Source organism: Saccopteryx bilineata, chromosome 12 (genome assembly GCF_036850765.1).
Source record: "Saccopteryx bilineata isolate mSacBil1 chromosome 12, mSacBil1_pri_phased_curated, whole genome shotgun sequence".
Lineage (NCBI taxonomy): Eukaryota > Metazoa > Chordata > Mammalia > Chiroptera > Emballonuridae > Saccopteryx > Saccopteryx bilineata.
The window spans coordinates 13645105-13789283 of NC_089501.1; the positions used below are offsets into that span (position 1 = coordinate 13645105).

At 36.4% G+C, this 144179-nt stretch overlaps 1 protein-coding gene across 1 annotated transcript; it reads left to right on the forward strand.

Annotated features, from left to right (window-relative positions):
- Nucleotides 1–1797: 1797 nt before the first annotated feature.
- On the forward strand, nucleotides 1798–64432 carry RFX6 (regulatory factor X6). Its single transcript, XM_066248384.1, has 19 exons — nucleotides 1798–2023; nucleotides 2321–2477; nucleotides 5204–5327; nucleotides 7409–7470; nucleotides 18671–18748; nucleotides 19873–19900; nucleotides 43054–43161; nucleotides 46956–47033; nucleotides 47146–47259; nucleotides 49758–49807; nucleotides 51952–52111; nucleotides 53445–53589; nucleotides 54918–55027; nucleotides 56605–56722; nucleotides 58235–58357; nucleotides 59023–59229; nucleotides 60317–60829; nucleotides 61660–61860; nucleotides 64257–64432. Exons 1-19 carry the CDS (start codon nucleotides 1804–1806, stop codon nucleotides 64430–64432), a joined length of 2772 nt encoding a protein of 923 aa, XP_066104481.1. The 5' UTR covers nucleotides 1798–1803.
- The last annotated feature ends 79747 nt before the right edge of the window (nucleotides 64433–144179 follow it).

Sequence of the window (144179 nt, forward strand, 5' to 3'; positions counted from 1 at the left end):
AAATACTCTTGGTTTGTGTTTCCATTGGTCAATTCATCTGGATAATTGTCAGATATTCACTTGTCAGATATTCTGTTGGTATGACTTAGACACACACACACACACACACACACACACACACACAGCCTGGATACCAAGTGGTCCAGTTATTTTTAAAAATTCAAAAATAGATCCCAGTATTTTTCTAATGTTTCTCTTTTGATTATGTGATATTAGTGGGCAGATTTATTATGTACACACAGTTAATCACTGGGATTCCCGTTATAGAATGAGTTTGACAATGTCCCTATAAAGTGGGAATAATTTAAACTTCAGTATTATAGATCTAAGCCCCATGGACTGAGAAAGCTCTGAGACTTTTGAGGGCCTGCATAGAGACCCATATGCAAAGCTGTTCCCGTGGGGATGAGAGTCTAGGGGCTTTGGGTGCATGGATGGGTGGCTGGCTTCAGCCTGAATCACGGAAGGAGGAAGCCTTTGGCAATGAGGTAATGACTTCCTCAACAAGTGGTGCTAAAAAATAGGAAAAATTGAAACACACTAATAATCTTGGCTGTTTAGGCCAGGTAATGCTCTTAGGCTGTGTTACTTCCCATGATTCACCCTTCAGCCATTTACAACCTTGGGTCCCATTTTTGTTTTTTTCCATGTTAAATTTTGATGTAATTTAGTAATATTAAATTCAAGTTCAGGAGTGATTTCTCTTTCTAATACTCCAAGACAGCATGACAGGCTGTGGGGTGTGGTGAGGCAATGTGAACTCAAACAGGATCCTTGCTCTTTTTGGATAACGCTGTGCATATATTGTAGTAAGCACAGGGCATATTTGTGAAAAGAAGAGCTGATGGAAAGAAAGATTATGTGGGAGTCAGGCAACACCCACTCCAAGTTTCTACTGATTTCTCCAAGTTAAAGAGAGCACACGGTATCAGTTTCAACACGTGAGTCTCTCACCATTTTGGATTGGAAATGGAATACTGTAATTTCGTTTTTCACTTTAACAAAAGTCCATCGCACTACCAAGAGGCAGAGGAGATGAGGAATCCAAAGGGAAGCGTTTAAATCACAAAGTTCAGCAAATGGGAGCAAACGCATCTTTCCCTCTAAGCTCAGGGTCAGAACCTCCAGAAAAGCGAGGCCTGGGATTCCGAGCCCCGGTGCGCCCACGAGCAGGGTAGTCTAGACACGTGTGATGTGACGGTGTCTGTCTCAAAGTCCGGGAGAAGAGCCCTCACCAACCCCTAGGATTGTCCCGGGAATGAATAAACCCGCCCTAGGTGGTGCACAGCTGGTCGGTGCGCTGGAGTCCTCCTCTCTCTGGCCCCGGCTCCCAAGGCCAAGGCTGCCAGGCGGGCGCATCCCTTTTGTCTCCTGGGAATAAGGATGGGACAGCTGCTCTGCCCCGCGAAGGCAGTGGAGCGTTCTGTGGCCTTTCTGGGAGCGTCCTCGGGCCGGGAGCAAGTTGAGGGAAAGGGAGGAGAGGGGGAAAGGGTCCCAGGGACTGAACTCCATTGCCCCGGCGAGGCGGGTGCAGGTGAGGAAGCCAGTGCCGAGCTGAGCAGCTGTCAGGACCGCAGACAAGTGGAGCAGGGCAGCCCGCCGGGCCACCGGTTCCCACGGCGATCGGAGCTGTACCTGGGCCAGGCCCCGTTCCTGGGCGACGCCGGGGGGGACCCCGAGGGGCGTCCCCGCCCCCGCAGCGCCGGTCCGGCCCCGGCCCCGCCCCGCTCCGCCCCGCCCCGGGCTCGGGGCTCGGCGGGGAGCCGGCGGAGCGGCGGTGCCAGGTCTCCCGCGGCCAGGAGGATGGCCCAGGTCCCGGCGCTGGAAGACACCTTCCCGCAGGCGCAGCCTTCGCCCCGACGCGCCTCTGCAGTCCCGGACGAGTGCTGCGTGCAGCTCCTGGGCAAGGGCTCGCTGGCGTACCCCGAGGACAGGCTGCACCTGGCGGCCGGGGCGCAGCCGGGCGGCGCGCTGCGCAGAGCGGAGCAGGACGACTCGGAGCGGCGGGCGGGCGTTAAATCCGGTGAGTGCTCTGCGTCCCCCGGGATGAGCTCGGGGCAGGGATGATGTAGTCTAAAAAAAGGCAGCCAGTAATAAAAGTAAACCCACCCCAAACATCCAGATAGGTAGAATGTTCTGTTTGGATCTTGTGTTTCCTCCAGGAAAATATCTGTTAACTACCAATTAAAGAACTTGGCATAGGTCTTCCTTCAGTCCCCCGGCCCCACAGCCACCCGGTTTGGTGCAAAGGTACATTAAGAGGCTCCTTCGTTCATTTTATATTCTGATTTTCTTTGTCACCTTTCCAACTTGCAATCAGAAATGCATTTAAGCAATGATAACTTTTCCTCTGAAGAAGAGGATTCGGACAGTCCCGACAGCAAAACCAAAGCAGCCGATGCACCCTTGTCCCAGAAGAAAACCATCACGCAGATCATGAAGGACAAGAAGAAGCAGACCCAGCTCACCCTGCAGTGGTAAGACCGCCAACGGGCTCTATTGAAGCACGCGTTGAGTTTTAAAAGTCGGTATCTTTAGAGTCTTTGCTTTTCCCATTTTGCCTCTCTCTTAAACTTTTTTGTGGAAAGTTTAAAAGACCAATTAGAAATTTATCCCACACTTTTTTCACTGAGTATTTGGCATAGGGACATATAAGCTAGTGAAAATGATTTGCAGTACAAATAAAAACCACATCACTTTGTTCATTATTGACTGAAACTATAATTTATTCAAGTGTAAGCAATAATGAATGTTTTTATGACTTATTTGCTTAATATGAAATCAGTTTGCTCCATACATATATATATGTTATTTGACAGTTTTGAGTTTATAAAACATAAATCTTAAAAACAATTTAAAATGATGAAGAATCTTAACATTGCCTCTATCCATAAGAGGGCAAATTAAAAATTGCATGTTGGTCATAAAATGAAATGCATTTGAACGATATAGAAGACAGAAAAATCAGTTAAGATATCACTATTAACTTAAATAAATGTTCAACTATTTTTATAGCACCTGTCAATGTGATTTATTATAGTGAAATATCACAAGTTGGATTTTGTGGAAAATCCTTTAAAACCAACAGTTTATCAGTTGGCTCTCTATATAAAAGCATTTTGTAATATTGATCTAAAAGGAAGAGGGATCTAAAGTAAAAATGTAATATTAAAGTTCTCCTCATAATGTGAAGAAACAGGAGTACAAATTTTCTCCAAAGTACCAAATAATAGGCAAATAATTAAAATTTTCTATTCATTGATTATTTACACAATCTCTCTATATAAAGTATTATCTAAATATTAGAAAAGTGCCAAAAAACCATAAAAACTTGTAAGTTTTTATTTTCATTTATTATAACATTGAATTACAGTTTTACATACTAAATTTATATGATATACTCAGATCTTTTCAAATATTTGAAATATAAACTAATGATCTTCTAAAGTTATGGTTTAACTATTGAAGTGATGCCACAATTACTGGTTAACAATACACCAGAGTGGTAAATAATTGAGCTAATAATCTGGAATAGTTAGGGTACAACTACTTTTATCAGAATAATTGGGGCAAAAATGTATTGATTTCAGATATATTATGGAGGCATTTTGAATGATCTCTTTCACTTTTTTCAGAGTGAATGAAAACAAACTTGGGTTTTTACTTTATAAATATAAATGCATTATGATTAAAGACAAAAGTTATACTTCAAATTAACATTGTACTTATGTCTAAGATTATTCAGTAATTTGAAGACAAAAACAATACCTCAAATACATCAAAACAACCAGGTGAAAAATGAGCATTATATGTGTGTCATTAGTTTTATAATATAAAAATTATATAAAAATATTTTTAAAGAGTTGAGTTTTTCTGTGATTTTCATATTTTTGAAACTATAAAATGCTATCATTTTATTTAAAATTTCCACATTCTCCCCCAACAAGTGTTATATATATATTTTTAAAAGAAACCTAAGTGAGCAATTTGTATTTTGAGAAATTTTCCTTAACTTTGTAGATTATATTGGGGATGGTAAAAATTAGAACTGAAAGTTAAAGAGAAAAACTTGGTTGAGTAACTCCAATTTTTAGTGTCAACTAGGTATTTGGTTTTATGTATGCATATCATACTTGGTCTTGGTTCTTCTTGTCCATCTTCATAGCAAAATAGACGTCTGATGTTTTACTTGCTTAGGGGACATATCCTTTACTTAAAAAAAAAATCTCATGCACCTTGGGAATATGTTAAATCAGAGAGCTAAAAGAGTTCTACCCAATTTTAATTTTAATGAATACCCTATATTGCATTGTTCTTATATAGTAATAATTATGATTTTACTATATATACAGTGGGTAAATTTTAGCTAAAATCACCTATAGAATTGTTAGGAAAGCTGCAAATTGAATCTATAAGTTCTAATATGTTGAGTACTATTCAGATATTTGTAAGCTTTAAATATATACCATTACATTTATGTAAATTGTGTTTAGTTGCAATTTATAGACTTCTAAATTAAATAGAATTATCTCTAAATTTCCAATGCTGGTATTGTTATATTTATAATATAAAGATGAATTTATGTCATTTGTGGAATCATCTATAGAGAACTGCATAATGTTTTGAGTGTATGGGATGTTTTAGGTAATTATAGTACTGCTCACAGCGTAAAGGTATAGAATAGAGCTAGATCAGTACCATTTCAAAGTTAAGTGAAGTGAGTTTACTCTTATGTATTTGCTCAATAAGTGCATCACCATGCTTCCTAACTAGCAGGGTTCAGAACTAGTTTGTGAATTAAAGTATATGATTGTAGACATTTGCCATCCTGAAAACTTTTAGCATTGAGAATGTTCTTTTAAAGAACCATTATTAATATTTGTATATTTCAGAGCAAACTCTGATAGACAGTGAGGACTTAAATAAAAGTAAAACCTATTTTTTCAGGTGTAGACCAGGCAGGAATGGTTTTATGTTAGTCATAGTATTGCAACTGCAACTAGCAGATATTAATTGAGATTCTTGCTCCTCTGACATTAATCTTATGATTTGGAATAATATCCAGAATAAAGAAAGTCTGCTTATGTCTACTCATGAACTCATTTGTATAAAATGTCTATTCAAAATGGGCAATAAATCAATATAAAGGGGGAATGAAAAAGAGAAATAAACAAAATGTTTGATCTTTTTGCTTTTTTCTTAGGCTTGAAGAAAATTACATTGTATGTGAAGGAGTTTGCTTACCACGGTGCATTCTTTATGCACACTATTTAGATTTCTGCAGAAAAGAGAAATTGGAGCCAGCTTGTGCAGCCACCTTTGGAAAAGTAAGCAACTCATATTGGCTATATCACGTTACAATTAAAGTCATATCAGGCAGACAGTATGGACAAAGAAATTCATCTGAACAAGTTTTCATACAGAGTATCAAGAAATTTGTTTCTCAAGCATAAATGATGTCTCTTAAGAGCAGTATCTGGAACGACTATATATTTTACTTTGATTTTACGTACTATATGTATTACCTTGGACTACTATATGTTTTGAATATTAGAATCTTGGCTATCAGAAGATTTAATGTGACCTGAAAGGAAACTCTATTTGAGCAATGACACTTCCTCAAAGAGGGCTATATTAAAAAATGTGATCAGGACTATATTGAGAAGCAAAATTAAGTGGAGATGACATGTATCTTGTTAATGTAGTTGTTAATTATGTTTATTAGTTAGCTAGTCCAAGTATATGAGTTTTTAATAGATTTTTATTCTATTACTACAATAGACCTCTTAATTCTCCTTTTCATGTGAGTATTTTTATACCTCAATATCTAAGGTATTATGGGATTGGTTATATTTTTTATATTTATATATATTTCCTTCTACCCAAACTGTATGATTAAGATGGGAATCTATAGAGCGGATATCACTATATTTATATATGTTGATCTCATTTTGAGAATCAGGAAACACTATCAATATCTTGGGAAAGTCTTGTTCTATTGTCTAGGATATCCCAGGAAAAACTGTAGGAAGCTTAATTAATTCCCAAGCATGCATTTAATATAAACTGAAATCCAAAGTCTATCCTCTAGAGGGACTCATTGTCCAGAAAATAATGAGTACTATGTTCTGACTTTTCAGTTTTTAAAAATAAAATCATTTGTTAGCTTATTTTAAAAACCTGTTTATGGGAGAGAGTGTGATATGGTGTATGGTAATCCAATGATTTAGGTTCTAGCCTAAACTGCGACTAATTTGTTCTGAGACCTTCTGAAAGCATTTGACCTTTTCACAACTCAGTTCACTTGTTCTATAAAATAAGGAGGTTGGTTAAGACAACTTTTAATGTCCATTTTAACATTGCTATTTTATGAGCCCACCTTATGGTAGTAATTCTTTTTTTTTTTTTTTTTTTTTTGTATTTTTCTGAAGCTGGAAACGGGGAGGCAGTCAGACAGACTCTCGCATGCGCCCGACCGGGATCCACCCGGCAGGCCCACCAGGGGGCGATGCTCTGCCCATCTGGGGTGTTGATCTGTTGTGACCAGAGCCATTCTAGCGCCTGGAGCAGAGGCCAAGGAGCCATCCCCAGCGCCCAGGGCCATCTTTTGCTCCAATGGAGCCTTGGCTGCGGGAGGGGAAGAGAGAGAGAGGAAGGAGAGGGGGAGAGGTGGAGAAGCAGATGGGCACCTCTCCTGTGTGCCCTGGCCAGGAATCAAACCCAGGACTTCCACACGCCAGGCCGATGCTCTACCACTGAGCCAATCGGCCAGGGCAGTAATTCTTACCTGTTTGGCGAGTCATGAAACACCTTGAGAATCTGATCAAAACTACAAAACCATTTCCTGAGAAATTAACACATACATAAAGTTTGCCATGAAGCCCTTAGAAGAGAGAGTATGTGTGGGTCTCCTATAATCCAGATTAAAACCCCTGTTTTATGTAGAGAGGATTTTTGTTTTTTAATACGATACTATTTTTTTTAGCAAATTTAGAGAAAGAAACACAGGAAGAAAAATTTTAAAACACTGCTGTGGAGATCTAGTAAAGCAGAAGGTTTCATGTGTCCTTTCAGGGTTGAAGATGGATATGTAATTGTGGGTAAAGAACTGACCAGAATTATTATGAAGAAACCCATTGCCTTGGTGGTAACATCAAGCAAAAGCAGATATTGGTATGATCTGCCTTGAAAATTGAGACAGTTTCCAAGTAGAACAATCTCATCAGTGAAGTGCCTCCCTGCCTCTGCTCATGCATTATTGCTTATCAATTTGTATACGATATTACTTTTCCCAGACTAAATATTTACTTGAAGTTCAATATTTATTTTTTAGAATTAATTAGTTATGGGCGACTTGCAATAGAACCACACACTTTCTGAAAACTAATGTAATTGACTTTCTTTTTAGACAATTCGCCAGAAATTTCCCCTCTTAACAACACGGCGGCTTGGAACAAGAGGCCATTCAAAGTAAGACACATCAATAAACACATTTAAGACCTGTGCATATGATATCTTGTGCATGAGGATTGACACAATGTAAAATAAGTATTGTCTTTATTGGCAAATAGAACATGTATTGTCTTTATTGGCAAATAGAACGAGCTATTTTCTTTTTGATGAAGCAGACTTTTACCAACTATAAGAACTAAAAAGAAAAACAAGTGGATTTTGGGATAATGTTTAAAAAGCGTAATCTACACAGAGAAATCATATGATTTTTTTCTGATGAAATAATTTAAATGAATCATTTTTATAATCTTAAAGCCACTCCTGAAGGAACTAGTGTCACGAAAGGGACATGTATATAACTAAATCAGTGCCCGGACGTAATTCACACTTCTGAAGAGCAAGGCCAAAGCCAGGAGTTGAAGCATGATTCTGGTTATTCCTCTGGTTTTCTTTTAGATAATAATTTCTTAGAACCCCCTTTTGTCCTCGAAGACAAATAATATGCCCAAATGATCCCTTTGGTCATCTCTTCATGTAAATATAAATATGAAATAAGGTGCCATATATTCCCTTTCTTGGTAACTGAAGCTATTTTATTTCTCTTGTGGCAGTCTTTGTAGAAACCACTGTTACAGGTTCTTGTCCATCCATTATTCACTCTTTTCAGTCTTTAGATTATTTTCCTTCTGCTTACAGACATATCCAGATCTCTTTTATGTTGATTAAAACAACACTATCTCAAACTTTCTGTACTACTCTTCCTAATTACTGTTATTTATTTTCTTTTTTCTATTTCTTGAAAGAGTAGCTATCCGCTAGTGTGAACCACATCCCTCTGTTCCAGTCCGTTTCTTTACTAGTCACTGGGCAACCCAATGGGTCATTTCCACTATTATTCATCTTTTTTGACACCTGTCTAATATTTGAACCTGTTGATAATATCCTCTTAAAATAAATACAAATATAAAACTTCCTTGATGGTTTGCCCATCACCACCCTGGCAAGTTCTCTTTTCTTTCCTATCTTGTTTTCTAGCTTGTCTGGTATCTCCTTCTGCCCTGATATGTAATTCAGCACCATCCAATGAACTATAATGCAGCCGCACAGTTTTAAAAAAATTCTAGTAGGCACATTTAAAAAGTTAAAAAAAAAAGCCATATAAAACTGATTTCAATGTTTCATTTAATCCAACATATACAGAACATTTGATTACCATGTATATAATCAAAATAATTAAATATTATTAATAAGATAGTTTATGTTCCTTTTTTTCTTACTAAGCTTTTGAGATCCAGTGAGTATTTTATACATATAGCAACATCAACTCAGACTTGTCACTTTTTAAGTAGTCAATGTCCACATGTGACTAGTGGCGACTCTATTGTCTAGCTTGTTGTAGTCACTTGCCAAAAAAAGATGTCTTTTTAAAAATTAATTTATTTTTATTTAGATAATTAAATTTAACAGGGTGATATTGGTCAACTAGAGTACATAGATTTAGAGGAAACATCTTCACATCATTTCGACAGTCGATTATGTTGTATACCCATCCCCCAAAGTCATATCATCCTCGTCACCTTATATTTGTTTCTCTTTATACACCTCTCCTTCCCCCACCTTCCTTTGTCTCCTCCCTTTCCCTCCTCCAGTAACCACTGCACTCTTATTTATGAGAAGACGTCTTTTTTTAGACGTCTTTCTCCTGAATGTCTGTCTTCATTCTGACTTTCATAACCTGGCCTTGACATGGTCTTTTCAGTCCACTTAATATATTTTTTCCAAATTGCCCATCTAAAGTTCAGATTTAGTAATGACTCTCTCATTCTCAGAAACTTTCACCAGCTCATAATTTCTACTATGAAAGGCAATACTTTCTCATCTTGATATTCAAAGTCTATTATGATTGAGTCCCAACCCATTTTCTTATTATCCACTTCTCATTTCTCAGCATGTAGCCTGTGCTATCCCCAAATTATAGTCCTTTTACCCATTGCTTCATCTGACTGTCACTCCACAGTTTATGCTGTCTTTTTCTATTGGAAATGACTTTTTCCCTATAGTATTTTGAAATATTATCCATTTAAAAAAATGTCCTATGAACTTTCTTTTCTTCAGAATCTTTCCTTAACCCCTTGATTTATTGTAGGTTCTTTCTTTGTACTCTCGTAGCAATCTGTTGGTATCTATCCTAGTGTAAAATTAATATTTCTTCCCCCCAACAGATAGTATTTTCAGATTAGAGACCTTGTCTCACCTGTACTCATGTTTAATGACTGTTGTCTGATACATAATATATGATCAATTAGTATTTGTCTAATTGATTCCAACTAATGTTAATAGCATTGTGGCCTGAGAGGAGAAATAAAATGCCACATTGAAAGATAATATTAGCTTTTTCCTTCTAACCAAACGTTAGGCTCAATTTTTCTGGCTGATTTCTACTGAATTTTATTTCTATTGCATTGTGTGTGAAGGAAAGATCAGTTAGTGTTTGAAGTAAATAGGTAATAAAAAAAGAGGCAAAACAATCCTGCAAAATTCTCCTCATAAGATCCACAAGAGGGGCAAGCAGTCAGGCTGCAGAGAAAGTCAATTAATCCTAGAAGGAGCCTTTAGGATTAAGGATGAATCATTAACTTTGTCCTTTGTGACATGGTGAGTCTCCAGTGTTAAAGTTTATGTAACAATAAATGGTGACTTCAGGCAATTTGTTTGATATCTAAGAGCAGACATACTCATGAGCAAAGGATTAGCAATTTGAATTTTCTTCTACTTTTCTGATATGCCATTTGATTTATATAACTTGCCTATTATATGTTTGGTATTTTGATATCATGGGGAAAAGAAATTTTCCATATGTACACAAAGGATGTTGAAAGATAGAGCAAAATGTAGAATTTGTGTACTTTGTAATTGGTAATGTTTGATATAATTATTCTTATTTATATAGTTTTCCTGTTTTTGTATATTTTCAAAGAATATCCTTCAATTTTTACCTTAAGAGATAGTATGTATCAAAAGGCAGCATTGCCTAGTGGTTAAGAGCATGGGGTTTGAAGTTGGACAAATCTAAGCTTTAATTCTATACTTCCACACAGAGCTGTATGATTCTAAATGAATTGTTCAACTTTTCATCAGTAAAGTAGGTATAAAACATCTATCTCATAACTTTATTGTGGAAATTAAATGAAATGAAGTATAGGAATAAATGGAATAAAACAAATATGCTTTCAACCTTACTATTCTTAATAATATGAAGTTAATTAATCAGTATATCCAAATACCAGCAATGTAAAGTTATTATTTATTGAACAACACACACACACACACACACACACACACACACACACAGTAATCCTAACAATGACAATATGAGATTGGAATACCTGTGTTTTACAAATGCAGATACTACAGTTCAAAAGTTACTGACTTGCCTAAGCTCACACAGATACAGAGAAAATAACAATATTAGCAATAAATCAAGAGTTATTTGGCTCTAAACTTTGAGCTTTGCCAACTAGTAAAGTCTACTGCTTTCTGATATAGTCATAGCAACAAAACAATTGTTTAATTCACCTTTTGGTTTTTTAAAGTATAAATTTTATTGTTTTTTCTGAATTGTTTTAAAAATTTATTAATATATTAGCTTCTTTTTCAAAGAGCTTAGGAAATATTCTCAAGCCTCAATCAGAAAGCATTTTAAATTATTTTATATTTATTGAGATATTTTATATTTTATATAAAAGAAAGTTGATTGTACAAACAAAATTTTGCTTTCTGCTTTTAATTTTTGTCCTAAACATTTCTATGTGTTAGTATATTATCTTCACAATCACAATTTCTAGTGACTGTTTAATATTTCAAACTTTTATATTTTATGAAAGGTATTTTTATGTATGTAGAAATATGAAGAAATGATGATCCAGAAATATAAATGAAGAAGAAAACATATTTTGGGAAAACAGGAATTTATAATTTCTCCCAATTTTACTACTAATTTTGTAAAACTTATTTTATTGTCATAGAATTTAGTGTAATGCCCTAAATATACTATCACTGAATATTTATTAAGTTATTTCAAAAATAAAAATAAACTGGGTATTAATTTATTTTAATTTTGTGGATTATATATATTAAAATACATTAATGATGGCCATTTAAAAATATAATTTCTTATTTTTTACCAAATTCTTATGGACTATGCTAGAGTGTGTCCAATCACTTCATTTGGGTCTTTCAGACAGAACTTATTTTAGACCATTATTAACTAAAAGATTTTTCTATATTGTGGGTGCAAGATGAGCCACTGTTTTTAAAACCGTCCTTAGATGTTATTAGGGTGCATAGAGCAATGTCACTTTCTAAATTTTACTGGTTTATGTAAATCCAAATGTCTGGGAAACACTGATCTATGGTGACAAAGAGATGGTTAGTAGAGTCTAAAAAAAAATAGAAGTAGATTCTGTGTTTATTTGCAAGTTCTGTTTCTCTAAGATAACTGGGGGTATTCAAGTAGTCAGTCCTCACTACTCACCATTGTGCAGGTGCTACCTCTTTCCCTCATCACAGAATGAAAGATGAAAACAGTTTAATTAAATAAAATGAGCCAAAAACTTATTCAAATGAAAAGAAGAGAGAAAATATTTAAAACAGATACTAAAAGCAACAACAAAAACAAATGGACTGAATAATTATGTAGGACTAGATATCATCCACTGTCAAAATTAGAAACAATTAAAAATTGAATAATTTGTTTCCAGTGGCAAGTGGGATGTCCTCACAAGAATCCATTGCTGTCAAAGGTTTTGGGAAAAGTCGCTAAAGATTAACACTAGGGGTCAGAAAGCTTCGCTCTAGCACACCTAACCTATGTGTATTTTGGGGATAAAGTCAGTCAAGTTGCAGGCAACATTAGCATCTCAGCTATACATTCCTTCTGTCACTCTTACCATCACCCTTCCTGCCAAGGAAATCAATATCCCCAATGGTGGATTCCCTCCATTTTTAAACCAAGATAAAAGCTGACTTTGATTTTGTGTGGCTATTTTAATCTTCTCTTTGATTTACAACCAATGCCAAAAATATATACCTAATTATTTTTCTGTGCATTATATTTAAATTTAGGTTTTGAATAAATAAAAATTCAACATTCTATAGGTACAGAAGAGCAATGACAAATAAGTATTTTATGTTATAAATGTATTATATCAAGAATGATCAATCCATTTATATTTATATTGATGTATAAAGGTTGGTGCTAAAGAGGTTTTGAGATGCAAAGAATAATAAGATAAAGTACATGGTGTCAAAAAACTTCTACTGTGAATGATTATTTATTCAATAAGCATTTTATTGAGTGTCCTGAGCTGGCCAAGCCCTTGGGATACAATGATGAACATTAAGAACCTATATCACACCCTTGCTCACTCAGTGGAGTGAGTAAGTGAGAACACAATGGAATAGATTTCATGCACAGGGTAGACTGTTTGATTTGAAGTTACATTTTAATTTCATGTAGACTTTGATCAGTTAAGTCTCAGTTTTCAGACATGAGGGACAAAAGCTATTATCTTATTTATTAGTGCTGATTTAGTGGGTTAATAAAACTGATATGGCAGCTGCTCTTATCATACTAAGTTATTGCAAGGCCCTGAACAGCTTAATCCCACCATTTCCTTATCAGTTATCACTTGTGTAGTGTAAACTAACATCAGGGCTACTAGCTCAGTGGGAACATATGTTTCAAGAATTCTATATAAGAACTGAAATGGGAAGAAGTAATAATATAGGTGTAGATATAAGTAGATCAGCAAGTGAAGAAAAGTATTAGACACAATATAAATATTTTAGTAGTAAAAAAAGAGCAGTAATAATTGCATTTGTCCTATTAAAAATCTCTTATATTTTATAACATGTTAACTTTAACATGTGGACACAAAAATTAATGAATAATTCTTCTTTATTCCTAAAATGTAAATGATATCTGTAAATTAATATAAAGTTAAGACAGTTGATGATAATGAATGAGCACAATTTTGTTATTTCACAAGAACTACAATACTTGCATTATGGAAACATTTTCTTAGACATATTAGCTAATCATACCTAGAATTTTAAAGCATTATCTAGCTACGCAAATAAAAAAGGATAAAAACAATTTAGGGAGAAGGAACTGTGGAATGTTTTGAAATCATTTTTTGTTTTTATGGAATTTTTTTCTTTAATGAAAGAAAATGGGAATCTTTATTCAAAGTAACCTATAGGGTAGCCATCAGTTAGTTGTATATAAATTAAAACAACTAGTTATCCCAGAGTGAAAACTTCATTTCTTAATTTAGCATGCACAGCCTATGTTGTTGTTATGTTAGAGTATTCTGGAAAATTTCTTAGCAAGTTTACTTTAGGGGAATATATTAACAACAAAATAGTGGTATAAGTTGTTGCAAATGAGATGAAAAATCCATGTACATATTGCATGAAATTACTCTGCCCAGTTTTATGAAGTTTGTGTGTTAGGAGGAAGAACAGCTGCTCGTATGTTACCTCTTCTCCGCTCTCAAAGACACTTGATTATTACTCGGATCATAACATGTACCTAGTTAGACTGAAAGGAAGGTTGAAGGAGAAGAATTATATTGTCAGCTCCAGAAAAGAACTGGATATGAAATGTGCTAACGCATTACAGTGGTCATGGCAAAGTAGAGATTTATATTCCTGACAACATTCTTTCTACCTAAATACCCTGATGCCATGCCCTTTATACACATTGTTAGTTATACAACATTTGTTCAACACCCTATTTTACTGGTAATCTGAAAATATGCAGTGTTATGAAAAAGTTATTGAAAACTATTGGCTTTAAGAGCATTTGTGTTTTATCAGTTTCTAAATTTTTAGCAGGATACACCGACTCATCCAACCAATGAGGCTTTTCCTTTACAGTAATGTCTCAAGGGAAACACAGTGAAGGAAAGAACAATTCTGTCCTCCAAATCTTATAGTTTAGTAGGGAAAACATGTATACATGTATCAAAGGTACGTGGTATGAAGCTACATGGGGTAAAGAAATGACCAAGCGAGGAGTTCAGAGGACAGAGAAATCAGTTTCATCTGAAAGACCAGCAGAAGCTTCGTGCAGTAATGCTACCCCTGGAGGCCTGGCTGAGGAATGAGGCAGGAAGGAAGAAGGCATTGTCCACGGAGGGGGAACCCAGCAAGTGAAGGCGCCCAAGTGCGAGAGCACGCTATTCATGGAGAACAAGTAATTCTGACCGTGATGTGTAAATTTATACAGTCTGAGTTGTAGGATTAAAGGAATTAGTAGATTTACTTACATCATTTTAGACAAGAGATTTTTCAGTGCATACCAAATTTAAAATTGTGTTGATATTTTTAAGTATATAAAACTGTAATGCGTGCTTTTTACCGACAAATTTCTATTTATAAAGTTTTAACTTTTTATGATGTTAATTAATCCATTAATGTTTATTGGTTCCCTATTATAGGGAGTCCTAGTTTATATATGGAATTTCAATTATGAAACATCCCGATCAGTGGTGTAGTTCTTAATGATTTATGTTAGTTATCACTGCTTAATATAAATCATGCTGAGCTAAAGGAATGAGTGTGTATGCAGAAAACAAGCCTCTTCAAACTGTATTTCACATAAAAAATTCTAATTATAAATAAAATTGATATACAAATACATCTCTAGCTATCTAGCTATTTACTTCTATTTTTAACTAAATTTTGCTCTAATGATGGGAAAAAGGAGATAAAGTGTTAATCATTTTATTAAAATAAAGAACAAGTGAATTATGTAATGAAAATATCCTTTTCTTCAAAACCGCAAGTAAAAAAAATATATATATAAATCTATTTTAGTTACTATTTACTGGGTCCTAAAGGATGTTGCAACTTTTACAAATAGTGGTCATCAGGTGATTTTTAAAAATGGAAGAAAAACGTGCCTCAGGCTTGGCCAGTGTGGTCATTGCCCCGTGACTGCAGACAGTCTGGAAGCCGTGGACTAAGGTGGATGTGGATGTCAGAAGCATTCTTGTTCCTGTCCTGATTTTTCATGTTGGCTTTTTCATCAGTGTATTGACAACTAGCACAGTGGTCAGGACACAGGATGCCCTCTAACATTTGTTAAACTCATGGTCCTCCCTTCACTTGCCTTATGATTTTTGTCTGCCACCTGTCGAGGCCCCATAGTTTTTTTTTTATCTCAGTCTGCAAGGCAAACCACTTTTTTATGGTATAACATTTTTTACATGTTGAAAAAGGCAGATGAGAAAGAAAAAGATAAAGTTATAATAAAAGACTATTAACTTTTAAAACAATACTTAACATATATTGCTTCAGCAAGTGGCTAAAATGTGGTTATTTAAATGATAGCATTTCTATAACAAACAGCAAGTGCTAAAGAACATAAAATGACCATATCTTGTATTTTTATTGTATATCTTGTATTTTATTGTAATGCTGTTCTCAATCATTTCATGCTTTATAAAGGAAATAGTGCTTATTTTATCAACTAATTTTAATATACTTGGCTGAATATCATCTAAATCTGCTCATTTGTTTATGGTTTTGAGGTATTTCCCTTATCTATTTCTATTAATATAGCTGCTTTTGGTAAGGTCTTAATGACTTAAACTTAAGTTTCCTTCTTTTAGTTTTTTTTTTTTTTTTTTTTTTTTTTGTATTTTTCTGAAGCTGGAAATGGGGAGAGACAGTCAGACAGACTCCCACATGCGCCCGACCGGGATCCACCCGGCACGCTCACCAGGGGCGATGCTCTGCCCTTCCGAGGCGTCGCTCTGCCTCCACCAGAGCCACTCTAGCGCCTGGGGCAGAGGCCAAGGAGCCATCCCCAGCGCCCAGGCCATCTTTGCTCCAATGGAGCCTTGGCTGCGGGAGGGGAAGAGAGATACAGAGAGGAAGGAGGGGGGGTGGAGAAACAAATGGGCGCTTCTCCTATGTGCCCTGGCCGGGAATTGAACCCGGGTCCCCCGCACACCAGGCCGATGCTCTACCGCTTAGCCAACCGGCCAGGGCCTTCTAAAGATTTTATTTATTCATTTTAGAGAAGGGGGAAGAGGGAGAGAGAAGGGGGGAGGAGCAGGAAGCATCAACTCCCATATGTGCCTTGACTGGGCAAGCCCAGGGTTTCAAACCGGCGACCTCAGCGTTCCAGGTCGACGCTTTATCCACTGCGCCACCACAGGTCAGGCATCTTTTAGTTTCTAATTAGAGACAAGTCAGTATAATGTTTTGGGGTTTCCATAAGTTTCATATTTTCTTCATTTCTCCCTTTGTTCCATTATCCCTTCAAGGTCCTTTGCCCTCATCAACCAGAGGATTATTTTCTGTGCTGTAAAAATTGAGCCACTCTGAGCCTCTTCTGCTCAGGGTAATAGGCTACTATTGTCCTTCTACCAAAACCGAGGACTTGAGAACTTGTTTCTATTCTGCCAGACTCAGGAAATACCTTCGTTTACTTTGATCACCTGCTGTTACTATTTCTCAAATACAGTAGCTCTTTCTGAAATTATTTATTATTATATATATTTTTTCATATTTGGAAACACTTTCCTCTTTGTCTCAAATGCCCCAGGGTCATTAGAGGTAGCTTCCCTACCACAACACTTCCTTTTGAACCTCATGGGAGAAAACCCATCTTGGCCTCACACTTCAGGGCTCTGTTCTGGCCCTCCTCCAGCTGTTCCCCTTCTCGAGAGATAAGCAGTCCATAACTTGAGAGAATATGTTCGCCCAAAGACCATACCTTCCTTCTAACCCACATTCCAGGTCCCTGGGGCCTGAGAATGACCTGCTCAGACAGCCTCCTGCCTGCCTCCTGGGCCTCTGTGGGGCTCTTCCTTATCCATCCTCAGGACGGTATTCTGCTCCACCACTGTGCAAAGAGCTGAGGAATGGCCAGGACAGCTGTTTAGAGTGTGTGCGTGTGGATGGATCTTGGACATGGAGTCAGCAGTGTTCACAAGAGGCCCCTCACAGTGAAAATAGAAACAGGAGCTGAGAAGAGAAGGAGGGTGGTGCTTCCACATCACGATGTTGCCACATGGAACTTCTGTGTTCAAATCCACTTATCATAATATTATGGAGTTCAATTGTCAAGATAGAAGGACAAGAACATTTTATTTAGCAATTTGTTAGCTTGACTTATGCATTTTAAATAATTAGATATACGGTATATAAGCCTCTATCGTGCTCTGTCCTGGGCTTTGAAAACATTTAGGGGTGGAATTGCTCGGCCAAGTATCTTCTATATTGCGGAGGTCAGAAAAGGGGCCTTGGAACCTTCATAGTGGTGCTTCATGGGAGACAGGGAGAGTGAAAGGGGAAGTCAGCAGGCTTTCGCTGCCCTCACTAAATACCCACTGTTTGGCTAGCTTCTGTATAACACTTACAGTGTTTGTTCTTGGGTGAGAAATATATTAGGAGTGTGCAATTTAGGAGAATATGCTACAACTTGAGACTAGATGAGATCCTACACTTACCTGTGGCTCAGGATTCATAAACACATTTATAACAAATTATTTGTAACACAGTCTATGATTGATATTTCCATTGATTCATGACATAGTCACCCCCCCCATAGTTGCACAGAAGTGTGAAGTGAAAATGACAGTGAGTTGGGCTTATTTTACATGAGGAAAAACTTTTAAAGGGTCACATGCTTCACACATCTTCCTATGCATGATGTCAACATCTTCCTCACATGTAATGTCACACTGTTTTCTCCAGCTAATAGATAAACTACAAAGGAACCCTACTATTTTCTTATTTAATTGACTAAATTCAAATTGAACAGAGCCATTTGCAAATACACATACTCTGTGTATTGAGCCAATGCCTGACATTTACAAATTTAAGTGCCTACAATTACAATTTTTTTTTGTTTGTTTTGCTTTAAGGGTTTGAAGGGGGTTAGCAGTAGGTGATTCTTCTATCTTTATCAAGTAAGTTCCGGAAGTAAATTTGCAATACATTTAAAACATAAGTAAGATTAGTTACAAACAAAGAGGGATTTTTGTTGTTCGTAAGCACATTATGAAAAAATCAGGAAAGGAGGTTGATCAATGGGCTGCCGTTCTGAGTTGTGGTTTACTTCCATTATACTTCAGTATCTTTCTTTCCTTCAAAAACTCCTGTATTAACACAGAGTCGGTTCTTGTCCTTGCTGTAGGTATCATTATTACGGAATTGGCATCAAAGAAAGCAGTGCGTACTACCACTCCGTTTACTCTGGAAAGGGCCTGACAAGGTAAAGTTCTGCTACTTTCAACACAAGTGCTCTGCAGTTCTTTAAATATGCATGATAACTACTGAACAGAATGACTAAGTTTGCTTATTAAAATGTTTTCTTTTAAGCATCAGACCTTAATTTCAACTTTGTATGGACACTTACAGTGATATGGTCTAGAATACTATACAATTCATATAATCTGTAACCAGTAATGACAAATTAATGGTGAAGCAGGTGTTCCAGAGAGATGAGAAGGAAAACTCAGGGAAGCAAACTGCTTTTAAATTAGTATTTACTTATAAGGCTGAATCTGTTTTAGGATGGATTCAGTAAAAACAAAGGCAAAAGTGGTAATGTGTTTTTCTTTTCCTAAGAGACCATGTATTTTGTAAATATCTGTGTGCTTGACCAGTACCTAACAAAGACAAGAATTTTATTATAATCATCTCTATTCATATATGTGCTGAATAGCAGCTTACCTCAGAAAGATAAAACTATTGACCTTTTTGAGCCACTGTGAAAGAAAGAAAAATGAATATAAAGAACACACTACTTTAATCTGCCATTAACTATCAGGAGGAGGTATTCATAAGTGAAGTGACATTTGGTGAAACCTGTGATATATACAATTACTGTTTTCAAATTCTAGAGCTCTGAATAATTAAATCAACATCTGAGATTGCCTGATGACTTATCAAGAATTGCTCTTAGCTGTCAAAGAATAAACTATTTTTAAAAGCGAAGTAACCTGTGGGGGAAAATAAATGTGATCACCTGAGTCATATAAGAGGAACTCAGATATTATAAAGACTATAATGGCAGCTTATTAGTCATTATCTATTTTGAAGTGCAAATACAGCCCAGGACACACACAAATATTTAATACCAAGATTTCTTTTTGCTTGTCTCAAATCTTACCAGACTTCTCTAAATATATTTAATTTTACTTTTTCTTACTAGACTTATTTTTTTTAGTAAGTTGAGAAAGATGCTTGAATCCCTTTGAACATCAAATAAATTTCTCCAGATTTATTTCAGTAACCATAGTGTGAAATTACTATTTTGTAAGTTTTCTGCATTTCCTTGATAGCTATAACTGTATATAATATTTTTAACTAATGAAAAATGTACTAATTTTTAAGGTTTTCTGGAAGCAAGCTGAAGAATGAGGTAAGAATTCTTTCATTTCTTATATTTTACATCTGCTATAATATGTATTACACACTGAACAGTAAGTGTTAACCACCCTAGTTGTCACACAGAAATAAATATTGTTTATTAGGAGCCCATGGAATCATTGAGGAATTCAGACAGAGCTAAGTTATGTTTGGGGCAGCTATTGGTTCTTTATATGGACCTACTGAACAGTTTTCAGTTAACCTAGCAGAGGTGATTTTTCAATTATCCATACCTAATAGCAGATATTCAAGCAACTGCAAAAAGAAATACCATTATTGATTCAATAAATTTACATTTAAATATAAACAGAAAGCCTAAAGCTTTGGATATGGGAAAAAAATTGCTGCTTGGAATATATCCATTTAGACAAAACCTGTAAATGTCATCAAGAAGCCCAAATGTTATGGCTTCTTTGAATATTATAGTTTGTTTTAAGTACTGTATGTGTGTGTATTAATCGGTTTGCCAATCTGTTCTGCAACGAGGCGGAGATGTGAATGGTGGAGGTGGGAGCCAGGGAGAAAGGGTACATTACACCTCCCACATGCACTTTCTCCCTAGACTCCCCACCCTCTCCCAGCCTCCAACCAAATCACAGATCAGCAAACTGATTTTATCTAAATGAGTTAGACTACCATTAGGGACTGCATGGCTAATTAGGCACATGATAAGGCCTTCATTATCCTCAAGTTAACTAATCATTAAAAAGAGGTGCCACAGAACTAAAGGCTCATGACAATGTGTTGTGTGCTAAATCTGGACTTGAGTAAATTGTAACTCCATTAGTTTGGTGAAGTAATGTAAGCATATTACCTTAAGAAATAATATAAAGCTCCAACCCTTTGAAATGACCAATTTCTTTCCACCCGTGTTTTTAATGCACTTAATGGCTAATTGCGTAATAAAATCCTCTAGATTGCTCTTTTTATCAATGAAATAATAGCCCTTTATTAGATAAACAATCATGAAAGTGCAAACATATTGACTTAGAAATATACTTCAGTTGACTGAAATTTGTCAACAGAGAATTTAAGTAACTTCTCTCAGGTATTTTTCCTACTACTTTGGTAGAACTAGGGGTACTAGCAAACCATCTACTGATATAGCGTGTATATGGCAAGCCTTGCTTTATAGAATAAATGAAAAATGTTTCTCAATTCTATTGTTTCATTCTCAGAAGAGTACACTACAAGTTTAGGGGTAGACTTTTGTCACTACAGTTAAAATAAATGATTTCAGTTAGGCTACATAGCCTACTTTTCTAAAGATAGCTGAAGTAATAATAAATTGTCAATATTATGATGATTATAGAAATAAACACAATTAAAGACTTTCTAAAGGCTCAGGATTACTTTACATACTTTAAAAATGATAATAAGATTTTTTTAACAAAGTTGAAATAATATAAACATTTTGTACTTAGTTAGGGTGACTAACCATCATAGTAGCTCTGGGCCCAAGACTTTCAATGTAAGCTTACATACTATATGATTGATCATTTGAACATTAATAATTGTGAGGTAGAAAAAAAAATAAGTGTTAACATTAACAGTTTACAGCTAAAGAAACCGAGGCTAAGAGATGTATTCACTTGGAGGAGGAGTGCAGTAAGGGAAGAGAGAGGAAGAGTGGTTTGGAAAGATGGAACAGCATAGGTTAGGGTTTCTCAGTTTTGGTATTATTTACATTAGGGGCCAGATAATTCGGTTTTGGGTGATGTCCTGTGCATTGTAGGATGTTTAGCAGTGTCACAGTGTCCTTAACTTCTACACACAAGATTCTAGTAGCAACCCCTCTTTCCTTCACCTTGTGACAACCAAAAATATCTCTGACATTGCCAAACTTCAACCACTGGCATATGGGAAGGCAAAGAAGAGGAGCACTATGTTATAGATATATGGATAGACTGGATAAGAGAATATCTGGGCTAAGGTAATAGCCCTAGAGATGGAGAGAAGTGACTGATTTTAAACTAGGAAACATTGGAAGAGAAGCAGGTAGGGAAAGTGGAAAGATAATGGGTTCAATTTGGGACTTTGATATTTGATATACTTTTGAAACAACCAGCGTAGACTTGAAGTGGGCAGTTGTGTTATGACAGGACAAGAAAGAGGACTTAGGTATTTAGTTTGATAGTAATTGAAGCCATGGTAATGAGTAAAATGTCTAGGGAAATAGTAAATGAGAAAAGAAGAAATTTTAAGAAAAGAGTTGTGAGAGTGTAGTAGAAGAAAAGGGTCAAGAAGATAATTGAAGAGAATTCAGAGGTAAGAAAAGAGGAGAATGTAGTGGAGAAACTGATAGGAAAAAACAGAAAGGAATGGTTACTACTCTGAAATAGTGCTAGAAGGTCATCAAGATACGGACTGTAAAGTATCAGTGAAATTAGTTAAGTGGAGATAATTAATGACTTCAGGGAGAGCATTTTCAATAGAGATCTGGGTTTTATTGGTTTGTAAAATGAGTGTGAAATAGTATTGACTGTAGAAAATTTAATCAAGTTGAGGATGATAATTGGAGGAAGACTTAAAATTTAGTCTTGAAGAACAGTTAGACAACCATTTTTTAATTCTTTTTTTTTAATTTTTTCATTTTAGAAAGGAGAGAGAGAGGGAGAGACAGAGAAAGAGAGAAGGGGGGAGGAGCAGGAAGCATCAGCTCCCATATGTGCCTTGACCAGGCAAGCCTAGGGTTTCGAACCGGTGACCTCAGCATTTCCAGGTCGACGCTTTATCCACTGCGCCATCACAGGTCAGGCCTAGACAACCATTTTAATGTTGGCAAAACACATGCAGTAAGGGTAGAGACTGTAGATCTAAAAAAGAGGGAGGGGAAAGTTGAGAGCACAGGTCACTGAAGAGGGTGGAAAAGCCTGAGAGTGGAGGAAGTGACCCCAGTGAGAAAGAACACTTCTTTCATTAAAACTGGAAGGAGGAAAGGGTAAGTTCAGATACAGGTAGATTTGTAGATTTTGTGGCAGAAAATTCAGGAGTTTGGTTGTTTCGATCTTCTTTTGAAGACATTAGTGGTCAGTTATGCTGTCTGCAGTGAGTAGAAGTCATAGGAAAAAAAGAATTTGAAGAGTTTAAAGAAAGTCCTAACTCTTCTCAGTCAGGATACTCAGAGGGAATGTAGCCCTCATGCCCGAAGGCACCCATAGTGTGTAAAGAATGAGCTCTTTCATGCTTATGGAATGGAACTAGTTAAATGCCATCCTTGGGAGAATTGAGAATGGCCACTCAAATCCTTTTCTCTAGGACTTAATTTTCTCACAGATTCTTTGTTGAGAGAGATGGAAACAGTCTCTGATAAAAGCAAGAAATATAAGACCTTATAAAATTTAAATTGTAGGAACCAGAGGAAATGCAAAATATTTAGGAGCAACCATAAAATAAGAAGTATACTACCTGCTTAAAAATGTAGGTATAAAAGAAAATTTTAAATAAAAAGATGTGACATGTCTGGGGAGAAATGTTAATTATTATAAAGGTCACAATTCTTTCTATTAATTTAAACATTTAATACTTTAATAAAACTGTGAGTGCGAAATGATGAAAATTGCTCTAAACTTGATCTAGAAAAATATATAGGAAGTAATAGTTAAGAAGAATGTAAACAAAAATATTCAAAAGGAGATTTTTCTGGTAGATATTAAAATGTTATGACATTATGGTACTGACTCAGTTGTAGGCAGAATATTCAAAATATTTATTTTGAACTTCGTGGATTAGTCTGCGGGCCACACAAAATTGTTCGGCGGGCCGCATGCGGCCCGTGGGCCGCGAGTTTGAGACCCCTGATCTATAATGAAGATTGGATACATGAAAAAAGGCCCTAGTGTATATGAGAATTTAGTGTATGATTAGGACTTTTTAAATGCTGAAAATATTTTTCAATGAATTGTCTTAAGTCTTTGGTGGAGGAAAATGAAGTATCAAATAAATAAGTAAAATTCTTCAGGACATAATGTTATAAAAATGGATACTTTTGGGAAAATTTTCTGTTTTATATCTTTATGAATTTCATAAAATTATTATATATAAAAAGAATAATTAGAAGGAAACCTATATAGCTACTTCATTTCTGGATGGGAAATGGCTTTCTAAGCATGAAAACAATTTAAGAAAGTTCAAAGGAAAAAATAAAACAAATTGAAAATTTCTTTGTATCCAAAGCACCATATACAAAATTTGAAATCAAGGAAAACTGGGGAAATTATTTTTGGCAAATGTAAAAATGGGATGCTATCTCTCTTACATAAAGAAATTCTATCAATTTATAAGAAAAATATGAAGACCATACTAAATAGTAAAAGATGTGAATAGACAATATACAAAAGAAAGAAGAAACCAATAAATGCATAAAAATAGATTATGAAATAAATTAAAAATAAAATGACATTTAACTTATAAAATTATCAAATATTAAGAAATTGTTATGATGTTAGTGAAGGTGTGGTTATATAAGATCTTTTATGTCCTTCTGGTGAAGGGAGAACAAGGTTTCTGGGAAGTAGTTGCAAGATCTGTATGAAGTCTTTAAAGTATTCATACACTTCTCCCATTAATTTTACTTTTGCATGAATCTCACATAAAGAAATAATAGAGAATGCAGACAAAATATTATGCATAAAATTGTTATTGACTACAGTGAAAAACTGTATGCAACCTGTCTAATAATAAGGAAATGATTACATAGTTTGTAGGACTTTTATGGGACTAAATATTGTATATTCATTAACAGACTCTTTTAATGACACAGAGAAATAATAATTAGGAAGAAAAACGTGGCGCAAGAATAAATATATGTATATATAGCTTCAAATATGTAAAATACAATGAAATATTTAGATATCATATATAAGTGATATAGAGTTACTATTTATCAATATGCTGTGCAGCATGGTAACCCCTAACCATATGTGGCTATTAATTACATAAAGTATTCAGCTTCTTTGTCACATTAGCTACATTTCAAAAGCTTAATAGCCACATGTGGCTAGTGACTACTGTTTTGGACAGTGCAAGTATAGCAGAACATTTTCATCATCACAGAAAGTTCTATAGAACAGTACTGCTTTCAACTCAAAAATAAAAAAATAACTCAATATAAATACAGCAAAGTATATGAACAGGCAATTCACACAAGATGGAAAAGAATGACTAATATACAGAGTTGTTGTTCATGGCACCCATTCTGACTGATCACAGTCTATAACATATGGTCAATAAATATTTTGAATACCATTTCTGCCACTAAACATATGAAAAGTGCTCAATCAACTTTTATTAGAGAAATGCAAATTATCACCATGAGTTATAACTGGAGTAATAACAGACAAAAGTGAAGTGGTTACCAGAGGGAGGGGAATAAGCAGAAGGGAGTGAAGGGAATCAAATATGTGGTGATGGAAAGTGGCTTGACTTTGGGTGATAGGCACACAGTGCAATGAGTAGTTCATGTGCCACGGAGATGTACACCTGAAACTTATGTGTTCCTATTGAGTAATATCACCCTATTAAATTTAATTTCTAAGTAAAAAGGTCTAAAAATATAGCTTTGGGAATATGGAGGAAAAGAACTCTTTATAAATAGCAGGAGGGACAATAACTAATAAAACTGTAGGTGCTCACACCTTAGAACTGCATTCCTAGAAAAAACCTTCACACTGTGCACAAGGAGGCATGTATGAGGATGTTCATAACGGTATTGTTTATAATCACAGGATATTAGAAAATATGTATTCATTATGATATAATGGAAAATATATTTTATGTATATTTATACAAGGGAATGCTATACTTTTATGGAAATGAGTGAACTACAGCTATAAGAACCAAATTAGATTAATCTCAAAAACCTAAAGTTGAGTAAAAAAAAAAAAGCTCATTACATTTAGAAGGATACATACTTTATGGTACCATTTTTAGAGTAATAACACATGTTAAGAATATGTGTATATGAAGAAAATTTTTGAAGGTTTGAATAGGAATGATAATAACCAGATCCAGAAGATTATTTATTTCTTCTGAGGAAGAAAAGGAAAAGTGATTAGGGAGAACTACAGAAACTGCTTTAATATTTCAGATGTCTGATGTCTTAATCAAGATACTGAGTACATGGGTATTTTTTACTTTTTATCTATACTTTCTAAAAAGTTTTAAATAGTTCACGATGTCAAAGTAAACAAAATCCATAACAAAGTAAAACAAAAAGGAAAGAGGATGGTGAGAGTAATTATGAATCAGTGGTATGAATTTTGATAGTTTCAAGTTTTTTATTCAAATACACAGTTTTCAAATTTTATTTTGTTTTAACCAGTTAAAGTACTGATTTGCTATTATTTCTTAAGGAAAAATTCCCTTGATTTCATATTTCAACCAGGAAGTTCCCCTGATAGCTTGAGTTTCCTTCTTAACATCAACCATTCATGGCCAGTTCAAAAACCTTGTACCAAGATAAATAACAAATCCTCCCTTCTTGGTATATGCTTTTCAAATATTTGCAGAGTGTTATCACACTAAGTCATCACTTAGCCAAACTGTGCAGCTGAACTCCTTTAATCTTTCCTCATAAATCAGACCCTCTTGCCTTCTAATCATATTGTTTCTTTTCTGTAGCTTCTTTCTTATTTTCTTTTGGAAATAAGATTTTTTAAAAAATAGTTTACTCAAGAGTGATGAAGTCATCAGCTGACAAAAAAAAAAAAAATCCGGACCTTTATAGTCTGGCATCCACCACCTAGTACAATTAGAATAGCAAACAGTCCTGGAATCAAAGTGATCATATTTTACGGATTCCCCCAATTTATCAGTCCCCCCCTTTTTTGTTACATGTTCTGAAAAGATATTGTTATTTGATTTACACTACCTTTGTATACAATTGTCAACCTATTCAAATAAATTAAATTTTTCTTGAGCACCTTTGCCTCCTGTTGATGTTCCACACATTTGCTAGCTTCTATAACACAAAACATGAGAGCTTTAAATAAGTATTAAAATAAAACATATATGTTGTTCCTTAATATGTGTTTCCTTAACACTCTAACATTTTTATTGGGAAATGTATTTTTTGTAACACATACACACACAATTTTAAAAATAGCCGTAAGATAAAAACTGAAGACCTACCTCATTGCTTAAAATAGAGAAATCCACTGCGTGTCCCCACCCCAATCTCTTCCCTCAACCTGCCTACCAAAAGTTTCCGCTCTCCAGAATTTGGTCTCAATCACTCCTTTGTTTTTCCTTAAAGTTTATCACTTATGAATGAATACCTTTAACATGTGGTGATGACTGCATAACAATGTAAATGTACTTGATCATTGAACTGTTTACTTAAAAATTATTAATAAATTTTATGTAGAACTATTACTCACCTTATTAAAACCAATATATTGTTTATTATTTGCCCTACATAGAAATGGATTCTTTCTTTTCTTTGAATTTCTGGTTTCATTAATATTAGATGCTGTTATTCATCAATGATAATCCATGTAATTCTAGTACCTTTATTTGTATTGTTGTACATTATCACCTTGTATAAGAATATCATATAACAATACATTTGTTTATTTTTTGTTTGAAAATCAATATTGCTATGAATATTTTACAAGTGCACATGTGGAGGAGTGAAAGTTTGGATCCTAGGATATGCTTATTTTTATACTTTTCTAGGTAATGGCAAGTTGTTTTCCAAAATGGTTGTATCAACTTAATTCTCTCCAGCTGTGTGTGTGACATTCCTTGTGCTTCACATTCTCAGGAACATTTGGCAGAGAATGACATTTTAGTTTTTGCCAATTTAATAACTATGAAATGTTACCTGGAGTTTTCATTTGAAAATTATTTTTGATAACTGCACAAAACTGTGAACTTGAATATCTTTTTGGATTTTTATTGGCCAATTCTCTTCTATAAAATATTTGTTCGGATCACGTACTTTTAAAAAAAATCTTTGATTCTTAGAAATATTTTGTATATTCTAGATACTTATATCCTGTAGGTTGTGTGTTGTAAATAACTTCTCCCTATTTATGGTATAACAGCATTCTATAGCGTCTTTTGATGAAGGTACTTTAAAATTTTTATGGTTAGTTTTTTTTTGTATTTCATGTGTTAAAATCTGTGTATATTCCAGATCACAAATATATTTTTCTACATACTCTTCTAAAAGTATAATACTCTTAACACTTAAGTTCTTATTTCATCTGTAATTGATTTTTTTTCATTTTTCTTATCGTGTTAACATACACAACGTAAAATTTACTGTCTTAATCACTTTTAAGTATACACTTAAGTATATAATGGCGTTAAATGTATTCATGTTGTCGCACATTCATCACCTCATCCATCTCCATAACTTTTCAGTCTAGCAAAACTTAATGAAGCTCTAGTCATTAAACATTAACTTCACATCTTCCCTCTTCCCAGCTCCTGAAAACCATCATTCTATTTTCTGTCTCTGTGATTGTGACTACTCTAGGTATAAGTGGAATTATACAATTTTATATTTCTGTGACTGGCTTATTTTTTTAGCATAATGTTCTTAAGTTTTATTTATATGGTTGCATACGTCAAAGTTCTCTTCTTTTTTAAGGATGAATAATATTTCATTGGGTGTATATACCACCTTTTACTATTTATCATCTGCCAGTGGACATCTGGGTTGCTTTCATGGTTTAGCTATTATGAATAAGGCTGCCATAAACATGGGTGTAATTCTTTAGGGTATGTAGCCAGAAGAAGAATTGCATGTGATAATTGTATCAAATACTAATTTTATTTTTTGGAGGAACCTCCATACTGTTTAACGCACCAGCTGTACCATTTTACATTTCTATCAACAGTAAGCAAAAATTTCAGTTTCTCCATATCCTCGCTAACACTTGTTAGTTCAGTTTGTTTTGTATTGTTTAATTCTAGTTGTCCTAATGGGTGTGGAGTGATATCTTGCGGTTTTGATTTGCATTTCCCTAATTATAAGTAATATTAAATATTTTTTTATGTACTTATTGACTTTTTTTAAAAGAGTCTTAATATTTTTATCTTATTTTATCATCAGCAAAGTGTTTATTGACTACTGATATATATTTTTTGGAGAAATGTCTAGTCAAGTCCTTTGCTGACTTTTGAATTAGGTTGTTTGCTTTTTGTTAAATTTTAGGAATTCTCTATATATTCAGTATATTAATTCCTTATTAAATGTGATTTCTAAATATCTTCTTCCATTTCCTCAATTATCTTTTCACTCTGTTGATAGTGTCCTTTGATGCAGAAAAGCTTAAAGTTTTTATGAAGTCTAATTTGTCTATTTACCTTTTGTTGTCTGTTCCTTTCATGTCATATCCAACAAATTATTGTTAAATTCAATTCTGTGAGTTTTTGTCCTATGTTTTCTTCTAAAAGTTTTATAATTTTTGGTCTTATAGTCAGGTCTTTGATTAATTTGGTGAATTTTGGCATGTGGTGTTAGGCAAAGATCTATATTCAATCTTTTACATGTGACTATCCAGTTTTCCTAGTGCCATTTGTTGAAAATAATATTCTTTCTCTTTGAATATTCTTGATACTGTTGGTGAAATGCATTTAACTGTATATTTGAGGGTTTATTTCTGGGCTCTCTATACTGTTTTGTTCATCTATTTGTTTTTCTTTATGCCATTACCACTGTTATATTGTAGTAGGTTTTGAAATCAGAAAGTGTGATGCTTCAATTTTGTTCTTCTCTTTTAAGATTGTTTTGGCTATTTTGGGTCCCTTGAGTTTCCATATGAATTATAGCATAAATTTTTCTATATGCAAAAATTGTCATTGAGTTATTGATAGGGATTGCATTAAATCTGTGGGTTACTTTTATTAGTATTGACATCTCCACATTATTCAATCTTTCAATTTGTAAGCATAAGATATTGTTCTGTTTTTTGTATCTTCTCTACTTTTGTTTTCCAATATTTTATAGTTTTTTAGTACATGTCTTTTACCTCATTGGATAAGTTTATGACTAAGTATTTCATTGTTCTTGATGTAATTATAAATAGAATTGTTTTCTTAAACTCTTTTATATTGTTTATTGTTAGTGTAAAGAAATTCAACTGATTTTTGTGTGTTGGTTTGTATCCTGCAACTTTGCTGAATTTGTTCTAACACACAATGTGTATGTTTATCTGCTTGTATCCCACAGAGCCTATGGATTCTGTTTACTTTTCTTCAATTATTTTTTCTGTTTCTCTGACTTGATAATTTCAATTGTTCTTCTAGCTCACTGATTATTCTGCCAACTCAAATCTGCCTTTTAATCCCTCCAATACATTTTTTCATTTGAATTACTCTACTTTTCAGCTCTAGAATTTCTTTTTGGTTTCCCTTTCGGTTTTCTATCTCTCTTTTTTGTGACAGAGATAGAGACAGAGAGAGGGATAGATAGGGACAGACAGACAGGAAGGGGGAGAAATGAGAAGCATCAATTCTTTGTTGCATCACCTTAGTTGTTCATTAATTGCTTTCTCAAATGTGCCTTGACTGAAGGGCTACAGCAGAGTGAGTGACCCCTTGCTCAAGCCAGCGACCTTGGGCTCAAGCTGGTGAGCCTTGCTGAAGCCAGATGAGCCAGTGTACAAGCTGGCGACCTCGGGGTTTCGAACCTGTGTCCTCCGCATCCCAGTCTAACACTCCAACCACTGTGCCACCGCCTGGTCAGGCTAGGTTTTCTATCTCTTTACTGGTATTTCAAATTTGTTCATGCATCATTTTACTTTCTTCACATCTTCCTTTAGTTTTTCAAACATCTCTAAGACAGCTGTTTTAAAGATTTTGCCTAGTTGATCTGCCATATGGTCTTTCTTAGTGATAGTTTGTTTGGTTTATTTTTTTCCTTTGAATGAGCTATACTTTCTTATTTCTTTTTATGCCTTGTGACTTTTTGTTAAAAACAACATTTGACTAGTAATGCGGTAATTCTGCAAATCAGATTTCTCCTCTTCCCCGGAGTTGCTTTCTTGTTCTGTTGTAGGCTATCTTGTTGTTGTAGGCTATCTCCATACCAAGATCAGCCTGAGGTCTATTAGGTCTTCTCAGGTCTTTTCCTAGCCTGCACTTTTCCTTGTAGACTTTCTAATTTCTCCCATAATTGCAGTTGCTTTTGTATATTCCAGTCTTTAATATCTTCTTTTCAAAAGAGGAGAAAAAAATGAAGGGAAGAAAGAGGCACTGACCCACTAAATTGCCTAGAAGTCATTTTAACTGGTGCAAGGGGGCAGGGAACATGCAAAAATATAATACTTGTCTGCCTCTGTGTTTGCACCTCCATGATGAGAAGCAATGAGTGATCAAAACACAGATTCCTGATATTTGGGTGTAAGATTTTTATTACCCTGTCTTTGATGAGCTGTGAACAAGCTGCAACTGCAACTTGTGCACTGCCTGCTCCAGGGCTAGGTGTGGAGCATGGTAGCAACTGCTGGGATAAGAACTGAAATGACCTAAATTAATTGCAATTTATGCTTCAAGCCTTGGCTTGGGAATCTTCAGTGAATGCGAGAGTTTCAAAATAGTCACATCAAACTGCTCCTGTCAGTGCCATTGTTGTCTTGGTGGGGAGACATATTCCTGGCACTTTTTTTTCCACCATCTTCCCAGAATCCTCCTCCTATAATGGGTTTTTTAGTGTAATATGAGATAGGAAGTCATTTTTATCCTTGGTAATCTACAATACCAATTTTATCATGTATTCATGGACCATTTCTCAGCAATTTTTTTATTTCAGTGTTTTTCTTAGCCTATCCCTATGCCAATATCACTGTTTTATTTATACAAAGCTTTAGCTTTGTATACAGCTTCATATATGGTAGGCAGATTTTCTTGCCAGGTTTTATTCTACAGGAGTATGTGTCTGTTCTTGCTTTTTATTTTTATTTTGTATATCCAAACATATTTTAAAATTAACTTGTTATATTTCACAGAAAATCTTGATGACATTTGATTGGACCTGCATTGAAGACATTGATCAGTTTGTGTTAAACTGCATTTTTACAATATTGAACATTTTTATTCATTATTTCTTTCATAACTTTTGATAAAACTTAGTCATTTTCTTAAAAATGTTTTTCACTTCTTTCATTAGAATTCTTAGGAATCTTCTGTTATTTTTATTTATTTTTTTTAATTAATTTTACTAGGGTGACATCAATAAAGCAGGGTACATATGTTCAAAGAAAATATGTCCAGGTTATCTTGTCAATCAATTGTTGCATACCTATCACCCAAAGTAAGATTGTCCTCGGTCACCTTCTATCTAGTTTTCTTTGTTCCCCTCCCCCTCCCCCTTTTCCTCTCCCTTCCCCCCAACCATCACACTCTTATCAATGTCTCCTAGTCTCATTTTTATGTTCCACCTACGTATGGAATAATACAGTTCTTGTTTTTTTCTGATTTACTTATTTCACTTCATATAATGTTATCAAGATCCCACCATTTTGTTGTAAATGATCCGATGTCATCATTTCTTATGGCTGAGTAGTATTCCATAGTGTATATGTGCCACATCTTCTTTATCCAGTCTTCTATTGAAGGGCTTTTTGGTTGTTTCCATGTCTTGGCCACTGTGAACAATGCTGCAATGAACATGGGGCTGCATGTGTCTTTATGTATCAATGTTTCTGAGTTTTTGGGGTATATACACAGTAGAGGGATTGCTGGGTCATAAGGTAGTTCTATTTTCAGTTTTTTGAGAAACCACCATACTTTCTTTCATAATGGTTGTACTACTTTACATTGCCACCAGCAGTGAATGACGGTTCCTTTTTCTCCACAGCCTCTCCAACATTTGCTATTACCTGTCTTGTTAATAATAGCTAATCTAACAGGTGTGAGGTGGTATCTCATTGCAGTTTTGATTTGCATTTCTCTAATAACTAATGAAGATGAACATCTTTTCATATATCTGTTGGCCATTTGTATTTCTTCCTGAGAGAAGTGTCTGTTCATGTCCTCTTCTCATTTTTTTATTGGATTGTTTGTTTATTTGTTGTTGAATTTTATGAGTTCTTTGTATATTTTGGATATTAGGCCCTTATCTATGAGCTGTTGTTTGAAAATATCATTTCCCATTTAGTTGGCTGTCTGTTTATTTTGTTGTCAGTTTCTCTTGCTGAGCAAAAACTTCTTAGTCTGATGTAGTCCCATTCATTTGTTTTTGCCTTCACTTCTCTTGCCTTTGGAGTCAAATTCATAAAATACTCTTTAAAACCCAGGTCCATGAGTTTAGAACCTATGTCTTCTTCTCTGTACTTTATTGTTTCAGGTCTTATATTTAGGTCTTTGATCCATTTTGAATTAATTGTAGTACAAGGGAACAAACTGTAGTTGAGTTTCATTCTTTTGCATGTGGCTTTCCAGTTTTCCCAGCACCATTTGCTGAAGAGGCTTTCTTTTCTCCATTGTGTGTTATTGGCCTCTTTATCAAAAATTATTTGATCATATATATGTGGTTTTATTTCTGGACTTTCTATTCCATTCCATTGGTCTGAGTGTCTGTTTTTCTGCCAATATCATGCTGTTTTGATTGTCGTGGCTCTATAATATAATTTGAAGTCAGGTATTGTAATGCCCCCAGCTTCGTTCTTTTTCTTTAGGATTGCTTTGGCTATTCGGGGTTTTTTATAGTTCCATATAAATCTGATGATTTTTTGTTCCATTTCTTTAAAAAATGTCATTGGAATTTTGATGGGAATTGCATTAAATTTGTATATTGCTTTGGGTAATATGGCCATCTTAATTATATTTATTCTTCCTATCCAAGAAAAAAGAATATTCTTCCATTTCATTGTATCTTTTTCGATTTCCCTTAACAATGGTTTGTAGTTTTCATTATATAAGTCCTTTACATTCTTTGTTATGTTTATTCCTAGGTATTTTATTTTATTTTTTTGTTGCAATCATGAAGGGGATTATTTTTTTGAGTTCTTTCTCAAGTGTTTCATTGTTGGCATATAGAAAGGCTATGGACTTTTGTATGTTAATTTTGTATCCTGCAACCTTACTGTATTGGCTTATTGTTTCTAGTAGTCTTTTTGTGGATTCTTTGGGGTTTTTGATGTATAGGATCATATCATCTGCAAAAAGTGATACCTTTACTTCTTCTTTTTCGATATGGATGCCTTTTATTTCTTTGTCTTGTCTGATTGCTCTGGCTAGAACCTCTAGCACCACAATTAAATAAAAGTGGAGAAAGTAGACAACCCTGTCTTGTTCCTGATTTAAGGGGGAAAGCCTTCAGTTTTGTGCCATTTAATATGATGTTAGCTGATGGTTTATCATATATGGCCTTTATCATGTTGAGATATTTTCCTTCTATACCCATTTTGTTGAGAGTCTTAAACATAAAATTGTGTGTATTTTATCGAATGCCTCTTCTACATCTATTGATAAGATCATGTGGTTTTTGTTCTTTGTTTTGTTGATATGGTGTATTACGTTAACCGTTTTACATATGTTGAACCATCCTTGAGTTTCTGGGATGAATCCCACTTGATCGTGATGTATTATTTTTTTAATATGTTGTATTCGATTTGCTAGTATTTTGTTTAGTATTTTAGCATCTGTATTCATTAGAGATATTGGTCTGTAGTTTTCTTTTTTTGTGCTGTCCTTGCCTGGTTTCGGTATGAGGGTTATGTTGGCCTCATAAAATGTGTTTGGAAGTATTGCTTTTTCTTCAATTTTTTGGAAGACTTTGAGTAGAATAGGAACCAAGTCTTCTTTATTGTTTGATAGAATTCGCTAGTATAACCATCTGGGCCTGGACTTTTATTTTGGGGAAGGTTTTTTAATAGTTTTTTCTATTTCTTCCCTACTAATTGGTCTGTTTAGGCTTTATGCTTCTTTATGACTCAGTCTAGGAAGGTTGTATTGTTCTAGGAATTTATCCATTTCTTCTAAATTGTTGAATTTAGTGGCATAAAGTTTTTCATAGTATTCTACAATAATTCTTTGTATATCTATGATGGCTGTGGTGATTTCTCCTCTTTCATTTTGGATTTTGTTTATATGAGTTCTTTCTCCTTTTTTCTTGGTAAGTCTTGCCAAGGGTTTGTCAATTTTGTTGATCTTTTCAAAGGACCAGCTCCTTGTTCTATTAATTTTTTCTATAGTTTTTCTGTTCTCTATTTCATTTATTTCTGCTCTGATTTTTATTATCTCCTTCCTTCGGCTGGTTTTGGGTTGTCTTTGTTCTTCTTTTTCCAGTTCCTTAAGGTGTGAATTAAGTGGTTACTTGGGCTCTCTCTTGTTTGTTCATATAGGCCTGAAGTGATATGAACTTCCCTCTTATCACTGCTTTTGCTGCATCCCATAGATTCTGATATCTCGTATTGTCATTTTCATTTGTCTGTATATATCTTCTGATCTCTGTGCTTATTTCTTCTTTGACCCATTCATTTTTTAAAAGTATGTTCTTTAGTTTCCACATTTTTGTGGGATTTTCCCCTCTTTTTTGCAGTTGAATTTTAGTTTTAAGGCTTTATGATAAGAAAATATGCTTGGTACAACTTCGATTTTTCCAAATTTGATGATGTTGTTTTTGTGGCCCAACATATGTTCCATTCTTGAGAATGATCCATGTACACTTGAGAAAAATGTATACTCTGTCATTTTGGGATGAAATGTCCTGTAGATGTCTATCATATCCAGGTGCTCTAGTGTTTTGTTTAAGGCCAATATATCTTTATTGATTCTCTGTTTGGATGACCGATCTAGAGCTGTCAGTGGTGTATTGAGGTCTCCAAGTATGATTGTATTTTTGTCAGTTTTTGTTTTAAGGTCAATAAGTAGCTGTCTTATATACTTTGGTGCTCCTTGGTTTGGTGCATACATATTAAGAATTGTTATGTCTTCTTGATTCAGCGTCCCCTTAGCCATTATGAAATGGCCATTTTTGTCTCTGAGTACTTTTGCTGTCAGCATGATCAGATATGAGTATTGCTACACCTGCTTTTTTTTGGATGTTATGTGCTTGGAGTATTGCTTTCCAACCTTTTATTTTGAATGTGTTTTTATCCTTGTTGCTTAGATGAGTTTCTTGTAGGCAAGAAATACAGTTGGATTTTCTTTTTTAATCCATTCTGCTACTCTGTGCCTTTTTATTGTAGAGTTTAATCCGTTTACATTTAGTATAATTATTGACACTTGTGAGTTCCCTATTGCCATTTTATACATTGCTTTCTGTTAGTTTTGTGTCTTGTTTGATTCTTCTCTTTTGTTTTTCTATCTTTTGTTTTTGTTTGGTTATATTACATACATCTTTCCTCTGTTGCTATCTTTTTTAAATCATGTGCTTCTGTGGTGGTTTTTTCAATGGTGGTTACCTTTAAGTAATGAAAAGTGTTCCTACCCTGTTCATTGTAGTGCACTATCTTGTGAGTACTTTTGCACTCCATCGTCCTTTGCTACTGTTAATCTCCGTCTTCTCCCCCCCCTTTTTTTTGTTGTTGTCACAGTTTAAATTTGGTTTTATTGTGTTCTTGGTGGAGCTTTTACTAGTGGTTTTGTTTTGTTTTGTTCTTTTTATCTGGTTGGAAAACCCCCTTTAGTAATTCCTGGAGTGGGGTTTTCTGATGATAAATTCCCTCATCTTTTCTGTATCTGTGAATGTTTTTATTTCTCCTTCATATTTGAACGATAGCTTTGGTGAGTATAGTATTCTTGGCTGAAAGTTCCTCTCTTTCAGGACTTTAAATATTGGGTCCACTCTCTTCTAGCTTGTAGAGTTTCTGTTGAGAAATCTGATGATAATCTAATGGGCCTTCCTTTATATGTTGTATTCTTCTTTTCCCTGGCTGCCTTGAGAATTTTTTCTTTGTTGTTGGTTTGTGCCAATTTCTTTATGATGTGCCTTGGAGTAGGTTTGTTGGGGTTAAGAAAACTCAGAGTTCTGTTTGCTTCTTAAATTTGAGGCTTTAGTTCTTTCCACAGGCTTGGGAAGTTCTCATCTATTATTTGTTTGAGTATGTTCTCCATTCCATTTTCTCTCTCTTCTCCCTCTGATATACCTATTATTCTTATGTTATTCTTTTTGATGGAGTCAGACAATTCCTGTAGGGCTTTCTCATTTTTTTAAAATTTTTCAGTCTCTTTCTTCTTCTTTCTGTTGTGCTTCAAGTTGCTTGTCTTCTATTTCACTAATCCTACCTTCTATCTCGCCTGTTCTATTAGCTAAGCTTGTTACCTCGTTTTTCACCTCGTAAATTGAGTTTTTCATCTCGGTTTGATTTATATTTATAGTTTTAATTTCCTTGGTAATATATTCTTTGTGTTCATTGAGTTGTTTTCTGAGCTCCCTAAATTGCTTTCTGTGTTTTCTTGTATATCTCTGTGTATTTTTTGGATTTCTATTTTAAATTCTCCATCATTCAGCTCCATGGTTTCCAATATATTAAATTTTTTCTCCATAGATTTTTTCTCAACTCTCTATGCTACCTCTCTGTCTTTTGTATCCATGATATTCTATTTCTTTTTCCTTAATGGCATCTGAGGGTGGTTTTGTTGATAGTATTAATGAGAATTAATAAAGAATAAGAAGTTAAAAAATAAAAAATAATAAATAAATAAATTATTTTTATTCTCCCTCTCCTTTTTTTTTCTTCTCCTCTTCTCTCCCCTCCTTTTTGAAAAAACCTTGTGGTGAACTGTGAATTATATTGTGCTAAATAGAAGAAAAACTACCTATAATGGAGGACCTGAGTTGGAGAGAAGTGATAAAGGGGCAAAAAAGGGAGTATGGACCCACAAAATGTAAAAAAGGAAAAAATTTGGGTCAAGAATAAAATGATTTGATTTTTGGTGATGGTTGACTAAGAGATATGATGAGAGGAATAAGAGGGAAACAGGAAAAAGGGGAAAAATTTAAAAATTACTATTGTATTTAGTGGAGCAAGAACTAGTTAAAATGAAGAGCCAGGGTTGAGAACCCTGCTAGTGAGTTTAAAAAGCGAATTAAAAAAAACCCCAAAATGCCACAAAGAAAAATTTGAGTCCCAGATAAAGTAATTTGTTCATGATTGAGGATTAAATGAGAGGAAAAGTAAAGGAGAATAGAAGAAACTAATATAGAGGGAGAAAAAAAAGGAAAGAGGAAAACACAAAAAGAAGAAAAAAGAATAAAAGGAGAGAGAGAGATAGAGTTAAGGGTTTGGAGTGCAACCCTCATAGAGAGAAAGAAAGAAGAAAGAAAAGATAATGGGAGATGTAACAATAATGGGTAGTGTAGTTCAAGGAGAGGAGAGATTAAGACCAGCAGAGAATTAAATGACAAATTGGAAGAGGAAGAAAATAATCAAGACAAGAAGATAAGAGAAACAAATGAACAAATATAATAAAATGGAATAGGTTATAAAGTCTGTGGATTATTCTTGATTTTGAGAGTTTATCTTCTTGCTTTTTCTTTTCTCTCCCTCTTCCTGATTGGTGACTCTGTACCCCGGGTTCTGCCCCTGTGGCATGGTTAGGTAGAGGTTTGTAGTTGATAAGTCTCTATGGTGATATCATATATTGGGCTTCAGTCTTGTTGGCAGTCGAGGCTCATTAGCATTTGCAGGCTCCACCAATGAGAGAGTCCATATTCCCGGAACCTCTCTCCTAGTCTTTCCTTCCTGAATTAGTAGCTTGATGATCCAGCTATGGGGGTGCTGCTGCCTCTGCCTGGAGAGTAAGAGGCTCAAAGAGCTGTCAAATCTCGACTCTATTCCCACTCAGCACAGGGCTCTGGGTAAGGCTCAATCAGTCAGAGCTGCTAGTATAATCAGGAGGGGCTTCGGCCCACACAAAGACCTCTGACTCTGCCCCTCTGTCCGGGAGCATAGGCGCCCACTCCCGGGGGAATCTCTCGCCCACTATCTGCATTCAGTGACCAGGATACCTGCCAGCCACCTCTCACTCCGGGTGAGGTGCCCTGTCTGCACAGAAAAGTTCGAGCATAGGGAATTTCGCTCCTGCTCCCTCCCCAGGCGCTGCCTTTTCAAGGCACAGGGGCAAACCTGAGATTCTGCTTTTGGCCCACACAAAGGCCTCTGACTCTGCCCCTCTGTCCGGGAACATGGGCACCCACTCCCAGGGCTCTAGGAGGAATCTCTCACCCACTATCTGCACGCCCCGACCAGGAGATCGGGGTGGATGGCTGTCCCAAGTGCCTTTCTTTGTCTGGATTTGGCGCAAGCGTTAGCTTGTGTTGACTGGGTTGCCACAAGCACAGTTTTTCCTTGGCTTGGATGTTTGTGCCGCAGCCTGGTTCGGCCGTTTGTGCCGCAGTCTGGTTCTATTCACACCCTATGCCCGCCTTAGTTCCTATACTTTCAGTTGCCAGTGAAAGCAGCCCTTATTCAGGTTAATGAGGAAGGTGGAATGTTTCTTCCTCCTTATTTCCTTTGGGGTTGATTATATATTTAGTTAATTTTTCGCTCAATCATACCTTCACGTTTAGTGTGGAACTTCTGGAGACTCCAGGGATAGATTTTTCTGTCTCTGGTTGAAGATCTCATTGAATTTTTGGGGAGATTTATCGGTATCACTCCTTACGGTGCCATTTCTCTGATGTCATCTCTTCTGTTATTTTTTACAGTATCTCTTTTTTCATGTTCTTAAAGTTTTTCCCTTGATTTAAGAAATTGAATTCACTCAGTATAATGTTCTCAAGGTCTATCCATGTTGTAATGTCACTATGTCATGGTTTCTTATGGCTGAGTAGTATTCCATTGTATATATGTACCACATCTTCTTTATCCAATGCTCTATCAAGGGAAACTTTGGTTGTTTCCAGGCTTTGGCCACTGTGAATAATGCTGCAATGAACATGGGGGTGCCTGTGTCTTTATGTACCAAATTTCTTTTAGTTTTTGGGGTAGATACCCAGTAGAGGGATTGCTGGGTCATATGGTAATCCTATTCTTAGTTTTTTGAGGAACCACCATACTTTGTTCCATAATGGTTTTACTAATTTGCACTCCCACCAACAGTGAATGAGGGTTCCTTTTTCTGCACACCCTCTCCAACACTTGTTATTATCTTTTTGATAATAGCCAATCTAACAGGTGTGAGATGATATTTCATTGTAGTTTTGATTTGCATTTCTAAGATAGCTAGTGAAGATGAACATCTTTTCATATATCTGTTGGCCATTTGTATGTCCTCTTGGAAGAATTGTCTGTTCAGGTCCTCCGCCCATTTTTTAATTGGATTGTTTGCTTGTTTGTTGCTGAGCTTTGTGAGTTCTTTATATATTCTGGATATTAACCCCTTATGAAAGCTGCTGTTTGCAAATATCATCTCCCATTTAGCTGGCTGTCTATTTGTTTTATTGTCAGTTTCTTTTGCTGTACAGAAGCTTTTTAGTTTGATATAGTCTCATTCATTTATTTTTACCTTTACTTCCCTTGCCTTTGGGGTCAAATTCATAAATTGTTCTCTATGGCTAAAGTCCATGAGGTTAGTAAATCAGAAAAAGCTAAGAACTGTATGATTTTACACATAAGTGAGATATAAAACTGAGACTTATGGACATAGATGGAAGTGAAGTGGTTACAGAAGGAAGGGTATGAGGGGAAGGGGGAACAGGACTTGAGTGAATAGGAGAGGGGAGGATATTGGGGGAAAGGTCTAAGGAGGGACAAATATAAGGTGACAGGAAATTATTTGACTTTGGGTGATGGGTATACAACATAATCAACAGTTCAAATGCTATGGAAATGTTCACCTGAGACCTATGTACTCTTATTGATCAATGTTACCCCATTAAAGTTAATTTTCTAAATAAAATTAAGAAAAATGAATTGACTTTTACATTAACCTCATATCCAGCAACTTCATTAACAGTATTCCTTGATGTAACTATTTTTTATGTAGTTTGCTTTAGTTATTCAATATAATCAACTGTATCAGTGGAAAATAATGCTGATTTTGTTTCTCTTCAATACTTAATCTTTCATTACTTTTTTTGGCCTTCCTGCCCTACTTATTATTAATTGTAGTACAGAGTTGATTAAAAGAGGTGAGAGTGGGCAACTTTATCTTATTTGTGATTTTTAAGAGATTATTTATAGTATTTTACCATTCAGTATGATATTTATTATAGTTTTTTGACAGATATTCTTTATTGAATGATTAAGGAGTTCCCTGTTTGTAGCTTGCAAAGAAGGAGGGAAGAGTGAGGGTAGGAGTGAGAGAGAGAGAGAGAAAGTGAATAGTCCGATTCAAGTGAAAACTTGAATTGTTAAACAAAACTTTTTGCATTAAGTGAGATGATTATATAATATATGTATATATGGTATTTCTTTTTTTCCCCCCAGTTAATGTGAATTTAAACTTAACTTGACTATGATTATTCTTAAACACTGCTAAATTTCATATGCTAATATTTTGTTTGGTACTGTTTCTAGTATAATAATAGGCAATGTTGGTCTAAAAATTTTTCTTCTTTTTCTATGTCTAATTTTGACATAAATGTTCTCCAATGAATTGGAAAATGATCCTTCTTTTCTATTGTCTGAAAAATTCTTTTAAGTTTGAAATAATTTGTTTCCTGAATGATTGATAAAACCCACATATTACATCTTCTAGGCCTGTTTTTATTTTCTTTGTGGAAAAATTTTTTATTACTAAAATTTACTTGTTTATGGGAATGAGACTATTTTCAATCCTTAACTTTAATTTAATACAATACTATGTGTTGTCTTTTTTTTTTTGTTTATATTTTTCTGTTTCACTTTTCCCATCTCACAAACTATGTCTTGAGATGAATAAGCATAATTTTCTACACAAGAGAAAAGTTATAAAAGGGTATAAATTCTTCTAAAATTAGAACTTAAATGCATTTTTGTTCTGTTTAGCAAATACTTGTTTTCCTTCCTATAAAATTAAAATCTTTATTTTCTTGCATTTAATTCTTTTCCTTTTTATTAGCAGTATCTTTTTTTCTGTATTTTTCTAAAGTGAAAAGCAGGGAGGCAGAGAGACAGACTTCCACATGTTCCTGACCAGGATCCACCAGGCACGCCCACTAGGGGGCAATGCTCTGCCCATCTGGGGCATTGCTCCATTGCAACCAGAGCAATTCTAGCGCCTGAAGCAGAGGCCATGGAGCCATCCTCAGGGCCCGGGCTAACTTTGTTCCAATAGAGCCTTGGCTGCGGCAGGGGAAGAGAGAAAAGAGAGAGAGGAGAGGGGGGTGGAGAAGCAGATGAATGCTTCTCCTGTGTGCCCTAGCCAGGAATTGAACTTGGGACTTCCACACCCTGAGCTGAAGCTCTACCACTGAGCCAACTGGCCAGAGACAACAGTATCATTTTTGATAATGCAGTGGTAATTTGTGCTCATCAGTGACAAATCGAAAGCATTGGAGACCTTTGAATCATATCTTAAATTATCAAAGCTGATTAAATAGAGTGGATTAGGATCAGCTGTGTTAGTATATCAGTTTATGACAACTATATATGTAGTAGATTTTTATTCTTTTATTAAAAAATATTTAATCAGATTAATCCTTTTCTTATCTATACTTGAAACTAAAGATTAGGGAGGCTAAAATCTAAAACCTGATAGAGATGTGCTTGCCCCAAGAGATTAAAAAAAACAAATATCTAAATTTACCGTGGGGGATGGTTGAGGTGGGAAAATCCAGAGTACTAATTTGGGGATTAGAAGACTTGGGCTCTAATCAAAATTTTATGGCTAATTGTCTCTGAGACTGAATAAATACATTAATTTATCTCATTTATTTAATTTATCAGTGACAAAACTAGATTTTCATTTCTTGATTCTCTCATTGTTAAAATAATTTCAGTAGTTCTAAAAGATCTTTCAAAATTTATGCTCTTAACAAATGTGAACTAAAATCTTCAAAAGTTGTGAAAACTGAAAAATACTCAAAATTAAAATCCAAAGTAATAAAAATTTATCCTATGAAATTATTTACAGTTTAGAAACAGTAATTCTGCTGACATGTCTAGTTTATCCAGTTACACAATTTAAACAGTTTACCTAAATCTTCTAATTTCTCATGGTTTGCAGGATAAAGAAGAATGAAATGTTATGAATTTCTATTTGATTAGCATTGTTGTTTTTCATAATGACTTTATTTCCCTTCATTTTTCTAAATTATAGGGTGGCTTCACTCGTAAATATTCACTTAGCTCAAAAACCGGAACACTTCTTCCAGAATTCCCCAGTGCTCAACACCTTGTGTACCAAGGATGCATTTCTAAAGAAAAGGTATCAATTAAAACTACTTCTCTATTGATTTTCTGATATGTTGGTTCCATATCTCACTTTGCTAGGAATCTCATGCCACTTGCAGGAAGCAGTCAGAAATCTGCATAATCAAACATAATTGACTGATTTGTATGAGAGACAAATGTCTACGAAAATTGATTAAACACTATCTAATGAATTATTTACCATCTCCATGATAGTACATAATCAGGAGTTGATAAAATAAACCTTACAAGACTAAACATTATTTTTTTAAACTCAGTACCAAGGAAGAAAATACTGAAGTATATCTATCATATGGAGTTTTTAAAAAAATCATAACATTTATGTTTTTGAGAAACACCATTTAATTTTTGTGAATAGTCATTAAGCACTTCTCCCGGACACTGTGTACTGGCTCTGGGGGAAGGTACCTAGATGAAGGCAAGGATATACACTAGATTAGTGGTCCCCAACCTTTTTTGGGCCACGGACTGGTTTAATGTCAGAAAATATTTTCATGGACCGGCCTTTAGGGTGGGATGGATAAATGTATCACATAACCGAGACAAGCGTCAAGAGTGAGTCTTAGACGGATGTAACAGAGGGAATCTGGTCATTTTTTAAAAATAAAACATCATTCAGACTTAAATATAAATAAAACAGAAACAATGTAAGTTATTTATTCTTTCTCTGCAGATCGGTACCAAATAGCCCACGGACCGGTACCGGTCCACTGCCTGAGGGTTGGGGACCACTGCACTAGATGATCATACACCTTCTTTTTGATTCTAAAATTCTTAGTGCTCCCACATTTGCAAACTTTTTGAAAGTTAGGGAAGAAAAAATTTTCATAGGGTTCAGTTTATAAATAATCTTCAATGAGATTTTTTAGTGCTTATGTAATAAAATGTATTGCTGAATTGTCTAATTCTGAAATTCTAGAGTCATTTTTGTATACCTACTAGCTGAATAATAACAGGATCCATTACTAAACTAGGACATAAATTCTACATTAAAAAAAAACTAGAGTTTATTTTTTATTAGCATTTGAAGACAACACCTGTGATTGTGTATTGTCAGGTCATATTTCAAAGGTGCAGTGAGAGAGGATTATGATGAACTAATGTTCAGTTATATTACTTTAATAATGGATTTTCTATAGAAACCAGAAATAAACTAACACATTGATTTAAAAAAATCAATCTATTGCTAGATAGGCAGATATGCACAGTAACTTCCAGGGTTCATTGTGATGGCACCTATACTGTCCCAGTTAAGAACAGATAGAATATTGAAGGTTATTCTCAAATGCCATTTCCAGTCAAGTTTCTGAAGAATGTCCATTTTCTACTGTTCTCTCTCATGGCACATGTACCATTTTGTTTCTTTTTACTTTATAGATCTAATGTGTGATATCATGACTTCAGATTAGAGATACCTCCAGAAAATGTTAACATGTGGCAGTTTGTGGGAAAACCTGTGTAAATCAGTGACACTTCAGGGAGCACAGCTTTTTGGGGGAAGGTATGGTTGAGTACCTTTGTGGAGATGACTGCTTACATGCAAACGTATCATCAAGATGCTTACCGTGTAAATATACCCGGTGAGCGTGAGGGGCATGGAGAGAGCAACACAGGAAATGGGGGAGGGAATGTTCCAATAGTTTAGTTCAGTTTCTCTGTTAGCCTCCAAGGATTCCTGACCTGTCAACTTGAAAGACTGGTCTGCAGATCATTTCTTACTCACGAATCGAAGTGCTGATATATCTTCCGGTTCCTAAGTTCATTATTATCTCTCTCCATCATGAGCAAGAGAAACTAGACTCATTTTATTCCTTAAGAGTCCTGGGCCTCGCCTTTCACCTTCTTAGCCAGTAGCCAAGTTCCCCAGATAACTTGACCGTTCCTGGAAAGAAGGAAGGATTGAGCTGACACCAAGCACCTGCTTTCTTGAGCAGAAAGGATAGAAACTGCTCGTGAGAAGTTAACTCCAGTGAGGGGTGTTAGCTGAAGCTGAGGGGCCTGACTTCTGCCTCATCATACTGTGACTCAAAGCAGTTGCCCCCCGCCCCGACCCCCACTGCATGCCAACTGAATTTACTGGAGATAAAGTCAGTCTCTTGTTTCTGCTCCTGCCATCTATAATGTGATGTCTCTTCTTAGAAAATGGAGCGAAATTATGTTTATAAAGAATACAAAGTATAATATAATAAAAATTTATTGTTCTAAGACTATGTAATTATAAAATAAACAAATTAAGTACCAATAAGAAGATTAAATTTTTTTGATGATTTATGTATAAAAGAATAAATTTGGCACAAATAAATGAAAATACTTGCAAACATCAAAACTTATTTGTATTTTAACAGGTTGCAGGTCTCAAAGGGTTAATTTTTGACATCAGTTATGAATTCTCTTCTATCTTTTATGACTCCTTTAAAACTAAAATATCATTGCCAAGGTATAGCACATGCATCAGTTGCATTAATGGTGACATATCCTGATCATGTGTCCTATAATCAGCATACCTTCTTGGAGGGAGACTGGTATTTTGGATATTATCACTATACAGTTTGAGCTAAACCCTCAAAATGGGTGCTGTCATTGGGCTGCAGGGATAAAGATTAGAGAGAAAAAAGATTAGAAAGGAAATAACCATCACTGTCACCACCTTAGATACTATGGGATAAAAATAGCTAGTACCAGTCAATTTCTTAACATGTATTATGGATTACTCTAACCACTTTACTAAATATGTTAATTCATTTAGTCCTCATGACAACCTTGTTAGATTTTTATTGTTGTTGTTATCTCCATTTTACAGATGAGGAAATTAAACTACACAAATGTTAAGTAGCTTGTCTAATGTCACATAGTAAGTGACAGATTAGAACTGACATTCATATCTAGGTTGTTTATGGGCAAAACTCACACCTTTAACCTCCAATACATGGTCTTGTTTACATAAACCTCCTAACTGGTAACAGGTAAGGACAGTTCTAACATAAAATAGTTTTGAGTTTGAATATTGGTAAGTTGCTAGAATATTATTTACTTCAAATCTATTCTAAATTTTAGAATATGCTTAAAACTTTATGCAATACAAATATCTGTGGTAACATGGAAATAGAGGCTTTTCATAATAGATACTCAATGTCCAAACATTTTTGGGGTAAAGAAGTCATTTGATATTTTACTAATTTTAGGTAATATTTAGTAAGTGTTACAGTGTACCAAGCACAGTTTTATATGCATCACATCTTATTTAATCTTAACACCATAAGTAATATATGATTACTACTCTACGTAAAAACAAAAAGCCTGAAGTTCAGAGACAGAAATGTGGTCAAAGTCACACGTGGTACAACGTTCAGTGGAGTTGAGTGCTCAAGTTTAACTGACTCTAAAACTGAAATAGGAAACCACTATACCACAATGCCCAAGCATCCACTTAATAAAAGTTAAATTTGAAGAGTATGTATATTTTACCATTTTACACTTACTTCTCCAGTCATAGTTAATTTTCTTAGTAAGCAGAAAATCACAATGTTGCTTTGGCTTATATCACCTTTATCATTGTCTTATGGTACTGTACTATAATTACACGACACTTGCCTTTCTCCCTGCACAAGGCAGAAAGCTCCTTGAAATAAGAATGTTTCCTTTAGTTTTGGTTCCTCACCATTGAGCTCAATGCCTGGAATATGACAGAAGCTTAATAAATGTGTGTTGAATAAATGATAAAAATGAACGCATGAACAACGGAAGGCAGTGCTGAAAGGGTGCTGTGGTTAAGCCTCCTCTTGCTTACAGGTTGACACCCTCATAATGATGTACAAAACTCACTGCCAGTGCATCCTGGACAATGCAATTAATGGGAACTTTGAAGAGGTAAGACTGACAAAAAATCCTTGCTACCACACTATAAATACGTTCATGTCCTGTCCTTTATATGAGTTGAAGAAAAAAATCTTAATGTACAAAATCTTTGCTTTACAACTAGATCCAGCATTTCTTATTACATTTTTGGCAAGGGATGCCTGATCATCTTCTTCCCCTGCTTGAAAACCCCGTTATCATCGACATTTTCTGTGTTTGTGACTCAATCCTTTATAAGGTAAGCTCTTTGGGCTCTCTTAAACATGAACTGTGTATTTCTTTTAAGAGCATTGTATCTAAATTTTTGCAATCTATTTTAAATAAATTTGTTATTTCTGGCTGGAGAAACAGGATTAATTATTTTTTTCTGGTGAGAAAGCAAGCTGTTTAATAGTGCATGTTTGATAGTGTATGCATTTTAATGTAAATTTACAAGTAAAACATTTGTTTATAACTAGCAATAATTCTAAATGTGGCATAGTGATACATGAACAGTTAATTTTTATTAGCTGTTCAAGGTGCTTTCAGATTAAATAACAATATTTTCTTTCACAAAATCAGTGTTTTGGGGAAAAGCAGAATTAAGCACTCTCACAGGATTAATAACTTGAAAATCTTGAAAATCTCTAGCTTTAATGTGTAATGTCATTTCTACTCTCAAACCAAATAAGAGTCCCCAAGTATCTACAGAAGGATCATGAAGACATCGTGGACAGAGAAGATGAGCTGATTGGTCTCGCCAAACATATAGCAAGAAGGAGAAAGACTAGTTCCCGGCCAGTTTGTTCTGTAGTTAAGGAGCAACGAGGTCCAAGCGAGGGAGAAGACTATATTGAAATCTGGGTACTTTAAAGTGCATTTGCCTACACTTACCTGTTAAATCGTCATAAGATGGAAGAAAAGCTTCCCTTTTAAAAACAATCTGAGTTAGCAAGAAAACCCAAGACAGCGCCTTGTTAAGCATTAAGCGTTAAGGAAATAAAATCCTTCCAAGTTAGTTGCAGTGAAATGAAGCAGAAGCTAAATAGACTCAGTCCACAAGCCACTTTGCATCCAAGGACTGACAGGCAGGCTTGGTGCTGAGTGGGGGAACCCCTAATTTCACCCTCTATTCTGCTCTTCCTTGTCACAGGGCAAGAAAATAGAGGAGGAAGCGCAGGGATTCTCTACCATTAGTTCAAGTTAAAGAAGGACAAGGAGAGTGAGGATTGTTTCAGTTTGGGGAGCTGAATAAAAGTATCATTAGAGGGAATGGATTTAGTTTGCACTGATTGTCTGCAGTATTTAAGACCTGAGAGAGCTCAGGGAAGGGAAAAGAGTAGCTCTAAGAGTGCGCCGAAATAAAGAACCCACACTCATGCACAAGCGTTGACCACAGTCAAGATAAAGCCGTTAGGACTGTCACTCACTGCCTCCAAGAAATCCTTTAAGCCTTTTCCCCTGGCTTATTTCTTTGAGTCCAACACAAAAGTCTGACTTTAAGTACCTTTAAATAAACTAAGTTTCTCTTCTTCACAGAAGAAGCACCATGAGTACTGTGAATGGAGCAGTCAGATGAGCTTCTGCCAGATTTTCATTCCCCTTTAGGGAGTGGCCTCATTTTTTAGTCCCTGAAACAGTACATTATTATTATTACAAGGCCAATCCATTAAAAATTAACATACTGAGCATAGACAGTGCTGTCTCGTTTTACTGTCTCATACACATGAAATATGTGTGTGTTTTGCTGGTTGGCTACACAGGCATATTAGTGTCTACCCACATTTTGGAATATCTTCTCCTGCAGACCTCTTGGCCCTCTTCCCCACGCTGGCCCAGTAAGGTACTTTGCTAGCCTAGAGGACCTGCACTGCTTCTATGCTATCTGGTTTCCAACCTCCTTTATTCTTCATAGTTTTGCCTTAGCTGAAATCAGTCAGCATTATCTATTGTAATTTCTTCTTTCTACTACTTTGCATTTCATCTATGTTTAAGGTTCAGTCTAGTTGTTTCTTTACAGTACTCTGTTTTTATAATTAAATCTTTGTATTTGGCAGGTTAGTGCCATCTGCTTAACTTAGTAATTACAATTTTTTTAGATCTTTCCCTCCCCCTGCCTCTTCACACACACACACACACACACACACACACACAAACACACACTTCATACATACATTCATTTAAGAGATAAAAGTATAACTTTCAGAAATGAGTTACCATGTTATTCTCTTGAAAGTTATAAATAAAAGTGATTGAAAAATAATGTATCTGCCCTGGCCGGTTGGCTCAGCGGTAGAGCGTTGGCCTAGCGTGCGGAGGACCCAGGTTCGATTCCCGGCCAGGGCACACACAGGAGAAGCGCCCATTTGCTTCTCCACCCCTCCGCCGCACTTTCCTCTCTGTCTCTCTCTTCCCCTCCCGCAGCCAAGGCTCCATTGGAGCAAAGATGGCCCGGGCGCTGGGGATGGCTCTGTGGCCTCTGCCTCAGGCGCTAGAGTGGCTCTGGTCGCAACATGGCGACGCCCAGGATGGGCAGAGCATCGCCCCCTGGTGGGCAGAGCGTCGCCCCTGGTGGGCGTGCCGGGTGGATCCCGGTCGGGCGCATGCGGGAGTCTGTCTGACTGTCTCTCCCTGTTTCCAGCTTCAGAAAAAAATGGGGAAAAAAAAGAAAAAAAAAGAAAAAGAAAAAAGAAAAATAATGTATCTTTCTATAGAAATGTTAAGTATTTGTGTTAACTATCTTTTGCTTTGATTAAGGTTCTTACAGATGTACTCATTCCTGCAACAATGCAAGAAATGCCTGAAAGGTACGTTCAGTCAATAAAATATGATATTTTCTTAGTATAAGGCTTAACATTATACATTATATTAAAGGAATACATTAAGTAGAAATTCATTTATTTATCAAGATAATTTTTCTGTTCTTATCTTTTTAGTTAGAAGATATGTGCCTCAATCTTTATATATATTTGAACCTCAATAAACAAAATTGATGAAACAATCCTAAAATTCCTTTAATTTGAGAGCTTTCCAAGTGAAAAATAAGTATTTAAGTGTGTTGACCTTCAAGGCACTGAGAAAGTTTTTTAATGGAAAACTGGGTAGAGAAAGATGGATGGGGATAACTGACAGAAAATAACCACTATAATAAAAAATATAAGGAAAATTATATTATCTTTATTATGAGCTGTATTCTAAATTGGAAACTCAGGAATAGCATAATAGAATTATTGCCCCCTTTGTTTAAGACAAAGGAATACGATCTCAAATAGTTTACTGAAAAGGTATCTGAAGATTTTTCACAAAGCCTTTCCAATGTGAGAACCAAAAGAACCTTAAAAAAAAAAGCCAAATTTTTCTTTGGAAATAAATTCAAATTAAATAATAAAATTTATTTTAGTATTTTTGGGGCACAAATACATGTAGAGCCGGACATAGTTGTTGCTCAATAAATACATGCTGATTGATAAACAAATTTTGTTTTTAAATTACCTTTTCATATAGATTCCTTTATTTATTTATATAATAGTTGATATTGGCCTGGTCAATAGTTTTTTTAAATATCAGTTTTCAATACTTAAACATCTTATTTGTTCTGTGAATTAGGTCCCCTTAACACTTCCATATCACAGCGGAATGGCTGTGCTTACTTGGCTTCCAGCCATGTGACTAATAATAACGGCTGACATTTAATGAACACAACAGGGAATTTGAGACTGAATAAATAATTTCACTTGGCTCCCAAACTAAGCCTGAAAGAAACTATCTATATTTCTTAAGATTGCAAGTAATTCAAGTTCATTATGGAGAACAAAAAGCATGCATGATTACATTTAAAAAAAATCACTCATAATCTCACCACATTCTTAATGTCTTAGTTATTGTATTACAGACTGTTTTCTAGGAATAACTGTAAATATATACATTTTAAAAAGTGAAACCATAGTATACATGCTATGGCAGTATACTGTGCAAATCTTTTCATATCAACAAGAGAGATCAACATCTTTTTAAATAGTCGGATAGATTTCTAGCATCTGAAAAACACTGTACGTTATTGAATCAACTTTTATCAATTAAAGCTTTTTGAACACAATTCTAAGTAGCTATTATGATCTTAAGTTCACAAATGAGAAACCCAGGAGCAGAAAGAAGTTAGTTTATTTGTTTTTATTTTATATTTATTTAATTTATTTGCTTATTACTTATTTAGAGTCAGCTAAGTAGTAAGAAGGTGATCTTACATTTTAAGCATCGTCTGTGTAACTCCAAATTGTCTACTCTTTTTGCTGTACCATGTCTCTGTCCTCAACTTAAACACCACCCAAATATACTTAAATGTTATATTGAGATATAATAGGTAGATTGTTAAGTGATTTAAAAACTTTTTTATATGTTCTCATAGTATAAACATAACAAACATTTGCAGTTTTGAAATAAGGTCCTCTAGCTCATTTTTAAAAATTTAACCCAGTTATATTTGGATTATAAGAATATGTTACTAGAAACTACTATTAAATATCTGAAATGCTGTCATGGTTGCAATATGATGCACTCTTGAAAAGCTAAGATATACAGAATAAGTGCAAACTTACATTTCCCCAGAATGTTTTATAGAAAATGATTGAATCACCAGTTAATATTGATAATGATTATTTAGTGAACACTGCACCTGACAGGCTTTAACCTAAACACTTCCATGAATGATTTCACATAATCCTCATAATAATCTTGTGATATGGATACTGTTCTTATTCCCATTTAACAGATGAGGAAACTGGAGCTTCAGGAGGTTGAGTATATTGAGCAGGAAGATAAATGACAGACCTAGGCTGACTTCAAAAGTCATGATCTTGGATTTATACAATAATTGCATACATCCCTTAAACTACATTTATTTAATGCATTTTGAACAATTTAGTATTTAACACATTTTTTTTTCTTTTGGTAGCTTATTAGCAGACATAAGAAATTTTGCTAAAAATTGGGAGCAGTGGGTTGTTTCATCCTTGGAAAACTTGCCAGAATCTCTGACTGACAAGAAAATACCTATTGTGCGAAGATTTGTATCTTCTTTGAAACGACAAACATCTTTCTTACATCTTGCTCAGGTATGTTACTAAACCAAGAGTATCTGAGTCACCAAATCAAAAAAGAACATTTTTATAGCAAAGACTGAGGTACTCCCAGAGATCGGAGACTAAGTACACAACAATTAAATGCATTGAGATCCTAGACCAGAGAAAGGGCATTAGTTGAACAACTGATGAAATTAGAATTATTTCTATAGCTCAGTTAATAGTATCATACCAAGGTTAATTTCTTGATTTGGATAATAAACAAAGGTTATATAAGATAATATTAGGAGAAGCTGGATAAGAGTATATAGAAATACAGTTAGCCCTTTATATTTATGAGTTCAACAACAGTGGATACTGAGGAAAGCTATACTCTGCACTAACTTTGCAACTGTGTTATAAATTTGAAATGACTTCACAATAAAAATAAAAACAAAATTCTGAATGCAATGTAAAATGTAAAAATCTTATTTGCCACATGCATCCAAGTAACAAAAATTAAGTTTGAAAGACATGAACCCAAGGGATATTTAATGTTGTGAAACCCACAAAATGAACTTATTTTAAAACTTCCTTTTAATTTGGCTTTTCTGAAATAGAAAAGAAAAAAGTGATTTTTATTTATTTTTTGTGGTATATTTTTTCCTTTTTATTGAGGTGGCTTTATTGGGGTGACTCTTGTTAATGAAATTATATATCATATATAGTTTGCAAAAATTAGGGAATATTTCAAAATGAATATGAAGTGATAAAATAACCCCTAATTTTTGTGAGCAGTATAGGTTTCAAGTGCCCAATTCCACAGCACATCATCTGTTACACTGTATGGTGTGTTCACCACCCGTCAAGTCTCCTTCCATCACCATTTATTCTCCTTACCCTCTCCTCCACCTCCCCTCTCTGACCCCCCCAGCAACCAGCACACTGTTGTCTGTGTACATGAGTTTTTCTCTTTTTTTTATTTGGCTCAATCTCTTAAATTAGACTTATGTTTATATATTGTTTAAGTATACTCTCCTTCCCATTAAGTGATCATTTGTTTAAGAAGGTTTCTAGCTCCTTTAAATTTTAAAAGACTAGCTTGGAATAATTTCAGATAAGAAACATAATATTATACAATCCTTTTTTCATGACCATGAATTAAAAAATTCATTTTCTAATTCCAAAATAGTTTTCAATCCTTTAACAGAGATGATCTTGAGTCTCAGGTACTGCTTTTAAATTTTAAAATAAGAAAATATTTATTTATTTATGACATTTTTCCCTGAAGAAAATATTTCTCTAGAAGCTAAAACTTTCCTTTAGATAGACTATCAATGGTAATAGTTTAGTGTTTTGTTTTTGTTTTTGAACTTTCTCTATACAGATTGCCAGACCAGCTCTCTTTGACCAGCATGTTGTGAATTCTATGATATCAGATATTGAAAAGGTTGACTTGAATAGTATTGGCTCTCAGGCCCTTCTCACCATTTCAGGCAACACAGACACTGATTCTGATATCTACACTGAACGTAAGTCTTTTTGTTTGAACAGGGCTCCCCAGCTTTGGCACTGTTGACATCTTAGACTAGAAAACTCTTTCTTGGGGGACTGTCTTGTGTATTGTAAGATGTTTAGCAGCATCCCAGGCCTCTATCTACTCACTAGATGCTAGTAGCATCTCCCTCCTGGTTGTGATAACTCACAAATGTCTCCAAACATTGCCAAATGCTCTTCCCTTGGATTACAAAAATCTTATCTGTTTGATAAACCTGGTTTATAGAAACATTTTTAATTAAAAATGTGTTTTCTATTTAAAAACAGTTGTACTTACTCATTATGAAAAAACTGGAAATTTTAGAAAATATCATATTAAGAGGAAAATAAGTCATCCCTAAACTTATTGCTTAGAGATTACCACAATAGAAACAATATGGAAATAATCAATATGGTCTTCAGTTTTGTAAATTTTCTTCTAGTTTTACATTATAAGCATACACATTTCCATGTGTTTAATACTCTTGGCATCATATTGTATGTGATTCATATCAAAATAATATCTCTGTACAATACTGTTTTTCAAAACAGAATCCCTGATCAGGTTTGGACCACCTGACGGAGCTTACCAAGCCAGTAAGTGTCACTAGAAAACCAGGCTTGGTTTCCAAGGGATAACAACCCATCATTTCTGCCATCTTTTTTTTTTTTTCTGAAAGGACACACACAGAAAAATCCCAAGCCTTATATAGGGTAGAGCACCAACGATAAATTGCTCTCTAGGGATGGTCTAACCTCAGACCTGCTTTCTTTTGCTTAACATAAAATTATATTACCCTTCGAAACTCAGTACACCTCAAATTCTAATAAAATAGTAATCTTAAACTGGCTCTTTAAATTTTTCTTGATAAAAGATTTTTCACGTAAGTAACTCAATTTTCAGTGCAGAATTTAAACTTTGCTAAAGGTAAAGAATATTTTATAAAACAAACTCAATAAAATTAGTTGAGTTTTACTTTCAACTAAGCTACTACATTTAATAAAAGTATTGGGTTCAAAATGAGTAATCAACTATATTGACAACTTACTCTTCCCTAGTATAAACATACTTATATAACATCTAAACTTATATTTCAATATATTCCAAGATACATTATGATTAAAATTTTGAAGTGTACAGTACCAAGGATATTTTTTGTTACTGTTCTCAGGGTATGAAATGAATTTCTTTAAAACATCTAACTTAATCTACCTGTTTTTCCTTTTATTATATAATATTATTAATAATTCCCAGTTTTAGATTTTCTCCTGGGTTCAAAGTAGAGTGCAATATTCTGCTTTTTTCTTCTTTTATGCATGGTAGATGACTCTATCACAGTGTTCCAAGAACTGAAAGATCTCCTTAAGAAGAATGCCACCGTGGAGGCTTTTATTGAATGGTTGGATACTGTGGTAGAGCAGAGAGTTATTAAGGTATTTTTCAATGACAGAGTCATTACATTTTTTTTGTTAATAATAAATGCAAAACTGGCTGTACTTTTTTACTGCTAAGAGAAGGGTGACAGACTTTGTGTAAAAATGTTTTGAAGAGTTTTGAAGCCCTACAAATAAGGCAACTCAAATATCAAATTAGAAATGTAGCAGATTTGAGAGCAAGGGCATAAATTCAATTCCATTTATCCTTTCTTTATGAAAAATTACAAGAGAGACACACAGTAGTTCCTCCTTATCTGCAGTTTTACTTTTTGTAGTTTCAGTTACCCCAGGTTAACAGCGATCTGAAAATATCAAATGGAAAATTCCAGAAATAATTCACAAGTATTAAATATTTGCATTGAGTAGCATGATGAAATCTCACACTGTCCCGCTCCATCCTGACAGCATGAGACTCTTCCCTTTGTTCAGTGCATCTATGCTGTACAGGCTCCCTGCCTATTAATCACTTAGTGGCTGGCTGGGTCATCCGGTCGACGGTTGGTATCACAGCACTTGTGTTCAAGTGATCCTTATTTTACTAATAGTGGTCCCAAAGTGCAAGGGTATTGATGCTGGCAATTCATATATGCCAAAAAGAAGCTTTAAAGTGCTTCCTCAAGTGAAAAGGTGAGTACAGTACAGTAAGATATTTTGAGGGCAGAATAGAGAGGTACAGACAGAGAGGGAGAAAGAAAGAGAAAAACCACATTCTCATAACTTATTACAGTTTATTGTTATAAATATTTTATTTTATTATTAATTTCTTACTGTGCTTAATTTATAAATTAAACTTCTTCATAGGTGTGTGTGTATATATATATATATATATATATATATATATATATTAATTATAGGGTTTGGTACTGTATCTCCCTTGGGTAAATGGGAACTATTTCCCTATCAGTCAGTGAAGTTACAGCTGAATAACATTGGTAGTGAAAAACAAACTTAGAAAATGGAAAGATTCTGGCCCTTTTCTAAATATCAAGTTCCCATAAATGCTGGCAGAAAATATGGTTTTAAGTATTTCTTTTTTTTTATTTAAAGAGCTGAATATTTTGTTTTCTATGTGGTTTCTTCAACTCTTTTAGTTAACCTTCTGGTCATCCATCATGAAACAAGACAATAAGAACAAATATATCCATCACTGGTCAGTGTTAGCCATTCCATATCAAGGAAACTAGTTATAGTGTGGGGACTTTTTTTCTCCTAGAAGGAAAACAGATTATTGTTCCGGACCAGAGAAGTCAGAGTTAATCATTCACAGAAATACATAACCCTTCCTTCACACTTCACCTTCTGTTCTGTCAAAATAAAATTAAGAGATAAAATATTTTGTAAATTATTTTATTTTTTTTTGTCCAGTTCTATTAAGCAACAAAACTATACAGAATAAAGATCTATCTATCTTAAAAATGACAACAAGGACAGATCATCTTATCTGATGAAACAAATGGCCTGCTGTACCATCTGTCCATTTGTCAGACAGTTATCTAACTCTTGGTCTTATGTAGGATGCATGTAGTAATGAGATGACAGATTTTATAGCTCCATTTTATTCTTGTACTTTTTAGACCAGCAAACAAAATGGAAGATCGTTAAAGAAGAGAGCTCAAGACTTTCTGCTGAAGTGGAGCTTTTTTGGTGCTCGAGTAATGCATAATCTCACCTTGAACAATGCATCCAGTTTTGGTATCTTATGTGCTCTATAAAACCCTTCTTAAGTGAATTACATCATTTATTCCCCAATAACATTTCTCATCAGTTTTTAAACATATGGGATTGTCACTTCTCAAACCATATCTGAATATTGATCCAGTAAAGACTAGTATTTATGAACCTGGATTTTAGAGTCAGATCACATGCAGAGTTCAATTGTGACTCTTCTCTCTGGCTTGAACTTTACCCAAGATCTCTGCTCTTTATAGAAGTGTGTGTGTGTATGGCAGGGGGTGGTGTTGGTGATGTATTTCTTTCAATGAGTGATGTATGCACTTGAGTGATATGATATATATATGTGCACATTGCCTAGTACCCAGTAAACACTAAATAAATAACAGCTATTATCGTTACATTTCGTTTCGTTAGGGCTTAGATAAATGTTTCTTATTAACCAAACAAATAAACAATAATTGATACTGTACATTATTTTCCAAAGGCACTACTCATTATGATTTGGGAAACTTTTGCATCCTTTTGGGAACCCACATAGCTGGCCTTCAGGAATTAAAGAGCAGCTTAGAAGACAGTCTTTCATGTATATGAACCATTTTTCCTGCCATGTGACTGTGACTTATAAAATGAATTGAGTCAAGTTAGCCTTTGCAAAAATTAAATACTTCATTTTTTCTAAAAAAGATTTTCTGGGATTCCTAGTTTATTGTTATAAAACCATGTCATGGACAATACTTCTGTATTTAGTAGTGCATGTTGAGAAATCTTCACATTATAATTAAGTTGTTTTTATTTAATTTTCAGGGAATTAAATAAAGTCAGTGAACCTGTATTGAGGGGATGGACAAAGTGTATTGAGTCTATTATTGGAACTAGCTTACATTCATTTAAGGTTTCTTAAACTATACAAAATTGAAGCCTGACTTTTTTTATAAGAAGACTTTTGTTGGGAAATCTGTTGAATAGTTAAAGAAGTTTAAGGTTTTCCAAAACAGTTTTTACCATGACAATTACTCTTTTCCTTTTATGTCAAAGCAAAGAGCATTTTGTTTCAGGCTGTAAAGACATCTTACTCGATACTGTTTCCAGACCTTGTTGGCCATTGTATAATTATTTTGTACAAAGTAAATAGAAATAGAGTAGAATAGAGCTTATTCTCCCCAGGTTAAAGCTTATCACTGTCCAATGTGTGCCCTCTTAAAGCATAAAGCATGTCTCACTTTCATCCGTATTTTCCTTTGATGTAATTAGTGGCCAAAGAGCTGGCAGGACAGTACACACAGGGAGCTGGGCAGGCGGGACACAGAAAGATTAGAGACCTAGGTTAAGCATGTTGGTCTTAGCAGGTCATTTAAAGTCCAACAAGTGTTTGTTTATTTCAGTTGCTCCTTGTAAAAGTATTGTGAGATGGTCACCAAGATAACTTGACTTCTCTCTCTCTCTCTCTCTCTCTCTCTCTCTCTCTCTTTCTCTTTCTTCCCCTTATTTTATTTCTCAATACCCTCTAACCATTCCCCATCCATAAACAAGGTTCTTTCCATTTGATCCGAATGCTTCTTGATGAATACATTCTCCTGGCCATGGAGACCCAGTTTAATAATGACAAAGAGCAGGAGTTACAGAATTTGTTGGACAAGTATATGAAAAATTCAGGTAATTTAAAATGTATACCTGTTTTACATAATTCCGTGTTTAAACCTAAGTTCAAGAATTTGTAAGCACACAAGTTAAGTGGTTATGTAATAGTGTCAGAGCTTTTCCCAAATGTGTCACTGCTTACAGGGTATACTAACACTAATAGAACACTATTTTTTTCTTTTCTAGAGACTACTCTTTTTCATAGTGTATTCAAAGTACTTTCCTGGAAACTCTGAAGGATACAAAAACAATGTTCTTAACTTTTGAGAATTGAGATAAAATTGAAGAGGTGACTATAATCCAAAAAATAAATTCAAGACAATGCACATAGCATACCACCTTATAAATGGTGTACAAATAAATTCTCTAGTAATTTAGAGAAGGAAGGGAACACATCTACTTGGGATGTGATGACTTGTGTTTTGAGCACTGTTCATGATCGAGTGGATTACTTTTATTGCTGCTCAGAGTACACCTATATCCACAAGGACACAGTTAACTAAAACCAGCACCACAGCCAAGAGCAAAGAGCTATCAGCTTATTTCCCATGGAGATTACTTCCCATGAGTTTTTAGATTTCTGATACACCCTTAAAATATTTTCAGTTTCTTTTCCTTGGGCTCCTCTACTAAGAATATAGAAATGATGTTAACTGTCCCATCTTAAAAAACCATTCCAGATGCAAGTAAAGCTGCCTTCACTGCTTCTCCAAGTTCATGCTTTCTGGCAAACCGAAATAAGGCGAGCTCTGTTTCCAGTGACACTGTGAAGAATGAAAGCCATATGGAAACAACCTATCTTCCTCTGTCATCCAGTCAGCCTGGAGGCTTAACCTCTGCTCTGCACCCTTTCTCTTCTGGGAATACAGACAGCCTGCCGGTCGCAGGTAGAAACAACTGAGAAAACCAGTTAGGCTTCAATACACATCACAGGAGCCTCTTTGTTTCTTTATATTGGTAACCTCCAAGCATTCCAAAAATAAAAAAGGGCTTACCTTAACTGACTTACACCAATGGTTTTTAAATTTTTTATTATTTTTGGCATTTTTTACTCTCAGTTTTAGCAATACCATTGTTAGCATAAGTATCACATTTTTGACACACCCTCCTAGTTGTAACAGAAGTACAAATAATTATCTTGATTTGGTGGAAGAAAAATCATTTAGGTGTGCATAAAATACTTAAGATATTTTGAGAGTCAAAAAAATTGGCTGCTCTTTATTTTTGGCTTTTGAGAATACTTTATTTCTCCTCCATTAAGAAGTGGTTTCAGCCATTTTAATATAACCATTATAATTTGTCCCTTTGGTCTAGGGCAATCTGAATATTTAGTGGCTTAAACTAGCTACTAGATAATTCCTTAAGTCTGTTTATTGCTGTATACCTTTTTTGAAATCCTTTTATGACATGACTTTATTGGTCACACAGAATTTTAAACCTGGAAACCTCTTATAGTTAGAGGGCTTAATTCCACCAATGCAAAATTGAAGGTCTAAGGAGCTGGCGACATTCGTAACTCATTGCTCATCAGAGGTGTTTGCACGATGTTTTGAATTGGCTGTTTTAAAGTCATGGTCATTTTGACTTTATTGTCCTTACTTTTTAACCTAAAAATCAAACCAGTTAACATTCAGTTTGTTTTTTAATTATAGAAAAATGAGAACAGCAGGCCCTTTTGCCCTTCCCAAGATTGAACTCTAACCATCTTCATGCCCATGGAAGCATGAAGCCAATCAGACTTTCTTCCATAGTCACTAACTACAAAAGTCTTCAGTGTTGTGAAATATTCATGCATTGTGATGTTGTTTTTTAAACTTAAATTTTTGGTGTGTCTCAGTTTTGTTTTTGTTTTTTAGAGTAAAAATAAACCAATTTGAAAAAAGGTATAAAAATAAATATTTTGAATAATTTTTAAAGAAATGGCCCATCTATTTTAACATACTACAAGTGAATGTTCTGGTAATGTTTTTCCAGGTCAAATGGAGCTTTCCCATAGTGCTGGTCATCTGATGACACCGCCCATTTCTCCAGCCATGGCGAGTCGAGGAAGTGTCATTAACCAAGGTCCAATGGCAGGGAGACCCCCAAGTGTGGGATCCGTGCTCTCAGCCCCGGCACACAGCTCAACATACCCAGAGCCCAGTTATTCTATTCTCCCCCAAGCAAACCATGACTTTTATGGGACCAACTCTAACTATCAGACTGTGTTTAGAGCACAGCCTCATCCCCCTTCAGGACTCTATCATCATCGCCCTGAGCATGGTCGATGCATGGCTTGGAATGAACAGCAGCTTTCTAGAGAGTTCTTCAGTGGCAGCTGTGCTGGGTCTCCATATAATTCTCGGCCATCTTCCAGCTATGGACCATCTCCACACAGCCAGGATTCACACAGTGTACAGTTTTTAAATACAGGAAACTTTAATTTTCTGAACAATGCTGGGGCTGCCAGCTGTCAAGGAGCGACGTTGCCTCCCAATTCACCAAACGGTATTAATATCTTTAAAGAATTTTTCTGACTTTTGAGTTGGCAATGAGATAAGTCAGACATGCTGAATAGCATGTCATCCCATGTAAACCTTCTGAAAATCATGGAATCATAGCCATTTGAAGCTGATTTCTGCTGCATACAAACACATCCTTAATTCTTGTGGCTTTAGTAAAACTGCTCTTTTACATGCCACATGTGATAAAAAAATATACTGTCAAACCATATGTTTGAGACCAACCTTAATAGCCCCAAAGAAAAGTGTTCTGTCTTTTGAAAACATTTTTAGTGAATAATTATTTTCCAGAAAACTAGCAGATTAGAATTGCAACTCTCCCCTCTGGTAGGCTGATAAAGCACTTGAAGTTAAGGAGTTAGATCTATGGGCTTCTTCAGCCCCCAAATTAGGCTCTATGTACAGGATGCTCTGACACTTCTCTCCTAAGTGTAGGCTAGTTCTTTTTTCATAAACATGAATCTATAAATGAAATTAGTACTTGACAAGTAGTATAATCTTTGTAAGAGGCTAAGAGTAATTTTTTCATTCATAGGAAGATCTTGATAATTTAGATAAGGGAAATATTAGAGAGATGTAGTCATATATCTCAAAATCAATAATAGGATAACTCAATATGTTTTTTAATAACAAAAAACAACATAGTGAACTATTCCATATATAAGTAGGAAGCCAACTGATAGTAAATGTAGTGTGAATGTAACATTTACAGTATGATATCTTTAGGCTCTACTCTATTACTTTGTCCCTTTTTTACCTTCCCAAAATATTGTTTGTTTTACATTAACAGGCCATTCTCGATATTTTCTGTTATAGGATACTATGGAAGCAACATAAACTACCCAGAGTCTCATAGACTCGGATCGATGGTGAATCAACATGTTTCTGTCATCAGCAGTGTTCGCTCACTGCCTCCCTACAGTGACATTCATGATCCTCTTAACATTTTAGATGACAGTGGTAGAAAGCAAACCAACTCGTTCTATGCGGACACATCATGTCGAACTCCAGTAGTAGGTAAATTATTTTAGTAGTTCTTGAAAACATCTTAAAAAGTTGTTAATCTCAGGTATGCAGTATTTCTTTGGAGGGTGACTGTTGAGGTGAACTGGGCACTCCTGTTCCTACAGTTGATTTGTCACTTTGGATCTGACATTATATTTTTTGTATCTGTAAGTAACAGTTTACCATTTTACAGCATGTATGTCACCACTGCTAAAACCTACTGCTAGATCTGTTATTCTTTCCAAAAAGAACAGCTGGCATCTATCATGTATGCAAAAATGAATACAACCTGTCAAAGGCAGTCTAAAAGACTGTAGGATTTATGAGAGCAGTAACGATATATTTTTTTCACTCTCTTGCTCATGGGTAGACCCAATGGTAGTACCAACAGTTGTAACTTTGGACCCTATCAGTAACCTAAAACCAGTTTTTAAAAAATTGGTGATTTGTGGTGGAGGTTGTTATCATTTTCTCAATTGTATGTAAAATGTGATTAGACATGTCTGTAGAAAATGTTGCTATGTTTATTGTTCTGTAACATACAGTTTAAGTAAAAATGAGCAAAACACTGTTTGCCATAAAATCCCGTAGCATCTGCTCCAACCCAGGTTGCTGTACCTAAGAAAATCCTGAAACTTGAACTAGATGCATCCCCAGCATCCAGCAAAGTGTCTGCCACATAATAGGAACTCAAGAAGTCAGAGTTGCAAAAAGAAAAAAACATATATAAATATTTAATTTCTAAAGTTACTAATGAGGTATCACAGGACAAGTATATAGCCATGTGAGTTTCAAGGTAGAGTGTTAATGTTTATATGAGATGGTTGAAACCTTCCAGTGGAATTGATTTCAGGCTAGTGTAAGTAAAGGGCATTAACATCCAACTTGAGTATAAGGGAAAATGCTATGAATTCTATCTCTCCCTGCTCAGTGTGCTTTTCTAATAATTCAGTAGGAAGTACTTCTTCCCTTCCCCCTTCCTGTAACCATCACACATGCTTCCTGAGCAAAGTCTAGTAGCTCATCTCATGCTATCTGCAGATGGTCATTGCTTCTAGGTTACTCTAATGAAGCAGAAAATTCCACTTCAGGAAGTTTCCTCACTGTGAGACTAAAATGTACCGTGTTGCTATTGTTACTATTAGTTCTGTTTACTTGAAGAGATAGTGGAAGCTTTGAGAGAACATAGCTTAGGTGTTAGATGGATTCTAAGCTTCAGTTGTTAGGGCTGGCTTACAAATAAATTGCACGCACAGTTTCAGAGTGAAAAGAAGGAATAGAGTAAGTGGATAAGTAGTGCAAGGGTAGTTAGCACCTACCTTATGTCTCCTGGGTTATAAGTCCTGGTTTTTGGCGATAGAGAAGATGATAGTTAGAGCAATAAGAAAACGAGAGGGCAATACCACAAATGCAAGAAATGTAGTTTAGTGAGCCAATTAGTCCATTTTATTGAGACACTACTATTTGCCAAACTTGATTCTAGGTGTAACGATATGGTAGTGATCAAGCCAGAGTTCCTGTTGGTAAGAAGTTTACATATTAGTAAGGGGAGATAAAGCAGTGAATTAATGCATTGAAAAGATGATTTCAGGAACTCTGAAAATGATTAAATAGGGTAAAATGACATAGTAATGGAGAAGCCGTTTCTAGTAAGGTAGTTATAAAAGGAAACCTGAGGTGGAAACATTAGTGTTGAAAGCTGACTGATCAGGGGCAATAACGTGAAGATCTGATGGAGCTCTAGGCAGAAGAAACAGTAAGTATATAACTATTGTGATGGGGATGAGATCTGGAAGTTTGATGGGCAGAAAGAAGGCTAGAGTGTTTTTAGCATGGTGAATGAAGATAGTGCAGTAGAATAAATCAGAAGGCAGATAAATTCACACAGCGTGTTATGAATCAGGATGAGGAGCTGGATTTTATTCTAAGAATAATGGGAAGTCAGTGTAACATTTGAGCAGAGTGACAATCTGATGTACACTTCAGCGAGATCACTCTGGCTCTCTCTGCAGAAAGAGTGAGTGGGGAAAAGGTGAGGGTCACAAGACTAATTAGGAGGTTTCTGGGTTGGTCCAGGTAAGAGAAGATGGTGGTTTGAACTACAGTTGTGGAGGTGCAGATGGAAAGAAGAGGTATATTGAGTATATCTTTCAAAAGTAGAGTTACTTGAGTTTGAATTTAAGTTTGACATTGAGTTTTTGTTGTGAACGTATAGAGGAAACAAATTCTGGAAGAATAGCAAAGCAAAAAATGGAAAAAAAGAAAGAGAATGGCTTTGAGAAACCACACACACTCAAATTAAGACAAATACGTGTGCTAAATGCAAAAATAAACACAGACTTAAAGTGAGTGGTACTTACAGAGAAAAAAATGTCCATTTCAATTGATGATTATATTTCTCCTTACAGCATCCAGCTTGCAAACCCCAATTCCTTCCTCCTCATCCCAGTGTATGTATGGAACCTCCCATCAGTATCCGGCTCAAGAAACCCTGGACTCCCATGGAGCCAATGGGAGAGAAATGGTGTCCTCTTTACCACCCATCAACACTGTGTTCATGGGAACAGCAGCTGGAGGCACTTAAACCAACAATGTTGGGTGGGGGTTAAACTTTAAAAACTTTACTGCTAAATATTATTCACTCAGATTCTCATCAGTGAAGACAATGGAATATGCAGTGTCAGGACATTATTTTTCAAGTCATTGGGACAAAATGATGGACAACTCCATAGTGGATGGAGCTTCTTGCGGTTTGCCCTGCACACAAATTGTTTAAAATGTGATCTCATTATTAATTATGGTTTCAAATGTTATCAAATGGGACCAGTGGAGCTTTGAAGATGCAAACCTCTCAACTATGAAGATTTAATATTTCACTTCCTAATTTATTAAAAGTCTGTGTGCTATTTCATCTTTGGTTTTTGAAAAAGAGAAAAGTTTATTTAATGCCTTTAAAATACCTTTAATTTATTAGGATCTCAAATTTATTGTTTACTATCCCTTATTTGACAGAAAGTCAAATGTGTATGTTCTACCTCCTATGGAAATGTTTACAAGGTCAAGACTTAATTCAATTCAGCCTAGACCACAAGTTGCTTGATTTTCCAATCCTGTGCATATGTGTGATGATTTCTGTTACATAGCAGTATTCAAATTCTATGTAACTGAATGGAGATTATAACTGCTTTTCCTCTTTATTTAAAAAAGTTAAGAAGTAAAAGAAATAAAGTATGAAATGTTTTAAAAGGCATGGCTGCTCTCAGGGCTGGGACTGTTTCTGAAGAATGCTGGGCAAAGCTTTAGATATCGAGTTAAAGAGAAAAGCTGGTTGATCCAAATACCGTACTCAAGAACACTTACTGCATATAAAGGTAAAGAAATTGTGACTTGGAGAGAGTTTGGCTTGTACACATTTGGAAGCAGTCTTTAAGTACTTTGCTTGTATATTGAGATTGAATGCATGTTTGGGATCATCTGGAAGCAAAGACAAATTCAGAAGAGAAGGATTCATTATATAAATTAATACAATTTGATATACTACCTGCCCAGCTCTGCTTCTTTTTCACACATCTTAGCAGAAATTGCTATTGTAAGACTCATGGTCTATAGTGGGAAACTTCAATTAACTTTACAAGCTTCTCCTATAGTCTTACAACTGACCTCATATTATTTGTATTACATTTAGTTACAGTATAAGCCCTGGGTACATTATGAAAGCATCTGTATGCCCCAAATACCCATTATATATCATAATATAATTTGGTAAAGACAAACTGAAGGATTGTTTTCAGAAAGCAATAAATTATATATGGACTTAGAGTGCTATTAACCATTTGCTCAATAGTGTGCTCAGTCCTATGTAGCTTATAAACTGAGTAGTAAAATTTTACAGCAGTAACAAATCATGACAAAGAGCAAGCTAAAAGTTCTATTCTTTGCCAAAATAACATTGTAAGGGTACAAAGGAGAGTGAAATTAACAAAGACTTGCATTGAAGTTGAAAACAAAATGGCTTGAAGAAGTGTTTGGACTTAAGTCTTGAAAATTAAATACAAATTTCCATTATATAGTAAATAACTATATATTCAGCATCTATTTTGTGTCAGACACGTTGGAAAATACAAAGATGAAAATGAAAATACATAGATTAAAAAGGCATGGTTAATACTATTAGTTTTTTTTTTTTTTTTTGTATTTTTCCGAAGTTGGAAACGGGGAGGCAGTCAGACACTCCCGCATGCGTGTGACTGGGATCCACCTAGTATGCCCACCAGGGGGTGATGCTCTGCCCATCTGGGGCGTCACTCTGCTGCAATCAGAGCCATTCTAGCGCCTGAGGCAGAGGCCACAGAGCCATCCTCAGCACCCGGGCAAACTTTGCTCCAATGGAGCCTTGGCTGCGGGAGGGGAAGAGAGACAGAGAGGAAGGAGAGGGAAAAGGGTGGAGAAGCAGATGGGCGCTTCTCCTGTGTGCCCTGGCCGGGAATCGAACCCGGAACTCCTGCATGCCAGGCCGATGCTCTACCACTGAGCCAACAGGCCAGGGCCCTATTAGTAAGTTTTGATGTGATGATGAAAGGGTGATATGAGAGAAACTCACTGAAGACTTCTGAGTAGAAAAGCAATGTGAGAAAGTGATGTTTAGGGAACATCTGCCAGCCATTGAAGGGTGGAAGTGGGCTGGATAGGAGAGGAATTAGCCTGAGAATGGGCCATTTGGGAGGCTGTTTCTCTCATCCAGAAGTTCAGCAAATAAGTGCAGAGATCATGGAAGCAGAATGAATGAGGAAAGGGAGAGAGAAGGAAGCATGCGCATCATTTCAAAGAATGTATTGAATGACTAGTGACTGACTAGACATGAGGAATAAAAAAATGTGTCAATAACAGCTCTAAAGTTCTCCTTAACCTTATTTGCAAAGCATTCTGGGTAAAGAATCAATCCTATTTGATATCCTCTTTGTAGATGAGGAAGTGTGATCTGGAGCAGGGAGGAGCTGAGAACACAAGTCAACAGTGTGTCTGGGTTTCACGTGCATCTGGCTGAAACCAAGAGACTAAATTTGAACAGTCGAGAAGACTTAACTTGCTCTTTTTCCCAGAGTGTGAGACTTGAGTTTATCTCTATTAGATGTATAACAGCATTTCTCAATGCAGGCACAGTTCAGTGTTTTCAGACAGGACAGTTCTTCATTCTGTTAGACTATTCTCTATATCACACAAGATTTAATAGTAACACTCCACTCTGCCTCAGCCCTTATGACAGCCAAAAATATCTACCATATGTCCAAATGCTCCTAGAGAGGCAGCAACTTTAATTTGACTTAAAAGGAACTTGAGACATTTCATACTTTTCTCCCTTCAGCTACACTTAAATTTAAGAATCGCTTCCTTTAATATCTAAAGCTTGGATGATCAAGGCATTTTATGCCCTTATTTGTATTCATTAGGTTAATTTTAATATGGTTAAAGGATCTGGCTAGCTTTATAATATTTCTGTTTTTAAAAGTAAGTTATTCTTCAAGTAATTTTTAGATGATGTGGGGTATCAATTCTAAATAAACAATCTGTTTAAACTAATGCTAATAGGAAATGGAAAATTAAAGTTAGGAATAAAAATGTTAAGTTCATACTCAATTCTTAAGGTACTGGTTTTCAAATGTTGTAGTGGTTACTATAGATTAGCAATGTTCAACCGCTGTTCCACAAGGGACTCGGTGGTGTGCTGCAAGAAATTTTAAAACATGCAATACCGGACTATTCAGTCAAGGGCACAGATCTCTTTTCCCTTGGATTGTCAAATTAAAAAAATGATAGTAGCCTTGGCCCTGGCCGGTTGGCTCAGCGGTAGAGCATCGGCCTGGCTTGCAGGAGTCCCGGGTTCGATTCCCGGCCAGGGCACACAAGAGAAGCGCCCAGCTGCTTCTCCACCCCTCCCCCTCTCCTTCCTCTCTGTCTCTCTCTTCCCCTCCCGCAGCCGAGGCTCCATTGGAGCAAAGATGGCCCGGGCGCTGGGGATGGCTCTGTGGCCTCTGCCTCAGGTGCTAGAATGGCTCTGGAGGCAACAGAGCGACGCCCCAGAGGGGCAGAACATCGCCCCCTGGTGGGTATGCCGGGTGGATCCCGGTCGGGCACATGCGGGAGTATGTCTGACTGCCTCCCCGTTTCCAGCTTCGGAAAAATGAAAAAAAAAAAAATGATAGTAGCCAAGACAACAATAACCATTCAGTGTGAATGAATCAAAATTATACCTATTTTTTTGGTCACATTGGCAACACATACATTTTTTGGGTGTGCTACAAAACTTTAGTAATAAGTTTATGTATGTCATGGGATGAAAAATATTGAAAATTGTTCTATAGATAAAAGAAAATGAGAAATGAATGTTTCAATTAATTTAGTGATTAATATAAATCAGAGACCAAGAACCTGTTTTGTAACAACTTCAAGAAAAAATAAAACCCAGCTACATCATTAACATAGAATCACATATCAGAAGAGATCTGGTTAATTTTTCTCTCTTTACATAGTGTTGCAGTAAGAAAACTTAAGATTCTCCTCAGTTATATGTTCCCAAGTATGCTTTCAGGTTAGAAGGCTCTTTTAAAAAATTATTTAAGCTACATTCCAATTACAGTTATGATGTAAAATATTTCTCTTTCTGTTTTGAGAGAGAAGGGTCCATGCAACCCTCAAGGTCCTTCATGTCAATAGCCCGTTTTGGAAATGGAAAAAGGGATATTTTCTACAATTATGTCTCAAGGGAGAAGATACACCAGCATATAGTATCAGGACCAAGGATGGGAAAATCTTGCAATATGAGGGACAGATTTGCACAATGAAGAATTGTCCTACCTCAAAACTAGTAACACTTCCATTGAAGAAATGGAGGTAGACCAGTAGGCTGAGAAATGATTGTCCCGAAATTTTGCTGGTATTCTGTACTAAATGGTAGGTAATCCAATCAGATAATCTCTTCAGAAACTGTGACTATGAAACACACACACACACACACACACACACACACGCGCGCGCAACCTAGAGCAACAAAGAGGCAGAGTAGTAGGACTACAAAGTGAGAGACAGAGAGGAGAGCTAAAAAAAAAAAATGGCTCAGTTGGAGAGGGCTCTAGCAGGCAGCAATGGCTGGGCCCTTCTCACTGGACACTGAGACAAAAGGTTCCTAGACAAGAGTTGTGGCTGTGCTATCCTGGCCAGTGAGGACAATGCCCAACTCTCTGTCACTTGAATTTGCTCTTAGAGTGCTTGACGGATGTGATTTCCATTTAGCCATTCAGAGCACAACGGCTTTGACTGTATCGCCAAGTCTCCAACAGCACATATTTCCTCTTCTTCAGAAAAACTGGATAAACAATAAACTAGAGACTCACTATAGTTTTGAACCACTGAATCTGTGCTCACACAAAGTTAATAAAAAATTGAATAAAAGATACGCTAACTTTTTTTTTTTTAGACAGAGAGAGAGAGAGACAGACCATAATGGAGAGAGATAAGACACATCGAATTGTAGTTGCAGCACTTTAGTTGTTCATCGATTGCTTCTTATATGTGCTTTACCAGGGAGCTCCAGCCGAGCCAGTGACTCCTTGCTCAAGCCAGTGATCTTTGGGCTCAAGCCAGAAACCATGGAGTCAAGTCAATAACCCCATGCTCAAGCCTGCAACCCTACACTCAAGCTGGTGAACCTGCATTCTAGTAGGATGAGCCTGCACTCAAGCCAGAGACTTTGGGGTTTTGAACCTGAGACCTCAGTGTCCCAGGTTGATGTTCTAGCCACTGTGCCACCACTGGTCAAGCAAGAGTATGCCAATTCTTGAAAGTCAGCCTAGATAGTAAGTACATTGACCCATTAACCCTACACACACACACACACACACACACACACACACACATTGAAGAAAAAAAAGAAAACTTTCAGAGATAAGCAAATTGTGAAACCCAAACCCAGAGTTTCAACTTTCCAAAAAAGCACGAAGTAGATGAAAGTGATATGTCTGAACTCCCTGGAAAAGATATTTCAGTCACCCAGATTTTTACATAACAAGGAATAAAATTAGTTGTCTTTCAAGTCTCACAATATAAGCAATGAGCTCTTATAAGGTCTGAAATAGTAAACTGTTTATACTGTATTTTAAAGGCAGATTTACAATCCTAGGTTAGTTATAAAAATTTAAACAAAAACCTTCCAGAAAAGTAAACAATAGTGATTATGGCATACAGGACATCTTGTGCTTTGGGAAAGATAAGAAATAATGAATTTATATAAAAGGTTATTGTATTATCTCATTCAATTATTGAAATCCAAATTAAATCCTTGAGTTTGTAAATGGCAGAGAACACAACCTGTCTGTTCCACAAGCATACTGATTAAATAAAAAGAAAATAAATTTCAGTTACCCCTTGATTATAGGTATTAGCAAGGGCTAGGAAAGAGTGGTAGTTGTAAGTAGACTTCAATGAATAATCTATTCACAAATTTTGAGATATTTGAGTACAAAATAAGGTTTTATCTCTGTTCTGATTGGTAAAAGGTTTTCAATTAGTTTTCTAATATCAAAATCTTATAAGTGCTTAATTTCTGTTGATCTTGACTACATAATACTATAGTAAAAATGTTTTTCATTATAAAAATAGTCTATTTCCAGCATGAGCAAAACATTTATTTAGTTGTGGTGTTTTGTTTTGTTTTTTGTAGAATCAAATCTAGTTTGAAAAGTCTCTGATTTTTTCCCCAAATCTCTTTTTTAATATCTATAATTTCAATAACATTCATGCAGATGTTATGAGGATAAAACTGATCAGTCATTAGTTTGACTCATTTAATTGTCATATTAGAAGATTCTAATAAAAACCTCTCTGTCTATTCAATAGTATGGAAAGCTTTAAACATATATGAGATAAAGAAAGAACACACTTCTAGATTCCTTTTTTAATTAAAATTTTTATCTCATTTTTTAGTCTCAGGACTTAAAGTTCATTTATTGAATATTCTTAATGGTAGTGTTCTTAGGTTTGGTTAGGTTTTGTTAAAGAGTTAATGTGTTGAAGGTCCCAAGTAATAACTCTGTTTTGTCCTACATTTTAACAAATTTGTTAAGTCACACCAGTGATAACAGACAAGGTCCCTCCTCTCATGGAGCTTACAGTTTATGAAATAGGGCAGACGTTATGCTAAAAACATATGCAATTGGTAACAATAAAGAAATGATTAATTGAAATTGCAAAAAAAAAAGTGAAGATTTCTCAGAGAAATTATAAACAAGAGTTGAGCTCACGGAGATGAGTACAAGACAGGGATGGGATCTGGAGAGCTGGTCCAGATAACTTCTTAGTAGAAATGATCTACTGAAAAGGAAATCATAAGTGAGAAGTAAGTGATGTTGGGGAAGGAAGTTGTGGGGGGAGGGATGAGCATGCAGGACAAAAGTTCAGGATGGGGATGCAACAGGTAAGGAACCTCTGACTGGAAGTAAAAGATGAAGATATAGCGGAACTTGGGAAGCTTGAAAGAATGGCCAGAATAGTCTAGAAAGATGCCCCTGAGGCTTTAATGATGATTGTAGTGATTTCTTGATAAAACTTGTGAAACTCATATGACTGTAAAGATTTATAAAGTATTAGAAGAGGGAGGTAAGAATGTCAAGCTAAGATTCTTATAAATCTTAATTTTGCTAAATATTTTATGATGATATTACCATTGCTTTTTTAGAGTCCACTATTATAAATAACCTTTAAGCTCCTTTAATGTGTTCAATGACAACACATAATTAAGAAAATTAATTTCATGGTTTAATTTTTATTGAGATATAATTGACATATGACATTGTATTAGTTTTAGGTGTTGATTTTCTTAATTTGAATCTCTTTTGAAAATGATAATTATACCCAATAATTTAAGTTTTAATAGAGTTTGCAATTCTTTTTACAGAAATTCACTCCCAGAATTCCTCTATTAAAAAATGTATTTAAATAACAAGAGAAGGAAAAAATAAGTTAATACTTTTAAGTAGCATTTTTTCTGTATTGCTGATATGACTAATTTTAACCCTAAAGTTGAAGGAAACTAAGGGTGAAGGGAGGTCAAAACCAAGATTTCTCAGTGTGATGTGGTGACTTTACCTCTTTTTTTAAAAAAATAGATGTCTTAGTGTCTCCAAGTAAGAATTGGGTGAGAAGCACATTTACAAAAGTGAAAAATTAACTACTCAATATGATACCTGCTCTAAAGTAAAGAGAAACCATTGTTTTTATTAGTTAAAAACAAGGGTGGTGTTCTTACTAATCAATAGTCAGAATGAGGGTCAAAGATTTATAGCCTCCAAGCATCTTTAAACACACCGAGGCAAATATAAGCTTCGTGGGCAGTTTGTTTATCTAGATTTGTCATTTAACTCTGTGTACTTTAGTTTATTAATGCTTTACACATGACCTCAATGGAAAATAAAACTTTCCATATTTTATATTACAAAGTGGCAGGACTTCTTGAATTTTGGGAGCAGTATATTCCTACTCTTTACTTTCTCCTCCCCCCACACATACACTGGTTTTAACTCATGACTTATTGTCTAGATTCCCTACAATTTATAATAGTCATTTGAACTCTCTGCTCCCCACAGAAACTTCACTTAAAAACATGCCTGAAGATGCTATCAGGTGTGTCTTCATGGAAAGCTCAGTGTTCAGTTGCCGAGGGCACTAGAGGCACTTGAGCATCAAAGTAGCAGAGAAAGCCCTCGAAGAGCACATTGATCCTTCATTGGAAGATAACCCTGTGGCATGTCAGCAGTTCTCTTACCTCCTGATGCTTCCCCAGGAATATCAGAGGAAAATGGCTAAGAATTGACTAGTGAATCCTGGAAACAGGAGGAACAGCTTGTCACATGCTTCAGTGCTAAGTGGCTTGTCCTAGAGAAACACTGTACAGTTATTCCTGGGCTCCTTGCATATAAGAACATGAGAACATCAAAGATTCAGATAAGGTACAGAAGTGTCAGGATGACATGAGCTAATCTTGAGTTCTCCTAGGAAAGGCATGGCCCAAGAACAACAGACTCTCCCCTCCCTTTTATAAGTGAGAAGAGGGGAGATAGAGAGACAGACTTCTGCATGTACCCTGACTGGGATGCACCTGGCAACCCCTGTCTGGGGCGGATGCTTTGACCAACTGAGCTATCCTCAGAGCCTGGGCTGATGCTCGAACCAGTCAAGCCACTGGCTGTGAGCGGGGAAGAGAGAGAGAAGGAGAGGGAGGGGAAGAGAAGCAGATGGTCGCTTCTCATGTGTGCTTTGACCAGGAATTGAACCCAAGACGTCCTCATGCGGGGCCAGCCCTCTATCCACTGGGGCAACTGGCCAGGGCAGACTCTCCATTATGTAACAACATCAAAGTGATTGTTCAAGTTTCAGCTAAGATATGAAAACAAGATCAATATAAAATACGATTTCAAAGTAGAAACTAAATATGTAGCAATTTAAAACTTATTACAGTGTCAGACGAATCTGTTTGAAACCACATTAACTGTGTGACAAGTTAACTTCTCTGAGATTCAATTTTCTCTTCTGCAAATGAACTTAATACTACAAAAAATTTCTGTGAGCATTAATTAAGGTAATGTTCATAAAATATTTGGAATGATGGTTTCTGACACATTGTACAGGCTCAATAAATTGTAGCAGCTGTTAATTTTCATTGTTATTCAAATCCCATACAATCAGTAGTATTACTAAAACAGTACAAACTGTTCTTGTGTGCCTTTATGTGTAATGTAAGCAGCTCTATTGCTAGAGTCTTCTAGCAAGATAACCTAGGCTGGTATAATTAAATAAAAATTTGTAATGTAAAAGTAAAGAAAAAAACCAAAAGGTAGTCAACCATTAACTACTTCAATATGGTTTCATAGAAGTAACACTCATAAGATCCAATATGGTCAGATTGTTAGATATAAAAACATGATTACAAATAATATTTAAAAATAACTTTCTCTATTTATATTTGGCTAACTTTATGCAATGACACAAATTATTTATTTATTAATTAATCATTCTTGGAGGTAATTGTCAATGTTTATTTCAGTCTCGTTGTCTTTGTTTTCACAGACCTGCAATAAGTAGCCATAAAATTATGAGATTTTTCTATGAAAAAATATATTAAGAACAAAATATTTTTACTAACTTTATTCCTCTTTTAAAGTCAGTTAAGTTAGTATTAAAATATAAATGGTTAAATTTATAATCAGAAATTATTGTGTCAGACATTTCAAATGCTTTTAAAACTTGCAAGGTTAAGGACAAGGTGCTTTTTGTCCTCTTTATTATTATTTTAAAGAAAACATTTACCCAAATTTAAAGTACTCACAAGCTACTAAGCTGAACAACCAACTATTGATTATTGCTTATTGATCATCTCCTCCAAGATGTACTGCAGGCACTTGAAGCTCAGCATAAACACACCTGAAGCCATTAACTCTATTGTCAGGTTGTGTTTTCCCTCTTATCATTATAGTCCTATGGGAGTGAAAAACCTGGAGGTCATCCTAAACTCTCTCTTTCTGACCCCTCTCCCAGCCACTCTATTCCTTCTGTTATTTATGTGAGCTTCTTTCTCATTCTCTTTATCCTCATGTACAATGCCTTACTGTGTTCACATCTCTTGCCAGAATTATGGGATTAGTCCCAACTCAATCAGTTTCTCCATCACTCCTAGAGGGAACCCCTTAAACACAAAGTACATCTCTGCTAAGGATTTTTCTCTGGCTCCACTGTGGTCTCTGAACAAGGCCCAAACGCACTGGCATGGGTCTAAGTCTTTTTTATTTTCCCTGCTCGGACCTAATATTAATCAATATAATGTATATTCTCTTTGGAAATTTGTATGCAGTTGAAAGGTTCATAGAATTTTTAAGTGTCAAAAGTAATCACTTTGTGGGTACTAGGATTTCCTTTATGCTTTGTGTTCAGAGAGGAAAGTGTAAGAATATGAATGATAAATGGTCTAACTAGATGAAATGCTAATAAAAATCAATAGCTTTAATGGCTCTAAAATATTTCAGGACATTAGCATTTGACATAAACAACATTGAAGGAAACCTTATTTAATTGAAATTTTTGGCTTAATTCTCAGCCTTTCTAATGTATGACAGAGTGATATTAAAAGACTGAGGAAATAGACCTTGATAGACCTCAATGATATATAGGTAGAGATAGTGGCTTAACTGAGACTGAGATTTTTTTTAAAGTGAGTACACAGAAATTCAATAAATGCAGTAAACTTTCTTCCTTTTCATTCTGTCTCCCTTGTGTTTGTCTTATTCTTACTCAGCCCTTCAGGACAGATGTTGCATTCTCTGAGAAGTCCCTCTTGAAACCCCAAAGTCCAGGTTAGTGTCCTTCCTGTATGTTTTCTGAAGGTCTTTCTTCTCCAATGTGACATTTATCATCTGTTTTTCTGTCTCCTGAACTAGACTATAAGCTCTGGGTGGCTGAGGAGATTGTTAGCTTGAGATATTTGCACAATAAATACATCTTTACGAAAATTGCATGTATGGAGCACCATTAAACTAAGAATGAATAACCACCTTGGGCTCATTACATAAGATGATGTATAGCAAATAACACAACAAGGATCAAATCCCCTATCAATGTTAATGTCACAGTTCATTCTTTGAAGTTCAGTTAATATTGATGAGGTTATAAACACATGGCTTCCTCCCTTGAAATTATTTCTCCATGCAAACACACCTCTCAATAGCCTAGCAACTCATCTGCCTTCTGCTTTCAAGGCTAGATGCATCCCACATTCCCTCAGACCAAAGGGATGATTAAGACTCATCTTCCACGTATCTCTGTGTTGAAATAAAATTCAAATTTTCTTCCAAGATCAGTGTAAACAACAATATTCAACAGTAAAGAAACTTTGCTAAGTTGTGCTAAGGAGATCAACTCTTGCTTGGACTGGTTTTTTTCTGCAGCAGGTCTGTGTGTTTGTGCTTCTGCTGGACTACAGTAACTCATGGGAGAAAGCCCTGAGAGTCATGGAAAAGCTGGGCCTGGAGTTCCTTGAGGGACTGCAATCTGTATGATCACTGAGAAAGATACTGCAGTGTTCCGTGTAGTGGTTATGGCCTCAACTCGTGATGCATTTAGGAATGGAAGGGATGGTAAACACAATGGAAGAGAGAAGTGGTGAGCTATAGACTTGGTATATGCCAATGACTGATTAAGCAATACAGGAGGATGTGCAGGGTTTCTTTCAGGGATATACGGGTGAAGAGTGACAAGAAATGTAACTGTTTCATGCAAATTAATTTTGGGGTGTGCCTGGATTGGCCTATTTCTGGTCTAAAACTCAGGGGAACCATACAAGCTGAAAATATTCACTAGACTCTCATTAAGGCAAGCTATTAATTAAAACTGCAAGTGTCAAAGTTATCACCCAGAGAGGGTTCATAGACTGGGCAGAGCAGAAGGCCAAAGGAAAGTGTCAGAGAAAATCCTGTGTTTAAAGAGGGAATATGGAGAAGGCATCCATGAAGGAGACTGGTGGTCAGAGCCAGTAGCAGAAAACAGAGAAAGTTCTGACTTACCACAAAGGAAGGGGAGATTTTAAAGAAAACATGATGGTCAATAGCAGCAAACATAGTGTAGATTCCCCGTAAGAAAAGATTTGGAAAACATCTATTTGGTTTGGCAATATGGAGATCGGTGGGCTTTGCGAGGGCAGTTTGAGTGGAATTTTGATACCATTGAGCGAATGGTATCTTGTATGTGTTTGGACTGAGTTGTAAATGGGAAGTGAGAAAAAGAAGACAAGTAATAGAGAACATTTTATTGAAAACCTTTTCCAGACTCTCTGAATTTGAGTGCATGGGTTACAAAGTTAAAAGAGAGATGTTTGTTTTTCTTATTTTAGATTGGGGAAAAATTTATTATGCTTATAGACTACAGAGATACAATTGACCAAGAAGAAGGCACTGAAGGTTTGGGAGAGAGGGAGATGATTGTGGTAACATGCCAGAAGAGGTGTCTTTATGCTGGCGAGATTGCATTAGCGGAGTGCACTGATGCTATTGCTTTTCTTCTCAACACCCTATGATGACTTTCTCTGTTCATGTTCTAGTCCATTATCTATTCACATTATTTGGCAGAATTGCAACATGACCCATCTATTTATAAGCCTTATTCTTCCAAGTTCTCCTGCAAAATTCTGGCAAAGAAACATGGGATGGATCTGGTAATTAGTGAGATTTCTCCATTTGGTTGTATTATACTTTTTTCTTAATAATTATATCAGCAAAAAAATGACCTTATGACTGAGTTTTCTTCATCCAAAAGAGAAGCTCAGTTTTCTAAACAAAATAGCCACAAAATATTTGTGATAAGGTAAACATTTCTGAAAAATCCCAGTTAATGGGCACATTTCACAGAATTCCCTGACTGCCTGAATTGAATTCTGATAGGTTTTAAACTATTGTATTGCACATATAAATACAGTCAATACACAAAGTTATATTATTTTAATGGTCCTTAAGAAGGAAGGTCTGATAACAATAACAAACCATAGACACATTTAGGCTAAGTCTAAAGGCGGATATTAAACTTTCAGCTATTTAATTACCTAGTGAAAATCCCTTATTCTATTCCTGATCACAACCCACCCCTCAGACTCACTCCTCTACCCCATGTGTGACCCTCGGGACAGGGCAAGGGTAAAAAATGTGGGGAAGGTGTCCTGTTCTACTTATTTGTGTGGTAGCTCTTACAAGTTGGAAATGTATTGCTTCATCTTTCACAAATGTATATGAAATTTAAAAAAATCATAATGTAAAAATAGCAACATCAAAACAGCTCTATCAGAATGACATGTGACTTCCTTTGTCCTATCCTGTCTTCATTTCTAATCATTCATGTTCTATCAGTGACCATCTCCTGCTTCTCTTTTCCCATATTTCCCTTCTGAAGTTCATAGCTGACACGACAATTCTTTATCCACTGCCCTCATCCGACAGCCAACAATTACTACCTTCTAACAACAGTTCTAGAAGACTTTTATGAAGTAATCAGTCAATATGTCAACCAATAAGTATTGTTAAGCACCAGGACTCTTATCCTGAATGTTTCCAGAGCCAACAGCCATTGGCAGGTATACCTCATTTAATTTTCTGGTGCATGTCTGTTCAGAAAGCACTGCTAATCATTAAAATCTGAATCCTAAGCCTCAGAAACAGTAAAAAGAATAGGAAAAAGGCAAGAAAGGTCCTTGTTTCAGCAGAATGTCTTGGAAACTCAATAATGTTTGATAAGTTGTTACATCAGAAACTTGAGAAGTCAAATGAATTATTATCTTTTGAATGACTTACATCAAAATATAGTCAGGATATATAGAAACTCCAAAATATTATATAAATTTTCCTTCAGTGCTGGAAGAAATAATATTAATGGAGCAAATACCTAGGGAGCCCTGAAATGAATCCCCCACCCACCTTTCTGTTCTTCACAAATGAAGCCATTTGTCTGGAAACCATGAATTAAACATACATATATTACAGAGTACATATGCATATTTTGGCATTTCTTGGTATAATCCTGAGAAATCTGCCCTCTACTTAACATCTGAAAATGATAAATGCAGAGACAAAAATGATGAGGCAGGATAAAAAGTTAAAATTAAAATAAGCAAGCAAACAACAAAAGTAACCAGTCTATGGCTCCTTTGGATTCACAGAAATGAGTCAAGGAGACACATTTCCATTCAGAGAGCTGCAGTCTCTACCTATGCATATTCAAACCAACTTTAAATATTCAGTTCTTATTGGATTTAGCCTCTTTATTTCTATAGATTTTTTTCCTTCTTAATGGTAGCACAGATGGACTCACAATTGGAGAGCATGTAAAAAGATTCTATTTTGCAGGTGAATTAGGAAAGCTGACCTACCTTCCTCTGGGTGTGGTTGATCATTAACCTTGATCAAATAAAGGGCCACATGTTCCAGCTGCCCTTATGCCCTGGTTACCACAGTGAGAGAAAGAAAGGAGAGAGAGAGAGAGAGAAGACTTAAGATAATATAGACAGTTTATATAAATTTGCATACCATCTGAATACAAGCATGTTCCACGTACTTAAATACTTCATTTAAAAAAATATTTGAACGGGATGAAAATGGTTCACAATAAGTAACCTACCCTTGCTGTAATATAAAACAAGAATTTCTTGAAACAAATTCAGATTTTTAAAGTTAGACATGTCATGTAATACAAACATGGAAACAAATTTGTATGCCTGATTAGAAGAGAAGAAGAAAAGGAAGTGGTGAGAAGAAGGGGCAAGAAAAGAGCCAGGGAACGATCACTCCTGCTGACTTTACATCAGGAGGAAACAGACACGCAGGGATCCATGCCGCACCTCTGCAGCTGGCCCATTCATACAGTGATGCGGGAGTTCATGGCTTTCCCGTCTTCTTTGAGCTTTTCATTTGAGCTTATGACATTGGGCAGATATTTGATTTTCTGTTAAATATTTCTGAAAGCAAACACCACAAAATGAGTTTTCCCTCAAATGAGTTGTAAAACCCAGTGCTCTTCTAAAACACGTGGAAACATGTCGATGTGGTCGAGGGTGAGGAAGCCAATTACAAATTATTCTACACAACATTTTTCTAGAAAACATACTTTTTTGGGGGTATAAACAAAAGTTTTGGGAAGGGATTAGGCCTTGAACTTTTAATAGTGATTTTCCAGGGTGGGAAAAATTCCTGAGGACTTTCGGTTTTATGATTTCCTATAATAAATTTTGTTGATTATGGTTGCAATAAAAAAATAAAACGTTTTATATTATAATATACACATTATAAGATTTAGGTGTTGCTGATTAAAGTGTTAAGTATTTTCTAATGACCAAGGGCTAATAATGTGTGTTTTCTTGAGAATTCTGCTACCAAGCAGACCCTGTTTGAAGTTGATGAACCAGATTTGTTGACAGAAAAACCCTGAATACTTGCCTTATTTTTAAGAAACCTCTTTGTATTACCTCACTTTATTGGTCCCAAATCAAGGGAAAATGACAGGTATTCAATTGGCTAATCATATTGTTACCATTGCCCAAGGCAAGACAAAAACCCAAATCTAGCAATAACTGTTTAATTTGGACAAGAAAAAGTGCTTTGGGGAAAGTGTCTGGTGGAGGTAAACTTAGAATGTAAGAAGCTCTCAAATTGAATGGCAAGAGGAGTGACAGGATTGGTGAGACAGGGTGAGAAGCATGAAGCCAGCCCTAGCAGGACATCGCTCTGAACATGGACTGTGTCTTACAGAGAAGGGTATCGTTTAATTTTTAAAGGGAAGTGAAGCTGAGAAAGGGCTTCAGTTTTATCCATTAATTTAAAAAGATTCAAGACTAAGATTTTCAAGTCTACCACAAAAGAAATGTGATTAGGATGCAGGCCATTTTATTTGATGTTTCCAGGGATGCTGAGACAGGAGGGACTGACCACTATGCAATGCACAGAGCTAAATCAGAGGGTAAAACTCACAGTCCATTCCTTTGGCATCAGCAAAGTCATTTGCTCAGTTCTGCTGGTATAATTTTAAAGTACAAGGAAAAGGGCTTGGCACTCTGGCAACTTAAAGCCACATATACCTTGGAGTAAAGATTATTTTGAACTAAATTGTTAAAATGGCATTTTGTTTTCCATAGTTATTGGCCAAATGAAACCAGGATCTTCTTCCTAAGTCATGGAGAGAGCAAAGGTCGAAATGGGTTTTTAAGATTTGTTTCACATGCATGCAAGTTAACTCTCTATCATCTGGTTCTATTTTTGTTGCTCACTTTCAACGGCTGCAGATGGATGTGTTCTAGGGACAAGCGCACATTTAGCTGCCTGAGTGCATCATCACATCAGTCTTTGTAGCTACTGGATCTATATGATTTTATTATATATAAATTGTTACTTAGTTGTTGCAGCTAAATTTGGTCTTTCTCAGAAAGATGTTGTAACTCTGATAAATAGATGCCTTCCATTCCATAGTTGCCTCTTTCGGGGACTCCTTGGAACAAGTACACCCAAGATAAAGAGATAGCTTTCTGGGTATCCACGACAAGATAGCATTTCTTTAGCATGGTATTGTCTGTAATCTGCTGTCTCCATGAAGGGCATCAGCAACTGGCTTTGTCAAACAGAGTCTGATTGAGATCAAAGCGGAGGCCTTTGTGACTGGTTGACTGGCAAGATGAGCAGAGCCACTGAGGAACAATTGGGAGGCTGATGCACAGCTGAGGGGCTCCTGTGCTCTCTCTCACGTCTGGTTTACCTCATTTTATCTTTCCTGATAAGAACAAGAAAAGTAGGTGAGCTGGCCAGATGCTAATGATAACATTATTAATATACAATGTTAATATACAAGGAATACTTATAACTCCCAAGCAGTATCAGGTTACTCTTTTCACTATACTTTATATTGGTCACAGTTTTCCCTCCATGGGGATTTTAAAGCTTTCCATCCCATCTCTCCCACCTCCCATGCTCAAGAAGGAAGAGTTTGTCCATTGCAGGAAGCACCACTGTGTTGTTAAGCCATAGCAGGAGGCAGGATGCTGGTTCTTAAAAATACCTAGTTCTCAACCAGGAGTTTTCTACCCCAGGGGAATTGTAACCCAGATAAGTTTGAAGAATTATCAAATTTTCCCTAAAATATTCAGGGTTCTAGAAAGTATTGTTTTCTGAACTGATTTGAAATTCTTTTCCTCATGTTAGTTTTAGTTTCTTGTCAAGCTATGTGCTTTCACATTTTTTCATAAATTTTCTATTAATTTTCTAGAACAGTTATATCTCCTACTATGTCCCTGGATTGAGTTTACACAATATTTTTTATAGGTCCTTGAGTTTTTTGAAATTATCATCATAAATACTAATTATAAGTGCAATATAACAAATTGCAAATGAAATTATACATATCTTGTTTTTCTAAACATAAATAGGACAAAATTTTATAAAGGTTTTGTCTTTGCATATAATTTTTAATCAGAACCACCATGTAAACATTCTCTAACACCTGTGGTTTCAAGGATCAGTTACATCACTGATACAACTCAACTGAATACATGCTCCTTAAGTGATTTTTAAAACTGGTTTTATTAGGGTGACACCGGTTAACATAATTATACAGGTTTGAAGTGCCCCAGTTCTACAGCACATCTCTGTACACCGTACTGTGTTCACCCCAAGTAAAGCCTTCATCCACCACCATTTACCGCCCCTATAACCTCCACCTCGCTCCCCTTCCTGGACATTCACAACACTGTTGTTAGTGTCCATGAATTTTTTTTCTCTCTTTCTTTTTCCTAAATCCCTTCACCTCCCTCACCCAGCACACACCCTCAACAGTTGTCAACCTGCTCTTTATATATGAGTTTGTCTCTATTTTGCCTGTTAGTTCATTTTGTTCATTAGATTCCACATATGAATGAAGTCGTATAGTACTTGTCTTTCTCTAACTGACTTGTTTCACTTAATATAACACTCTCCAGGTCCATCCATGCTGCCACAAAAGGTAAAATTTACTTCTCTTTTATGGTTGCATAGTATTCCATTGTGTAAATCTACCTCAGCTTTTTTTTTTAAGATTTTTTTTTTTTTTTTTTTTTTTTTTAGGGGAGGAGCAGGAAGCATCAACTCCCATATGTGCCTTGACCAGGTAATCCCAGGGTTTTGAACTGGCGACCTCAGCATTCCAGGTCGATGCTTTATCCACTGCGCCACCACAGGTCAGGCTTTTTTAAGATTTTATTTATTCATTTGAGAGGCGAGAGAGAGAGAGTGAGAGGAAGAGAGAGAGAGAGAGAGAGAGAGAGAGAGAGAGAGAGAGACTTCCATATGTGCCTTGACTGGGTAAGCCCAAGGTTTTGAACCGGCGACCTCAGATTTCCAGGTTGACACTTTATCCACTGTACTACCACAAGTCAGACTTCTAACTCAGCTTTTTTATCCACTCATCTACTGATGGGCACTTGGTCTGCTTCTAAATCTTGGCTATTGTAAATAACACTGCAATGAACATAGGGGTGCATATATTCTTTTAAATTGGTGTTTTGGCTTTCTTCAGATAAATTCCAAAAATTAAAGACTTAAAGCATCAAAACCATAAGAATCCCAGAGGAAAACACAGGCAGTAAAATCTCTGACATTTCTCATAGCAATATTTTTTTCTGATATATATCCTTGGGCAAGGTAAACAAAAGAAAAAATAAACAAATGGGACCACATCAAACTAAAAAGTTTTTGCATTGCAAAGAAGACCATAAACAAAAATTGACAACCCACTGAATGGGAGAACATATTTACTGACACATCTGATGAGAGATTAATATCCAAAATTTATAAATGACTTATAAAACTCAACACCAAAACAAATAAACAAAAACAAAAAACATAAAACCAATCCAATTAAAAAATGAGTAAAGAATCTGAACAGGACTTTTCTAAAGAGGATATAAGATTGTCAATAGACTTATGAAAAGATGCTCAACATCACTAATCATCAGAGAAATGCCAATTAAAAACAAAATAAGCCTGACTGATGGTGGTGCAATGGATAGAGCAGTGATGGGCAACCTTTTGAGCTTGGTGTGTCAAAATTCTCCAAAAAACTGAGCATAACTCGGGTGGTGTGTCACTTTGAGAAAAAAAAAACATATGTAATTTCACAATATTTATAGTTTAAACAAAAAAATATATAATTGTAATATATAACTGTATTTAATAAACCAAAAACTAATTATTTAACTTACCAGCTTAGTGACTTCTTTGTTCATCTGTCAGTCGGTTTTTTTTTGTTGGTCTTGATATTTTTTAACTTTTGTGGGGTGCCGTGAACTAAGATAAGTAAGGGGGAGGGGGAATTCTTTAACTAACCTGCCTATTAGTGACGTTTTTGTTGCTGAATTTCATTGGCTAAATCTTCAATTGAAGGTTAGTATTTTGTACACTTCAAGCCCAAGCATGCACTACTAACTTCATCTGTTTCTTTTGTTGGTTTTGATATTATTTAACGCTGAGAATAAGGTTTCACAAAAGTATGTAGAGGGAAAATTTGTGAGTAAAGCCATTGCTATATTTTTCAGGGTGCTAAAAGTGTCTGATAATCGGTTCTAGGCACTCCAAATTTCCTGATCATAGTAGCACTCTTCTTGATTCTCCAAGCGGCAACTTTCCAGATTCTCAAGCTTTGACCTCAAGTCGACAAACACCTGAGCCCAAGATGTCTTGAAATTCTGCAAGTTGCATCTTATGTAAATTAAGATGGCTGCCGCTATTTCTAATGCGGGGAAATGGCACCCATAGCACAGGCCCTCGCCGCTCCCAGCCTCCCCCTCACTTATCTCAGTAATGATAGTCAATTAGAAATCCACAACACCCCAGAACAGTAGATTGGATGATGGTTGCTGTGGTTATGTGGTTGCTGGTAATGGCGATCACAGGGCCCCCAGAGATGTGTCCCTCATGGCATTCTGCTGCTCCCTGCTCTGCTGGCCAAAAGTGAGGTCAAAGATCCCCTAACGGCCTAACCAGAAGTCCTAGAACTAAACACTCTGTGCCAGAGTTCTGTTGTTTTGACCTAAGGACCTCCGGCACAGAATGTCTACACTACAGCAAATGTTTTATCCTCAGCTACTGCACCTGGCCATGCAGGAGCTGAGGATGAAATGTCCTTCTCGGCATGTGGCCCCATTCTTCTCTGGTATGCAGCTGCATGTGGCCACATGTCATCGAAAATGGCTACGTGTGTCAGTGCTGACACGCATGTCATAGGTTCGCCATCACGGATATAGAGCATCGACCCAGAACACTGAGGTCACCATTTTGAAACCTGAAGTCACTGGCTTGAGCCTGGAGTCACTAACTTGATCACAAGTTTGCTGGCTTGAGCCCAAGGTCATCAGTTCAATACCTGGTTAAGATATATGTGAGAAGGAAACAATGCACAACTAAGTGGAGCAATGAGTTGATGCTTCTCTCTCTCTCTAAAAATAACAACAACAATACACCACTATGAGATATCATCACATACCCAGCAGAATGGCTATCATCAATAAATCAACAAACAGGGGAGAAGAAAGGTAGTGATGGAGTAGGCAAATGTTCTGTCACCTCCCAGGACCAAATTGGATTACAACTCAATTTAAGAACAATCATCTTGAAAAACCAATTTAGGACTAAACTAAGAGGAATTTATAATCAAGAATCACTGAAGAAGCCACACCAAGACTAGTAGAAGGGCAGAGACGCGGAAAGGGCTGCCCCACTCCCAGGAGCAAGCAGCGACCCGGAGGGACTCTCATAGAGAGTGTGGGTTACACTAAGAGGTGTGGGTCCTCAGCCCCAGAACCAGAGCCCCAACCTAGAGCCCCAGAGCCTAGAATAGGTGCCCAGAGAGCATTTAGCTATGAAAAGAGCCAGGTTTCTGTCTACAAGAAAGAGACACATCTCTTGGATGCAGATTCCATTTTAAAGGGCCCACACAGAAAACCTCATTCACAGCCACTTGCCCAGGGTGCTGGTGGGGGAGAACTAAGAGGACTGGAGCTGGAGGAGGAGAGTGTAAAGTTGTAGATCCAGAGAGTGGCACTGTGGGGGATGGAAACTGGAACCCCTGTGCTGAGTGTCATTCTCCAGTACTACAGTTGCCATCTTTCTTGGGTTGCAATCCCTTCTGAGTGGCATCAGCCAGGGAAAAGCAGCTGCTCTGCCCTCGGGAATCTCTCCTACCCCAGACATGGCAAAAGGTAGTTCTGAGAGGCCAGGAAGCAGAGGGTGACTCAGTTTTCTGGTGTTGAGACCGGAGCTCCTCCCAACACACTCCTGAGTTTATTTATTTATTTATTTTATGTTTTATTTTTTTGTATTTTTTTCCAAAGCTGGAAACGAGGAGAGACAGTCAGACAGACTCCCGCATGCGCCCAACCGGGATCCACCTGGCACGGCCACCAGGGGGGCAACGCTCTGCCCACCAGGGGGCGATGCTCTGCCCCTCCGGGGTGTCACTCTGTTGTGACCAGAGCCACTCTAGCACCTGGGGCAGAGGCCAAGGAGCCATCCCAGCGCCCAGGCCATCCCTGCTCCAATGGAGCCTCGTTGCGGGAGGGGAAGAGAGAGACAGAGAGGAAGGAGAAGGGGAGGGGAGGAAAAGCAGATGGGTGCTTCTCCTGTGTGCCCTGGCCAGGAATCAAACCCGGGACCCCTTGCACGCCAGGTCGACACTCTACCACTGAGCCAACCGGCCAGGGCCTACTCCTGAGTTTATAACTCATGCTGTCACCTCACCGGAGAATCTGTCCAGAGAGTGGGCAGAGCACACCCTACTGAATTCTGTAAAAAAAAGTCTAGACAGACTGACACCTATGGCAGAGGGGCAGAGCAACACCCACCACCCTTCCTAATCCCTGAATTGCTGCAGGCTCTAGACCAGTGGTTATCAAACTTTTTGAAGTCAGGGCACATTTAAAATTCTACAAATAATTGTAGGCTCACTATATAAAAATTTCTGAGAAATATATTATAATAATTAAGTCAAATATTAAAGAAAAAAATAAAGTCCAAGCATGCTTTTATGGTAATTAAACTAAATATGACAAAATTAAATTTATTCTGACATTAAAAAACATTTTTTTAAATAAATTTTTATTAATGTTAATGGGATGACATTAATATTTCAGGATACATATAATCAAAGAAAACATGTCTAGGTTATCTTGTCATTAAATTATGTTGCATACACCTCACCCAGAGTCAGATTGTCCTCCGTCACCCTCTGTCTAGTTTTCTCTGTGCCCCTCCCCCTCCCCCTAACTCTCTCCCTCCCTCCCCCCTGCGTCCTCCCCCCCCCCTGGTAACCACCACTCTCTTGTCCATGTCTCTTAGTCTCGTTTTTATGTTCCACCAATGTATGGAATCATGTAGTTCTTGTTTTTTTCTGATTTACTTATTTCACTCCGTATAATGTTATCAAGATCCCACCATTTTGCTGTAAATGATCTGATGTCATCATTTCTTATGGCTGAGTAGTATTCCATAGTGTATATGTGCCACATCTTCTTTATCCAGTCTTCTATTGAAGGGCTTTTTGGTTGTTTCCATGTCTTGGCCACTGTGAACAGTGCTGCAATGAACATGGGGCTACATGTGTCTTTACGTATCAATGATTCTGAGGTTTTGGGGTATATACCCAGTAGAGGGATTGCTGGGTCATAAAGTAGTTCTATTTGCAGTTTTTTGAGGAACCACCATACTTTCCTCCATAATGGTTGTACTACTTTACATTCCCACCAACAGTGTATGAGGGTTCCTTTTTCTCCACAGCCTCTCCAACACTTGCTATTACCCGTCTTGTTGATAATAGCTAATCTAACAGGGGTGAGGTGGTATCTCATTGTAGTTTTGATTTGCATTTCTCTAATAACTAATGAAGCTGAGCATCTTTTCATATATCTGTTGGCCATTTGTATTTCTTCCTGGGAGAAGTGTCTGTTCATGTCCTCTTCCCATTTTTTTATTGGATTGTTTGTAAAAAACATTTTTATGTTACAGTTTTTGAGTTATGCTTTTTAGAATTTGTAAAAAACAGGGATTAAAAAATTAAAAATGACAAAAAGTTATTGTTTTATATATATAGATATATTCTTAGTAAGATTTAGTAAATTCAGCAGGTCCTGGCGCAAATGTGTTAAGATTTTTTCATTCTTGTGTTTATGAAAAACATGAGCCTGATGTGTCCTAGCAATTTCTTCAATGTTTAGGCATATATTTGAAAGGCAAACTCTCATTTCCTCGTCAATACATTGAAGAATTCCTCCCTTTTTACTCTTAATTGTGTTGAGTGCAGAAAACACCCATCATACATATTATCTTAACTTTACACCAAACAAAGGATAGAAGAAACTTGCCACCAGTGTTTCTGGAGAAGATAGGGAGTAGTGTAAATAATCCAGCACCACAGCTTAATAAGCAAGTGAGGTGGGGGGTTGGGCAGACTGTCGGCTTACAGCCAATTCCCCACATCTCTGTCCCCCAAAAATCTAAACTCCAAAAATGCTGTTGGTTTTTTGGTCCCCAACAGGCACATATTTCTCTGGAATACCATTGGGTGCACCTGGAAATCTTCTAGGGCACACCAGTGCACCCTGGTGCACACTTTGAGAACCACTGCTCTAGACTCTAGCAGAGGCTTTTTCAGTGGCTGAGCCTAGCAAGCAGCCATCAGACAGAGGCTGCAAGAGGTGGGACTCAGGGAAACTTGGCTGTTTGAGTGGACTTTCCCCCAGGACCAGAGTGGGTAAAAGTCAGCCTAGGAGTGCAGCTAGGTGTTTCCATGTACACCTGGGCCTAGCAGAGGCAGCCACAAACTCTTAATTGTTTGTAGCTGCAAGAAGGTTGCTGAGGGCCAGTCACGGGCAGTATTTCCCACTGGTCTGCACTGGGCTCCTGCTAGAGAGGCCCGGGGATGGCACATCCATGGGCCAGCTGTGGAAAGCATTAGTTCAGGACCTAACAACCCTTGCTAGAGTGGTATCCTAAGGAAAAGCACCACACACCAGGCCCAGCTGAGGCATGTTCCACTTTCTGTGATCACCACTGGCACAGTGGCTCATGTGCATTGCATAGGGTGGGGCTTCACAGACAACTAGCCTAGGCACTAGATATTCTGTCCAACTAGGCTAGGTTCCACAGGGGGAAGGCAGAGAGGCTTAGAGCATGGACATTTAAAGTGTGGGTCTTTGTGAGTCTATTGTTGGATCTGGTCGAGGGGCTTAGCTACCTTCAGGAGGGGCATGGTCAGCCCCAGGAGAGGACTCTCTCAGTTTTCCTTCCTGAGACCAGGGTCTCAACAGCTGGAAGAACTTCTACAGAGCGGACTGTTGGCAACACTTGGTCTGAATCTACTGCTCACCTTGTTGGGGAGAAATAAAATTTGAGTATCCAGCAGTGGCTGAGGGATCAAGCTCTGGAGTAGGTGTCACATTTCTTGTACTGAGCTCCTGACCAAGAGACTCCTAAAGTAGGGGGTCCCACAAATGTTTTCACAACCTCAGTCGCACTAACCTACCAAGTGTGCAACCTGTAGAAGGGTTGGTTGGGTTAGGCCAATCTGAGCCTACACTACAGTCTTCCTACAGAAGACTCTGTGGGAAGACCAGGCAGCTGCAAGAGGAAAAGGAGAAGCTAAAAAATAGAGACAAATCTTACCAAGCTTGGGGCTTTTACAGAGCAATTGTCATCTCTAAGCAGGAGAAAGCTGATCCTTATACAAAGATTGGGTCCTCTCACAGTATCCAGACATAGAAAATGCAGACACAAACAGCAAAAAGTGCAGTATCTGCAGACTGGTAGCCCACAGAGGGTTACAAACAACAGTTGATGCCAACCCAAGAAGAACTAGAGCCAACACTACTGGTAGTGGGTGGCAGACAGCATTAATCTTAGACTCAAATACCTACACAAGCAGCACGCCCAAAGGTGGAGTCTAGCAGGCACCAGACACTGTGGAGAATAAATATACTCAAAAGGACAGAAATTGCACAGTGTGTAATACATATAATTAAGGTTGATCCTTAGAGCCAGCCAGCCTGAAGGGATAAACATACCCATGGAAAGATTAACTGCTTCTAATACTCACATACAACAAGAAGGAAAATAGTACCCTCAAGAAGCATTCCTAGAACAAGGAAAACAAGTGGCCTGCAGGACAGTACCACCAAGACTATCTTCTTCATAAAGACCACACAAAAATTTCAAAGTCAGACAGCACTACCTAATACACAGACAAAATGGGCAGACAGAAAAATGTGATCCAAATGAATCAACAAGAGAAATCTCCAGAAAAAGAACTGAATGAGATGGAAGCAACCAAAATACCAGATGCAGAGTTTAAAAAAATGATTTTTAGGATGCTCAAGGATCTTAGAGCAACAATGGATGGGCATAATGAGCACCTAAATAAAGAGACGGCAAGCATCAAAAAGGATATTGAAATTATAAAAAAGAACCACTCAGAAATTAAAATTACAATATCAGAAATGAAGACTGCATTAGAAGAAATTACAAGCACGCTGGATGAAAGAGGATCAAATCAGTGATTTAGAGGACAAGGTAAATGAAAGCACAGAAGCAGAACAACCACAAGAAAAGAGGCTCAAAAAGTTTGAGGAAACTCTAAGACAGTTCTGTGACAACATGAAGAGCAACAACATCCACATCATAGGGGTTCCTGAAGGAGAAGAGAATGAACAAGGAACAGAGAAACTGTTTGAAGAAATCATAGCAGAAAATTTTCCTAAATTGATGAAGAAAAAGTCACACAAGTTCAAGAAGCACAGAAAGTTCCATTAAAGAGGACCCAAGGAGGACTACAGCAAGACACATAATTAAAGTGTCAAAGTTAAGAGACAAAGAAAGAATAATAAAGCTGCAAGAGAAAAGCAGTTACCTACAGAGGAGCCCCCATAAGGATGACATCTGAATTCTCAACAGAAAAACTTGAGGCCAGAAGTGACTGGCAAGAAATATTCAAAGGGATGCAAAACAAGAACCTACAACCAAGACTTCATTATCCAGCAAGGCTATTGTTTAAAATGGAAGGAGAAATAAAAAGCATACTAGACACACACACACACACACACACACACACACACACACACCCCTCAAGAAATTTATTACAACCAAACCAGTACTGCAAGAAATGTTAAGAGGCCTGCTGTAAAAAGAGCAAAAAAAAAAAAAATCAAGAAAAGGATTGTAGATTTAAAGAATAAAATGGCAATAAACAATTACATATCAATAATAACTTTAAATATAAATGGATTAAATAAAAAGACATAGGGTAGATGCATGGATAAGATAACAGGATGCGTACATATGCTGTCTACAAGAGACCCACGTCAGAACAAAAGATACACATAGACTAAAAGTGAAGGGATGTAAAAAGTATTTCACACAAAAGGAAATGAAAAAAAAGGCTGGGGTAGCAATACTTATATATGACAAAATTGACTTTAAAACAAAGGCTATAGTAAGGGATAAAGAAGGTCACTACATAATGATAAAGAGAGCAATCCAACAAGAGGATATAACTATTGTAAATATCTACAGTGTGTCTGTAAAGTCATGGTACACTTTTGACTTGCATAGTGTGTTATAAACACACCGATATTCACGTTGCACTTTGGTCATGGGTTCAAATTTAGCAAGCCACAGAACACACTGAACTTTCCTCTGTACCGTCCACATCTCAACTGGTATGGCCGTGGGCTGCTCTGCTGTATACACGGTGTTATGTCATCATCTGTGCATGCGCTCATGCTGCCACATCATTCTACAGAAACTGGGAGGGTTTTCCTTTTATTTGTGGCAGATTTCACATTTCTATCTTCTTTTGTTGCTTTCCTGTGTGGTCAAAAGTGCACCATGACTTTACGGACACACTGTATGTGCCTAATATAGGAGCACATAAAATATACAAAGCAGATTTTGATGATCATAAAGGGTGAAATCAATAACAATACTATAACAGTAGGGGATTTTAATACCCCACTAACATCAATAAGTAGATCCTCCAGCGAGAAAATTAACAAAGAAACAGTGGCCTTAAATGACACACTAGATCAACTGGTATTAATAGACATCTTCAGAACTCTTCACCCCAGAGCAGCAGAATATAATTCAAGTGCTCATGGTATATTCTCTAGGATAGACTATATGTTAAGACACAAAACGAGTCTCAATAAATTTAAGATTGAAATTATATCAAGCATCTTCTCAGATCACAATGGCATGAAACTAGAAATCAACTACAATAGAAAAACTGAAAAACATTCAAACAGTTGGAGGCTAAATAGCATGTTATCAAATAACAAATAGGTTAACAACGAGATCAAGGAATAAATAAAAAATTTCCTTGAAACAAATGAAAATGAACATATAACAACTCAAAATTTATGGGACACAGAAAAAGCAGGCCTGAGAGGAAAGTTCATAGCATTACAAGCATACCTTAAGAAGCAAGAAAAAGCTCAAATAAACAACTTAACCTTACATCTAAAAGAATTAGAAGAACAGCAAGTAAAGCCCAGAGGAAGTAGAAGGAAGGAAATAATAACAATCAGAGTGGAAATAAATGACATAGAGGCTAAAAAACAATACAGAGGATTAATGAAACTAAAAGCTGGTTCTTTTAAAAGGGAAACAAGTTTGATGAACCTTTAATCAGACTCACCAAGAAAAAAAGAGAGAGGGCTCAAATAAATAAAATTAGAAATGAGAGTGGAGAAGTAACAACTGACACCACAGAAATACAAAGAAAGGATTGTAAGAAAATACTATGAAGATCTGTATGCCAAACTTTGGACAACCTAGGTGAAATGGATAAATACCTAGAAACATATAATCTTCCAAAACTCAATCTGGAAGAATCAGAAAACCTAAACAGACCGATTACAGCAAATAAAATTGAAACAGTTATCAAAAAACTCCCAGCAAACAAACGTCCTGGACCAGATGGCTTCACAGGCAAATTTTACCAAATATTCAAAGAAGAACTAACACCTATCCTTCTCAAGCTATTTCAAAAAATTCAAGAGGAGGGAAGACTTCCAAGCTCCTTTTATGAGGTAAGCATAATCCTTATTCCAAAACCAGGTAAAAAAAACAACAACGAAAGAAAACTATAGGCCGGGGTCGGGAACCTATGGCTCGCGAGCCAGATGTGGCTCTTTTGGTGGCTACATCTGGCTTGCACACAAATCTTTAATAAAAAAAAACATTAAAAATATAAAACATTCTCATGTATTACAACCCATTCATTTCCTATCATTCATGTTCATGGTTGCGTGTGGCTGGAGCCAATCACAGCTGTCCTAAAGTCTCGGTCAAAAAACTGCTAGACCTGATAAATAAATTTGGCAAGGTGGCAGGATATAAAATTAATATTTAGAAATCAGTGGCATTTTTATACACCAACAATAAACTGTCTGAGAGAGAAATTAAGGAAACAGTACCCTTTACTATTGCAACAACAACAACAAAATAAAGTACCTAGGAGTAAATTTAACCAAGGAGGTAAAGGACTTGTACTCGGAAAATTTTAAAACATTGATAAAAGAAATGAAGAAAGATACAAACAAGTGGAAGCATATACCGTGTTCATGGATAGAAAAAATAAACTTCATTAAAATGTATATATTACCCAAAGCAATCTATAAATTCAATGCAATTTATATTAAAATACCGATGGCATACCTCAAAGATATAGAAAAATATTTCAAAGATTTATATGGAACCAAAAAAGAACATGAATAGCCTCAACAATCTTGAGAATGAAGAATAAAGTGGGAGGTATCACTCTTCCTGATACCAAGTTATAGAAGGCCACTGTTCGCAAAACAGCTCGATACTGGTATCAGAACAGGTATACAGATCAATGGAACAGAACAGAGAACCCAGAAATAAACCTATGCCTTTATGGTCAATTGATATTTGACAAAGGAGGTAAAAGTATACAATAGAGTAAAGACAGTCTGTTTAATAAATGGTGTTGGGAAAATAGGACAGCTACCTGCAAAAAAATAAAACTAGACCGCCAACTTACACCATTTACAAAAATAAACTCAAAATGGATAAAAAAACTTAAATGTAAGGCGTGAAGCCATAAACATCTTGGAAGAAAACATAGGCAGTATACTCTGCAATATCTCTTGTAGCACTATTTTTGCTGATTTATCTCCACAGGCATGTGAAATAAAGGACAGGATGAGCAAATGGGACTATATCAAACTAAAAAGCTTTTGCACAGCAAAAGACACCAATAACAAAATAAAAAAGACAACCCACACAATGGAAGAACATATTTATCAATACATCTAATAAGGGGTTAATAACCAAAATTTATAAAGAACTTCTAACACTCAACCAACATCAGGAAGGTAAACAATCCAATTTACAAATGGCCAAAAGAACTGAATAGACATTTCTTCAAAAAGGACATACAAATAAATGGCCAATAGGCATATGAAAAAATGTTCAATGTCACTACTCATCAGAGAAATGCAAATTAAAACCACAATAAGATACCACCTGACATCTATCAGAATGGCGCTCATTAACAAAACAACACACAGTAAGTTCTGGCGAGGGTGTGGAGAAAAGGGAACCCTTCTGCACTGCTAGTGGGAATGCAGAGTTGTACAGCCACTGTGGATAACTCTATGGGGTTTCCTCAAAAAATTAAAAGTGGAACTGACTTTTGACCCAGCTATTCCACTTTTAGGAATATATCTTAAGAATACCAAATCACTGATTCAAAGGAAAATATGCACCTCCATGTTTATTGCAGCATTGTTTACAATAGCCAAGATCTGGAAATAGCCCAAGTGTCTGCCAGTAGATGAGTGGACTAAAAAGCAGTGGTACATATACACAATGGAATACTACACAGCTGTGAAAAAGAAGGAAATTTTACCTTTTGTGACAGCATGGATGGGCCTGGAGATTATTATGCTAAGTGAAATAAGCCAGGCAGAGAAAGAAAAATATCATATGATTTCACATATATGTGGAATCTAATGAATAAAGTGAACTGAGGAATGGATTAGAGGAAGAGGTGGTGTCACATGGACCAGAGGGACAGCAGTCAGAGGGAAGGGGGTTGAGGGCATGGGATCACAGAAGGTAAAGGGATTAGTGAAACTATATATACATAACACAGAGTTATAGATAACAGGACAGCAAACCCTGGAGGGAAGGGAGAAAGGAGTAAGGGGGAGGAGTATAAAGGGGGTATAAAAAAGGATACAGGAGTGGGGGTGAGAGAGTTATATTCAGTAGGACAACTGAATCCATGTAAACACAATAAATTAAAAATTAATAAAATAAAAAAAATAAATCAACAAACAACAAGATTGGGCAAGGATATGGAGAAAATGGAACCCTCATTGGGGCACTATTGGGGGAAATGCAGATTGGTGCAGCCACTGTGGAAAGCAGAATGAAGTTATTTCAAAAAATTAAAAATGGAACTGCCTCATGGTCCTTAAGTAATGTTTACATGCCTAGCAAAGAGTGCTGCTAATGGTGAATTACTTTTTAACTTCTTTTTCAGGGCAAAAAGGATTATAAAACTATTAGTTATCTGGCATGAGCACTGTTTTTATTACTACTCTTGTTAATATGGTCACAATTGCAAGATAATAAAAAATCATTCTAGAACATGACAGAGGATGGGTTAAACTTACAAGAGACACTAAATGCTCTTAACTATTTTACCATGTCAGTGTTAAGTCTCTTACTTTGAATTTCAATGTTCAATTGGCAGTCATCACATAATTATGGTGTTCTGGTAATAAAAAATAAATAAATCTGCTGAGTGTCCTCTACATGTCTAGACTGTGCTAAGTGGATGATATGCATTATCTTAGTAAGTCAGCCCTATGAAGTAGGTACTATTATTAAATCCATTTTTTAGGTGAATAAACTATGTACTGAAGAGGTTAGATGGGTTTCCCAAAGTTACCCATCTAGTAAGCATCAGAGTTAGGAGTAAATGCTAGGCACCATAATGATAAAGCTTGCATTCTGAGGTATTACAATTCTGTGAGGAATGACACTGTGCCCTGCCCCCACCCACCCTCCCTTTTCCTCATTCCCACTACACCCCTGTCTCATTCTATAATCAGCTATTAATGGTTGGACATGAGCTGTTTAGGAGGGATTCCGAATTGGGTTTTAAAAGTTTTAAAATTATTTACAAAAAGCTTTCAATTAATAATACATGTTATGTGTGGACAAGTCCTGCTGGGGGTGAGGACAATGGAGATGCAAAGACCTGGCTCCGGGGACCAGGTTCAGTGATGCAGATCCACTTTATTCAGGAAGTAAGCTAGCTTATATACACAGGTTCAGCCTATAGGGTGTTACAGCGAGTTCCTCAAAGCCAGTGGCTGAAAAGATCAGGGAGCTGCGTGGTTGGCGCTAAGTCACTTCCTTATAGCAGGTGAACTTCCTTCCTGGGTGTGCCCAGGAGGCTTCTGGGAGCTGGAGCATTCTCACAGCATTACATCAGCCACAGCTGCTAGGAATGCACTCTGTGCTCCACCCACACCTCCCCCTTCTCTTTTAATTAAGGCCAATTGGACTTGATGAATGACAGCTTGCGTTGTTGTAGCTTCTGAATGCTAAGCATTATGCAACGGAACCCTAGTAGAACTAAAACAACTATAATATCTATTATACTATATGCCAATACAGGGGTCCCCAAACTATGGCCCGCGGGCCACATGCGGCCCCCTGAGGCCATTTATCCGGCCCCCACCGCACTTCTGGAAGGGGCACCTGTTTCATTGGTGGTCAGTGAGAGGAGCATAGTTCCCATTGAAATACTGGTCAGTTTGTTGATTTAAATTTACTTGTTCTTTATTTTAAATATTGTATTTGTTCCCGTTTTGTTTTTTTACTTAAAAATAAAATATGTGCAGTGTGCATAGGGATTTGTTCATAGTTTTTTTTATACTCCGGTCCTCCAACGGTCTGAGGGACAGAGAACTGGTCCCCTATGTAAAAAGTTTGGGGACCCCTGTGCTAATAGATTAGCTGGATTAAATAATGAGGCAAGCTTCCGAAATGTTGAATAGTTAGGAAATAAAATGGGAGTCTTAAACAGGGGATTCCTCCTAGGGGTCGAGATGTCATTTCCCTCCTATTGTGTTACAGAGATCTTCTAGGTACTGTTAAACACAGTTCCATTTTGATTGTAAAAAATGGACATAGGTCCATGCACGCCCCTTCCCACAAAGGTCCCAGTGTCCAAACACAGAATGGATGGCTTGTCATGAGCTGTGTACTGCATATGGTTGCAAGGCACATTACACAAATTACAACATGAAAAATCATACAATTTCAACAATTACAAAGGTAGATTTCACCAGTCTCTGAGCACTTTGCCAAAAGCACAAAATGTCCTTGGCCTTTTTTCTATCCATGGGAAAAGCTTCCTGGGGCAGGGGAAGGATCTCCAGCAAAGCCGCCCCCCATCCCCATCAGGGTATTTCACATTTTCCAAAATCTGTAAGTCCATCCAACAAAGGAGCCCACTCCGGTCATAGTCCAGGAATCAGTCTACACACATGAGGCCTCAGCCACCCCCCTCATCCCTGCCATCCTGGCAGGTCATACACTGTCCCAAAGAGAAGCACGTGGCAATGGCAGTCAGCATTTTTATCCTGCTCTGGAGAGCATGATGGCATCCACCCCTATATACCAAAACATCAGCAAACCCACCAGTGGCTTAGCAGGCACTCCCTGCCATTCCAGTGGCCACTCGGCGATGCAAACCTGGCTTCTGTTCATCCTTCCACCACAGCTGCCACTGTTTACCTTCTGGAGTCTGTGAATCGCAACTCTGGCCCAATTCTCCTCATCCTTCAAAGATGAACTGAAAACACCAGCTTGCACTGCCAGGCTCGAGCCCCGGGCTGCCACCACCTGTGTCTGGGAGTCAGTGGTCACTATAGCACACATAAGCAAGAACAGAGCACCAGGGCCTGGGGGCCCATCAGGGGCAATTCTCTGGGCCCACCCCGCCAAAGCCTCCACACCCCCCTAGGTGATGGGGCATGCATGCCGGCTGCGAGGTCTTCTTCTGGAGTGCTGAGGACCTCCTCCCCTCAGGCGTAGTCGGTGTGGAGAAGGCCAGGGCTGTGGCTTTGGACGGGTGAAGACTGAACCACTTAGTGGGTGCCCACAAAACCCTGTCATGCAGGTTGGGGGGTTCCTGGTATCCAAATTGGCTGAAAAACACAAGCATAATCTCTCCCTTGCATTAGAAGAGGGTGTGATCCCTGTCACTGTGCCGTGTCTGGGTCCTTCCAGCATCATTTCAGAGAGAGATAAAGAAAAATAGACAAGACAGAAAAAAGACACATGGGGGCATATAGGCTGGCCCATGGGTCTGCAGCAGGAACACGTGTTGGAGAAAATGGCGACTGAGAGACTGGGGTGGGGCACTGAGCCCCCCCTTGCAGGAAATGCGGAAGTAGCGGCTTCTGCTTTTCCCGGTGGCAGAGCTGATGGCGTGGTTAGCAATTCGGTTGGTTTCGTTTCTGCGCACTCAGCTGTGATTTTGTCAAACTGGGAGGCTAAACTACTTTCCTCCTCAGTGGAGGGGTGCAAATAGGGAGGTAGGGGCTCCTCTGAAAGAGGAGCAGCCTGCAGGACCTTAGGGACTGGCGGAGGGTTCCCAGCAGGAGCACCAGTCAAGCAGGCATGTATTGCCAATAAGGCAGGAGTGAGGTCGAGAGGGAAGGTTTGCCCCCCATGCACCTCAGCCAAACGAACGCGTCAGAGAGCTCGAGCCCAAGTATCTGGGTCACAGAGCAGCGCATCCGTAATCCAGGGATTGAAACCAGAGAGGATCTCCCAGTAAGTACAGGGATCCTTTTCACAAACTTCAACTCACCTACTCTGCAATAGGGCATGCAGGGCTCGAGCCTGAGGGGCTCAAGAGTTGGGGAGGTTTCCTATTGCAGAGGGTCATTTACCCATCCCTTGGATGCCGGTTAGGTCCCTGCCCGACCTTGGGCGCCAGTTGTGGACAAGTCCTGCCAGGGGTGGGGGGGTGAGGACGATGGAGACGCAAAGACCCGACTCCGGGGACCAGGTTCAGTGATGCAGATCCACTTTATTCAGGAAGTACGCAAGCTTATATAGATGGGTTCAGCCTATAGTGTGTCACAGCGTGTTCCTCAAAGCCAATGACTGAAAAGATCAGAGAGCTGCATGGTTAGCGCTGAGTCATATCCTTATAGCGGGCGAGCTTCCTTCCTGGGTATGCCAGGAGGCTTCTGGGAGCTGGAGTATTCTCACAGTATTGCATCAGTCGCAGCTGCTAGGAATGCACTCTGCGCTTCACCCACAGTTATGATAGTTGGCAATAATTTTGTTGTTTTGTTTCTCTCCCCAAATTAGCACATAAAATAGATGTCAGCCAAAGAGAACTATGAAATTGCCTTACAAGTGTACTATTAGACCTTATGTATATCCAGTTATTTTGGTTGATAAATTACACTAAAACTAAAGGGTGAAATGCCTCAAGGATTTGGTTCCAAGTAGATCAATTGATTGAGATAGAGATATAATTTTGAATGGCTTTCTACATGTTAGTCACTGCACTAGGAGCTTTACCACACTATCTCATAAAACCATAACAATTCTGTGACAGAAATCGTTTTATTTTCACTCTTTGTAGCCTAGAGGACCTCCGTCCAGGGAGGTTAAGCACCTTCTCCAAGCTCACGAGCTTAAATGTGACAGAGCTGTGACTTCTTACTTTCCAACTCTTTTGCTGCATCTTCCAGTGCAAAAGGTGTGATTTATGGCAGCTCAGACATTGCTTATGTCCGCTGTGTGGAAATAGGGCCGTTCTGCTTCTTCTTGCTGGGAACGCAGCGGCAGAGCTACAGATTCTACTTCACTATAAAGCTAATATCTTTCCAAAGGTACTCACTTGAGAAATATTTTTTCCTTCTCTGAAAATTCTGCTTGTGTTTGTGGGTCATATTGGCTCACTGTAGTAAGCCCCAAACCACCAACGACAAGTACACACACTTAAGTCCTAAAAATATCATGGCAAACTAACAAGAAACGTTTCCAATATTATGAAACATATCAAAACCTGTCTTTAATATCACCCTATTCATCCTCTAATAAATTAGTAATAACTCTGCATGGACAGGAGGAAATAATACACCTCCAAAGAAGGGCAATTCTTTCATCTCATTTATTCCTAAAGCTGTGACAGGCTTCCTTTTCCATCACTCAGAGAGAATTTCCTTCTCTCCTCCCCACCCGCTACTGATTTGTTAGCTAATCAAGGCCCTAAATTAGGACTGTGAAAGTTAAAAAAAAAAAAAAAAGTCACTGTAGATTTTTCTTTACCTTGAAAGGAAAAAGAGTTTACACTCTCAGCACAACAGATGGTTTTAAATGCAGTGATTACAAAATTCTGAGGGTAAAATGGTTTAATTACAAAGTCAATACTGCCTCCAACCTGGGCTGAGTCTTGAGCGTAAAAACAACAGACGGAGTAGTGCAAACGCTAGGACAATGTTTAACCAGAACTTTGCATAGCTCCTGCCGTAGGGTTTTCCATGGGGCTTTAGTAAACGACAGAGCACCTGACTCCGGGTTCCTATTCATTGAATGTTCTCAGAGGATGATGAGTTATATATGTATGTATTCGTTTCACTGTGCAATATTTATACATACACGCAAAAAAGCCTGATGAGGCCTATTGGAACCCAATATTATGAGATAGGGTTCAGCTTCTGCAAAAATGAGCAATTAGGGAAAGTTAAGGAGAAATCTGTCACATGAATAAGTTTGCAATTCATTTAAAAAATGACAACATCCTGGAATTATATGTTAACAAATGTTTTCAAACATTAAATGATCAGTTTTGACTTAAAACTGAAAGGAAAAACAATGACATTCTAAGAAATTATTCAATTGCTAGAAATTTTTTAAGTTGTTTTTTAATCACATAAGCAGGCAAGTTAACTTACTTCGCAAAACTTATCTTTTTTTCCAATACAGAAAGAATTCAAGGATACAAAAATAAAATTATTCATAGATTAAATCCTGTTTCTAATTAAAGTTATGCTTATAAAAAATAAAATTAGAGTGACTGGTGAAAGCTTTTATATATGCTGAGTAATACACTCATCAACAAATGACTTAGTGGGAATTCTTTTCATTTTATTCATTAAACAGAATTAACACGGATGCAAAACAAAACCACATGCATTTTTCTTATGCTGGTGTGTTTTTGCCTCATAACTCATAAACATTTAATATAGGCAATTACAAGATAGGGTCACTGAGCTAAGCAGGTGTGGGAGGGTCTAAATAGTTAAGTAAAATAAACATTTCTGATGGTCTTATCTCTGCACCTTCTGATCTTAATAAATGTCACCAGGATAACCCAAGACAACTCTTCTAGCAACTCTCTGTAGGGGATTAAAATCAGCAGCATTTTTAATCTGTATAGATTTTCTAGAAGAAAAAAATGCCTCATTCCAGCAGGAAGTGCCTAGGATTACATTCAACATTTGGAAAGGTTAGTGTTGAGGTTAAAATGTGGGAAAAGAAAAAGTAAAGGGAAGTAAATACTATGTCTAAAAATAAAAATGGCTAAAAAGGTGCAATTTTCAAAACATTACATTTTAAGGGAAAGTAACTTCTGAATCATAATTACCACACATGGATTTCACTTTTGGAGAGGCATTAACATTTAATTACCCAAATTCATTATAACAAGATATATCTAGTTGCTCACTTAATTTCATTCTCTGCCCCAAGAGCCCAGAAGCATAAAAGAAAACATTTTACTCTTCTAAAACTCATAATAAAATGAAGAAATCCTTTGGTATTTAAACTTTAGTGATAAGTTCTTAAAAATCGTACATTTGAAATTCATTCATTCACTCTCTTTTATTTCTCCTTTGATAGGCAACCATTCTAATGTATTTAACATATAGCTTTAAGAAAACCCTCTGTACTGCAATATCAGAAATGTAAACAATTGCACTTATCTTAAGTGTACAACTTGGTGCACTCAGTCCCAGGATCAATAAGCAGATATTGCTAACCACCCCTCACACGCCTTCTTGTGTCCTTTTCTAGTCACTGTCACCTCAGGGGAACCACTATCCTGGTTTTCAGTTGAGGACAGTAATTTTGCTGATTTTGTACATTAAATAAACAGAACCATACCATTTGCACTTGTACATGTCTGGCTTCTTTAGCTCAACATTGTGTTTTTGAGATTTGTCTATACTTTTGTGTATAATTGCAGATTGTTCATTCTTACAGCTGTGACTCTCCCACTGTTGTTTTCACTTCATTGTTCATGGGCATTTGGGTAGGTCCCAGTTTTGTTCTTGCTAATAGGGTTGCTAAGAACCTTCTAGTTCATCTTTTGGTGAACACATGTCCATATTTCTGCCAGGCCTATGGCTAGACATGAACTGTAAGTCATAATATGTTCACTTTCAGTCAATATGGTCAAAGCTGTATCACAAAGTGTTTTACGGAACCCTTTGCTTCTATATTCTTGTGCAATGTGTAAATTGTTGTTTTGCATGCACATGTTTTTATTCATTATATGTTATACATCTCATTCTATTTTCTACTTTTTTTCTCACTCAAGATTATGGATTTAAGATTCATGCATGCTGCTTGTAAACATCAAGTTTGTTACTCCTAACTGCATATTACTACATGATAAAGAGTGACATTTTTATAACAACAAGGGTAAAGCTTCATCCAGACAACAAAATATTCTAATCCCATTTAAAACCAAGTTTTTAAAGTCTTTTATGTTCTGTGGAAAATATTCATAAAAATTTATATTTTGGGAAAAGAAGGATACAAAACTTTATAAAGTATGATCCAAATTTTATTTTTAAATGTATATATCTGAAAGGAAGTATGCCAAATGTAATCTTTACTATGGTAGAAGATTTAAGGTACTTTTTTGTTCCTTTGTATTTTTCTCTATTTTCCAAGGATATTACAACCAAGAAGAGGTAAGAAAAAAGAAAACATATAACTTATGGGTACTGTCTTTGCATGAAGTATAAGAGAACATCCTTGCTCTTTTGTACCTTGATTAGCTGTTTCACATCATTATATTTATAATCATTATTTGCAGTTGTGCAAATCATTATTCTCCTCTCCTCAAATACTAGCTTGTTTTAATATTTTTGCTTGTTTTCTTTATTTAGTTTCTTCTGTCTGAAACTTTCTTAATCAGAAAGGCTAACTAGAAGTCAGGATATCCCTCTCATCCAGGGGTGGCCTTTGATAAAGGAGATAAAATGGGGAAACTAAGGCAAAAGATGTGACAAGAACTATCTTTTCATGTAGCTGGCAAGGTGGAAGGCTCTGCTCATGGGCTGGCCATGTTTACTCACCTCACGTTGCCACTTCCCCTTGGAATCACTCCAGGGAGCTCCTAAAAGACCATGGCCACCATGCTCCCCAAATAGCCTGCCTGCTTACCTTTCTTCAGGGAGCCTTGTCTGCCCTGTAGCTCATCCCCTCAGGCCCCTGTTGTCTGTTCCTAGCAACCTGGAGGCAGGATAATTATATAAATAAGTCTCCTAGTGGAAGGAGCTGTACCAGGTGGGAGTCTCCTCTTTAATATATTTTGCTACTGTAGTAAAAGACATGCCCTGGGGTTGACTTGTGTGACTTTCTGGAATTATTTAATTCACCTTGTTTGACTTGCTGGACCAACAAGAATTGAAAACTGAACAGAGAGCTCCTGCTCCTTGGCAGACCATCCTCTTCCTCATAGGGCAAGGCAGCTGGTCAGCCTCACCGACATCCCAAGCTATACAACACTCTATGGCACTGCTATATTTTTGAACCATTGAAAAATAACTTTAAAGCAGTGTACAATCTCAGGATAAATAAAGGAGCAAACCTATATATTTTTAAGACTTCTCTTCATTAACAACTTTTACTAATGATGGCAACAAAATTATTGGAGCCTGCAATAAGCCATCCAGTGGTCAAATAGGTCACCTATGACCAGTATTAAGATTTAAATATCCTTTAAAATTAAACACTTTGGGGTTATTAATGTTTCCTTTCCTCTCAAAATTTTTGTGTTGAGAGGAGGTATGGGAGGAAATGTATTAGCAACAGTAGGATGTGGAGAATAACTCTAAGTACATTAAACATCTGTTGATGGAGTTATTAGCACAATTTGTAGATACTGCCACCTGGCCCTTATTCCATTTTGTTCGAACTTTAGTACCTGAAAATACAGTATAGCAATCATGTTCCACTTCTATTAAATCTTTTACTGCAGCATTAGGTGGAACGTAAGCTTCAATCAGTTCTCATTAAGAGAAAAAAAGACCTACTTATGGCAAAAATCAAATGCCAATAAGAAAATGCCAAGGGTTAAACATCACTTAGCATCTCAAACTAGCTGTTACTATCTGTGTGAGAGGAAGTCCTTAAAACAGCAAATGGAGGTGAAGGCAGCTACAGTTTGTATAATCAGGTTATTCAGGTGCGACAATTTTAGCTCCTTCCTCTATCACTTCTATAGGTTATTTTCAAGTGTAACATCAGATTCTTCATGTACAGAGAGCTAACCAAAAATAGGATCTCAAAACAAACAAACAAAACACAACAGTTTTCATCTTTCTTGAATGTTAAATCTAAACAGATTGCTCGAAAAAGCGTGTGATAAGTGCTTATTCTGATGTCTCATTAGACCTACAGAGTCCAAATAAAGACATAAAAAGTTCTCTAGTGAAAGAACAGTTGATTTTCCTGATTTAGAACCACTCATCCCTGGTTCATGTATATGATTATCAGCCTCCAAGCTGCTAAGTACAGACAACAGGAGCCTGAGGGGGTGAGCTGCAGGGCAGAAAAGGCTCCATGGAAGAGAGGCAGGATAGGTTGGAAGTGTGGTGGTTCTGGTCTTTAACGCGGTCTATGAGCTACAAAAACATTCTTTTTCACTCTGCTGTGGAACCTGGCTTCCTTGTCTGCTGACATCTGGGCTCCTTTTATGTTACCACTTTCTTTGTATACAAAGAAACTCTACTAAGATTCACCATGTTTTCAAAGGTGCTTCAAAGGATCTAAGGGACCAAACTTCATTTTTCAGCTCCTCTATGAAGAGTCCCTGCTTTTACCTTGGCCACTTGAAATTTGAGGCCTCAGCCTTTTAAAGTTTATTGAATGAATGGACTTTTGATGCATTTGAGTTTTAAAAAATACCACTGTGGGTCTTCCTCACTCATGCTAAATTGGTCTATGCAGTTGCTTCTGTAGTTTCACATACATAGATATGTAATGTTCCTTGAAATAGCTTTTTTTCAGTTCCAAAAATAAATGTCCTCTACCTGTTCCCTATGTAGGTCCTTTGTTTTCCATTAGATATTATGGAATTCTATGGCTGGACTCCTGCCCCAATATTATGACTCAAAGATGTGTCTTGGACTAAAGTTTGATGTAGTCAGAATGCACTCCCAGTTTTAATTGTATCAAAAGCATCTACTTTTGTTCTTACTGCAAATTGATGGTGTGTGTCATGGTAACATTTAAGTCTCTCTGGTATTCTTTGACAACTCAATGTCATTACTGGATTCATTTAAAAATTGTTTTCATTAGATAATTTGTTCTTTAGTTTTCTTCTCTGGAAAGTGAGCAAAGTAATGTCTGGGATATTTATTTCATGGATGATAGGTATATAATTAAAAAAATGTATCTTTTTTTTTTTTTTTTTTTTTTTTTTTTTTTTTTATATTTATTAAGGTGGAAACAGGGAGAGACAGTCAGACAGACTCCCGCATGCGCCTGACCGGGATCCACCCGGCACGCCCACCAGGGGGCGATGCTCTGCCCATCCTGGGCGTCGCCATGTTGCGACCAGAGCCACTCTAGCGCCTGGGGCGGAGGCCACAGAGCCATCCCCAGCGCCCAGGCCATCTTTGCTCCAATGGAGCCTTGGCTGCGGGAGGGGAAGAGAGAGACAGAGAGGAAGGCGCGGCGGAGGGGTGGAGAAGCAAATGGGCGCTTCTCCTGTGTGCCCTGGCCGGGAATCGAACCCAGGTCCTCCGCACGCTAGGCCGACGCTCTACCGCTGAGCCAACCAGCCAGGGCCTAAAAAAATGTATCTTGAAGCATGACACAGCTAGAGATAGTCTTATCTCTTACCTTTTCCCTTCCTTCCCATTCCCAATGTCACTACTGTGGTTTGGAAAGTTTTTATACCTTACTTACATTACCTCTTTTTTATGGATTTGAAAAACAACAACAATGCCAAAATTCCCATTTGATGTGAAGATAACCTAAACTTTTCCCTCATCATCTGCAAAGCACTGAATTCCATCTAAGTTTCTGGGCATCTCTCATGCATTTTTCCTCAAATACTTTGTTCCATAGGCACATATACTGTGGGGCACACTCTTCCTTCAGATCATTACAAGGTGCATCCTCCTCATTCAGGTCTTAGTTCAAGACCTCACTCAGAAAACCTTTCCTGAGATCATGTTAGAGTAATGGTGGCATGAGAGATACTCCTGATCTCTTACCTTGAAATTTCAACAAATTGAACAACTATAATGCAGCAAAGAAATCCCATCTGGGCTCACAGGCACACCTGAAAGATCTGCACACCGAATTGATTAGAGGTGGTACAGGCTGAAAGGGGGAAACGAAGATAAAACATATTCACTGTGGGTTCTGCAGAGGAGACAAACCTGGAGTGACTGGGTTTTTTCTCTCTGCTAGACTACAGGGAGGAAGGAAACAGGCTCTCTGGATTTTGTCTGAGCAGTAAGGAGAGGAAAACTCAGAGTGACTAGGTCTCCTCCTGCTGGGAAGAGTGGTGAGATAGAGGGGCAGAGGGGGAGATAAACCAAAGCAGCCAGAGTGTGGGGTCATGGCCAGTGTTCCTGTGATCTGCCTGTAGCCCACATTTGGCAGAGATAGATAAAGCTAAAGTGCAACTCCCCAGCCTCCCTGATGCAGTCCTCTCACCTTGCCATATGAAGAATGGCAGAGACAAACCTCACAGCTAGCTCTCCAGAGCCACTCTCTTCCCTGAACAACAGAGGTGCTCTGTGTAGAGTACCCAGTCTGCTAAGATGTGGGAAGGAGTGCCTGGAAGACTGAGATTGCAATTGTTAGAGCCATTAAGCCGTAAAGCTGAGGCCAAAGAGCCAAAGTCATAAAGCCCTTACATCATGCCCCACCCACCAACGTGACTGTGGTCCTACCTACATCATTGTCACAGCAACATCTCAGGAGAGGACAGCCAGGAATTTTGCAGAGGTAAAAGTTGCAATACAGCAACACCTATTGAAAGAAATCTCTCAAAACCAAAATTTGTTTTTCCTTTTTTCCCCTTTTCCCCTTTTATGTCTTCTTTTTATCTTTTTCTCTTTTAAATTCTAACTTCTGCAATTTTTATGTTTTTCATTCTTATTTTTATGAATGTTTTGTTTCTGATTTTTTTGGTTTGATTTTTTCTGTGTTTTTCTTTTTTACTTGTCATAATTTTTAAAATTTTTATACTTTTATTGTATTTTAATTTTTTATTTTAGTTGTTTTTTTTTTTGGTTAAGGTTCTTAACAAAACCACTCTCAAATGCTGTCAATAAAAAAGAAATCAAATACCATGGCTACACAAGACAGAGATGTGTTCAGAAAGAATGAAAAATCTCCAGAACAAAATCTAATCACATAGAAACCTTGGAGTTAAATGATAAAAAATTCAAAATTGAAATTCTGAAAACACTCAATGAGATGTGAGAAGACACCAATAAGCAAGTTAATGAGCTCAGAAAACAAATTAATAAACAAAATAAAAACCTCACCAAGGAGATTGAAACTTTAAAAACAGAGATAAAAAATTCAATACATGAATTGCAGACTGAGGTAGCAAGTTTAGCTAATAGAATAAGCCAGATACAAGAAAGAATCAGTGACATCGAAGACAGGCATCTAGAGATGCTACAGAGAAAAGAGGAAAGAGACTCACAAAATAAAAAAATGAGAGTGCTCTACAAGAATCCTCTGACTCTATCAGAAAGAGCAATATGAGAATAATGGGTATATGAGAAGAAGAAGAGAGGGTGAAGGGAATGGAGAGCCTATTCAAACAAATAACTGATGAGAATTTCCCAAGCCTAAGGACAGAACTAAAGCCTTGAATCCAAGAAGCAAACAGAATGCTGAGTTACTGCAACCCAAAGAGACCCATTTCATGGCACATTGTAATAAAATTGTCAAAAATCAATGACAAAGAAAGAATCCTCAAGGCAGCTAGGGAAAAGAAAAACATAATATATAAAGGGAAGCCCATGAGGTTATCATCAGACTTCTCAGCAGAAACTGAACAAGCCAGAAGAGAATGGACCAAAATATTCAAAGTATTGAAAGAGAGGAATTACCAGTCAAGAATACTATATCTATCAAAGTTATCCTTCAAATATGAAGGAAAAATAAAACTTTTACAGATGTTCAGAAGCTGAGTGAATTTATCACAAGAAAATCCCCATTGCAGTATATACTCAAGGAGGTTATTCAACAAGATACAAAGAACAAAACAAATCAAAATTATAAATAAAAGCTCCAACAAGAACAATCTGTGACAACAATAACATAAAAAGTGAGAAGATAAAGATCTGCAGTTGCAAAGGAGGATGGACTGTAGAAGCACTCATAAAACAAAGGACATACATATGAACATTTTTCTCTTTTTTTTTTTTTTTTTTTTTTTTTTTTTTTTTTTTTTTTTTTTTTTTTTTTTTTTTACAGAGGCAGAGATAGACAGGGACAGAGAGAGATGAGAAGCATCAATCATCAGTTTCTCGTTGTGCGTTGCGACTTCTTAGTTGTTCATTGATTGCTTTCTCACATGTGCCCTGACCGTGGGCCTTCAGCAGACCGAGTAACCCCCTGCTGGAGCCAGCGACCCTGGGTCCAAGCCGGCGAGCTCCCTGCTCAAGCCAGATGAGTCCGCGCGGGACCTCGGAGTCTCGAACCTGGGTACTTCCGCATCCCAGTCCGACGCTCCATCCACTGCGCCACCGCCTGGTCAGGCTGAACATTTTTCTCTTAATAACCTAATGGTAACCACTAATGAAAAAGCCACTACTGAAACACACAACTTCAAAAAAGAAGAAACAGGGGAAAGAAGTATGGAATATCACCAAACAAAAACAACTGACAGAAAAAAAGAGAGGAGCTTGCTTCCTGAGATTAGCACTAGAGGGAGAGCAGAGAAAGGCCACATGGAGGGTAGGGGAAGCAGCCAGTTTGGGCAGAGTTTGTGCAGAGAGAAGGAGATGGGGAACAGAGGTGAATAAGGCTGGTGAGGTTAGAAACCTTTGATTCTAGGAAACTTGGATAAGTCAGTGGCTTTGGGAGCCCTGAATGGAAAGGGAAGTGTTTTTCCACTGTGTGTATATCTTGCCCACTGGGTGCAAGCTAGGATTAAAGCTAATGGCACACCAAAAAAGAAAAAAAAAAAAAAGAAAGAAAAATAAAAGAAAAAAGAGAAAAATTAAACAAGACACAGAGCTACCAGAAAATATAACATAAAGTAAATATAACATAAAATTGCTATAGGAAATCCTCAAGTGTCAATGATTACCCTAAATTTAAGTGGACTGAACTCACCAATAAAGAGGCACAGAGTAGCAGATTGAATCAAAAAGCAAAACCCAACCATATGCTATCTTCAAGAGACATGTCTAAGGTGCAAGGACAAAAGTAGATTCTAAGTAAAAGGTTGGAAAATGATTCTCCAAGCAAATAAAATTCAAAGAAAAGCAGGTGTAGCCATACTCATATTTGACAATGCTGACTTCAAGGTAACCAGAGTCAAAGATGGACATTTCATAATGATAAAGGGGACATGGTATCAAGAAGACATAACACTTCTTAATATATATGCTCCGAATCAAGAAACACCAAAATATGTAAGACATTCACTAACTGATCTAAAATTAGAAGTAGACAAAAACATGATCATACTTGAAGATGATCACTGCTGATGTCTTTAGATAGATTATCCAAACAGAAAATCAATAAAGAAATATCGGCCTTAAACGACACTCTGGACCAAATGGACTTGATAGACATTTATAGAACATTTCATCCCAAAATGTCAAGAGTATACACTCTTCTCTAGTGTGCATGGAACATTCTCAAAGACAGAACATATGTTGGGCCACAAAACTAACATTAACAAATTCAGGAAGATTGAAATTAACCAAGCATATTTTCTGATCATAAGGCTTTGAAATTAGAATTCAACTGTAAAAAAGGAGTAAAGAAACCCACAAAAATGTAGAAATTAAACAACATACTTCTAAAAAATGACTGGGTCAAAGGAGAAATAAAAAAGCTATGTACAGACAAATGAAAATGACAACACAATATAACAAAATTTCTGGGATGCAGCGAAAGTAGTATTAAGAGGAAAGTTTATATCTTGACAGGCTTATATCAAGAAACAAGAGACATCCCGAGTAAACAATCTAATATCACACCTTAAGGAACTAGAAAAAGAAAAATTAAGACAACCGAAGTAAACAGAAGGAAATAGTAAAACTTAGAGCAGAACTAAATGAAATAGAGAACATAAAAACTATAGAAAAAATTAATACAACAAAGAGCTGATTCTTTGAAAAGATCAATAAAATTGACAAACCACTGACTAGACTCACTAAGGAGAAAAGAGGAAGGACTCATAAACAAAATCCAAAATGAAGGAGAAGAAATGACCACATACATCATAGATATACAAAGGATCATAGTAGAATATTATGAAAGATTATATGCCAGCAAATTCAACAACCTAGAGGAAATGGATACATTTCTAGAACTATACAATCTTCCTAGACTGAGTCATGAAGTGGAAAGCCTATATAGACCTATAAGCAGGAAGGAAATAGAAACAACTATCAAAAACCTCCCCCAAAACAAAAGGCCATGACCAGTTAGCTACACTAGTGAATTTTACCAAACATTCAAAGATTTGGTACCTATCCTTCTCAAAGTTCTCCAAAAAATAGAAGAAACAATACTTCCCAACACATTTTATGAGGCCAACTTAACCCTCATACCAAAACCTGGCAAGGACAACATACAAAAAAAGAAAACTACAGACTAATATCTGTAATAAATACAGATGTAAAAATCCTAAACAAAATCCTAGCAAATCAAATATAATAACACATTAAAAAAATAATACATCATGATTAAGTGGGATTCATTCCAGGAGCACAAGGATGGCTCAACATACAGAAATCAATTGACATAATATACCACATCAGCAAAACAAGAACAAAAATCATATGATCCTATTAATAGATGCAGAAAAGGCATTTGATAAGATACAACATCCCTTTATGTTTAAAACATTCAATAAAATTGGAATAGAAGGAAAGTACCTCAACATAATAAAGGCCATATATGACAAACCATTACTAATATCATACTAAATGGTAAAAAGTGAAGGCTTTTCCTCTAAAATCAGGAACAAGACAAGGCTTCTTACTCTCTCCTCTCTTATTCAATATAGCTCTGGACATTTTAGCCAGAGCGATCAGGCAAGAAAAAGAAAAAAAGGCATCCATGTCATGAAAGAAGTAAAGGTATCACTTTTTGCAGAGGATATGATCCTGTGTTAGAAAACCCCAAAGACTTCATTAAGAAACTATTAGAAACAATAAACCAATACAGTAAAGTTGCAGGATACAAAATCAATAAATAAAGTCCACTGCCTTCCTATATGCCAATAATAAAACATCAAAAAATAGACTAAAAAAATTCCTTTTATAAATGTAACAAAAAAATAAAGTACCTAGGAATAAACTTAACATGGGATGTGAATGACCTATGTACTGAAAACTAAAAAACATTATTGAAAGACATTAAAAAAGACACAATGAAATGGAAAAATATTCCAAATTCATGGATTGAAATAATCAACATAGTTAAAATAGCCATATTACCTAAAGCAATAATGCAATCCCTATCAAAATCCCAATGTCATTTTTTAAAGAAATAGAACAAAAATTACCAGGTTTGTATGGAACCATAAAAAACCCCAGATAGCCAAAGCAATCCTGAGAAAAAAGAATGCAGCTGGAGGCATCACGCTAGCTGACTTCAAATTATACTATAGAGCCACAATAATCAAAACAGCATAGTATTGGCAGAAAAACAGACATACAGACCAATGGAACAGAATTGATAGCCCAGAAATAAAACTAATATATATATATATATATATATATATATATATATATATATGCACACACACAGACAAATCATCTTCAACAAAGGAGCCAAAAACACACAACGGAGAAAAGAAAGTCTCTTCAATAAATGGTGTTGGAAAAATTGGAAAGCCTCATGTAAAAGAATGAAACTTGACTATAGTTTGTTCCCCTGAACAAAATTTAATTCAAAATGGATCAAAGACCTAAATATAAGACCTGAAACAATAAATGACAAAGAGGAAAACATAGGTACTAAGCTCATGGACCTTGGTCATAGAGAACAATTTATGAATTTGACCCCAAAGGCAAGGGAGGTAAAGGCAAAGATAAATGAATGGGACTTTATCAACCTAAAAAGATTCTGCATAGACACTTCTTACAGGAAGAAATACAAATGGCCAACAGATATATGAAAAGATGCTCATCTTCTTTAGCTATTAGAGAAATGCAAATCAAAACGGCAATGAGATACCACCTCACACCTGTTCGATTAGCTGTTATTAGCAAGTCAGGTAATAGCAAATGTTGGAGAGGCTGTGGAGAAAAAGGAACCCTCATACACTCTTGGTGGGAATGTAAAGTAGTACAACCATTATGGAAGAAAGTATGGTGGTTCCTCAAAAAACTGAAAATAGAACTACCTTATGACCCAGCAATCCCTCTACTGGGTATATATCCCCAAAACTCAGAAACATTGATACGTAAAGACACTTGCAGCCCCATGTTTATTGCAGCATTGTTCACAGTGGCCAGGACATGGAAACAACCAAAAAGCCCATCAGTAGATGACTGGATAAAGAAGATGTGGCACATATACACTATGGAATACTACTCAGCCATAAGAAATGATGACATCGGAACATTTACAGCAAAATGGTGGGATCTTGATAACATGATACGAAGCGAAATAAGTAAATCAGAAAAAAACAGGAACTGTATTATTCCATACGTAGGTGGGACATAATAGTGAAACTAAGAGACATTGATAAGAGTGTGGTGGTTACGGGGGGGAGGGGGGAATGGGAGAGGGATAGGGGGTGGGAGGGGCACAAAGAAAACAAGATAGAAGGTGACAGAGGACAATCTGACTTTGGGTGGTGGGTATGCAACATAATTGAACGACAAGATAACCTGGACTTGTTATCTTTGAATATATGTATCCTGATTTATTGATGTCACCCCATTAAAAAAATAAAATTATAAAAAAAAAAAAAAAAAAAAAAAGATTCTGCACAGCAACAGAAACTGACAACAAAACAAATAGGCAGACAATTAAATGGGATATGATATTTGCAAACAACAGCTCTGATAAAAGGTTAATATCCAAAAGATATAAAAAACTCACAAAGCTCAGCAACAAACAAGCAAACAATCCAATTAAAAAATGGAGAGAGGACCTGAACAGACACTTCTCCCAAGAGAACATCCAAATGGCCAATATATATATAAAAAAATGTTCATCTTCACTAGCTATTTGAGAAATTTAAGTCAAAACTACAATGAGATACCACTTCACACCTGTTATATAGGCTATTATCAACAAGACAGATAATAACAAGTGTTGGAGAGGCTGTGGAGAAAAAGAAACCCTCATTCACTGTTGGTGGGAATGCAAAATAGTACAATCATTATGGAAGAAACTATGGTGGTTCCTCAAAAAATTAAAAATAGAACTACCATATGACCCAGCAATCCTTCTACTGGGTATCTACCACTAAAACTCAAAAACGTTGGTACGTAAAAGCACATGCACCCCCATGTTCATTGCAGCATTACTCACAGTAACCAAGACAGGGAAACAACCAAAGTGTCCCTTGATAGAGGATTGGATAAAGATGTGGTACATACATACAATAAAATACTACTCAGCCATAAGAAATGATGACATTGTGACCATTTATGACAACATGGATGGACCTTGACAACATTATACTGAGTGAAATAAGTAAATCAGAAAAAGCTAAGAACTGTATGATTTCATACATAGATGGGATATAAAACTGAGACATAGATAAGAGTGCAGTGGTTAACAGAGGGAAGGAGTCATGGGGGAGGGGGATAGGGGATGGTGTTGGGGGAAAAGATGTAAAGAGGGACAAATATAGGTGACAGAAAATGATTTGACTTTGGGTGATGGGTATACAATTTAATCAAAGTTCAAATGCTATAGAAATGTTTACCTGAAACCTATGTACTCTCTTATTGATCAATGTCACCCTGTTAAAGTTAATTTTCTATTTTCTAAATAAAATTTTAAAAAAAGATTATAATTCTGCTGTCATACAAAAAGGTGCACAAGAATTGAAGTCAGTTTACAATGATATCTAATTAAAGAAAGTTCCATGGAGGTAAAAACCATTATATTTTACTAAAACTATATTCCCAGGTCTAGTACAGCATCTGGCATTTAGTATGTACTCAAAAATATTTATTTGATACATGTAAGTAGGTACTAGGGAAAGTGTTGTAGCTAACCCATACGAGTCTAAGTTTTTAGTAAAGTGATTTATCCTTCTGTTTTTACAAGAAAATCAAAACACCAATTCAAGCAAATGGATTACAGAAAAACTGTCTTGAATCTGACATTGCAAACTGAGAATTTCCCTTTTTAAGGGAGAATACAAATAAAAAGAGTTAGAGTGTAAAAAAACCAAATGCTTTAGTAAAACACTAGAAAAACCTTGTTTCCTCTAAAATAAAGATTAACCTGTTTGTAAAGTCCTCAAAAGAACACCATAATCTCTCCCAACTGAGCCAAGTACAGAGAAACTGCTCCCAAAAATGAATGAATGTTTTTAATCAACTGTGTTGCTCAAGGTCACATGCAGATGTTACAGACAAAGCACGTATGATAAAAAAAAAATCTATGCAAAGAGCAAGCAAGGCAGAGAAGCAGTCAGAGAATCTTGTAGGAGGGTCAGTAGAGGGTGAATGATTTCAGTTATTGTAGTGTGAAGTGGTAAGGGGGGTCAGGCTTGGAATCAGTAGAATTGGGTGGGGGCACTTATCAGCTATCTGACTGCACAAGTTTCTTATTCTCTTTCAGCTTCAGTTTTCTTATGTGCTTTTTGCATTAGAGTTGATATGTATATAGTTGCTGGCATACAGTATACACCCAATGAGTGTTTTAAAGTAATAATAACAGTAACTATATATTATCACCACCACCACCACCATCATCATCATTGTCATCTTTGTCATCATTCCAGCATCAAGGATCTCTGAACATACAGAAGAATAAAACAGTAGCACTAGTTCACTTTTGCATTTCTACCAAGCTCCTAGGTGAAGCCAAATGAGGCTGTTCCGTGGACTACACTTTAAGATAAGTTGAACCCTTTCAAAATCTCTGCCTTTTCTCTATTCCCCACTCTGCACTCCAGTTCCTTGTCTCACCACACTTCCTGTCACTACCAGGCTTTATACTCTTCCTCCCAGTCTAAATAGACAATGAGACACAATGGGGAAACATGCATTTGCTTTCCTTTTTTTTTATTTATTTTTTTTTTTTTTGAAAGAGAGAGAGGTACAGGAAAGGGGGGGAGAGGAGGAAGAGGAAGATGTGAAGCACCAACTCATAGTTGCTTCATTTTAATTGTTCTTTGATTGCTTCTCATATGTGCCTTGACCAGGGGGCTCAAGCTGAGCCAGTGACCCCTCGCTCAAGCCAGTGACCTTGGGCTCAAGCCCATGACTTTGGCCTTCAAGCCAGCAACCTTGTGCTTCAAACAAGGGGTCTTTTAGGTCAAGCCAGCAACCATGGGATCATGTTGATTATCCTGTGCTCAAGCCAGCAACCCCATGCTCAAGTTAGTGAGCCTGTGCCCTAGCCAGCGACCTTGGGGATTTCAAACAGGGGCCTCAGCATCCCAGACCAATGTTCAATCCACCGCATCACCACCAGTCAGGCGGGTTTGCTTTACTTATTAATTTTTCTGGGCCTTCTCTAGAGCTGCAGTTCAACAAGCTCTCCAAAGTGGTGGCTGTGTACACTGAAGTCTGAGAAACACTGATCTAGAATGTAGATTTTTTTTCTGATGCTAAGGAGGATTCTTTTTCTAAGAAAGACAGTAAGGACTAATTTACATTGCTCTAAATAAAAACAGCAAAATGATTTTAATGAGGCATATTGTCTCGAGTTTTCTTCTCCCTGGGTTCTGGGGGAAGAATGGTCAATGGGGGTGGCCCCTCAGGCCTGGGGGAGGGGCTAACCCATTCTCACTGGGGAAACTAAACTGGTACCGGTCTTGCTTTTTATAGAACGAGAGTTTGATACAGCCAGGTTGATGTGTCCTTAGCATGTTACCAGTGAGGGCAAATGGATCAGCTATTGCTAGGGTCCCATCAAGGCTTTCTTTCTGCAGCTTGGTTCATTGTCCAAGTTTGCAAGTGTGAAGGCACGTGGTGCCACAGCCTGTCCCCAGGAGCCAACCGCTTCTTAGCTTTGCAGGAAAAGACCCTCTACGGTTTTGACTCTGCTGACTGAATGTAAGTGAAGGGGCTACTGGCCCACTCAGGCAAGCTTTATACCCCCAGTCTTTACCGTGGGGGCATATAAAGGAACATGTGGTTGGAAAGAGCAGAGGTTGTTTCCTGTCTATGCCTCCGTCCTTAACCTAACTTTGGTAGTACAACGGCTCCTGCTTCACTACTGACCCGACTTGGAGGAAATGGAGGTAGAGGAGAGGAAAGGGAATGGGAGAATTAGACAAAGGGAGAGAATTCACAGGTTTCTAGATCTGAAGAAATAAAATCACACAAAAAAGAAAATCTTGGATTCATGTCCCCTGGCTCCACATTACCACAAGAATCTTTGTAGGACTGTGGGATAAGGACAAAACAGGATTTGCTTATGGATACTCACTAATCCACCTGGAGCTCCAGGGTTGATAAAATGGAGAGGAAATAGGAAACAGGCTCTTAAAGGGACAGTGTGTCTAAAAACAATTTATCTATTCAAGCAACCTCATCCTCTTTGGGGTCTGCAAATCCATGCTCACTGCTCCCTCTGCTGGATCTTCGAGAGTAGATTACCAGATTGATAAACTCCAAGCCTGCATTTAATGTCTTCTATGAACCAAACACCTGCTCTGGGGGAGAAGATAATTTTGATGGGACGGGGAGAACAAAGCCAACTTACATTTTCCTGACAGTTTATGATATTGGTTAAAAACAAACAACAACAGCATAACTTATTTTCCACAAGAAAAGAAAATTTTAAGGAAAGGTTCACCTTCTAAATAGCGATGATATAAAAATATTTCTAGAAAGAACAAATAAATATTCTCCATGTGCTAGAGCAGCAAAATTTATGCAGCTTCCCCTCCTTTGTTTCTTTCCCACAAATCCCACATCAAGAATAGTAAGTGCTCCCTTCTTCCTCATTACAAAGGAAAATGCTCTTGGCATGCTGGTTTCAATGGCAATATTGCATTATTTAAAAGGACTTTAAGAAGAAAAACAGTAAGAATAAACAGCTTAGAATGGGTGCAACATTATCTATTAAAAGCAGTTCTGTCTTTCTACATTCTTTCTCTCTTTGTTCTCTATTTTTAAAATTGCTTGTGATGAACATTCATCCCAAATCACCCCCATTTTAGTGAGAAAGCACTGTTTTGTGAGACAGTTTTTTGAAATCTCTGTTATGGATAATTCCAAATCTACAGAAAAGTAAAAAAAAATAGTACTTTCCTTTCTCTATTCACCATGTAGCTTCAACAATAATCAACAGAGGATCATCCAAAGTGCCCACACCCCCCACTGACTTCCTTCTGTTGTATTATTTTTGAGTAAACTTTAATTATGTTATTTTATCTATAAATATTTCAATATTTATTTTAATAAAGTATGACTATTTTGAATATAACCATAATATTATTTTACTTAAAGATTAACAATAAATTCTTAATATCAATGTCTAGTAGTGTTCAAATTCCAGGTGACCATAAATGTCCTTAATTTTTGTTTGTTTGAATTAAGTTCAAATAAGAAACACACATTGTGCTTGGTCGGTATGTCTTTTAAGATTTTAACCTATAGAGTTCGCCTTTGACTCACCTTTTCCTTGCAATTTATTTTTGATGAAACCAGGTTGCCCCATTAAATTTCCTGCATTTTGGATTTTGCTGATGGTATAGTTTAATAAGTTTGGGAGTGTTTTGTCCTCTGCATTTATATACATTGATATTTTGGCAAAGAAGTTGGTCAGATTTAGGTTTATTTATTTCTTTATTTTTAGAAAGGTTGCTTCATAGGTGGTAGTGTGTTCTTCCATCCAGAAGCATCTAATGTTTGATTAGCATTCCTCTTGCCCTGTTAGCAGCTGTTGATCCAAAGTGACTATCCACTAACTCACTGTGGTTTGAAAAATAATGATATTCTAATACTATAATTTCTTACTCATTTATTTTTTAAGATCTTATTTATTGACCCTGGAGGTTGGCTCAGTGGTAGAATGTCAGCCTGGCATGTGGATGTCCTGGGTTCAATTCTCAGTCAGGGCACACAGGAGAAGTGACCATCTGCTTCTCCACACCTTCCTTATCTCTCTTTTTCTCTCTCCTCCCACAGCCATGGCTCTGTTGGAGCAAGTTGGCCTTGTGCACTGAGGATGGCTCCATGGCCTCAGCATGAGGCACTAAAAAAAAATGGCTCGGCTGTGGAACAACAGAGCAACACCCTACCCAGGCAGAGCATCACACCCTAGTGAGCTTGCCGGATGGATCCTGGTCCGGGCACACATGAGAGGAGTCTGTCTCTTTGCCTCCCCTTCTCTTACAAAAATAATTTAAAAAAAAAAGATTTTATTTATTGATTTTACAGAGGTGTGGTAACAAGAAGTATCAACTCATAGTTACTTCACTTTAGTTGTTCATTGCTTGTTTGTTGTATGTGTCCTGACCGGGCAAGTCTAGCATTTCAAACCAGGGACCACCTCAGCATTCCAGGTAGACACTCTATCCAATGCATTACCATAGGCAAGGCTTTTATTCATTTATTAACTAGACTAGATCTCTAGAAGTATGCTAATATTTTGTTCCTGATGATGAATTTTGAATAAGAAAGGTAAGATAAATGATTATTTCTCTTTATTTGCCAGTTATCGAAATAAGTTGGTTCTCTAGAATCCTCCAATTCAACCAATTATTTTAAAGAATTTTCAGAGAGAAAAACAGTTATATTTCTAGTTATGTGTTTTTAAATTCTAAGGCCAGTCTTAGAGTATTTGGGTTTTGAAGTAATTCAACATGTTTTCCAAAATGATATATTTGCCATTTTCATTATTCTTATTCTGCCATTTTTAACAGTGACACATATTTTCAGTCTTTCAATTAGATAGGTCTGTTTGTGTATTCACCTTGTTTACCTGTTCTTACTTGCACAGCCTTTGAACATTTATTTATTATCAGATTCTTTTTCACCCAGTCTCACATGTAATCCTACTCATTCATGCATTCATTCATTTACTTGTTCATCAGTAAAAAAAAAAAATATATATCTATTGAGTGCCAACTGCGTGCCAAGCATTGTCTTTAAACAGATTTTAAAAATCCTTTTCTTATGGAAAGAATAAGAAACATACACACACTTTGAGATAAAAATCCCCCCCACTCTTGTTTTCAGTTTTAATGCCATCTTTCCATTTTTGTTCCTCTTTCTTCCTATCAGTTTTAGAGACTTCTGAGTTATGGCACTGAAGCTGTGTCTGGGTTGGAAGTTGACAGGAAGCTCATGTGCTTAAGAAGCAGGAGGAAGAACTGGCACCTGCAATTGTTAATATGCGAATGCTTTGGACTGTGTGTTGTGCATATGTTTAACCAGGGAAATTTGTGGACCTGACCATGTCTTTGAACATGGCAGTACAGAACAAATAATAGCGAATCATGATAACTCGTATGCTAACCATTCTGCGAGCAGAGACACAACTTTTTCTTACTGTGAACACTTTCTTTCTGTGCCTTAACTAGCATTTTTAACATGATGCATATTTGAATCTCTGGGAAAGTTTATTAAAACGATTGATGCCAGGCCATAGGTGTATAAATCAAAATCTTCATTAGGGGCTGGGAATGAGAATTGTTTTTAAAAGCTTCCTGGTTATTCTAATGTGCAGCCAAGTTTGAGAGCAGCAGCCTAAATTAACAGGCTTGGTTTTGGGTAATGAGACTAATGAGCAAATAAAGCAAGTTCTCCAATACCAGCATTAGGGGGCAGTACCGCCCCAATAATTAAATAATTCAAACCTGTCATTGATGTCTTGTACTAGCTCGATGAATAATAGTCAGTATTTTAAAATCAATATTGTACTTTAATAAAACTGTGATTTTGATTCCAGAGCTACATAAATATTAACTCTATTTTAAAACTCTAAAAAAATTTTTATTAATTAAAAATGTACACTTCTAATATATATTCTGAACATACTCCAGCTATCTCGACAATACTAAGAGGTTGTTTGAAACTGTATTATTTTAAACCAACGTTATTTTAAACTACAAATTAACAACTCAAAAATGTAACTACAATAACTAACATTTATGTTTTGATGAAAAATACTTCTATATTTGGTAAAATATTTTAAGAATTTAAAAAATACTTTAACAGTTATCAGCATGATTAATTTTCCATCTTAGAGGCTCGAGGTACAGAATCTGGCAAGAAAATTTGTAAAGAGTTCCTATAATGTATTTCAAAAAACTGCATTAGCGTCTTAGAAAAATTAATAAATGTTTTTGGTATTATTTAGGTTCAGCGGATAGGAGAATTCTTTACCAAATGGTCCAGTCTTATTTTATTCAAAGATTCTCACACATGATTAAAACACATGAAAATACATGATATTTTAATTAATTTATTTATTTTTAGTTGAATTTATTGGGGTGACACCGGTTTACTAATTACACAAGTTTCAAGCACCCAGTTCTAGCGCACAGTTCTGTACACTGCGCTGTGCTCACAGCCTCCACGCCAAGTCTTCCTCTGTCCCCTTTTATCCTTCCTACACCCTCCTCTCCCTCCCCTTCCCTGCAAGCACCACGCTGTTGTCCTTGTCCAGGAGCTTTTTTCTCTTTCTTTTTGTTCTTTTCTGCTTGATCCCTTTAACCCCCTCACCTAACCCCACCCCTGATAGCTGTCAGCCTGCTTTCTATGTGGGTCTGTCTCTATTTTGCTTGTTAGTTCACTTTTTCATTAGATTCCACCATTGAGTGAGCTCATATAGTACTTGCCTTTACCTCCACATTGTATTTAATATGAATGGGGCCCAATAATAATATGGTGTAGAGTTGGTTGGTCAATCTGTGAAAGATTAGGTTGGAAGTGATTATTCCCTAAATTTTATTAGGGAACAAGGGTATGGGCATCAACTTGGATGGTTCTGTTTAAGAAGTAGAGTTCAGCTTACATATACAGGTTTTATGACACCAAACAGATCTTCTTTCTCTCTTTTCTTCACTTCTTGTGAATAAATAATAATTAAAAAAATAAGATCCCTTGCCCTGGCTGGATAGTTCAGTTGGACAGAGCATCATTTTAATACATAAAGGCTGCACGTTCAATCCCTGGTCAGGGCACATACAGGAAAAGATCTATGTTTCTCTCTCCCATTCTCTCTCTAATATCAATAAATTAATATAAAAAAATAAAAAAAATTAATTATGAATTTAAAAAATCCTTCACCTCTTAAAACAAATAGCATCCCATATAAGAACTAACAAGTCCCTCAACAGAAATTTAAAAATTAAGGGCCTCGTTTTATAATGGGACCTGTTATCTACCTCACTGCTCTGTATTTTGTCACAGTTGGGTACTATTTCAGGAGAGTACTGAATAAATTCGGTTGACTAAGCAATTATTATTGGTAAATCCAACAAAATAAACTTTCTCATACTCGTATATGCATATATCAATAGAAACCATCCTCATACAAACATGTACACACCCCACATACCCTTTACCTGTTCACACTGGACTTCAGTAAAATGGTGTGTCTATTAAAACTTCAGTTCCATCCATAGACTATAGTGTAAAATCCTCATTAATGTAAAAATTATCGTTTAACAACATAGCTTCAAAATTCACATAAATTGCAGTTTTATACTCGAGAGGTTCTGACAAATACAAGCAAAACTTAAAAAGTTGTGCTACCTCCTTGCTGTACTTGAACTATTGATACACAGATAGAAAACTATAAACTAGTCAGACCCACTTGGTGGAAATGGTTTAATAAGAAAAGTGACAACCATCAAAGACAGTTCCCCACTTATAAACAATCTTTCTCTTCTTCAGAAACATAACTTTTTACCTGATCCCTCTAGAGATGGCGAATTGCCTGCCTGTGTACACTGGCTCTCATGTTTTAGCTTACATAAATGAAAACAAGATAAATACAGTGTTGACAGTACGAGGGACTTCCACATAAGGATACAAGGATAATAAGCATACGTAATGCCACTTTCAGGACATTGAGCCTATCCCAAGTTTCCTGGTCTCTTTTCCTATAGTCATGGAAGCTCTTTGGTCATTTTGCTTTAGAGTACAAGAGTCAACTGACTCCCCAGTCCCTTTGCCATAAGCCTACAAGCTTAGGATGGAAAACGATTTCGACATTCACCACTTGGACTTTTGCCCTTAGCAAGCACATTTGTTGTTCATCCATGATCTTTTGGCTGCCTTCTCTCCCAGCCATCTGTTAAGAAAGGCATTGTGCCTGTTCAGATGGCATGGTGCCACTATTTCTAAGAGATTCTCATAAAACATATGTGTCTTAACTATTTCAACTTCACAAATTTCAAAGTGCATTTACCGACTGAAATTGCATTTTATTTAAAAAATTTTTTTAGTTTGTCTTTACATATGAATAGCATTTGCCTTCTTTTTTTTCATTTCATTCTTTTAAAATTATAGAATAGGGCTACTGAATAAGTTGTATAAGTTTGTTAACCAGTGTTACCCCAATAAATCCAATGAAATTGCATTTTAAAACTCAGCAGAGCTCAGGAGTTAAGAACTGAATTCTGTATCCAGGTAACTTGTGAGATTTCCAAAAGAATTATTCCAGACTTACTTTTAATGGGTGGACAATGAAATTGAACGCTTCATTTTCCATGATTAAATACAGGATATAAATCCAGTTGTACACATCATTGCATTCTCCTTTCATGTGACAAGCTCAGATAAAACAGTCACTATATACCTGTTACCTTCACATCCTCAAGGCCATACATGTCTCATCATTTCACAAAGATTGTTTTTACACTTGCAATATTTGATTTGCGAATAACTGGTTATGGCTTAGACCACGTGAGTCCCTGTTGTCATTAACAAGGCTGTAGTACTGATAATAAATTCACTCTATGAAATCCCGGAACGTAGAGATTGCTTTTCCAAAAAACACTGGGCTGAGCCTTTTGAACTTTTTCAACTTCACCATTTCCCTTCTAAGTTTAAATATGCTCTTTACCCTGGGTGGAGTTTCAGCCTGTCTCCAGGTCTCTGTCAACTTTCATCTCTTCACTAGCTAGGTAGTTCATCATGGTTGCAACCAACTTGTGTATCCTTCTGCATTCGGCTGACGATCACTCCACATACCTACGTGAATGGGAAAGTAATGTTAATTTGAGAAGCAAACCTAACTAACAAAGCCCGCTGAATACCATCGGAGCGAGCGCAAGTGCTGAATTATACAATAAATATTGTTGTGTATGAATAACACCAGACTTCATTTCTAAGTCTTTGTCCTTCAAAATTCCAGTTATAAAAGTAATAATTTTTTAACTGCAAGCTAATATTAGAAGAACTACCTAAAGTTAGGGGATTTTTCCTTAAAAAAGGACTACCAATTTTATAATATCATGCCCCTGCTCAAGACTAAATGAATGTTAGTGATTTGACTTTATGTAGAAAATAAAAATTATCATATATTTTTTTTCCATAAAGGATGTAGTAAGTGATGAAGAAAATTATCCTGCTTGATCCAGGGAGGATTTGGGGGCAGCTGATGGGCTGCTATGAGGGAAGCGGTTCCGCTGGCGTGAGAAGTCTGCAGAGCCCGAGGTACTGGGCAGGTGACGTAATGAAGACCTGGAAGAGGGCTAGCTGGATGGAAAGGGCAAACAGCACAAAGAAGTTCTCATGAGCTAAACAGGGGTAATGCGATAGGGAACAGAGTGAAATGAGTTCACGGAATCATTCAGAGAGTGTGTAATAGGGCCCTTGTAACTGAGGATGAGGAATCTGACGCTGAAGCCCAGTGTGATGGGAAGCTACGCTGGTTCTGTGATCCGGGCTGTGGTGTGGTGATCCAGGCCAAGGCTCAGAGTGAACGTAGCCTAAAAGATTAGTCACAGTGAAACAGGGTCTAGGAAGGCCGGCAGCTGATTGCAAACCTGAGGTGTTCTAGCTAGAGATGAGTAAGTATTGCCTTTGACTCTAAGCTCTGTAAGCTGAAGCACCACGTTTATCTTATACATCATTGTATTTCCGTGGCTGAAGACAGAACTTAGTATATAGTAGGTGCTCAGTAAATATAGTTGACCAAATGAGGGTGTAAGAGAAAAGAGTTTAATGTGATGATTTGAAGAGCACTAATATTTGGCATTGGGATGGGTTTTACCTGTAAATGACCATTATTACTATAAACCTTCCTGAATTAGGACCGGAGGTGGATTTATAATAAAGAACATAAGATTAAATTTCAGGCCCTCTTTCAAGTACCTAGGAGTGACCCTTGTAATGTATATATGTGTCATCTGGTTTTATAAAATTATCAAAAGAAAGATCTAAGGCTTCTGCCTGTGTGATAACTCACCAAGTATTGTAACACAAAGGCCAGGGACAAAGGAAATATCAAACAAAATAGGCTGCTATCAGTAACAATTCTTAGTGTCTTAAAGCCCGCACCCGAAGAATGTGTGGTGGAGGGAAAACACAGTTTGACTTGTTTGGAAGTAGAAGCTAGTTTATGGATACCTTCCTCTTATCTGATGTGCAAAATTGTAAGCTGAGTTTTCAATTCTCATTTCTACCTAATCAAATGAGAAGTTATTCCCCTGGAGAATGTGTCCAGTAATGCAGTATAGGGCACTGTAAATTCACCATGTATTTTTTCTTTTTGATGGGAATCTCTTGAAATAGATTTTACCACAATTATTATATTGGTGGGACGTAAACTTTTGTCAAAACTACGAGTAGTATGTCTGTGTATGAATTCACATATTTTATGTATCTCAGCTATCAATAACAAATTCATATCATCCATGTTAGATGACTGAATTACCTTTCTAGTCTCTCCATAAGAAATATTTTTAAATTGTTAGTGATATATTAAAAGTTCAAAAAGTAGGTAGACAAAAAAAAGTAAGAAAACAAGTATTATGGAGGTACATTGGACAATAAAATATAAAATATGTTATTTTTCTTGATTTTTGTAGTGTTTGTGGTATTTTTCAGCTTTTTAAAAATTGTACTTTGTTGTGATTGCTTTTTCAATCTGAATATTTAACTTTTCCATATTTGTAAGTTTATATCCTATCACCTCAAGAGTCCCAGTCCCTCCCCCAAAATTGTACCTATAGATTTTAAGACCCAGAAAACTTAATAAAAAGAAAGGTGGTGAACCTGATGAAAAGAGTTTGACAGAAAAGAAAAACAATTCTGCATATTAGAATGGAAAAAGTCAGTTCAAGGTATCTAATGGGCACATTTGGGAGTAGACTGACTGTAGAGGAGAAATTGAGGCCAGACCATGTAACATTGCTGCATTAATCCACAGGGGAACCAAGACACTGAGGGATTTAAAAACTTGAATTATGGAGAATAAAGACACCAATAAAAATAACAGGCACAGGGTTGAAGCTGAAAAGCTTCTATCTTTAGTGGACAATGGGAGGATATAATCTTAATGATGACATTATCAAGACAAGTTAAAAATGAATTTGTGGAAACCAGGGTAAAATAATATGTATGGTAAACACACAATGCAACATATAGATGATGTACTGTAGAATTGTATACTTGAAACCTATATAATTTTATTAAACAATGCTACCCCAAAAAGTTCAATAAAAAAGAAAAAAAATGCTAAAAAGTTCTATAAAATATACAAATGAATTATACATATATTTTTACTGATATGTATGATTTAAGGTGAAAGTTTTTTTCAATATTATGTTAATAGTAGTACTAATAATCTTTATAATAATGATACAAATACAGATACTAATAATGAAATGACCTATTCAGAGGGTTTTTGTGAGGATTAATAAATACATTAACATAAACACAGACAACAGCACGGTGATGACAAGGGAAAAAGGAGGGTGGTGGGAGGAACAACAAGGTAAAGGGGAGGGTAAACGGGTGACAGAAGACGACTTGACTTGGGGCGATAAACACACAATACAATATACTGATGTATTATAGAATTAGACACCTGAAACCTATATAATTTTATTAATCAATGTCACCCCGATACATTCAAACAAAAAGCATTGAAAGCGCCAGTCCTAGCCATTGACACACAAGACAATATGCCGATGACGTATCAGAATCGTACACTTGAAATCTATATAATCTTATTAAGCAACGTCACCGGAATAAATTAAATTTTTAAAAAAGGAAACAATGCATTGAAAGGGCCCAATATGGTATCTGGTATTGAGCAAATGCAAAAAATTATATATTTGAATTATATACTGTATTGTTAGTGTAAAGAAAAATAAAATTAGTTGAAATCTATAAGAAATAAATAAAAACACTCATGATAGAGCAGCTTTATTACATTTTTACAGCCTCAATGGTTGTAAATAACCATGCAAAGTAAAAATGTGGACATATATTTAAAATTTACCACACTATAAAAGTGTTTATCTTCAGGGAAAGTTTGAAGAGACTGAAAATTCACTCTTTTCAGGTTAATAAAAGCTTGATTTAAGAGTGTTAGCTGTTTGAAACACTGCGGCTTTATGTCCCACTTGTACGATACCATTTAGTGTTATACTATAAAGCTCAAGGAAGTTTCAAAAGCTAAGATTTACCATACTGGTCCTTTTTAATCTTAGATAATATCTAAATTATATCAGGGACAAATCTTGATCCACAAACTGCAGAAAGGTCATAAAGAACTTCACATACACAGACAATTTTCAAAAGCTTCCCACCACATATCTTTACAATATGCTAAAGCTATAGTTAACAGAGTCTGCAAAGAGGCAGTTTCCCTTTAGTCTGATTTTCCAAATCAGAATATCTGAGAAACAAGAGAGTTCTAAGACCATCCCAAATAGCTCAAGAATTAGGTAACAAGGCAGAATACTCAATTTTTTATGGGTTAATGATATCCATTTCTCATAAACTTTTTCTAGTCTTTAAGTCTACTATTGCAGTTCTGTATTTATCTTCTATAATGTAGCTTGTTTGCTGAAATACTTTTTTAAGAACTGCAATATATGAAGTGAGACCTACTAATTCAAAGAAAATGCTAATTGAAATTTCAAAGAGTTGCTCTGCCTACCTATTAAAATATCTAATATAAAAAAGACTGATCGCCTGACCTGTGGTGGCGCAGTGGATAAAGCATCGACCTGGAAATGCTGAGGTTGCTGGTTCAAAACCCTGGGCTTGCCTGGTCAAGGCACATATGGGAGTTGCTGCTTCCAGCTCCTCCCCCTGTCTCTCTCTCCTCTCTCTCCCCCTCTCTCTCCTCTCTAAAATGAATAAATAAAATAAAATAAAAATTTTTAAAAAGACTGATCTTAGGAAGTTTTGGTGAAGGTGTAGAACAACTAGAACCCTCATACACTATTAGTAGATATGGGAAACAATATATTTGCTTTGGGAAAGTTTGTCTGATTTCTTTAAAAATTCAATAATCATCGGCCCTGGCCGGTTGGCTCAGTGGTGGAGCGTTGGCCTGGCGTGCAGGAGTCCCGGGTTCGATTCCCAACCAGGGCACACAGGAGAGGCACCCATCTGCCTCTCCACCCCTTCCTCTCTCCTTCCTCTCTGTCTCTCTCTTCCCCTCCCGCAGCCAAGGCTCCATTGGAGCAAAGTTTGCCCGGGCGCTGAGGATGGCTCTGTGGCCTCTGCCTCAGGCGCTAGAATGGCTCTGATTGCGGCAGAGCGACGCCCCAAGATGGGCAGAGCATCGCCCCCTGGTGGGCATGCCGGGTGGATCCTGGTTGGGTGCATGCGGGAGTCTGTCTGACTGCCTCCCCGTTTCTGGCTTCGGAAAAAAACAAACAAACAAAAAAAATTCAATAATCATTTGCTACCGAACCCAAACAGTCCACTCCTATGTATTTATCTAAGAGAAATAAAAGTTTATGGCCATATAAAACTTGTATGACACAAAGTATGAAGTAGTTTTACGTGTTAAAACTTGAAAATTTCCGCAAAATCGTAAACTACCCAAATGTCCATCACAGGTGACTAGACGATGAAATTATGATATATTCATACAATGGAATACTTCTCCACAATAAAAAGAATAAATTTTTGAAACATACAGCAACATGAATAAATCTAATACTAATTATACTGAATGAAAGGAGTCAGAGAGTAAAGAGCACCTATTACTGTATTATTTTATTTATATAAAACTCTATAAAATGCAGACTAATCTATTGTAACATAAAGCAGATTCATTGTATGAGGATGCAAAGACAAGGAGGACCAACGGGAATAAATAGCAAAGGTATGAAGAAACTATTGGAGATGATGGATATGTTTATTATCCTGATTTATGTAACGATTTCATGGATGTATACACATAAAAACTTATCAAATTGTACACTTTAGCCTGACCTGTGGTGCTGAGTCAATAAAGCATCGACCTGGAATGCTGAGACCGCTGGTTTGAAACCCTAGGCTTGCATGGTCAAGGCACATATGGGAGTTGATGCTTCCTGCTCCTCCCGCCCCCCCCTCGCCTTGCTCTCTCTCTCTGTCACTCTCTCTCCCACCCTGCCTCTCTAAAACAAATAAAAAAATAATGTGTACAACTGATTGAATGTCAATTAAAACTCAATAAAGCTCTTAAAAATAAGTAAACAGACTTGGAGTGGTGATCATGAAATACAATAACCAGATGATGTATTATAGAATTGCACACCTGAAACCTATATAATTTTATTAACCAATGTCACCCCAATAAATTCAATAAAAAATTAAATCGAATGTAGACTATTAAGAATCTACCAGAAATGAATGCAACCAAATTTCTATTAAAATCATCCTGGAAAATAACGTATTGAAAAAGACAGTTATTTTATTTTACTAATTAATTGGATTTACTGGGATGACATTATTCACAAAATTATACAGGTTTCAAGTGTGCAACTTATTAAAACACCATGTATACACTGAGACAGTTTTAAATTACATTTTTTTTAAATTTCAAAATGGAACCTAAAAGGCTTATTCAAAATGTTTTTTTAAAAAAAGTAATCTAAAATTACATGAAACTAGAGTAATATTGTTATAAAATGGAATCACAACATGGTCTTTGTCAAATAAAGAAAATAGAAATTAAAACCAGGAAAAACTATGTCATGTTTTTGAATATGGAAATTAAGATGTTTGGCTTCTTGAATAAAAGGGAAGATTTTTCAAAGTTATGTAAAATTAATTTGGTGATAATAATGTGGTAACAGAGAATTCCATGAAAATGGAAGGGAGAAAAAACTAATTTGCTTATTTAAAGTTTCATTTGTTCTTCTTTGCCTTTTCAAGATAAAAGCTAAAGTCTTGTCTATGAGACATTTCTTATTTGCTAATAGAGTTTTCAGTGCTCTCAATTTTCCTCTAAGGAAAGTATTATTTTAGCTGAATCCCACAAATTGTGACATGCCATTTTATTTGTTTGTTTGTTTATTTATTTATATATTTATTTATATAGTGAGAGGAGAGGAGATAGTGAGACAGACTCTTGCATACACCTCTACCTGGATCCACCAAGCTATTTTTAACACCTAAAGCTGATGGGTTCAGACCAACCTAACTACCCTCAGCTCCTGGGGCTGACCCTCAAATCAATTGAACTACCGGCTACGGGAGGGGAGGATGGAGAGAAGTGGGGAAGTGAAGGGAGAAAAGCATATGGTTGCTTCTCTTGTGTGCCCTGACTGGGATTTGAACCCAGGACATCTAGACTCCAGATTGACATTCTATCCATTCAGCCAACCAGCCAGGGCCTATTTTATTTCTATTCAATTCAGAATACTTATTAATTTCTCTTTTGATTTCTCCTTTGGATAACAGTTGGGTTATATAGAAATGTGTGTTTTATATCCTTATTCAGAATTCTTATTTAGAAGTGTGTTATTTAGTAAATATTTAGGGATTTTTCATATATCACTGTTATTTTACTAATTTATTTTCTCTTTAAACTAAATTTATTGAATGTTTTTGTTTCTTTTCAAAAAAAATAAATCTTTTGTTTTTTAAAATTAAATTTATTGGGGGTGACAATAATTAATAAGATTATATATAAGTTTCGAGTATACAATTCATTTTCATGGTGACCAAAAACATACTTTATAAAATTTGAAATCTTTTAAATTAAGACTGTTTTTATGTCCTAAAATATAGTCTGTCTTGCTAAAATTCATGCATACATTTTTTTAAAAAATGCATGTAAATGTCTATTAGGTCAAGGTTACTGAAGGTGTTAAGTTTTATATCATATATACTTATTTCAGTTATTGAAAGAGGAGTGCTTAAATCTCCAACTATAATCATAAATTTGTCTGTTTCTCCTTGCAGTTGTGCCAGTATTTGTTTCATGTATATAAATAAATCTGTTAGGAGGTACATAAGTATTTAGAACTATTAAGTTTTCTTGATTTAGATTTATGAAATGTTTTCCTTTATTATTGGTAACATTCTTTGCTGTGAAAGCTACTTGGTGTGACCACTCCAACTTTCTTTAATAAAAGGTCAGAATGACATATTTTCCCATTCTTTTACTTTAACTTATTTGTGCCTTAATTTGTAAGGTACATTTCTTATAAGCTGCATATTATTGGAACTTGCTTTATTGTCTAATATGAAATTTTCTGCCGTTTAACTGGAATGTTTAGACCATTTAAATTTAATGCAATTATTCTTTAAGTGGGGTTTAGTTCTTTTCATGCTTCCTTTGGATTAATCAAGTATTTTTTATGATGGCACTTTATCTTCATTTTTAACTTATTAACTCTAGATATTATGTTACTTCAGTGGTTTTAGGGTTTACAATACACATTTTAGCTTATCTCAGTCTTTGCACAAATGATATTGTGCCTCTTCATATATAAGAAATATCACTACACAAGTGTACTTTCATTTCTTCTCTCTCAGCCTTTGTGGTACTGTTGCCATAAATTTTATTTTTATATGCACAATAAACTCCATAATGCATTGTTGTTTATTTTTTGCTGTAAACTTCCATCATTTTAATATATTTAAATAGTAAGAAAAAAGCCCATTTCTACCCAGAGTTACTTTGTGCTCATGTTCTTTGTTTATTTACAGAGATCTAGAATTTCATCTAGTATGATTTTTCTTCTTTTTAAATGACTTTAACATTTCTTAAAAAGCAGATCTGCTGGTGATTTCTTTCAGCTTTTGGGAGGTTTGATAAAATTTTATCTCCTCTTCTCTTTTGAAAGATATTTTGCTGGGTAAAGAATTCTGGTTTGACAGTTTAATTTCTTTTAGTTATTTAGAAAATGTTGCTCCAAAAGATTATGTACAGAACAACAACAGCAACAAACCATGGGAAAGAGAGCAAGAGCATCTATCTCCACATTGCCACATTATATTATTTAAAATGTTGTTTCTAAAAAAATTATGAGAGCCCAAGCAGGCGGTGGTGCAGCGGATAGAGTGTCGGACTGGGATGCGGAGGACCCAGGTTCAAGACTCCGAGGTCACTAGCTTGAGCATAGGCTCATTTGGCTTGAGTAAAGTTCACCAGCTTGGACCCCTGGCTCAAGCAAGGGGTTACTCAGTCTGCTGAAGGCCCACCATCAAGGCACATATGAGAAGGCAATCAACAAACAACTAAGGTGTCGCAACGAAAAACTGATAATTGATGCTTCTTATCTCTCTTCGTTCCTGTCTGTCCCTATCCCTCTCTCTGACTCTCTCTCTGTCTCTGTAATAAATAAATAAATAAATTATGAGACATCCAAAGAAAGAGAAAGGTATGGCTCATATGGGAGGAAAAAAAGTTAATGGAAACTCTCCCTGAGGAAACTCAGATATTAGACTTACTAGAAAAAGACTAATTTAAATCACCTATTTTGAATATGTTAAAGAACTGAAGGAAACACTATTTTGAAAACTAAAACATAAAAATAATTTCTCATCAAATAGATAATATCAATAAAAATGTAGGAATTATTTAGAGAGAACTAAGTAGAAATTCTGGAGTTGAAAAATACAATTACTGATATGAAAATTCACTAATAGCCCCAAAGTAGAAATAACCCAAATGTTTATCAACTAATGACTAGATAAATCAAACATTGTATATCAGTGCAATGACATTATTCAGCCATAAAAATGATAGACTACTAATAAATATCACAACATGGGTGAACTGTGCAAAAATTATGCTATATGAGAGAAGCCAAATACAAAGGATAACACATTGTATGATCCCTTTCATATAAAATGTCAAGAACAATCAAATCCATAGACAGAAAGTAGATAAGTAATTGCTAGAACTAGGGGTGGGGAATGGGGACTGACTGCTAATGGAAACAAGGTTTTTTGGGAGGTGACGAAAGTATTCTGGAATTAGATAATGGTGATGTTGGTACAAAATTTTGACTACAGATATTGATCTACTTACGACCTATGCAACTTATGACCATTCGAATTTATAACCACAATCACTAGCCACAATTGCTCCGTGTCTGGCAGCGCAAGTGTTGCCCAGCTGTGTGTACGACAGTGTGAACCAGCTTCCGGCAGCACTACCATCTCTGTGTGCACCATTTCAACTGTTATTCCAGACTCAGTACAGTAATTTGTGTTTTGTGTCTTGGATATTTTTCATCAAATCCCTCCCAAGATGTCTACCAAGAGGAAATTGTCTTTGTCTATGCCTCAGCCTGCCAAGAAGGAAAGAAAGGCCATCTATCTCGACACGAAAATGAGCGCGGGCTCATCTGACTTGAGCATGAGTTCACCAGCTTGAGTGTAGGGGCACTGGCTTGAGCATGGGATCATAGACATGACCCCATGGTCGCTGGTTTGAGCCCAAGGTCACTGGCTTGAGCAAGGGGCCACTCTCTCTGCTGTAAACCCCTGGTCAAGGCACATATGAGAAAGCAATCAATGAACAAGTACGAAAAAGGAAAGAAAGTGAATGTGATCGCACATGTTTATGAAAAAACCAACTCCAGTAACCCCAACTGCTGCCTCAGATGATGACATCAACGATCCACTGCCAAACACCAGCAGCCAATAAAATGTTTTGTACATGTTTATATATTTTGATATGTTTTGCAATTGGGAAAATGTTTCCTATGGTATTTTTTACACCTGTATTTTGTATTTTTGTATGCACCTGTATTTTGTAATTTTGTATGTTTTGCAAATATTAAACCAGTTGTACTGGAAATGCAGTGTTTTACTTAAACCTGATGAATGTAAAAATAAGAAACAAAATGGTGTAGAGATGATACAAATTGCATCAAATGAACAAAGAAAATTATGATATATAACAATAATGAAAGAAAATTATGATAAAATATGACTTAAAGATTTTTATAGCATCATTTCACAGTACTGTATATATAGCCTACTCAGCTTACGACCAAATCATGTTATGACCGGTCTGTCAGAACCAATCGTGGTCATAAGTCGAGCACTAGCTGTATACTAAAAAACAATTGAGTTGTACAATTAAAAAAAATCTTTTTTGTATGTCAATTATATCTTAATTTTTAAAATTTTTTTTTACAAAAATTGCACCACTGTCCTCTAGGTTATATTACTTCTGAGGAGAAATCTATTGTCTTCTTATTTTTGTTTTATGAATGCAATATCTCCTTTCCATTGGTAATAAGCAGTCTGATTCGTGATATATTTTGCTATAGTGTTTTAATGCTTCTTGTGGTAAGGTTTCAGTGCTATTCTTGGATCTGTAAGAGTATTGCTTTTATCATAGAATTTTAAAACTTTCATGCATTATTTGTTTATCATTTTTTCTCTGTACCCTCTCCCCATGCCAGGCATCTAATTACATGTATATTTGCTATTGGAAGTTGCTCCAGAGCTCAATGATGCTGTAGAAATTTTTTTGGAATTTTTTCCCTTTTTATTATTTTTCTATCTCTTCAAATTTACTAACATCATGCATTTTTTACTACTTTTATGTCCATGCAACATATTTTTCATCTCAGATGTTATAGTGTTCATTTTAAAAATTCAATTAAAAATATCTTCCTTGTCTCTCTTAACACATTCATTTTCTTCTCTTCCTTCTTGAACATATGGACTATAGAGATAACGGTTCTGGCATCTTTAGTTATTAATTCTACAGTCTGTGGCATTTCTGGAACTGTTTGTATTTATTGGCTTATTTTATGGGTCATATTATCTACTTTTTTACATGCCTTGTGTTTTTGATTAGATGCTAGAAGTGAATTTCACTTTATTGAGTGTTGGGTATTTCTGTAGTTCAGTGAATATTCTCAGTCTCCATTCTGATATGCACTGAAGATACTTGGAAATCATATGATCCTTTCAATGCTTGCCTTTATACTGGGTTAGGCAGATTTAGAGCAGCCTTTAGAATCAAGCACTACTGAGGCAATACCTTTCAGATTGCTCTACCCAATGTCACATATATTATAAGGCTTTATACTTTGGTGGTTTAAACAGATGCTACTCTGAGTGAGAGCCCCTAAGATTGTAGCTTGCTTCTTTAGGTTGGATCTTTCCCAAGCATTGGAGAGTTATTTTACATGTGTGTGCTTAAGTATAGATGTGGAGGGAAAGGGAGAAACTCTGCAGTTCTCCCAAATTCTCTCTCTGTGAAGCTCTCTTCTCTCCAAAAATTTGTCCTGCACACTCAGTGATCATGGTATCCCTAAACTCCCAATTTAATCTCTTCAACTATGAGAAACTACTAGCATCTGCCTGAGCTCCTCTTCCCTGCAGTGTGGCTACGAGACTCCTTAGGCATTAAGCTGGGACCTTGTCAGGTTCCTTTAGTTTGTTACCCATCTACAAGGATTATTGCCTTGTGTTGCCTGGTGTTCAACATCTGAAACCAATTATTTTCTATATTTTGCCTGGATTGAAGTTGTTTATGAGGGTAAATCATGTCCTTCATACTTCACATTGACCCAGAGTAGAAGTCAGGTTATATATAAATTTTTATATTCCCAAATCTACACAATAAACCCATTTCAGACTGACTATAAAAAATTATCACACTAAATTTTCTCCCAACTATTTCTAAGAGTTTCTCAGATGGTTCTATTCATATGGTCCAGAACACACTTCCCAGGTTATTCATTCGCTGATTCACTCGTTCATACAATAGATACTTATGGAGTGCTTATAATATTTCCAGGTCCTGTTACAGGTATTTAAAATAAAATAAAAGACAACAAAGAACTGTGTTCCTGCTTTCAGAAGTTTACATTTTGTTGGAAAGAAGCTACCATTAAACAAGTACATTTCAAGGCCCTGGGCGGTTGGCTCAGTGGTAGAGCATTGGCCTGGCGTGCAGGAATCCCAGGTTCGATTCCTGGTCAGTGCACACAGGAGAAGTGCCCATCTGCTTCTCCACTCCTCCCCCTCTCCTTCCTCTCTGTCTCTCTCTTCCCCTCCCGCAGCCAAGGCTCCATTGGAGCAAAGTTGGCCTGGGCACTGAGGATGGCTCTCTGGCCTCTGCCTCAGGCACTAGAATGGCTCTGATTTCAACAGAGCAATGCCCCAGATGGGCAGAGCATCACCCCCTGTTGGGCGTGCCGGGTGGATCCCGGTCGTGCGCATGCGAGAGTTTGTCTGACTGCCTCCCCGTTTCCAACTTCAGAAAAATACAAAAAAAAAAAAATTAAATTAAATTAAAAAAAAAAAGTACATTTCAGAGAGAAATAAGTATCCTGTGGATAGTAAATTAAATACGTACTGTAATAGAAAGTGACTAGATAGAAGAATACTAATTTGGGTTTTGAGTCACTGAGAAGGTGATATTTGATCTGAGACCTAAATGACAAGAAAGATCACCAATAAAAAGTTTTGATGAAAGACAGTTCCAAAATAGCAACTAAAAAATATAAAGGACTTAAAATGGAAATGGGAAATGTGTACTCAAAAACAGAAAGAAGGCCAGTGTAGCTAGAACATAGAGTGATGAGGAAAGTGCTGGGAGTTGAGATAAAAAAGACAAGGACTAACTTTTAGTCTCAGTGCAAAGGTAAAGTGGGTGGGAGCTGGCCTCTGCTTGTTCTTATCAACACCCTTTTCCTCCTTGCAAGCCTAGCCAATTCTGTTCAACTGTCTATTCCTACTCCCAGGGTAGATGCTACTACGTATTATAAACCAATCATATCAATCCTTTTTATCTGGCTAGTGACTAATTTAAGAAAAGGCTCATGACAAAGAACTATACAATGAGACCTGAAGAACAGTTTTCTGGGAAAGATTTCCTTATTTATAAAAAATGGCCTACAAAGATATAGCTTCATTGTTCTGTTTTTGTTGTTTTAGACTAGTAATCTCCAACAAGAATCAATTTTATACCTCAGAGGACATTGGCAATGTCTGGACACTAATGGTATCTAGTGAATACAGACCAGGGATACTACTAAACATCAAAAGCAATGCATTAGACAGACCCCACTGTAAAGAATTATTCAGACCTAACTGTCAATATTACTAAGATTGAGAATTCCCTTACTGGACATTGTTGGTTCTAAATGTAATGGCCATGATGTAACCAGGAGAGTTAGCTGACGTACTAAAGATGAAATAGTAAAAAAATGAAAAGACTCTAAATAAATAATCAAATCTTTGATCTTCTAAATCAGTCAACTTGTTACTTATAACCACTTTACCTTAGAACTGTTTGTCATGTAAACTGTTATACGTATCTACAGATTAGGCTGTTTTGAGTTAGGAAGCTGCATACAGGAGTCTAGAGTCCAGAGGAGAGGTTGTCTGTATTTGAAAATCAACAAATAAATGAAAATTGAAACCATGGGACTGGAAGAAGACATATGTTTCTAGAGACCCCTCCACAAGGAATAGCAATATTTAAAACTATGTTGAGTCAACAAAGAAGACTAAGGGAGCAGTCAGAAACAGCTAATAATAATAGTCAACATTTTTATAATGCTTACTATATGCCAGGCACTTTTTCAAATGTCCTTTCTAAATATTAACTCATTTAATCCTCATAGCAACCTTATCAAATCTATTTGAATGTGAAGAATGTGAGTTATTGGTCAATTAAATAATTTACCAATGATTAAAGAGTCAGTGAGTGTATGCACTGAGATTCAAACCCAGAAAGAAAGTCTGGCACCAAAAACTAAATTACTTTGTCATACAATATGTCTAGAATCAGAAGCATATGTTTTCATAGAAGTTAAGGAAAGAAAGTGTTTGAGGAAAGAGGGAATAGTAAACTGTTGAATGATGTTAATAAAACAAGTAAGATGAGGACAGGGAGGTGTCATTGGCTACATGGAGAACACTGGTGACCACAACACAAATAGTTTAGTTCCTCAGATGGTAAAACAAGTTCATTTGTAAGGACTGAAGAATAAACAGGAGGTAAGAACTCTAGACTTAAATTTAATCATTATATGTGTGTGTACATTGTATTTAGGAATTAAATAAAATTCTAGACTTTAAGTGATTAAGGTCAAAATGAGTAATATAGATGATTATAGTCAATTTAGTGTCATACCCACTGGGTTACTGAAATTATAACTTGGAAGAATTATAGAACTGGTATGTGATTGATTTTGCTACCCACCAAACATTATCAATAATTTTTTATTTGACTTCTTTCCAAGATATTTTCTTTTCTTTTACTTTCTCATTTTTGCCAGCTTTAAAACAGAGACCTATGCCTCTGTCAGAAACACAGTCATACCTGTCAAATTATGGCCTTTTACTATCACCGAGGCATTGAATTACACATGTACATGCCTCTTAACCAAAATGAACAGCAGGTTATTGTATTCTGTGTGTGAATTTCTGGGATAAACATTGTAGGAGTTTTTTCTATTGAAGATAAATATCTAGGAAATCTCATTGCAATTTTAGCATAGTAAATCTAAAATCTGAGTATATAGAAAGCTAAATTATGATGTACTACACAGGTATTATAAACAAATTTGATAAAATTTTGTTTGCATCTATCAGTTTTAAGAAGGCATCTTATGATATCAACTTATTCTTCAGAGAATTTGCTGGTCCTATAACATTCTGCCAAATCTTTATTATTAAAATGGTTGGTGGCTCAAATTCTTAAACTGAACTTTAAGCATGATAGATAAGAAACCCCACTTTCAGTAATAATAAAGTCAGTTTTAGGGCTTAAAAATAATGTTCCAAGTGGGGGAACATAGAAGATAAATAAATTAAACATATTATCTTCAATTATTATTTAATCTGAATAATATTTTCTGTATGGATGAAGTCACAGTCATGATTCCATAGAATTGGCAATATGATATGATGTCACCTGTATAAAGTTCTGTGTTCACAAACATAGAATTATTACTTTTTACATAAATAATATCATCAAAATGTGAGGTGATGACTTTTTATTGTTGTTCTTGCTCTAGGTTTTTATTTAAATTATCACAAAGGAAAAGAACACTAAGCTGCCTATGTAGAGCCCAGAGAGAATGTTTGTAACTAACTAGTAGTGGTATGATGTTAGCTAGTTATTTAACCCATCTAAGTCTCAATTTTCTCATCTGTAAACTGAGAATAATAATACATACTTTGTATTAATAAGTGCTTAGTAAGTGCTTTCTAATCTAAAATTTATTAGGCTGGTAGCATCATATTTCCATATAAAACTCAGCATATGATCGATGTAATGATGTTCATCATTCTGGTGAAATGTGGCAGTGGGGACGTAATTCTGGTCTAGAAATCTTTAAACACACAGAATATATTTATTGTATTTATTTAGACACATACCAATATAGGCCTAAAGTAAAAATGAAAAATTAGATGACTTGAAAAATCTATTCCTTTTCCCAAGTGAAATAAAAGATAAACCTTTTGCCTAAATAAATATTAATCTAAGTATGATGCACACTCAGATAAAGCTATGCGACTTGACTGACCCTGTAGTTCTGTAGTGTCCCTCACATTAGTCAACAGAGCATGACCCTTTGGCTTTGATTTTTGGCACTAATGGTGATCTTTTGAAAAACCCCATAAATTCATCTGAATGAGTGTCCATGGCACAGATCAAGTTGTGACAGGTAGAGCCAAGTCATGCTCTTTCCCTCTGCTTTTCCTTGGCTTCCTCTCTGATACGCCTGTTGCTCTTCTCACAAAGGGCAGTGACTTGCTTGGCTTCCAGCCCACATGGAGCAAGAGAATTATAAAAGTCTAGATGCAGGTTTGTTTTTAACTAAGCCAATGTCCCAAAATGAAGAATTCATTCCATCAATCTTTTTGGTGACAGAAAAACAACTGGCCTGATGAATGTGTTTCTTAAATTAACATGTGTTTAATATCCTAAATATAATATATGTTGTGGTTTAATACAAAGAATATTAAGTGTGGGAATCAGAAAGCCTGATTTTGCTACTTAGAAATTCCTTAACCTATTTGATCCTCAGTGTTTTTTTCCCTATAAAACTGGTGCAATCGTGCCCACACAAGAATGTTTTTAGGATGAGAAGAATGTGGTAACATATTTGAAGTGTTAAAGTTTTAAAGAAATGTAATTTAAAATAGTATGAGAGAGGAGAAGAGAATGAGAGAAGGGTCCCAGTTGGGGAACTATAGAAATATACAGGTGGAAATTATAAACTTGTAATAATAGCAGTGGTGAGAGGTTAAAAGATCCACAATGTTTCTGGGATCCATATCAGCTAAAGGAGTGACAAGATGGGCAGAAGAGAATGGATCAATAAACAGGAGGATTGTGGGAGAAGCAAAGTGAAATGGGAACAAGAAGTCATTAATTTTGAACATGTTAAGTTTAAGATGCTCATTGGATATCCAAGTGGACTTCAGGGAATAGATATAGGATGGAAATGCAGTCAAGGGAGTCATCAAGAGATAGATAATATTTAAAGTCATGAGGTCACCAAAGAAGTATGTGCAGAAGAAAAGAGCAGAGGACCAAGGGCTGAGCCTTAGAATCAGGCTTGGGAACAGCAACCTTTAGAGGTCAGACTCATGAAGACGAACCAGAAAAGGAGACAATCTAAGACTAACACCTTTTCTGAATCAATTTATATTTTCAATGTCTTTAAACGTCATGCTATTGCAGAGTAAATAGGAATTGCCATTAACAGCCTTCCAGAAAAATCTAGAAAATAAATAGGTGTTATAAGTTATAGTATTATAAATTAAAGGAATAAAGAATAATTATGCATGTGTGTTTTCACAGTACCCCATTTCCTGTTTTCTTTTATGAAAAGAGGTTAATTTATATTGAAGTTTAAAGTACAAAGAAAAAGTACCAACGTGTATTTTCATATCTTCGTTTCTGTATCTTTTATTCACAGCAAAAGGTACACAAAGGCAAAAAGTTCACTTTAGAGTGTTTCCTTCATGGCAGCTTAAAAATACAAAGTTCTAACTTGTGTTTTGAAAGACAGGGTCCATTCCAACCATTTCCATTTTTCTAAGGACAGCCATTCAATAAAAAAATCATACAGTATACAAGAAAGACTTTATGAAAGATAGTATTCTGTAGCAGGGTGTTCAGCTTTCTCTCATTTGATTCCCTTATTGGCAACTATTCATAACACAAATGCTTTTGTCCTTTTTTTCCCTCTCCCTGCCACAATAGGCCAAGTAATTAACCAAGTGAAGAGGCTGTCAATTAAACACTGATACTAATCTAGACATAAAAGCTTCTTTAGGGAACATTAGTTTTGAACATATCTTCAGCATTATCAGCATTGATTGTATTCAATCCAATTCTCATACAATTGAGTGCTCCAAATGTTTACATGCCATCCAGGCAACACATGCGGCATGGATGACCCACACTGTAGAAACAGCGTACACAAAGAATGCACGAAGAATAAGCTCTCTATTGTGCCTCCAAGGCCTATTTTTCCAGGAATAGATGTTCCATCATTAATTAATGTCCCACATCTTTAATGATAAGATTGTCAAAAACAATTAAGGAAATGATTACAAGTGTCCTTGGCAACTGGAATACCCCACTGATTTTAGCTTACTTTCACTAAGTATGCTTTAAAGGTCATTTCTTTGAAGTGTGAAGATTCAAACATACCTCACATTGGTGTCATTATGTACAAATGTTGTACAAAAATCAAGACTTTTTTTAGCTTGATTTCTTCAGAATGAATAAGAATACATTCAAAAATAGTTGAATTTTGAACTATTGTTTTAGATATTAACTAATTAATATCTAACAGTAAATGATCTTCAGGAATTGCTAGAGTTTGTTGATTATCTGTTTTGTTAACCTGTTTGATCAATTAATACACTGTACTATAATTAGTTTCCTTTAAACAGACCCATTTTGGGTTGCCACTAGCTATCTATGATTTCCTCCTTTTCCTTACTTTCACTTCAGTCTGTTGATGCATCCATTCAAAGATATAGCCTTGCCCCAGCCTGTAAGCCCTTGGGGCTACAAGAAAAGCCCCCTCTTCCAAATCATTGTCAAAAACGGTAGAGTCTACTCTTTTACCCTATGCAGCAAGCTAATACTTCAGCCTGCTACAGTTTCATGGATGCTAACAGAAGACACGAGTTCTGGGTGGTGTTCTAGAACTGTATTGCTCCTGGCACACCAGGCTGCAGAAGCATCTTATTTGTCATGGTTTTCCTTGCTTCGCACTTCCGACAAAGGTGACATAAGAGACAAAGGTAGGTGACACACTTCGAGTGAATTTTAATTATAGTTGAAGAACTCCAAGATTTTAGACAATCTTAGTCTTTTATAGTGGACACTAAGCAAACCCATATGACTTTTTCTCCAGAGAGATAAATTATCTTTAACATACTAGACAAGAAGCAAACATGGCCTCTGCCCTGGAGAGAGGCACTACCTCTTCATTTCAAGGCTGTATGCTACCCAAATGCTTCTGTAAAGATAAAGGCTTCTAATTGAAAAATATACAGAACATGAGAGACCCATGCAGAATTTTCTCCCCACACTCATTTCTAGAGGTCAGAAAATAATTCTGTAAGACTGTCTAGCAGAGAAGTATTATCCATAATCACCTTCAAACTACACACACTCCATTCCCAAACATTCTTACAACCCTTTCCCCATTCCCTTCTAGACCTCTCCCAAGCACATTTCCTTCCTAATAATGACCTATGATACCTTCATCGATTACCAAGTCTTCCAGTTTCCTTTGAAGTTTATTCTTTTTTTTTTATTAATTTTAATGGGGTGACATTAATCGATCAGGGTACATAGGTTCAGAGAAAACATCTCCAGGTTATTTTGACATTTGATTATGTTGCATACCCCTCACCCAAAGTCATATAGTCTTCCGTCACCTTCTATCTGGTTTTCTTTGTGCTCCTCCTCACCCCCACCCCATCCCTCTCTTTCCTCCCCCTCTCCCCCACCCTGTAACCACCACACTCTTGTCCATGTCCCTGAGTCTCATTTTTATGTCCCACCTATATATGGAATCATATAGTTCTTAGTTTTTTCTGATTTACTTATTTCACTCAGTATAATGTTATCAAGGTCCATCCATGTTGTTGTAAATGATGTTATCATTTCTTATGGCTGAGTAGTATTCCATAGTATATATGTACCACATCTTCTTTATCCAGCCATCTATTGAAGGGCTTTTTGGTTGTTTCCATGTCTTGGCCACTGTGAACAATGCTGCGATGAACATGGGGCTGCATGTGTCTTTACATACCAGTGTTTTTTAGTTTGGGGGGTATATACCCAATAAAGGAATTGCTGGATCATATGGTAGTTTTATTTTTAATTTTTTGAGGAACCATCATACTTTATTCCATAGTGGTTTACATTCCCACCAACAGTGGATAAGGGTTCCTTTTTCTCCACAGCTTCTCCAACACTTGTTATTACCTGTATTGTTGATAATAGTTCATTTAACAGATGTGAGGTAGCATCTCATTGTAGTTTTGATTTGCATTTCTCTAATAACTAATGAAGATGAACATCTTTTTATATATCTGTTGGCCATTTGTATTTCTTCCTGGGAGAAGTGTCTGTTCATGTCCTCTTCCCATTTTTTTATTGGATTGTTTGCTTGTTTGTTGTTGAGTTTTATGAGTTCTTTGTATATTTTGTATATTAGGCCCTTATTTATGAGCTGTTGTTTGAAAATATCATTTCCCATTTAGTTGGCTGTCTGTTTATTTTGTTGTCAGTTTCTCTTGTTGAGCAAAACTTCTTAGTCTGATGTAGTCCCATTCATTTATTTTTGCCTTAACTTCACTTGCTTTTGGAGTCAAATTCATAAAATACTCTTTAAAACTGAGGTCCATAAGTTTAGAACCTATGTCTTCTTCTCTGTACTTTATTGTTTCAGGTCTTATATTTAGGTCTTTGATCCATTTTGAATTAGTTTTAGTACAAGGGGACAAACTGTAGTCGAGTTTCATTCTTTTGTATGTGGCTTTCCAGTTTTCCCAGCACCATTTGTTGAAGAGGCTTTCTTTTCTCCATTGTGTGTTGTTGGCCCATTTATCAAAACTTATTTGACCATATACATGTGGTTTTATTTCTGGGCTTTCTATTCTGTTCCATTGGTCTGAATGTCTATTTTTCTGCCAATACCTTGCTGTTTTGATTATCATGGTAATAATATAATTTGAAGTCAGGTATTGTAATGCCCCCAGCTTCGTTCTTTTTCCTTAGGATTGCTCTGGCTATTCGGGATTTTTTATAGTTCCATATAAACCTGATGATTTTTTTGTTCCATTTCTTTAAAAACTGACATTGGAATTTTGATGGGAATTGCATTAAATTTGTATATCGCTTTGGGTAATATAGTCATTTTGACTATATTTATTCTTCCTATCCAAGAACAAGGAATATTTTTCCATTTCATTATATCTTTTTCGATTTCCCTAAACAATGCTTTGTAGTTTTCATTATATAGGTTCTTTACATTCTTTGTTATGTTTATTCCTAGGTATTTTTTGTTGTTGTTGCAAACATGAAGGGGATTGTTTTTCTGAGCTCGTTTTCTGATGTTTTATTGTTGGCATTATAGGAAGGCAATGGACTTTTGTACACTAATTCTGTATCCTGTGACCT

Coding starts and splice junctions, on each gene's coding strand:
- RFX6 (XM_066248384.1), top strand. CDS start 1,804: ATGGCCCAGGTCCCGGCGCTGGAAGACACCTTCCCGCAGGCGCAGCCT. Junction 2,024..2,320: donor GCGGGCGGGCGTTAAATCCG/GTGAGTGCTCTG, acceptor ACTTGCAATCAG/AAATGCATTTAAGCAATGAT. Junction 56,723..58,234: donor GAACAATGCATCCAGTTTTG/GTATCTTATGTG, acceptor TCCATAAACAAG/GTTCTTTCCATTTGATCCGA.